Source organism: Fistularia commersonii, chromosome 24, assembly GCF_037954325.1.
Source record: "Fistularia commersonii isolate RoL2024-O1a breed Wild chromosome 24, RoL_Fcom_v1.0, whole genome shotgun sequence".
NCBI lineage: Eukaryota > Metazoa > Chordata > Actinopteri > Syngnathiformes > Fistulariidae > Fistularia > Fistularia commersonii.
In genome coordinates, this window is record NC_141307.1 from 7,726,037 (window position 1) to 7,870,215 (window position 144,179).

The 144,179-nt window shown below is 44.5% G+C and overlaps 21 non-coding genes and 4 pseudogenes across 21 annotated transcripts; all 25 read right to left on the bottom strand.

Annotated features, from left to right (window-relative positions):
- Positions 1 to 9,914: 9,914 nt before the first annotated feature.
- Positions 9,915 to 10,078, bottom strand: LOC147219902 (U1 spliceosomal RNA). Its single transcript, XR_015108201.1, has one exon. It is a non-coding gene; the product is annotated as a U1 spliceosomal RNA (small nuclear RNA).
- A 628-nt stretch (positions 10,079 to 10,706) lies between these two features.
- LOC147219903 (U2 spliceosomal RNA) lies at positions 10,707 to 10,897 on the bottom strand. The gene has a single exon (XR_015108143.1). It is a non-coding gene; the product is annotated as a U2 spliceosomal RNA (small nuclear RNA).
- Positions 10,898 to 31,050: 20,153 nt separating this feature from the next.
- trnap-ugg (transfer RNA proline (anticodon UGG)) lies at positions 31,051 to 31,122 on the bottom strand. The gene has a single exon. It is a non-coding gene; the product is annotated as a tRNA-Pro (tRNA).
- Positions 31,123 to 33,008: 1,886 nt separating this feature from the next.
- LOC147219905 (5S ribosomal RNA) lies at positions 33,009 to 33,127 on the bottom strand. The gene has a single exon (XR_015108655.1). It is a non-coding gene; the product is annotated as a 5S ribosomal RNA (ribosomal RNA).
- A 1,377-nt stretch (positions 33,128 to 34,504) lies between these two features.
- Positions 34,505 to 34,623, bottom strand: LOC147219906 (5S ribosomal RNA). The gene has a single exon (XR_015108501.1). It is a non-coding gene; the product is annotated as a 5S ribosomal RNA (ribosomal RNA).
- A 2,620-nt stretch (positions 34,624 to 37,243) lies between these two features.
- LOC147219907 (5S ribosomal RNA) lies at positions 37,244 to 37,362 on the bottom strand. Its single transcript, XR_015108598.1, has one exon. It is a non-coding gene; the product is annotated as a 5S ribosomal RNA (ribosomal RNA).
- A 5,724-nt stretch (positions 37,363 to 43,086) lies between these two features.
- LOC147219908 (5S ribosomal RNA) lies at positions 43,087 to 43,205 on the bottom strand. Its single transcript, XR_015108315.1, has one exon. It is a non-coding gene; the product is annotated as a 5S ribosomal RNA (ribosomal RNA).
- Positions 43,206 to 44,585: 1,380 nt separating this feature from the next.
- LOC147219909 (5S ribosomal RNA) lies at positions 44,586 to 44,704 on the bottom strand. Its single transcript, XR_015108316.1, has one exon. It is a non-coding gene; the product is annotated as a 5S ribosomal RNA (ribosomal RNA).
- A 1,181-nt stretch (positions 44,705 to 45,885) lies between these two features.
- Positions 45,886 to 46,049, bottom strand: LOC147219910 (U1 spliceosomal RNA). The gene has a single exon (XR_015108245.1). It is a non-coding gene; the product is annotated as a U1 spliceosomal RNA (small nuclear RNA).
- Positions 46,050 to 46,662: 613 nt separating this feature from the next.
- On the bottom strand, positions 46,663 to 46,853 carry LOC147219911 (U2 spliceosomal RNA). The gene has a single exon (XR_015108115.1). It is a non-coding gene; the product is annotated as a U2 spliceosomal RNA (small nuclear RNA).
- Positions 46,854 to 67,316: 20,463 nt separating this feature from the next.
- Positions 67,317 to 67,388, bottom strand: trnap-ugg (transfer RNA proline (anticodon UGG)). Its single transcript has one exon. It is a non-coding gene; the product is annotated as a tRNA-Pro (tRNA).
- A 1,862-nt stretch (positions 67,389 to 69,250) lies between these two features.
- Positions 69,251 to 69,369, bottom strand: LOC147219913 (5S ribosomal RNA). The gene has a single exon (XR_015108595.1). It is a non-coding gene; the product is annotated as a 5S ribosomal RNA (ribosomal RNA).
- Positions 69,370 to 70,363: 994 nt separating this feature from the next.
- On the bottom strand, positions 70,364 to 70,554 carry LOC147219914 (U2 spliceosomal RNA). The gene has a single exon (XR_015108180.1). It is a non-coding gene; the product is annotated as a U2 spliceosomal RNA (small nuclear RNA).
- A 1,870-nt stretch (positions 70,555 to 72,424) lies between these two features.
- On the bottom strand, positions 72,425 to 72,543 carry LOC147219915 (5S ribosomal RNA). Its single transcript, XR_015108651.1, has one exon. It is a non-coding gene; the product is annotated as a 5S ribosomal RNA (ribosomal RNA).
- Positions 72,544 to 78,928: 6,385 nt separating this feature from the next.
- Positions 78,929 to 79,092, bottom strand: LOC147219916 (U1 spliceosomal RNA). Its single transcript, XR_015108200.1, has one exon. It is a non-coding gene; the product is annotated as a U1 spliceosomal RNA (small nuclear RNA).
- Positions 79,093 to 79,678: 586 nt separating this feature from the next.
- Positions 79,679 to 79,869, bottom strand: LOC147219917 (U2 spliceosomal RNA). Its single transcript, XR_015108149.1, has one exon. It is a non-coding gene; the product is annotated as a U2 spliceosomal RNA (small nuclear RNA).
- Positions 79,870 to 100,193: 20,324 nt separating this feature from the next.
- Positions 100,194 to 100,265, bottom strand: trnap-ugg (transfer RNA proline (anticodon UGG)). The gene has a single exon. It is a non-coding gene; the product is annotated as a tRNA-Pro (tRNA).
- A 1,893-nt stretch (positions 100,266 to 102,158) lies between these two features.
- On the bottom strand, positions 102,159 to 102,277 carry LOC147219919 (5S ribosomal RNA). Its single transcript, XR_015108558.1, has one exon. It is a non-coding gene; the product is annotated as a 5S ribosomal RNA (ribosomal RNA).
- Positions 102,278 to 103,270: 993 nt separating this feature from the next.
- LOC147219920 (U2 spliceosomal RNA) lies at positions 103,271 to 103,475 on the bottom strand (annotated as a pseudogene).
- An 18,547-nt stretch (positions 103,476 to 122,022) lies between these two features.
- Positions 122,023 to 122,141, bottom strand: LOC147219921 (5S ribosomal RNA). The gene has a single exon (XR_015108540.1). It is a non-coding gene; the product is annotated as a 5S ribosomal RNA (ribosomal RNA).
- Positions 122,142 to 123,537: 1,396 nt separating this feature from the next.
- LOC147219922 (5S ribosomal RNA) lies at positions 123,538 to 123,656 on the bottom strand (annotated as a pseudogene).
- Positions 123,657 to 125,044: 1,388 nt separating this feature from the next.
- Positions 125,045 to 125,153, bottom strand: LOC147219923 (5S ribosomal RNA; annotated as a pseudogene).
- A 1,392-nt stretch (positions 125,154 to 126,545) lies between these two features.
- On the bottom strand, positions 126,546 to 126,664 carry LOC147219924 (5S ribosomal RNA; annotated as a pseudogene).
- Positions 126,665 to 128,397: 1,733 nt separating this feature from the next.
- LOC147219925 (U1 spliceosomal RNA) lies at positions 128,398 to 128,561 on the bottom strand. Its single transcript, XR_015108251.1, has one exon. It is a non-coding gene; the product is annotated as a U1 spliceosomal RNA (small nuclear RNA).
- Positions 128,562 to 129,188: 627 nt separating this feature from the next.
- LOC147219926 (U2 spliceosomal RNA) lies at positions 129,189 to 129,379 on the bottom strand. Its single transcript, XR_015108195.1, has one exon. It is a non-coding gene; the product is annotated as a U2 spliceosomal RNA (small nuclear RNA).
- Positions 129,380 to 144,179: the final 14,800 nt, after the last annotated feature.

Sequence of the window (144,179 nt, forward strand, 5' to 3'; positions counted from 1 at the left end):
GCAGTAGCAGCAGCCGCTCTAGCTGTAGAAAATTCGGCTGATGTAGTTCATCCATTTGAACTATCAGTATCACATGCAGTTGATGTTCTCCTACTGCAAGCAAATTGTCTCAAATTGACAAATCAATTTTACAGCGGTGCTGCTAAGTCAACCACATCTTACCATCAAACGATGTACACAACTCAATCCAGCTACATTTTTACCTTTACCAATAGATGGCACACCTCATGATTGCATAACAGAAACATCACAAGTAGTTCTACCAAGACCAGATTTGCAAGACACACCAATACCTAATGGTTGTGTGTGGTTTGTAGAACAGATAAATTTACAAAAGGAAATGCCCTTGCTGACAAAATAGCTAAGTAAACAGAAAAATACAGCATGCATGCTGAAAAACTGGCTACTACACCATCTTTAATTGACAATTATTTACTAATAGGTGCACAGGAAAACCCGTCAGCTGCTGAAAGACAATCCCGACAAACAACAAACTTCTCTGGAATTTGATGACAAATACAAAACTGAACCTACCCAAATCATTATTTAGAGCAGCAGCTCTTTTGACTCATGGGCCTTCCCATGTGTCAACAGGAGGGCTGGAGGTACTTATGTCAAAACACTTCTACACCATTAACCTCAAGTTATGGACATTGACTTAAAGAGACATTGTTCTTATCATCCACAAACTGCAGGGTTAGTGGAAAGAACAAATGAAACTGTAAAAAACAGACTAAGAAAATGTATGGAACATACAGGAAAGACATGGCACGAGTGCATATATATGATAAAAATGTATATGTACATAGTTACCACAGTGAATGGTTTGACACATTATAGATAATACATGGTGGACCATTCAGGTTACTGATGACACATCCAGACCTAGAGAAGGCCCACACAGAAGAAACTTAGTGGAATACATTAGAAATACACGAAGGCAACGAGATGTAACAGACGCAAATGATCTGCCTGAATCTCAATCTGCTCCACAGGTGAAGGTCCAAGTTGGTGATTGGATCTTCGTGAAAGTCATAAAGAGAAGCTGTTGGAGTTCAGCACGCTGGGAAGGACCATTCCAAGTACTTCTGACCATGCTGACTGCAGTGAAAACTGCGGAACGATCCACTTGGATTCATAATCACACTGTAAGGTACTCCTGTTGATCCTACTAACACTGGCTAGAGGGGAAGGCTGACTACAAAGGGGAGTAAGAAGGATAGTCTTACTCGTCTCAAGGCATCGGCTGCATTAGTGAAGAAACCACCAGATCCCTAACCGTTTAGGTTGGAAGGGTCCAGGATGAGCCAGCCAAAACAGGAGCACCCAACCCAGCAGGAGAAGGCAGAGACAAACAATGACAAGTCTGATGAGTAAAGAAGGGCCTATCTCAAACTTATAAAGAACTATGAAATGAGAACAATGCTCCACATCGTGACAGTCTCTGGTGGCGATTGATAAATATAACAGCAGGAGACCAAACTGATTGTTATGTTTGTACTGTAATGCAAATATCAGTGTCACCTAACCCGACTATACAACCTCATCCAATTAATGAAAGTGAAACCTTGTCCATAATATGGGTGTATTCCCAAGGACTGAATCAGAGATTTTGAATTTTTCAGAATATAACAAGTACCTCAGTCCTTCCCTTTCTGCCTTACAATCCATCAAATTGGCGATTACCAGCTAATTATTCTATGGCAACCAACAGAACTGTCATTGAGGGATTCATTCTGATTAAAATGAAAAAGACACCACCATTTTGCATGAAACGACAGTGTGGTAAAAAGGATCATTATCTGGGCCAACTTAAGTGTGACACTGTGCTAAATATGGAAACGGATAGACTAGTTAGGAAAACTTATGACTACTATAGTAATAGTATATGTGAGGTTGGAAAGTGGGGAATGGATGCGTGCGCCATGAATCTGACTGCCCTCAAGCCATTATTGGGTATTGAAACAAACCTCACCAAATTTGGTATTCCACCATGGAGGATTTTCGCATTCCCACATAAATACGGTTATCCATGCCCAAAAACACATGTATGGATTTGTGGCAGATGAGCATTTCTGTATCTGCCCCAACACTGGTGTGGCACATGCTATTTGGGCCGATGAGGAAGCGCCATGACTTTTATACCAGAGCATAACATGACTCATGGCATACAACCCATTAGGCCAGGGGTGGGCAATTATTTTTTTCCATGGGGCCACATAAGAAACATAAAATATTGTGGAGGGCCGGGCCTAAAGGCTGAACTCAATTCTGTATAATATTAATTGTATTTCTCTATAAAAAGCAGTAAATAGCACTGTTTTGACAAGCTGGCAAGAGTATATGTTAAGGTTAAGCAATGAAAAAATGAGGTTGCCTTACAAAAATTTATTCATTCAAATTTCTCAGCACAATGGTAGACAAAATTTAAACATTTTTTACTATTTGTGACTCATATTAGTGAACATTTTCAGTCACATTCACTTCAAAACACATTTTGAGTTCCATATTGACTGTCACTGAACTGTGATTTTGAGAAAAAGTGTCCCAGTTCACTGTTATCTGGTGCCTTAACATGCCTACATTTGTGGTCTAGCTACCTCATTTGGTGTTTTAAAGTTCTTTTTTCTTGTTCAGTGAGAGAAATCTAATCTCTGCTGGGCTTTAACGAGTGCATCTAAGTCAGGTTGAATGTCTGAAGTGCAGATGCGAAGCACAGCTGACAGATGATCATCAGTGAGAGGATCTATACCTGGATTTTGTAAACTTCATCATTGAAAATGTTTGTTCACAAATGTAGGTAGAGCCAAAGAGAACAAACATCTTCTGAGCATGTCTCCTAATGTTTGGAAAGTTCTCCTCCTTGAGAGAAGAGTAGAAATCCAGCAGAGATCCTGACTTAAAGTGCTCTGCCAGTACTACATCAGACTGCAGGTCAACTAGCTGAAAATCACTGGGTGCATCATCCACACCGAAGGTTAAGGGAGAGGGAATCATGTGCATTTCATCCTCCATTATTCTAAGATCCTCAAATCGCTCTGAAAACACACCATACAATGCTCCTCACATGGATGAGTACCTGCAGAGGTTATCAGCTGATGGTGTGACTTCTTTCAGGGTTTGCATGTGAGTGAGAGTGTTGCTCTCCTGTTGTCTTGAAAGCAACTGTATCTTTCTCATGAAAGCCTTCACCAGGCTGTGCATTTCATGCACAAAAAGGCCCTTGCCTTGCAGCTTGGTGTTCAGTTCATTCATCAGTGCAGTCACATCAACAGCAAATGCAAAATCTGCCATCCTGTCCTCATCTGCAAGCTCTGGGATGGCCTTGCCTTTTGTCTCACAAAACTCCTGGATTTCTGCTTTCAGATCCCAGACTCTTTTTAGCACTTTGCCCAGGCTGAGCCATCTCACAGAAGTGTGGTAGCCAATGTCACTGTGCTCACTCTCATGCTCCTCCAGAAGTGTTATAAACTGTCTGTGATTCAGTGCCCGCGCCCCGATGAAGTTAACTATTATAGTAACAACATCGATAACATGGTTAATTTTTAGCACTGATGTGCACAACACATGTTGGTGTAAAATGCAATGTAAAAATACCAATTTCTGATCAGGGTCAATTTCAGTCACTTTATCCTGCATGCGTTTTAAAAGTCCGACATTTTTCCCTGTAAGATTTGGACAACCGTCCTTGGTGACACCTGCCAGTCTGTCCCATTTCAGTCCCAACGTGTCCATACAAGCATTTACCTCAGTGAAGAGATCGCTCCCTGTCGTCATCCCTTTTAACGACCGCATTGCTGCCAGCTCCTCCGTAATCTTGAAGTCCGGCGCTATCCCACGGACAAATACGAGTAGCTGGGCTGTGTCGCGGACATCACAACTCTCGTCTAAAGCCAAGGAGAAAAAGTCAAAACTTGGCACTTCACGTTGCAGCTGTAGCTCCAGATTCCCCGCAATGTCCTCGATCCTTCTCGCCACGGTTCGCCTGGACAGCGGGACTTGCTCAAATGCCGCTTTTTTTTCAGGGCATATTAGTGCTGCAGAGTCTACCAAGCACTCTTTCACGAACTCGCCCTCTGCAAATGGCTTGCTGTTTTTGGCTATTTTGTGGGATATCACAAAGCTGGTCTTGGTTGCTGCATCCCTGGATGTATGAAGCTTGGTACAAAAGCCTTGCTGCGTTTGCAGCTTAGCTAGCAAAGCTTCCAATGTCCGCGTTCTTTCGTCATCAGTCAGGTTTTTATATTTCTCTGCATGTTTCGTCTGGTAATGCCGACTCAAATTGTAGTCCTTAAACACGGCGATCTACTCCCCGCAAACTAAACACACAGCTTTACCTCCAACTTCAGTAAATAAATACTTAGCTGTCCAATTTTTGTCGAAAATCCTACATTCGGCATCTACCTTTCTTTTTTTAGCCTGAGCGGACATTTTTGAGGGTGAAAGTTGTCTTGTGATTCAATCGCGCGCATGTCTTGATATACGCATTACGTTATTATGTGCGTGAATTAAAAAAAAAACAACTTCAGAATAAAAGCAGTGCAGCTTTAGCCCATGAATGAGGTGAAATTAGAAAGTATGTTTATTTAGTAATTTCCAATTAACCTTATACTGGCGGTCAGAGTCAACCAAAGGTATGTGGCCCGGGCCATACATTGCCCAGGTCTGTCATACAGGCCCGTCAGTGCCATCCCGCAGGCCGGATGTGGCCCGTGGGCCGTACAATGCCCAGGTCTGTTATACAAGGTATGCTCAGGCATTTCCTACAAAGGACCAAAAGTCAGTTACAATTGCCAAAGTATTGTGGGAAAGTACTTTGTTCATTATGGACTACCCGCTAGAATATATTCAGACCAAGGTAGAGATTTTGAAAGCCGCCTTATAAAAGAACTCTTATCCATGCTTGGAGTAAGAAAGTCGCGCACCTCACCTTATCATCCGCAAGGTGATGCTCAACCAGAACATTTCAACAGAACACTTCTCTCAATGCTTGGAACGCTTGAAAATGTGCAGAAACAAAACTGGAGTCAACATATCAGTCAGTTAGTACATGCGTATAACTGCACTAAAAATTAGTCCACTGGATATTCCCCATACTACTTAATGTTCGGGCGCAATGCCAGATTGCCTGTTGACCTCTGTTTTGGTATAGCTCTCGACGGTAATTCAGAGACGTCTCACCTACAGTATGTGGACAAAATGAGAAAAGAACTCCAAAAAGCTTACCATTTACCTGCAGAGTGTGCAACCAAGAGCCATCTGAGAAACAAAACCTGTTATGATCAACAAGTAAGAGACCAACCTCTACAAGAAGGAGACCGAGTCCTCGTAAGAAATGTTGGCCTCACTGGGAAACATAAACTACAAGATAGATGGAAATCCACACCCTCTATTGTGATTAAAAAGTTTTCCAACTTACCTGTAGACAGAGTCAAACCCGAACAAGGAACTGGAAGTGTCAAAACTCAACACAGAGACCACCTTCTACAAATTGGTTATCTTGTCAGGATTCCAGATAATTCTGAACAAACTGAAAGAGTCAGAACACCAGTTACCAGGAGACAACATACTCTAAGACATCAAACACATCACCAAAATGATCAGACATCTGACATCTCTTCAAACTCTGAATCTGAGTATGAGTGTGTCTACGAGTGCCCAACCTATGATAAGGTCAGGAAACCACTGTCCATACCAGACCGAACCACCCCAGAGCATACTCCCTTTGAAAATGTCCCCTCATCTGAGAGTGAACCGGAGGTGGAGAAAGTACATTCTGTCAGTTCACAGGAAGAGGAATATCAGTCCTCCAACGAGGACGCAGATACTAATGATACAGCTGAAGACACTGATGTGGAGTTGAGAACTCAAACGAGCCCTAGAAGCAGAAAGTCAAAGCGTGAAGTAAAACCAGTGATCCGCTTGACCTATGATAAACCTGGAACTCAAGCTGGGGAACCTGTGACTATTGTGCACCAGGGCATGGTCATTCACTTGAACCTCAGTGCCAGAGGAAACCCTGATCTTGTGAAACATCCGAAAACATGCCCTTACAGATCTAAGTCTAAACAGTACAGTTAGATGAGGACATCTACACCTTTTAGAAGGGGGAGGATGTAGCCCGTCTAAAATTTCATTACAGACCATACAGGCTAAAATGTAAAGATGTTTTAACATCTAAGTAAAATTAAATAAGACTGAAATGGCTGTAAAACATTTAATATTTCATGTTTAAAATGTGTTCATAAATGGTTAAAAACAAGGTTTAATCTTATCTAAGGTTTTTGTCATTTATTTGGGAATCGTGCTTTTAATCGCCACAAGCTTGTGTGAAACGTACGGCTCAACATGTGCTTTTGTTTGCATCCGAACTTGTTAAGTGTCAATATGGTATTTTCTTGAATTGTATTGGTTGATGTACACTTAGCGTCCAATCCCATGCGTGAGGGCGGGATCTGAATGAGGAAGGCAATAGAACATCTAGGCGCGAGGCATTCGACTGCTGCGTTTGCCGAGGGAAGTTTGTGAAGCTAAGCTGAAAGGAGAATGGTCATAAAACATTGTGGATGCAGAGTCTACGTTGCTGTTATCGACTATTTAACCCTGTGATGAGTGAGTACTCGATGTATATGATTCTTATGCTTAGACGATATGTTTAAGTGCACATATGCGATGCTAATCAAGCGTTAGCATTGTTAGCATTTTACCGCGAGTTAATTTCATACTCTGTATGTAAAGTATATGAGCTTGGAATTGGAGACCTTTGATGCTCAGTGGACCGAGAGGAATTCTCTGGACGTTTCTGCTGAGGCTTAACCGATGAGTTTCACCGAGTGCACTTCGTGATGCCGTGATGCCGAGTCATTGCTAACCCGTTTGCCGAGAGGGAATCGCATGGTGATGGACAACATTTGACTATCCATTGCTTCGACACCAAAAGGATTAGTGAGTACATCAAAGCACATACATTTTATTTTGGGGCTTGTGAACAAGTGAAACGGACATTTTCTGTTTTTCTGGTCCAACGATCCCGAGCATCGAATCAGGCCTGCCACGATTGAACTTTCTGAGAAAAACAGAAAGGACTTTAAGGTTATGGTTTTTGAACTGGACTGAACTTGAAGGGATGTACATGGTTTTTGAATATGTTTATGTAGTTGCAAAGCGACAAAATCTCAAATGAACGCACTACCAATTTTATTTCATTTTTTTTTCTTTTAATTTTGTGAAACTAAACTTTAAATTTGTACTTAAAGTGATCTGTGTTTGTCTTAATTCATATTTTATCCTTAGGAGATGGAAGCACCGCTATAATCAAAAAGCATAGATAAGTTTAAGTTATCAAAAAATTAGGTATTATTGTTTCTCCTGTTTACCATTGAAAATTTCATCTAAGTAACGTTCCCAGGGCCCAAACCATTGTACTATCACTTCAATAACTAAGAGGTTGGGTGCTACACTGCTCTAACCAAAAATCATCAGACACTCTTTACCTTAGGCTACAGCCTAAGGCTAAAGCCTAAGGTAAAGAGGGAGCTATCAAAGGCCATACCAGGACTCGTATGCACGGCGGGACAGTTAATGACAAGAGAAAGAGAAAATTAAATAAAATACACATGGCAAAAGGAAGAGTACTACAGATGCAGTATTTGCGCCGAGAATGCTCATAGAGAAGTACAAAGAAGGCCGGCGGGAGCCGCATTGCCTTTTTGTACACCTTGAAAAGTCATACGACAGGTTGCCAAGAGAGGAGCTCTGGTATCCTATGAGGAAGTCTGGAGCGGCAGAGAAGTGTGTTGCACTGGTGCAGAACATGTATGCTAGCTGGGAGACAGTTGTGCGGTGTGCTGTAAGACGGTACCAGAGAAGTTCAAGGTGGAAGCGGGACTCTGTTGGGGATAGGCCCTGAGCCCCTTCTTGTTCGCAACGGTGACGGATGGCCTGACGGATGAGGGTAGACGTGAATCTCCACGGACCGTGACCTTTGCAGATGCCGTTGTGATCTGTAGTGAGAGCAGAAAACAGGTGGAGGTCAAGATAAGATAAGATAAGACCTCCGTCTCGCCCCGGAGACGGAGGTCCCGGTGGAGGCCGATGTTCTTGCTTTACAAAAAAAAAACATGGCTGATGCATCTTCCGCATCTGCCCGGTCACGTGGTGCACGGCCCCCCGACAGGACGCCAAAGCATCAAAGTAAACCCAGGACTTCAACAACCAGACTCCTAGGAATATGATGAATGAATGGGGAAAAATGAAAGAGAGCCAAGGGTAGAAGCGCTGATTACTGGCGATCGCAAAAGGAGCAGAGACAAGTGTAAAAAGAAGCGAGGAGGGCATCGAAGAGGATGAGGAGTTCAAAGGCAGTAGGTCCTGATGACGTACCGTACAAGTGGAGGCCTGGAAGTGCCTAGGAGAGCCAGCGGTACGGAGGTCAGCGGCTGGATTATTCAACAGCGAGAGACACAAACGGGAGAAAAAGAAATTCAGCACACATGGAGAAATACTGTACGGGGATGAGAAGAAAGCCGGCGAGCGACGGATGGAGGCAGGCGGCGAGACAACGGAAAGTGACCGAAGAAGGTAAGGCGGGGAACTATGACTGAGCGCGTGTCGCGCCGGGCTTCACGGTGACTGCGGTGGGACAGACACAAGGGAATGAGCGGCGTGTGTCCGTGTGTGAAATGTTGGCGCTCTTGAGAGACAGCACCTCCTGCTGTTGACAGAGGGGACGAACATAAAAAAGGCGGAGTCTACGCGGAAGGGCATTTTATAAGCAGCCCTCATCCGTCTTTTCCACCTCCAGTCATTTCCACATCTGTCAGGAGCTCCCTCTATTGCGTTTCCATGATTACAGCCAGTGGCGCCCAAGGCTACTCTAACCAAAAATTATCAGAAACTCTTTACCTAAGGTAAAGGGGGAGCTGCCAAAGGCCATACCAGGACTGGTATGCACGGCGGGACACTTCATGACAAGAGAAAGAGAAAAATAAATAAAATACACATGGAAAAAAAGGACGAGTACCACAGATGCAGTATTTGCGCCCAGAATGCTCATAGACAAGTACAGAGAGGGCCGGCGGGAGCCGCATTGCCTTTTTGTACACCTAGAAAAGGCCTACGACAGGTTGCCAAGAGAGGAGCTCTGGTATCCTATGAGGAAGTCTGGAGCGGCAGAGAAGTGTGTTACACTGGTGCAGGACATGTATGCTAGCTGGGAGACAGTGGTGCGTGCGGTGTGCTGTAAGACGGTACCAGAGAAGTTCAAGGTGGAAGCGGGACTCCGTCGGGGATAGACCCTGAGCCCCTTCTTGTTCGCAATGGTGACACACGGGCGGGCTGACCGATGAGGGTAGACATGAATCTCCACGGACCGTGACCTTCGCAGATGCCGTTGTGATCTGTAGTGAGAGCAGAAAACAGGTGGAGGTCGAGATAAGATAAGATAAGATAAGATAAGATAAGAACAACTTTATTAATCCCGAAGGAAACTGTTGTGCCAGAGTTCCAGAAAATATAACAGTAATAAATAATAAAAGGCAGAATTAGAAATCAAAATAAACTATAAACTGTAAAGTGTCTCGGTGAAACTATAGAGAGGTGGGGGTATGCTCTGGAAAGGAGAGGAACGAAAGTTAGTCGCAGCAAGACAGCATACATGTGTGGGGATGAGAGGAACTCGGGTGGAACGGTGAGGCTACAGGGAGTGGAGATCAAGAAGCAGGAGCATTTCAGGGACTTGGACACTCTGGATTGTTTTCTGACCCGATCGTAAATCCACGCTTTCGCGGTGCACCTGCCATGTGCAACGACAACTCCCTGGTTGGGTCACAGCCCGGCCAGGGAGGGTGGGCGCGCGCGACCATAAACAGTGAACCCGGCCTCCAGCGACACAGACTTGCTCTTGAACAGCACGACAGGGGAGAGCGCGGACGCAGTCCCCCACTACCAGAAATTATGCAGTCGAGATTCCCACATTTGGGGAATTCACAGGGGTCAGCACAGCCGCAGTGCAATGGCTGAGCCTCGCCCTGGGTGAACCACCTTCTTGATCATGGTATCTCCCCTGCCAGGTAAGTATGAGTCGCACGCGTCCCGCGCACGGACCGCTTTCACACGCACGCCGTTCTCAGTCGGGGGGGAACCCACGCGGACTCTTCCGGGAGCTCACACACGATCCCTCTCGCGCGCACACACACACACACACACACACACACACACGCACACGCGCACACACGCACACACACACTCCGTCAAAAAAACGTCAACTCTGAGTTCTGACGGGCCGGGACGCCGAAAACGAAACGGACGCTTCAATTTTCACGAAGAAGTCAGAGGACAAGTGGAACACGTTCCGTCCGTCCTCCTGATACCGCAAGGGGTTTCTGCCGCTCTACGACCGGGAGAACTTCCCCCTGAGCCCAGTCTGACACAGTCCATCGGGGGCAATCCATCCGTTTCAAATGCGATCCATTTAAGCTCAGTTCTGGTCCATAGTGGGATTTTATCGGGCTGCACGGGGCGAATGGTAGGGACAGGGTTTCAGGCAGACACGCTCGTGTGTCGCTATCTACCGCTCCCTACCGGCAGAAACAACGGGGACAGTGTCGCTGGTCACGCAGGGCACAGACAAGATCTGGATCCCGTGTGAGTTGGTTACGTATGACGTTGTTGGAGGACACGGCAACCTTGACATCGGACACAAAAGCGGGGGGTGCACCGTTCCCAGAGATACTGCAATACCGGGTCGATGCGCGGAGTGGACGGAGCAAGCCCCTATTCCATCTCCCTGTTCAAAAAATCAATTTAATATTTGGTCCCCGGATAGGGGACGTATCAGATATTAAACTGATAAGAACAGATACTACACTTGATCTTAGCCAAAAGGCCGAGAAGCGTTAACATCGCGCCCTCGCTCGACGCCAGCGCATTCCCCGCACCGTCAGCTTCACTCACGACTTCATACAAGAAACAACATGACTAAAGCATCTTCCGCATCTGCCCGGTCACGTGGTGCACGCCCCCCCGACAGGACGCCGAAGCATCAAAGTAAACCCAGGACATCAACAACCAGACTCTTGGAATCGTGTCCCCTTCAAATCCACCTGGAATGTGGCAAAAAGTCGCCCGTGAGGAGAAAAGACACAGGTGGAAAAGGGACGTTTGCACCGCTCACGATACACTGGGCTGCAAACGGGCGCCATCTTGTGAACCCGTCTGGTTACCGCATCGTTGCGACCAGCTCTCACAGAGACTCGTTGCTCATCGCCGGGAAACACAATTCAAAAAACGTCACGAACACAAGACAACAGTAAAATGGATTTAAATCCACATTTACATTTAATTACATTCATGTTTTCGTCACTACCAGCAGAACAAATTTTAAACACGACGGTAAATCATCTCGTCCCGTGGCGAACACCCACTGGACCCCGGCACCCCAAACAGCCTTCGACGGCCTTGAACGCTAACCCTGCCCCGCACCGGCTAATACCGGCTGTTACGACGACTGCTGGTCCGGACGGAGCCGATGCGCTCGGTTAGACCACCGCTTTATCGTTGTCGTTTGAGTCGCCGACACTCAATTACCGACGCGCTCCGAGGCAAGATGGCGGAAGGCCGCTAGCTAGTCTGTTTGGCTAGCGGAGCGGCTTAGTTAGCCTTACCTCAGCTCACGAAATCTGTGACGTTGTCGAGATTTCTCGGCCGAAAGGCCCTAAATTACCGTCAAAAATCACCGGGAGTTGCTTCGCGGTTGTTATAAACACGGTCAATTCGGTTGTAGGTCGAGAAATCGTCACTATTCTCTGTAAAAGTGAACTTACGTCGCGGGGCTGGACAGCGCTCTTGACCGGAAACACATCGTGGAACCCCGGAGCCTTCAGTGACCGACATAAACGGTCATAAACTCTTCGGTTCAATTCTACTTCGAACTATTTAAATTAATTCTACTTCAAACTATATGAATTAATTCTAATTCTAACCATATGAATTAACTGTACTTTAAATTATGAATTAAGAAAAGAGATGTGGGACCTGTGGAATCCCCTCCGTGGACACTTTCATCCCGAGTCCCGCTTCTCTGAACTCTTATACTGGCATTCTGTGGCTTAACTGATGCCAGACCACCATTGTTGACATGCAGAGGTTTTTAAATGCACTGAATGGAGAGAAGTTCTGACACACTGTTGATGAATCAGGTCCAAGTCCAGTCACCCAGCAGCCCAGGAGTGTCCTTCTGTGCGCCGGTCTGCTCCAAGACCTCCAACATCATCCCCGTCTGCAGGAAAACAAAGAACCACAGGACCCTGGGTACAGATCTCCCATCCTGGCTCTGTAGGAGTGACTGACGTCCTCTGAGCACCTTGTTGTTCTGTCTTACCTGAGATCCAACACCGACCCGCCCTGGACCCCCTGCTGTTCACCTAGAGTGAGCAGGACCAGAGGAGATGCTGTGATAATGAGCACTGTTGTGCAACTTGAAAGTCCTAGAAAGTGACATCTGGACATCTGGAGCTCATCTGAATATAAACCACAGTGGGTAAAAACACAAACACATAAGCTGCACTTGTCTGTAAACTGCAGGTGTTCACATTGTAACGAGATATTTACACATTAACCTTTTTTTTTTTTACTTTTAATTAGATACATACTGTTAACATTTGCAAATATGTCCTGGAAAAGCAGTGCCTGTAACACGGCTGATGGAAAATGTTCGTAATGAATAAAACAAGGAAAAGTTCATCCATTTTTTATCCCCACTTTGTCCCAATCCGAGTCATTTTTGGCTTTGCACATTTGACCCTCTGTTGCTATTCAACTATGAGAGACAGTGCTGGGGTTAAAGAGATTTAATAAATTAACTGGTAAATTCTTCAGTAAAATAAGTATTTGGTTACCAATAAACAAGATATCACAGAGCTCCCACAGACCTGTAACTTCTTTTTTAAGATGCCCCTCTGTTCTCCACACCTTACCTGTATTAATGGCACCTGTTTGAACTGGTTACCAGGATAGAAGACACCTGTCCACAACCTCAAACCGTCACACTCCAAACTCAATCAGGCCAAGACCAAAGAGCTGTCTAAGGACACCATAAACAAAAATGTAAACCGGCACCAGGCTGGGAAGACTGAATCTGGACTAGGAAAGCAGCTTGGTGTGAAGACATCAACTGTGGGAGCAATTATTAGAAGATGGAAGACATACAAGACCACTGATAATCTCCCTCCATCTTGGGCTCCACACAAGAGCTCACCCCGAGGGCTCAAAATGATGAGACGCCCACAGGGGGACCTAGAGAATAAGCTGCAGAGAGCTGGGACCAAAGTAATAAAGGCTACCATCAGTAACACACTACGCTGCCAGGTACTCAAACCCTGAAGTGCCAGATGTGTCCCTCTACTGAGATAGCATGTGTCCCATCGCGTCATCTAAATTTACTGGAGGGCATTTGGATGATCCAAAAGAGGACTATGAATGTCCTATGGTCAGATGAAACCAAAATACAACTTTTTAGTAAAAGCTAAGTGTGTCGTAGCTGGGGGAAGGAATGCTGAATCACATTCAAAATAACACCATTGCCAGTGTGAAGCATTGCTTTGGGGCTGTTTTTCTACAAAGGGACCAAACGACTGATCAGAAAGGCTGAAAGGAAAGAATTAATGCGGCCATGGATTCTGAGATTTGGAGTGAAAATCTCCTTCCATTTGCTGGAGCATTGAAGATGAAACGTGGCTGGGTTTCAGTATGACAATGATCCCAAACACACCGCCCGGGCAATGAAGGAGTGGCTTTGTAGGCAGGATCTACAAGAGGTAAGAGGTCTGCATGGAGGAATGGGCCAAACTACCAGCAACAGTGTGTAAAAACCCTGTGAATACATCAAGGGTAGGCAAACCCTTCAGCCGAAGGGGATATTCAAATCTTTGTACTTTTTAAGACCTTAAAACACTTTATAGCCTTGCCTTTGACACTTTATGGTTTTATTTGTATTTCTTATTCTCCCTCCTTCCGACTATTATTTATTATTGTTATGTTTTACTTGAAACTCTGGCACAATTTCCTTTGGGATAAATAAAGTTGTTCTTATTCTTATTCTTAAACAGGCCACATCTGGCCCATCAAAGATTGGTACAGAATTCATGCTTGATATGTATGATTGGATCAACGAATGTGGGAGCTCAAACTGGAGATTATCAATTTTTGGAGCTACTTCAGAACTCTTGAGAATTTATCCTGAACTGAATGACACGGATTGGCTTTGTTATTTAACATTTACTGTGGACCTACTGACACACATGAATGAGCTGGACGTGAAGATCCAACCGAAAAAATGGTTTGTGAATGAAATGCAAGCAAAGGTCAGAGCCTTCAAAACCAAGTTGGTTTTATTTTCAAAGCAAATATCAAAAGAGTCTGATATGTACTGTTCACAAATACATTTTTTTGTTTTACATGTATCATATTGTCAAATTTTAAAAGTCAATCCGGCCCCTGAGCCAAAAAGTTTGCCCGCCCCTGGAATACCTTATGAAGACTTTTCAGAAAACCTTTGACCTGTCATTGCCAGCAAAAGGTATATCAGAAAGTATTGCAATGAATGTTTATTCCTGACCAACTACTTATTCTCCATCATTATGTCCAAATAAGTTTGTTAAAAATCAGACAATGAGATTTTCTGTCTCTCATCGTTGAAGTATACCAATAATGAAAATGAAAGACCTCCATCATGTTTTTAAGTGGGAGAACTTGCACAATTGTTGGCTGACTAAATACTGTTTTGCCCCACTTTATCTGGATACTGGGCACTGACACCTATTCAAATCAACATTTTAAAATGAGCTGATTTAGACTGTAATGATCATTTTGAGCTTATTTTAATCAAATTGTCAAATATTCAAATACAACATTCAAGTGTTTAGTTTCACCTATGAACAGGGTGATGGCAATCAGCACCAACAACACACTGAAGTCTCACAGCACCTTGACTGGACTGAAAATCAATGTCAAAATTAAGCTATGACAAACAGTGAACCTCTGCGTGAATTCTGTCCTCTTTAAACATATCTTGAACCCCCGGTGCATGTCTTTGTGATAACAAGTCTTAACTTCTCACTCCAAACTTACCTGAAACACAATAACAAATAAAATCTTCAAAGGGTACAGAAGAGACCTGCATGTTTTATTCCTCAACCGAGCCAAGGCTTCTTAATCCATCCCCACATCTGTCATATGGGAGGCCTTCAACCTCTTCCAAGTGCATGAAACCACCACAAACCTGGTCAGAAGCTTCCTCCAGCATTTCTTCTTCTGTAAAATAACCACAGAGTACAAAACATGGTGATCATTGGAAGTGGGCTTCAGGGCAGGCTGCGTCACATCCCCTCTAGCCTTTACCATGGCAATGGAGATGATCACCGGTGCATCTCGGTGGAACGACGGAGGGGAGCTACTGCAGGCTTGACAGCGGCTGCCTCCGATTCGTGCCTCCAAATAATTATTGGAAAAGCCCCCCAGTACAAAAGTCAAAGAACATGAAATGACCACCTAGATCCCCACCATCACTTCTATCAAATGCCAGCTGGAGAAGCTTCACTCCAACACTACCTGGGGAAGAAGAAGTTGGAAGCCAACAAGTGTCAAGCATAAGGCCCTGACCCTGGCATTCAAAACCACCTCAGGAACAGGTCCAGCATATCTGAACAAAATGATAAGACCTTATGCTCCCGGCAGAGAGCTGCGTTCCTCTAATACAAACCTACTAGCAGTACCTTTTGCTCGCTCTAAGCGATCTCAGGCAAAACTGTTCTCAGTTCTACTACCTCAGTGGTGGAACAAACTTCCAGAAGCAACAAGACTAGCATCATCTATCTCAACATTCAAGAAACAGGTAAAAACTGTTCTCTTTCAGGACTTTTTACTGCGCTGATGCCCCAAGTCAGGTGAGGCAGCAAGTTAGGCTATGCAGTGTGTGTGTGTGTGTGTGTGTACGTTTGTGTATGTCTTTGTCAAAAAAAAACAAAAAAAAAAAGCTCACTAACCCAAGCTTACTGTTCTGTATATTTCATGTGCATCGTGTATTTTGCAGGTGTATTTGCAAGTGTATTTGCAGTCCCTATGTCCTCTATTGTAAGTCGCTTTGGATAAAAGCGTCTGCCAAATGCAATGTAATGTAATGTAATGATTTATGGACGTAGTGAGAGAGGATATGAAGGTAGTTGGTGTGAGAGAGGAGGATAAGAGAATAGAGTTAGATGGAGAAAGTTGACCCGCTGTGGCGACCCCTGAAGGGAAAAGCCGAAAGAAGAAGAAGAAGAAGAAGATCTGGTGAACGAATATGCTGATTAGGAATGACTACACAATATTAAAACCACATACTGTATAAATTCACTCAAATTCAGTCCCAAGAATGGAAGATAAAGCCATTTGGTAAAAAATGTTTATCTTGCCAAGTTGAAGGCATTCCTTAAATCTGGTGTTTGTTGCTGACATATGCTGGATTGGACGGGACTTCGCATTATATATTTTACATTTACTGAAATCCAGCCCTGTGTTTTAAAAGATAGAACCATTTGGTCAAAATTATTTATCTCACCAAGTTGAAGCATCTTGGGAAATGTTTTAAATATCAAGGGAATTCTTTAAAACTGGTGTCTGGTGGTTAAATATGTCGAATTGAACGTGATTCTACACAATGAATGTTGAATTTACAATAATCCAGCCGCAGGTTTAAATGATAAAGCCAGTTGGACATCAAGTATATATCTCACCAAATTGAAGTCATTTGGAATAAGTTGTAATTATTTTTTCATTCTTTTAAGCTGGTGTCTGGTAATGAAATTTGCTGATAAGGATGTGGTTCTACACAATACAGAATAAACACAATGTATAAATTCACTCAAATCTAGCCATATGAATGAAAGAAATAGCCATTTGGTCAAGAGTGTTTATCTTACCAAGATGAAGATTTTTGGCACAAACTGTAAATAACTTTTGGATTCTTTAAAGCTGGTGTCTGTTGCTGACATATACTGGATAGGATGTGAATCTACACTATATATATTATATTTACTTAAATCCAGCCTCAGGTTTAAAATAAAGAGCCAGTTGGACGGTAAGTGTTTATCTCACCAACATGAAGGTTTTTGGCAGAAGCTGTCAATAAATTTGTAATTCATTAAACCTGGTGTCTGGGGATTAAATATGCTGAATTTTATCTGATTCTTCACAACATCAAATCCACACAATGTATAAAATCACTAAAATCCAGTTGCAAGAATGAAAGATAAAGCCATTATTTCCAAAAAAATTATCTCACAATTGAAAGGTTTTGGAACAAGTTGTTAATTACTTTGGAATTCTTTGAGGCCCATTTCTTTTGTTGAAATATGTTGAAATGGATGTGATTATACACAATCTTAAATCCACACAATGCATAAATTCATTATTATCCAGCCGAAGAATGAAAGATAAAGCCATTTGGTAAAAAATGTTCATCTTGCCAAATTGAATGAATTTGGAACAAGTTGTAAATTACTTTTGGATTCTTTAAAGCAAGTGTCGGTTTCTGAAATGTGCTAGATAGGAAGTGATTTTACACACTTAATGTCACATTTACTGAAATCAGACATCCTATCTTTAACCTAAAAACAAACAAAAATGTGCAATATCTCATTTCTGTGCAATATTCAGAAACTGTGCAATATTTCATCTCATAACAGCTACACTGTGCAATATTTCATCTCATCTCATAACAGCTACACTACAACGTTCCCTTCTATCATACTATTGTGCACTCCTTACCTCACTTGTTACTAAGACACTTATAGTTTTATCACTGCTTACTAAGACACTTTATAGTTTCACTGAGACACTTTATAGTTTATAGTTTATTTTTATTTCTAATTCTGCCTTTCTTTATTATTTATTACTGTTATATTTTTCTGTAACTCTGGCACAGCAATTTCCTTCGGGATTTATAAGGTTGTTCTTATTCTTATTCTTATTCTTATTCTTATTCTTAAATCCAGCCGAAGGTTAAGAGGATAAAGCCATTTGGAAAAAAAATGTGTTTATCTCAAGAGGTTTGAGGTTTTAGGCAGAAGTTGTAAATAACTTTGGAATTCTTTAAAGCTGGTGTCTGGTGATGAAATATGCTGAATAGAATGTGATTCTACACAATTTATGTCACATTAACTGAAATCAAGCCGCAAGTTTCAGAGATAAAGGCATTTGGTCAAAAAGTGTTAAACACATGAAGTTGAAAGACTTTGGCACAAGTTGGAAATAACTACGCGATTCGTTAAAGCAGGTATGTGGTGGTCAAAAACGTTTAAAAGAATATCATTCCATAAAATATATGTCACATTTACTGAAACCATGCATCAGGTTTAAAGGATAAGCCCATTTGGTAAACAAGTGTTTACCTCCACAGTTTGAAGCTTTTTCACGCAAGTTGAAAATAACTTTGGAAATCATTAAAACTCATGTCTGGTGCTGAAATATGCTTAATGGCATGTGATACTACATAAAATACTTCACAATTCCCAAAATCCAGACGCAGGTTCAAAAGATAAAGCCATTTGGTTAAATAGCTTATCTAACCAAGTTTAAGCTTATTGGAACACCTTTTAAATCACAAGATAATTCTCTAAAGCTGGTGTCTGGTGCTTAAATATGCTGAGCAAGATATGATTCTACAAAATTTTTGTCAGATTTAATTAAATCAATCCGCAGGTTTCAGAGATAAAGCTATATGGTCCAAAAGTGTTTGTCTCACGAATTTGAAAGATTTTGGCACAAGTTGTAAATAACTTTGGAAATGGTTAATGCTGGTGTCTGGTGCTGAATTATGCTGAATAGGATGTGATTCTATACACTATATTTCACATTTACTGAAATCATGCTATATGTTGAAAGGATAGTGTCACGAGTCGGGGGCAGACTCGGGCAGGGAACCACACCAACAGGGCTGGAATCCGATCTCTTTATTTAGGCAGGGTCTCAGTAGAGTTATAGCAGAGTTACAATACTCTGGCGCCAGGCAGTGCGTGCCACTGCTCTTTATGGGGATGTTGATTAGCGGCGGCTGGGCGCTGATTCTCAATTGGACCGTGCCGTGTCTCCTCGCGGCTGCCGAGGATAGCGTCCCACGGAGCCGGCCTGGGCGGTCGGGGTGGAATTGCCGTATTAACGAGGGGTCCAGGATCCGCCGAGCCGGAACCCAGGATCTTCCCTCCTGACCATAGCCCTTCCAGTCCACCAGATATTGCAAATGATACACATTTCTTAAATCCAATTTCGTGAAAATCTGGGCCCCGTGGAGCAGAGTAAAAGCCAAGTCAATAAGGGGAAGTGGGTACTTGTTCCGGATGGTGATCCTGTTCAGACCCCGGTAGTCCACGCAGGGTCTGAGGCCCCCATCCTTTTTCCCCACGAAGAAGAACCCCGCCCCGGCCGGAGAGGTGGATGGTCGTCGCCAGGGAATCTCTGATATACTCTTCCATGGCGGTTCTCTCGGGTCTTGACAGATTATATAGTCGACCTCTGGGTAGAACTGCGTCCTGCTGGAGGTCTATGGCGCAGTCATAAGGCCGGTGAGGGGGGAGGGTCAGGGCTTTATCCTTGTCGAATACCCGGGTGAGGTCATGATACTCGGAAGGGACGCAGGATAGGTCCGGGGTTAATGGTCGATCTGGGGCTGCGGAACTACCGGGGGTTGGGGCGGAGGTCAGACAGGTTGCATGGCATGATGTGCTCCAGGTCTGGATTTTGCCGGCGGCCCAGTCGATGTGGGGATTTTGTAGTTGCAACCAGGGGAACCCGAGCACCAGGGGGGAGTGAAGTCCAGACAGGATGGCGAAGGAGATTGATTCGGAATGGTTACCAGAAATCCGGATACGGACGGGGACGGTCTGGCGCTGTACATGGGCCAGCCGGCGGTTGTTCAATGACAGGGTGCAGCGGGGTGGTTGGATAGCTGTGGTGGGGATGAGGAGCCCTTTAACCAGGGCCTCGTCTATGAAGTTGCCCTCTGCCCCTGAGTCTACCAGTGGCGAGACCGAGCGCTGGTGCATGCTCCACTCCAGCGAGGTTGGCACCCGTAGGTGGGCCTGCGGGGAGGAGATCACCGTACAACTCACCAGAGCCCCCCCGGTCACTGGCGAGCCTTGGCTTTTCCCAGCCTGACCGAGCAGGTGGCGGCGTAGTGGCCCACCTCACCGCAGTAGAGGCAGGCGTTTTGGCGCCACCGGCCAGTCTTCTCCTCAGCGGTGAGGTGCGCTCGACCCAGCTGCATGGGCTCCTCCCCCGACGCGGCGGGTCCTGGGGCTGAGGGCAAAGGACGGGCAAATGAATTTGGGCGGAGTGTCCTTAGGTCCGTCCCTTCCCGCCAGCTCGTCCTTCAGCTCATCATTGAGTCCTCTCTGAAAGGCGTATCGTAGTGCCGGGTCGTTCCAGTCACACGCTGCCGCCAGGGTCTGAAACTCAACAGCATACTCAGCCACACTCTGTCCCCCTTGGGTGAGGTCGCCCAAGCGTTTCTCTGCGTCGTCTCCCTGGAGAGGGTGGTCGAAAACTTCTCTCATCTCGGCGGTGAAAGCGGCATAGGCATTCTGTAGATCGTCGCAGTCCGTCTCTCCGCCACACCGCCGACCCCCAGCGTAGTGCAGCACCGGTGAGTAGACTGATGGTATATGCTATCTTCTGTTCGTCTGTCTTGTAGGTCATCGGCTGCAAGCCAAACACTAGTGAGACTTGTAGCAAAAATCCTCCACATGGGGCTTCCGGTGACGCAATGTACTGAGACACACGCACGGAGTTGAGCTCTCCCGAAAATTGGTAGTATTCGGCTGTTTATGAAAAAATACTTGACAGTTTAATGGTGGAAAAGTGGGTCTGAAGCATTGCAGATTGGGATGAGCACGGTCAGAGACACACGGAACGCAGCAAAATAGCAAAAACAGCAAGAAGAAGCGAAAGGAAAACATCGGCCGCCATCTTCCCCAAGCCAGGTGAGCGGAAAAACGGATGAACAGAACATGGAGAACATTCTTCGCGAATTGAAAGAGTTGAGGAAAGAAAATAAGCAAGCATTTGCAGACACTAAGGAACAATTAACTAGACTGGAGGTGTCGGTCACGGACTTGATTCAAAGGATGGAGAAGCTAGAGCGGAGAACTGAGGAAGCGGAGACCAGGGTATGCCAGGTGGAGGACACAAGCCAGCGCCATGAGAGGATGCTGAGGCACCTGTTGAAACGGGAGGCGGCCCTGACGAACATGTGCGACGATCTACAGAATCGGATGCGCCGCAACAATCTGAGAATTTATCAAGTCCCCGAGGAAAGTGAGAAAGGTGGCATGATCGGTTTTGTGAGGAACTTAATTGAGACGGCGCTACAACTCCCGCCCGAGCTAAATGTAAAAATCGAGAGGGCACACAGATCACTGGGGCTAAAGCCTGCGAGTTCAGCGCCTCCGCGCTCCATTATCGTGAGGTTTCTGGATTATACAGAAAAAGGAAGCAGTGCTGCGACAAGCATGGGCCCAAAAACGAGTGAAGTTCCAAAAGGGAGTGATTTACTTTAACCAGGATTACTCTCCAGAAATACAGAGGAAGAGAACGCGGGTCCGAGGAGTGATCAAGCAGCTGAAGGAGAAGGAGATCCGGGCAATGTGCCGCTATCCGGCGCAGCTGAGAATCAACTTGGAGTCGGGAGTGAAAATATTTCCTACGCTGGTGGATGCTGTGCCAACGTTGAAGAAGCTGGGCATCGAGTTGCAGGTTAGCAAGAGAGAGAGACTGGAATGGGAACTCTCAAAAGATACATGATACATACAAGACAGGATGGTGGGAAGAGAGAAAGAAAGGACACATCACTGTCCGCCGCAGACCTGCGGGCTGTTTTGCTGGACTAAAATGATGAGGAGTACTGTGCCCGGTTAATGTTAAAATAATTAGATAACGTTATTACTGTCAATCTTAAAGTTCTATGTGTATTACTGTTCATAGTTTAAACAGCCAAATATGCTGAAGTTAAGTGAATCATATTGTAAAGTTATTGAGAGGAGAGGAGAGTTAACTTTGCTATTATTTTCAATTAATATTTTTTTACGATGAGACCCGTGTTGGGATCACTGCCTCACCAAAGATTTTGTTTTTTTCTTTGGTCTGTGGTTTGGACAGCACTCAGTGCACTTTGCCCAGAGGGAATCTTAAATCACAACCCTCTGCCTGCATTACAACAGGAGCTGGACAGATCTCTGTACTCAGCTGGACTATTGGAAGTCACATATGTTTACTTTATTTTTTCTGTTCTGTGTTTTAAGAGTTCTTATTTCCTTGACATGTCGGTTAGGTCGGCACAAGTGATTTTTGTTACTACGAGGGCAAGGATAGTTACTTTATGCAAAGGTGAATCTGGGGAGAGTAAAATGAAAATAAGAAATGCCGATTTATGTCAGAGGTAGGGATTGCCAGTTATAATGTCAAAGGAATAAATAATCCTATAAAAAGAAAGAAAATTCTGACTCAGTTGAAGAAATGTAATTGCTCAATAGCGTTACTACAGGAAACTCACTTAAATGAGGTAGAACATAAGAAATTGAGGAGAGACTGGGTTGCACAGGTATTCTATGCTTTTTGTTCAAACAGCAGAAAGAGAGGAGTAGCAATTTTAATTAGTCATTCAATTAGTTTTGCAATTCAGAGAGAAGTGAAGGATAAAGCGGGGAGATATATACTTATTATGGGAACCTTGGGTGGAGTAGAGCTAACTATCATGAATATCTATGCCCCTAATGAAGATGACCCCAATTTCTTTAAAGAAGTGGCAACTGTAATGGCAAGAGAAGCCAGAGGTACTATAATTTTAGGAGGAGATTTCAGTTGTGTTTTAAATGTAAAATTGGATAAAACTCCTTATGATTATGGGCCCATTAGCAGGAAATCCAGGGCAGCAAAACATATGTTGGAAGAATTAGGACTTGTGGATGTTTGGAGGGCTAAGAACCCGACCACGAGAGATTTCACCTTTCTGTCCATGGTACATGGGTCATACCCAAGAATTGATTTGATTTGCATTTCAAAACAAAGCTTATATAAAGTCAGAGAATGTGTTATTGAACCTGGTACCCTATCTGATCATGGTCCTGTATATATGAAATTAAATTTAGGCTTTGGTTGGCACTTCAAATACTGGAGACTAAATATTTCATTGTTGACAGATTCAAGTATAAAGGAAAACATAAAAAAAGCAATTGATGAGTACTTCAAAATTAATGATAATGGATCAGTATCCCCCTCGACTCTTTGGGAGGGGGCAAAGGTGGTGCTGAGAGGGAAATGTATTGAAATTGCGATTAGATTAAACCGACAGAGAATGGAAAAGGAAAAACAGCTGGAAAGTGACATAAAAAGACTAGTACATGAACACAAAATGACAAGGGACAAAAATGTCTTTAAACAAATACAAGAAAGTAAAACCTCCTTGGATGAACTTCTCACACAAAAAGCAGAGGGAGCACTTCGATACACAAGCCAAAGGTACTATGAAAAGGGAAATAGGGCGAGCCGGCTACTTGCCTTTCAACTGAGGAAACAACAATCAAGCCGTATTGTCCCTAAGATAAAACACCCCTCCTCTCTGACCGAGGTCTCCCACCCAGAGGAGATAGCTGAGGCATTCCAAACTTACTATAAAAACCTTTATGATACATCAGGAGAAACACAAGACAAAAGGAAATTAGAAGATATATTCAAAAATCTTGATTTAAGAAAACTCTCTGCATCTGAGGCGGACGAATCAATAGCTCCTATCTGAGAAAACCCACCTATCTGACCCACCTAAGACCTGGTCTGAGGCAGTAATAGCGGTTATACACAAAGAGGGGAAAGATCCATTAGATTGTGGTGCCTATAGGCCAATCAGTTTGTTGGGGAATGACGTAAAGATTATTAGTGCCATATTAGCAAATAGAATGCAGAAGTATTTAGGTAAATTGATTAATCCAGACCAGACCGGTTTCATACCAGGTCGACAAGGAGCAAATATTAGAAGAGCATTAAATGTACAATCAGTGGCAAGACATTCAGTTCACCCGTCAATGCTTCTCAGTCTAGATGCTGAGAAGGCGTTCGACAGAGTGGACTGGACATATCTGAAATTTACTATGGAACAAATGGGATTTAATATGACATTTATAAATGGATTGAAGCACTGAATAAAGACCCAATATCAAGGGTCAGGGTGAATGGGTACCGCTCCCAATTTTTTCACCTTAAAAAAGGAGTCAGGCAGGGGAACCCAATCTCGCCTATTTTTTCGCATTGTGTATCGAACCGCTTGCTGAATTGATGAGGACAAACGATCAGATCGAGGGAATAGTAGATGAAGAAGGGGAGATGCACAAAATTTCGTTGTTCGCGGATGACGTTCTTTTGTTTATAAGAAACCCTCAGTCATCTATACCGGCCCTTATGCAATGCCTGAGGGACTATGGGGAGGTGTCAGGGTACAAGGTGAATGAGGGGAAATCAGAAGCAATGATGATAACAGGATGCTGGCCGACATGCTTGGACGGACAGGTGAAATTCAAGTGGTCAAAAGGGGGCTTTAGATACCTGGGAATCATTCTCACACACGACACAAGTCAGCTATATAAGGCAAATTATGGCAAACTAATTTCTCAGATCAAAAATGACATGGAAAGATGGGAGGTGCTTCCTTTGTCCTTAGTTGGGAGGATAGAAAGTATCAGGATGAATGTCCTACCTAGAATGCTGTTTCTGTTCAATGCTCTGCCTATCACTGTTCCTGTATCTACCTTTACATTACTGGATAAGCTCATTTCCAAATATATATGGCAGAACAAGAGGCCCAGAGTGAGATTGAAAATACTCTGTGCACCCAGAGATAAGGGCAGATTGGCCTTGCCACACTTAAGAAGTTACTACCTGGCAGCACAACTTGGAAAAATGGTCTCATGGATAAAACTAGATATGGACACAAGATGGGTGCATATAGAGCAAGGTTCAGTTAAAAATGTTTCGCTTTCAACTCTCCCCTTTCTAAATTCAAAAGCAAGACGTGGACTTAAGATACAAAATGAATATGTCAACCATACACTTAAGGTTTGGGAAAAGACAAGACGATTCCTGAATCTACCTCTAGCTCTATCGAGGGCAGCAAAAATAACAGCAGCAGGTGACTTTCTGCCAGCAAAGATGGACGGTGGTTTCATTAGATGGGCAGGGAAAGGTTTAATCACAATAAATCAGTTATTTGAAGGAAGAACTCTGAGGGCCTTTTCACAACTTCAGGCAAAATACGACATTGATTCTAAGGATTTATTTTGATATTTTCAAATTCAACATTATTTGATGACACACAAAGAATGGGACAATATTAAAGAAGCTTCAACTAATTTTGAACAATATTGGACTGAGATAGTTGAGAACAAAATGAACATTAAAAATACAATATCAGATATATATGGCAGGATACATATGGACACTTCAGTAGACACACTGGATGTGAAAGCTAAGTGGGAACTGCAATCTAATGCCATGATTGCTGATGGAGAACGGGAGAGTTCTTGGTTGCCCTGGCAACAATGTTTAAGCAGCCCAACATGGAGGGAGTTCAGCTGGAAGTTAAGAATAAGGTATTTTAAATCTCCCTTGATAATAGCTTCGTATGATAATAACTGTTCTCCCCTGTGTTGGAGGGGCTGTGGCATAACGGGGGACTTTTCCCACATTTTTTGGGACTGCCCTAAACTGATGAAATTCTGGGCAGAGGTAAAAAAATAAATAAGTGAGATTTTAAAATTACAGACCAATTGATCCACAGCAATTTATTATGGGTACAGCATCAACAAGCGGCCTAAGGAAAAAACAGGTGTTTACGCTTAGAGTTCTTCTATTAATTGCACATAAAATGATCACAGTAAATTGGCTCAAACCCCACCCACCTACCCTGGACCAGTGGCGTCAGAGGCTTAAGGATGTAAACTGCATGGAACGCATAACAGCAAACTTACGACTTCTTGACAAATGGGCACCCATTAAAAAATATTTGGAGAGTTGAAGATATTATCTCTATTTGACTGAGTTAGATGCTTTTCTTGGTGTTTGGGTTTTGTTTTTTTTTGTTTTTTTTTTTCTGTTTTTTTTTAGTTTTATTTTATTTTTCACTTGCTATTGAGGAAATAAGTGACCTATAAAGATTATTGTATAATGTATATCTTGTTATGAGGTTTTGTAAGAATGTATAAAACTCTGTTAAGGAACCTGTTCTAATAAATGTTCAAAAAAAAAAAGAAAAACATTTTTGACCAAATGGCTTCATCTTTCTTGTGGCTGGATTTGAGGGAATTAATACATTGTGTAGATTCTGTCATGTGCAGCATCACATCCAGATCAGCATGTTTCATCACCGGTCACCAGCTTTAAAGAATTAGAGATATTTACAACTTGTGCCAAACAACCTTCAACTTAGTGAAATAAACATTTTAGGTCCAAATGCCTTTATTTTCAAACTTCCGCCTGGATTTCATTACAGTTGACCAATAGAGTGCAAATTCACATCACATTCAACAATTTTCAGCAACAGACACCAGCTTTTAAGAATTCCAAAGCAATTTACAACTTGTTCCAAATGCCTTCAATTTGGCGAAATAAACATTTTTGATCAAATGGGTTTCTCTTCCCTTCTTGCGTCTGGATTTCAGTGAATGTATACATTTTGTAGATTTTATATTGTCTAGAATCACATCTTAATCAGCATATTTTAGCGCCAGACACCAGCTTTAAGGAATTCCAATGTTATTTACAACTTGTTCCAAAGAGCTTACACTTTGCAGGGTACACATAATTGGACAAATGGCTTTATATTTCATTCTTGCTGCTGGATTCTAGTGAATTTATATAATGTGTAGATTTTTTATTGTGTAGAATCACATCCTATTCAACATTTTTCAACAAGAGTAACTACCTTTAAAGAATTCTGAAATAATTTACACCTTGTTCAAAAAACCTTAAATTTGGCGAGATAAACATTTTTGACCAAATGGCTTCATCTTTCATTCTTGCAGCTAAATTAGAGTGAATTCATACATTGCGTAGATTCTGTATTGTGTAGAATCACATCCATATCTGCATATTTCATCAACAGACACAAGCTCTAAAGAATGACACGAAAACCATCAACTTGATGAGAAAAACAATTTTGACCAAATGGCTTTATCCTTTAATCCTGCGGCTGGATTTTAGTAAATATGAAATATATTGTGTTGAATCATGTCCTATTACGCATATTTCAGCAACAGACACCAGCTTGAAAGACTTCCAAAATTATTTTTAACTTGTGCCAAAAACCTTCAATTTGGTGAGATAAACACTTCCTGAACAAATTGCTTTACCATTTAAACATGTGGCTGGATTTCATTAAATATAAACTATATATTGTTGAGCATCACATTTTTTTTAGCATTTTTTAATTTTGTACTTCTTTTATAGCTGGTGTCTGGTGCTGATATATGATGAATAGAATGTGATTCTACAGATTAAATGTCATATCTACTGAAAACCAGCAACAGGATTAAAGATAAAGGAAATTAGTCAGCAAGTGTTTATCTCACCAAGTTGAATCTTTTCTGAGCAAGTTTAAATAACAATGGAAGTCTTTAAAACTAGTGTCTGGAGTTAGAATGTTTTGAGTAAGACGTAATTCTATTACAATATGTCACATTTACTGAAATCCAGTCGCACGGATAAAAGATTAAGCCATTTGGTCAAAAAGCGTTAATCTCAACAAGTTGAAGGTTAATGGAACAAGTTTAAAATTATTTTAGAATTCTTTAAAGAACTCCAAAGTAATTTACACCTTGTTCCACACATTTCTAGGCCATACAGCATCGCTGGTCTCACCACAGTCTTGTACACCTTTCCTTTCATTCTGGCCCATAGTCTTCTATCATATAGTACCCCTGACACTTTTCTCAATCCCATCCCAACCTGCTTGGACCCGTCTCTTCACCTCTTTTCCACACTCTCCGTTACTCTGGACTTTTGACCCCAAGTACCTGAAATCCTCCAACTTCTTGATCTCCACTCCCTGTAGCCTCACCGTTCCACCCGAGTTCCTCTCATTCACACACATATATTCTGTCTTGCTGCAACTAACTTTCATTCCTCTCCCTTCCAGAGCATACCTCCACCTCTCTAGATTTTCCTCTACCTGTTTTCTGCTCTCACTACAGATCACAATGTCATCCGCAAACTTCAAGGGGTTTCCTGTCTAACCTCATCTGTCCATCACCATTGCGTACTAGAACGGGCTCAGAGCTGATCGCTGGTTGAGTCCCTCCTCCACCTTGAACTTCTCTGTTACCCCTACAGCGCACCGTACCAATGTCTCACAGCTAGCATACATGTCGCGCACCAGTTTAACATACTTCTCTGCCACTCCAGATTTCCTCATATAATACCAGAGCTCCTCTCTTGGCACCCTGTCATATGCTTTTTCTCGGTCTACAAAAACACAATGCAGCTCCCTCTGGCCTTCTCTGTACTTCTCTATTAGCTTTCTCAACGCAAATACTGCATCTGTAGTACTCTTCCTCGGCATGAAGCCATACTGCTTTTCACAAATGCTGACTTCTGCTCTCAGTCTAGTTTCCACTACTCTTTACCATAACTTCATTGTACGGCTCATCAACTTTATCCCTCTATAGTTGCCGCAATTGTGCACATCCCCTATATTCTTAAAAATAGGCACCATCACACTTTGTCTCCATTCTTCAGGCATCTTCTCACCCTCTAAGATCCTGTTGAATAATCTAGTCAGAAAATCTACTGCTCCCTTTCCTAGACACTTCCACACCTCCACAGGTATATCATCAGGACCAACTGCTTTTCCCCTCTTCATCCTCTTCAATGCCTTCCTCACTTCACTTTTACTAATTTGTGCTACTTTGTGGTCTACAATAGTCCCCTCTTCTACCCTTGCCTCTCTTTCATTTTCCCCATTCATCAGCTCTTCAAAGTACTCTTTCCATCTTCTCATCACTCTTCTAGCATCTGTCAATGCATTTCCTTCTCTGTCCTTAATCACCCGGACCTGTTGTACATCCTTTCCATCTTTATCTCTCTGTTTTCGCCAACCTGTATAAATCATTCTCACCCTCCTTTCTATCCATCCGAGCATACAAGTCACCGTACGCTTTTTGTTTTGCATTTGCTACCTCTATCTTTACCTTTCGCTATATCTCCCTGAATTCCTGTCTGTTCTCTTCAGTCCTCTCAGTATCCCACTTCTTCTTTGCTAACCGCTTTCTCTGTATACACTCCTGCACTTCCTCATTCCACCACCAAGTCTCCTTGTCTACTTTTCTTCCAGATGACACACCGAGTACTCTCCTATCTGTCTCCCTGATAACTCGAGCTGCTGTTGTCCAATCATCTGTAAGCTCACCGTGACCACCCAGACCCTTTCTCAACTCCTCCCTTAAAACCATGCAACACTCCTCCCTTTTCAGCTCCCACCACTTTGTCCTCTGCTCTGCCTTTGTCCTCTTCATCTACCTTGTCACCAGTCATTTAGCTGCCCCACCTCATGGGCTCATCCAAGTGGATGAAGGGAATATAAATAAAGAAAACAAACTATAATAGAGATTTAATAAAGCGCGAAAAACAGTCAACATGCAAGCAGTGGGCGTGGCTCGTTGGTCTTGGGGTATGATTCTCGCTTAGGGTGCGAGAGGTCCCGGATTCATATCACTGATGATTCCCTGACTCTCATCTCCTTTGCTCCTACTTTTTCACAGCGCTGTAATGTGAGCAAGTACGTTTGTTTTGTTTTGTTGTCATTTGAACCGGGATATTAGCTCCGACTCCTTTGTTGCACAGGATACCTACGTTGAAGACAACTGATAGGTGAGAGCGTACCTTGACGTTGACCGGACAGGGAAGACCGAAGAACTGGTAAAATGTCACCCTTGAAAAGGTATTGAATGTGAGAAAACCTAATGGCAAATGAGATGTGACTTGATTTTCTCTGCAACGCTGATCACAATCAATGGAGCCCTATCCCCACCATAATTGGGCCTGGTGGAGAAATACAAGTAAGACATGACTAAGCAAGACATGAGACAATGTCAAAGAGTCCCAACATCTCTTCAGCGGCAGTGCTGCTTCTACCGTAGAGACTGGGAGAAAATGAAAAGTAAAGCAAAGGCAAAGTCTGCCGTGAGACAAAGGGACATTGTGGGCCAATTCAACATGGCAAGAGGTGCAGGAAAACAAAAATATCCCACATGACGGAAGGCTTCTCCCGCTGAGCAGCACCAGCTGGTGGTACTGGACATGCACCACCAGGAAGAAGCAGACTGAATTGCCAGAGCTTTGTCCCTCACCAAGCATGGCCGCTGGGTGAGCTGAGATGGTGTAAAAAGTAGTATGATCTTTTGGAGCGGCAGTGGAACATGGAGGCCACAAGCTGAGCTTGAACATCAGATCCATGTATGATGTCCTGCCCCCTCCTGCCAAAGTACAAAAGTATTTTGGAGAGGATCCAGCCTGTTTCCAGTGTCCTGCCGAAGCAATCCCAAAGAAAATCCTTGAGGGCTGTAAGACCAGGCTCCCCTGAAGAATAATCAGAGCCTGCATGCTAATCTGAAGGCAGATTCACCTCTTGCCCCAAGCAAACGGTGAAGTGCCTGGTTACTGCAATGGAAAACGAGAAGGTAGCCAGCAATGCCATGGGCCCATTGTAAGCCCTGGTACTAAAGGGCTTACGAGTAGACTCTATTTTCAGTCTCACCATTCTGGATGACATTATAGCGAGGTGGTCCTGAAAACCAAATACTACAAAGGTGTCTTCCTTGTGAAGCTGACACTTGGGAGTTTTTTCTTCTATATAAGTAATCATTGGGTGGAAAAGTCTGTGATGGTTGAACATCGCTGCTGAAGCAGAGGATGCAAGGTGTGTGCGAAGAGTAGACCGGATACGTCCGTATGACACAGCAGAATGTAGCATTGGAAGGGCTCGGGCTCGTCCGGGATTTGAACCCGGGACCTCTCGCACCCAAAGCGAGAATCATACCCCTAGACCAACGAGCCACAAAAGCTTGCTGAGTTGAGTCACGACCAATCAAATTTGATTATTCATATAGCACCAAACACCAACACAGCGTTTCCATGATGCTGTACAAATATAGAGCAGGACTGAACCACACTCTTTGGAAAGACTTACAGAATACCCACATTCCCGAATAAACAAGCACTTGGAGACGCTTTGAGGAAACACTGCCCTTTACCAGCTCGAAACTGATATGAGATTCCTGAGCCTTGGGGTTTCCTTCTGATGACCACCTGCTTTTATTCTAATATGGCACTAATGGCAGGCAGCCACTTGCTGGGAGTACAATGCAAGGTGTGAAATGTAGCTGAGGCCGTGGTCTTCACATTCTACAGTCATGGCCAAAAGTTTTGAGATTGCCACTTTCACAATGTCTGTTCCTTCATGGTTTTTAGGTGTTTGCCAGATGGTTCTATTGTTGTGTCATTCTCCAAACTTTTGGCCATGACTGTACAGACCTGGTCGTCCCATCACAATTGATGAACAGCTTTACCCATCAGAAACGTTGCCCTTTGATTCAATATATTGCTACAAAACCAGATAAGTTTGGCATCAAACCACCAAACACCAGCTTTAAAGAATTCCAAAGTAATTTACAACTTGTCAACTATTTACAACTTTACAACTATTAACACCAACGCCATCTTCAAAAAGGGTCAGAGCCGCCTGTTCTTCCTCAGGAGGCTCAGATCTTTCAATGTCTGCAGGACCATGCTGCAGATGTTCTACCACTCGGTGGTGTCCGGCGTCATCTTCTACGCTGTTGTGTGCTGGGGCAGCAGGCTCAAGACAGCTGACGCTAACAGACTCAACAAGCTCATCAGGAGAGCTGGATCTGTCCTGGGCGTGGAGCAGGAGTCTGTGGTGCAGGTGTCAGAGAGGAGGATGCTGAAGAAGCTCCTCAGCATCATGGACAACATCCATCACCCCCTGCATGCCACACTGACGTCCTGTCAGAGCTCTTTCAGCCGTAGACTGATACCACCGAGGAGCTCCACTGAACGCCACAGGAGGTCTTTCCTCCTGAGGCGATCAGACTCCTCTCCTCTAACTCCTCTCCATTCAGCTGCCGGCAACCATAACAACCTATCTTTAACTTAAAAACAAACAAAAATGTGCAATATCTCATTTCTGTGCAATATTCAGAAACTGTGCAATCTTTCATCTCATAACAGTCACACTGTGCAATATTTCATCATATTTCATCTCATCTCATAACAGCTACACTACAATGTTCCCTTCTATCATACTATTGTGCACTCCTTACCTCACTTGTTACTAAGACACTTATAGTTTTATCACTGCTTACTAAGACACTTTATAGTTTCACTAAGACACTTTATAGTTTATAGTTTATTTTTATTTCTAATTCTGCCTTTCTTTTATGATTTATTACTGTTATATTTTCTGTAACTCTGGCACTGCAATTTCCTTCGGGATTAATAAAGTTGTTCTTATTCTTATTCTTATTCTTAAGAAAAGAAGCAAGGAAGGCAACGAAGAGGATGAGGAGTTCAAAGGCAGTGGGTCCTGATGACATGCCGTACATGTGGAGGCATGGAAGTGTCTAGGAGAGCCAGCGGTACGGAGGTCAGCGACTGGATGATTCAAAAGAAAAAGAAATACAGCACACATGGAAAAATACTGTACAGGGATGACAAGAAAGGCGACGAGCGACAGACGGAGGCAGGCGGCGAGACAACGGAAAGTGACCCGAAAGGTAAGGCGAGGAACTATGACTGAGCGCTTCACTGTGACTCCGGTGGGACAGACACAAGGGAATGAGCGGCGTGTGTCCGTGTGTGAAATGTTGGCGCTCTTGAGAGACAGCACCCCCTGCTGGGGACAGAGAGGACGAACATGAAAAAGCTTACGGCAACTGGTATTCCAAGGGGGTCTCCCATCCAAGTACTAACCAGGCCCGACCCTGGTTGGCTTCCGAGATCAGACGAGATCGGGCGTGTTCAGGGTGGTATGGCCGTAAACGAGGAAGATCGCGCGGAAGGGCATTTTATAAGCAGCCGTCCTCTGTCTTTTCCACCTCCAGTCATTTCCACATCTGTCAGGAGCTCCTTCTATTTAGTCTCCATGATTACAGCCAGTGGCACCCAAGGTTACTATAACCAAAAATCATCAGACACAATACACCTTAGGTTGCAGCCTAAGGTAAAGAGGGAGCTAGCAAAGGCCATACCAGGACTCAAATGCACGGCGGGACAGTTAATGACAAGAGAAAGAGAAAATTAAATAAAATACACATGGAAAAAGGAAGAGTACTACAGATGCAGTATTTGCGCCGAGAATGCTCATAGAGAAGTACAGAGAAGGCCGGTGGGAGCCGCATTGCCTTTTTGTACACCTTGAAAAGTCATACGACAGGTTGCCAAGAGAGGAGCTCTGGTATCCTATGGCAGAGAAGTGTGTTGCACTGGTGCAGGACATGTATGCTAGCTGGGAGACAGTGGTGCGGTGTGCTGTAAGACGGGACCAGAGAAGTTCAAAGTTGGAAGAGGGACTCTGTTGGGGATAGGCCCTGAGCCCCTTCTTGTTCGCAACGGTGACGGAAGGCCTGACAGATGAGGGTAGACGTGAATCTCCACGGACCGTGACCTTTGCAGATGCCGTTGTGATCTGTAGTGAGAGCAGAAAACAGGTGGAGGTCAAGATAAGATAAGATAAGACCTCCGTCTCGTCCCGGACACGGAGGTCTCGGTGGAGGCTGATGTTCCTGCTTTAAAAAAAAACAACATGGCTGATGCATCTTCCGCATCTGCCCGGTCACGTGGTGCACGGCCCCCCGACAGGACGCCGAAGCATCAAAGTAAACCCAGGACTTCAACAACCAGACTCCTAGGAATATGATGAATGAATGGGGAAAAATGAAAGAGAGCCAAGGGTAGAAGCGCTGATTACTGGCGATCGCAAAAGGAAAAGAAATGAGTGTAAAAAGAAGCGAGGAGGGTATCGAAGAGGAGGAGGAGTTCAAAGGCAGGGGGTCCTGATGACGTACCGTACATGTGGAGTCCTGGAAGTGCCTAGGAGAGCCAGCGGTACGGAGGTCAGCGGTTGGATTATTCAACAGCGACAGGTACAAACGAGAGAAAAAGAAATTCAGCACACATGGAGAAATACTGTACGGGGATGACGAGAAAGGCGGCGAGCGACGGACGGAGGCGGCGAGACAACGGAAAGTGATCCGAGTGTAAGGCGGGGAACTATGACTGAGCGCGTGTCGCGCCGGGCTTCACGGTGACTCCGGTGGGACAGACACAAGGGAATGAGCGGCGTGTGTCCGTGTGTGAAATGTTGGCGCTCTTGAGAGACAGCACCTCCTGCTGTTGACAAAGGGAACGAACATGAAAAAGCTTACGGCACCTGGTATTCCCAGGCGGTCTCCCATCCAAGTACTAACCAGGCCCGACGCTGCTTGGCTTCCGAGATCAGACGAGATCGGGCGTGTTCAGGGTGGTATGGCCGTAAACGAGACTAGCCTACGCGGAAGGGCATTTTATAAGCAGCCGTCCTCCGTCTTTTCCACCTCCAGTCATTTCCAGATCTGTCAGGAGCTCCTTCTATTGCGTTTCCATGATTACAGCCAGTGGCACCCAAGGTTACTATAACCAAAAATCATCAGACACACTGCACCTTAGGCTGCAGCCTAAGGTAAAGAGGGAGCTAGCAAAGGCCATACCAGGACTCAAATGCACGGCGGGACAGTTAATGACAAGAGAAAGAGAAAATTAAATAAAATACACATGGAAAAAGGAAGAGTACTACAGATGCAGTATTTGCGCAGAGAATGCTCATAGAGAAGTACAGAGAAGGCCGGTGGGAGCCGCATTGCCTTTTTGTACACCTTGAAAAGTCATACGACAGGTTGCCAAGAGAGGAGCTCTGGTATCCTATGGCAGAGAAGTGTGTTGTACTGGTGCAGGACATGTATGCTAGCTGGGAGACAGTTGTGCGGTGTGCTGTAAGACGGGACCAGAGAAGTTCAAGGTGGAAGCGGGACTCTGTTGGGGATAGGCCCTGAGCCCCTTCTTGTTCGCAACGGTGACGGACGGCCTGACGGATGAGGGTAGACGTGAATCTCCACGGACCGTGACCTTTGCAGATGCCGTTGTGATCGGTAGTGAGAGCAGAAAACAGGTGGAGGTCAAGATAAGATAAGATAAGACCTCCGTCTCGCCCCGGAGACGGAGGTCCCGGTGGAGGCCGATGTTCTTGCTTTACAAAAAAACAACATGGCTGATGCATCTTCCGCATCTGCCCGGTCACGTGGTGCACGGCCCCCCTACAGGACGCCAAAGCATCAAAGTAAACCCAGGACTTCAACAACCAGACTCCTAGTAATATGATGAATGAATGGGGAAAAATGAAAGACATGTGGAGGCCTGGAAGTGCCTAGGAGAGCCAGCGGTACGGAGGTCAGCGGCTGGATTATTCAACAGTGAGAGGTACAAACGAGAGAAAAAGAAATTCAGCACACATGGAGAAATACTGTACGGGGATGACAAGAAAGGCGGCGAGCGACGGACGGAGGCGGCGAGACAACGGAAAGTGACCCGAAAGTAAGGCGGGGAACTATGACTGAGCGCGTGTCGCGCCGGGCTTCACGGTGACTCCGGTGGGACAGACACAAGGGAATGAGCGGCGTGTGTCTGTGTGTGAAATGTCTGCGCTCTTGAGAGACAGCACCTCCTGCTCATAGAGAAGTACAGAGAAGGCCGGTGGGAGCCGCATTGCCTTTTTGTACACCTTGAAAAGTCATACGACAGGTTGCCAAGAGAGGAGCTCTGTTATCCTATGGCAGAGAAGTGTGTTGCACTGGTGCAAGGTTACTATAACCAAAAATCATCAGACACACTGCACCTTAGGCTGCAGCCTAAGGTAAAGAGGGAGCTAGCAAAGGCCATACCAGGACTCAAATGCACGGCGGGACAGTTAATGACAAGAGAAAGAGAAAATTAAATAAAATACACATGGAAAAAGGAAGAGTACTACAGATGCAGTATTTGCGCCGAGAATGCTCATAGAGAAGTACAGAGAAGGCCCGTGGGAGCCGCATTGCCTTTTTGTACACCTTGAAAAGTCATACGACAGGTTGCCAAGAGAGGAGCTCTGGTATCCTATGAGGAAGTCTGGAGCGGCAGAGAAGTGTGTTGCACTGGTGCAGGACATGTATGCTAGCTGGGAGACAGTTGTGCGGTGTGCTGTAAGACGGGACCAGAGAAGTTCAAGGTGGAAGCGGGACTCTGTTGGGGATAGGCCCTGAGCCCCTTCTTGTTCGCAACGGTGACGGACGGCCTGACGGATGAGGGTAGACGTGAATCTCCACGGACCGTGACCTTTGCAGATGCCGTTGTGATCTGTAGTGAGAGCAGAAAACAGGTGGAGGTCAAGATAAGATAAGATAAGACCTCCGTCTCATCCCGGACACGGAGGTCTCGGTGGAGGCTGATGTTCCTGCTTTAAAAAAAAACAACATGGCTGATGCATTTTCCGCATCTGCCCGGTCACGTGGTGCACGGCCCCCCGACAGGACGCCGAAACATCAAAGTAAACCCAGGACTTCAACAACCAGACTCCTAGGAATATGATGAATGAATGGGGAAAAATGAAAGAGAGCCAAGGGTAGAAGCGCTGATTACTGGCGATCGCAAAAGGAGCAGAAACGAGTGTAAAAAGAAGCGAGGAGGGTATCGAAGAGGAGGAGGAGTTCAAAGGCAGGGGGTCCTGATGACGTACCGTACATGTGGAGTCCTGGAAGTGCCTAGGAGAGCCAGCGGTACGGAGGTCAGTGGTTGGATTATTCAACAGCGAGAGGCACAAACGAGAGAAAAAGAAATTCAGCACACATGGAGAAATACTTAACGGGGATGACGAGAAAGGCGGCGAGCGACGGACGGAGGCGGCGAGACAACGGAAAGTGACCCGAAAGGTAAGGTGGGGAACTATGACTGAGCGCGTGTCGCGCCGGGCTTCACGGTGACTCCGGTGGGACAGACACAAGGGAATGAGCGGCGTGTGTCCGTGTGTGAAATGTTGGCGCTCTTGAGAGACAGCACCTCCTGCTGTTGACAGAGGGAACGAACATGAAAAAGCTTACGGCACCTGGTATTCCCAGGCGGTCTCCCATCCAAGTACTAACCAGGCCCGACGCTGCTTGGCTTCCAAGATCAGACGAGATCGGGCGTGTTCAGGGTGGTATGGCCGTAAACGAGACTAGCCTACGCGGAAGGGCATTTTATAAGCAGCCGTCCTCTGTCTTTTCCACCTCCAGCATTTCAACATCTGTCAGGAGCTCCTTCTATTGCGTCTCCATGATTACAGCCAGTGTCGCCCAAGGCTACTCTAACCAAAAATCATCAGACACTCTTTACCTAAGGTAAAGAGGGAGCTAGCAAAGCCCATACCAGGACTCAAATGCACGGCGGGACAGTTAACGACAAGAGAAAGAGAAAAATAAATAAAATACACATGGAAAAAGGAAGAGTACTACAGATGCAGTATTTGCACCAAGAATGCTCATAGAGAAGTACAGAGAAGGCCCGTGGGAGCCCCATTGCCTTTTTGTACACCTAGAAAAGGCGTACAACAGGTTGCCAAGAGAGGAGCTCTAGCTACCTCATTTGGTGTTTTAAAGTTCTTTTTTCTTGTTCAGTGAGAGAACTCTAATCTCTGCTGGGCTTTAACGAGTGCATCTAAGTCAGGTTGAATGTCTGAAGTGGAGATGTGAAGCACAGCTGACAGATGATCATCAGTGAGAGGATCTATACCTGAATTATGTAAACTTCATCATTGAAAATGTTTGTTCACAAATGTAGGTAGAGCCAAAGAGAACAAACATCTTCTGAGCATGTCTCCTAATGTTTGGAAAGTTCTCCTCCTTGAGAGAAGAGTAGAAATCCAGCAGAGATCCTGACTTAAAGTGCTCTGCCAGTACTACATCAGACTGCAGGTCAATGAGTTCCAGCTGAAAATCACTGGGTGCATCATCCACACGGAAGGTAAAGGGAGAAGAAATCATGTGCATGTCATCCTCCATTGCTCTAAGATCCTCAAATCACCTTGAAAACTCACCATACAATGTTCCTCACATGGATGAGTACCTGCAGAGGTTATCAGCTGATGGTGTGACTTCTTTCAGGGTTTGCTTGTGAGTGAGAGTCACTCTCCAGTTGTCTTGAAAGAAACTGTATCTTTCTCATGAAAGCCTTAACCGGGCTGTGCATTTCATGCACAAAAAGGCCCTTGCCTTGCAGCTTGGTGTTCAGTTCATTCATCAATGCAGTCACATCAACAGCAAATGCAAAATCTGCCATCCTGTCCTCATCTGCAAGCTCTGGGATGGCCTTGCCTTTTGTCTCACAAAACTCCTGGATTTCTGCTTTCAGATCCCAGACTCTTTTTAGCACTTTGCCCAGGCTGAGCCATCTCACAGAAGTGTGGTAGCCAATGTCACTGTGCTCACTCTCATGCTCCTCCAGAAGTGTTATAAACTGTCTGTGATTCAGTGCCCGCGCCCTGATGAAGTTAACTATTATAGTAACAACATCGATAACATGGTTAATTTTTAGCACTGATGTGCACAACACATGTTGGTGTAAAATGCAATGTAAAAATACCAATTTCTGATCAGGGTCAATTTCAGTCACTTTATCCTGCATGCGTTTTAAAAGTCCGACATTTTTCCCTGTACGATTTGGACAACTGTCCTTGGTGACACCTGCCAGTCTGTCCCATTTCAGTCGCAACGTGTCCATACAAGCATTTACCTCAGTGAAGAGATCGCTCCCTGTCGTCATCCCTTTTAACGACCGCATTGCTGCCAGCTCCTCCGTAATCTTGAAGTCCGGCGCTATCCCACGGACAAATACGAGTAGCTGGGCTGTGTCGCGGACATCACAACTCTCGTTCAAAGCCAAGGAGAAAAAGTCAAAACTTGGCACTTCACGTTGCAGCTGTAGCTCCAGATTCCCCGCAATGTCCTCGATCCTTCTCGCCACGGTTCGCCTGGACAGCGGGACTTGCTCAAATGCCGCTTTTTTTTCAGGGCATATTAGTGCTGCAGAGTCTACCAAGCACTCTTTCACAAACTCCCCCTCTGCGAATGGCTTGCTGTTTTTGGCTATTTTGTGGGATATCACAAAGCTGGTCTTGGTTGCTGCATCCCTGGATGTATGAAGCTTGGTAAAAAAGCCTTGCTGCGTTTGCAGCTTAGCTAGCAAAGCTTCCAATGTCCGCGTTCTTTCGTCATCAGTCAGGTTTTTATATTTCTCTGCATGTTTCGTCTGGTAATGCCGACTCAAATTGTAGTCCTTAAACACGGTGATCTGCTCCCCGCAAACTAAACACACAGCTTTACCTCCAACTTCAGTAAATAAATACTTAGCTGTCCAATTTTTGTCGAAAATCCTACATTCGGCATCTACCTTTCTTTTTTTAGCCTGAGCCGACATTTTTGAGGGTGAAAGTTGTCTTGTGATTCAATCGCGCGCATGTCTTGATATACGCATTACGTCATTATGTGCGTGAATTAAAAAAAAAACAACTTCAGAATAAAAGCAGTGCAGCTTTAGCCCATGAATGAGGTGAAATTAGAAAGTATGTTTATTTTGTAATTTCCAATTAACCTTACACTGGCGGTCAGAGTCAACCAAAGGTATGTGGCCCGGGCCATACATTGCCCAGGTCTGTCATACGGGCCCGTCAGTGCCATCCCGCAGGCCGGATGTGGCCCGTGGGCTGTACAATGCCCAGGTCTGTTATACAAGGTATGCTCAGGCATTTCCTACAAAGGACCAAAAGTCAGTTACAATTGCCAAAGTATTGTGGGAAAGTACTTTGTTCATTATGGACTACCCGCTAGAATACATTCAGACCAAGGTAGAGATTTTGAAAGCCGCCTTATAAAAGAACTCTTATCCATGCTTGGAGTAAGAAAGTCGCGCACCTCACCTTATCATCCGCAAGGTGATGCTCAACCAGAACATTTCAACAGAACACTTCTCTCAATGCTTGGAACTCTTGAAAATGTGCAGAAACAAAACTGGAGTTAACATATCAGTCAGTTAGTACATGCGTATAACTGCACTAAAAATTAGTCCACTGGATATTCCCCATTCTACTTAATGTTCGGGCGCAATGCCAGATTGCCTGTTGACCTCTGTTTTGGTACAGCTCTCGACGGTAATTCAGAGACGTCTCACCTACAGTATGTGGACAAAATGAGAAAAGAACTCCAAAAAGCTTACCATTTAGCTGCAGAGTGTGCAACCAAGAGCCATCTGAGAAACAAAACCTGTTATGATCAACGAGTAAGAGACCAACCTCTAAAAGAAGGAGACCGAGTCCTCGTAAGAAATGTTGGCCTCACTGGGAAACATAAACTACAAGATAGATGGAAATCCACACCCTCTATTGTGATTAAAAAGTTTTCCAACTTACCTGTATACAGAGTCAAACCCGAACAAGGAACTGGAAGTGTCAAAACTCAACACAGAGACCACCTTCTACAAATTGGTTATCTTGTCAGGATTCCCGATAATTCTGAACAAACTAAAAGAGTCAGAACACCAGTTACCAGGAGACAACATACTCTAAGACATCAAACACATCACCAAAATGATCAGACATCTGACATCTCTTCAAACTCTGAATCTGAGTATGAGTGTGTCTACGAGTGCCCAACCTATGATAAGGTCAGGAAACCACTGTCCATACCAGACCGAACCACCCCAGAGCATACTCCCTTTGAAAATTTCCCCTCATCTGAGAGTGAACCGGAGGTGGAGAAAGTACATTCTGTCAGTTCACAGGAAGAGGAATATCAGTCCTCCAACGAGGACGCAGATACTAATGATACAGCTGAAGACACTGATGTGGAGTTGAGAACTCAAACGAGCCCTAGAAGCAGAAAGTCAACGCGTGAAGTAAAACCAGTGATCCGCTTGACCTATGATAAACCTGGAACTCAAGCTGGGGAACCTGTGACTATTGTGCACCAGGGCATGGTCATTCACTTGAACCTCAGTGCCAGAGGAAACCCTGATCTTGTGAAACATCCTAAAACATGCCCCTACAGATCTAAGTCTAAACAGTACAGTTAGATGAGGACATCTACACCTTTTAGAAGGGGGAGGATGTAGCCCGTCTAAAATTTCATTACAGACCATACAGGCTAAAATGTAAAGATGTTTTAACATTTAAGTAAAATTAATTAAGACTGAAATGGCTGTAAAACATTTAATATTTCATGTTTAAAATGTGTTCATAAATGGTTAAAAACAAGGTTTAATCTTATCTAAGGTTTTTGTCATTTATTTGGGAATCGTGCTTTTAATCGCCACAAGCTTGTGTGAAACGTACAGCTCAACATGTGCTTTTGTTTGCATCCGAACTTGTTAAGTGTCATTATGGTATTTTCTTGAATTGTATTGGTTGATGTACACTTAGTGTCCAATCCCATGCGTGATGGCGGGATCTGAATGAGGAAGGCAAAAGAACATCTAGGCGCGAGGCATTCGACTGCTGCGTTTGCCGAGGGAAGTTTGTGAAGCTAAGCTGAAAGGAGAATGGTCATAAAACATTGTGGATGCAGAGTCTACGTTGCTGTTTTCGACTATTTAACCCTGTGATGAGTGAGTACTCGATGTATATGATTTTTATGCTTAGACGATATGTTTAAGTGCACATATGCGATGCTAATCGAGCGTTAGCATTGTTAGCATTTTACCGCGAGTTAATTTCATACTCTGTATGTAAAGTATATGAGCTTGGAATTGGAGACCTTTGATGCTCAGTGGACCGAGAGGAATTCTCTGGACGTTTCTGCTGAGGCTTAACCGATGAGTTTCACCGAGTGCACTTCGTGATGCCGTGATGCCAAGTCATTGCTAACCCGTTTGCCGAGAGGGAATCGCATGGTGATGGACAACATTTGACTATCCATTGCTTCAACACCAAAAGGATTAGTGAGTACATCAAAGCACATGCATTTTATTTTGGGGCTTGTGAACAAGTGAAACGGACATTTTCTGTTTTTCTGGTCCAACGATCCCGAGCATCGAATCAGGCCTGCCACGATTGAACTTTCTGAGAAAAACAAAAAGGACTTTAAGGTTATGGTTTTTGAACTGGACTGAACTTGAAGGGATGTACATGGTTTTTGAATATGTTTATGTAGTTGCAAAGCGACAAAATCTCAAATGAACGCACTACCAATTTTATTTCATTTTTCTTTCTTTTAATTTTGTGAAACTAAACTTTAAATTTGTACTTAAAGAGATCTGTGTTTGTCTTAATTCATATTTTATCCTTAGGAGATGGAGGCACCGCTATAATCAAAAAGCATAAATAAGTTTAAGTTATAAAAAATTTAGGTATTATTGTTTCTCCTATTTACCATTGAAAATTTCATCTAAGTAACGTTCCCAGGGCCGGAACCATTGTACTATCACTGCAATAACTAAGAGGTTGGGTGCTACACTGCTGTAACCATAAATCATCAGACACTCTTTACCTTAGGCTACAGCCTAAGGCTAAAGCCTAAGGTAAAGAGGGAGCTATCAAAGGCCATACCAGGACTCGTATGCACGGCGGGACAGTTAATGACAAGAGAAAGAGAAAATTAAATAAAATACACATGGAAAAAGGAAGAGTACTACGGATGCAGTATTTGCACCGAGAATGCTCATAGAGAAGTACAGAGAAGGCCGGTGGGAGCCGCATTGCCTTTTTGACAAGAACGGCGGCGAGCGACGGACGGAGACGGCGAGACAACGGAAAGTGACCCGAAAGGTAAGGCGGGGAACTATGACTGAGCGCGTGTCGCGCCGGTGGGACAGACACAAGGGAATGAGCGGCATGTGTCCGTGTGTGAAATGTTGGCGCTCTTGAGAGACAGCACCCCCTGCTTTTGACAGAGGGAACGAACATGAAAAAGCTTACGGCACCTGGTATTCCCAGGCGGTCTCCCATCCAAGTACTAACCAGGCCCGACCCTGCTTGGCTTCCGAGATCAGACGAGATCGGGCGTGTTCAGGGTGGTATGGCCGTAAACGAGACTAGGCTACGCGGAAGGGCATTTTATAAGCAGCCGTCCCCCGTCTTTTCCACCTCCAGTCATTTCCAGATCTGTCAGGAGCTCCTTCTATTGCGTTTCTATGATTACAGCCAGTGGCAACCAAGGTTACTATAACCAAAAATCATCAGACACACTTTACCTTAGGCTGCAGACTAAGGTAAAGAGGGAGCTAGCAAAGGCCATACCAGGACTCAAATGCACGGCGGGACAGTTAATGACAAGAGAAAGAGAAAATTAAATAAAATACACATGGAAAAAGGAAGAGTACTACCGATGCAGTATTTGCGCCGAGAATGCTCATAGAGAAGTACAGAGAAGGCCGGTGAGAGCCGCATTGCCTTTTTGTACACCTTGAAAAGTCATACGACAGGTTGCCAAGAGAGGAGCTCTGGTATCCTATGAGGAAGTCTGGAGCGGCAGAGAAGTGTGTTGCACTGGTGCAGGACATGTATGCTAGCTGGGAGACAGTTGTGCGGTGTGCTGTAAGACAGGACCAGAGAAGTTCAAGGTGGAAGCGGGACTCTGTTGGGGATAGGCCCTGAGCCCCTTCTTGTTCGCAACGGTGACGGATGAAGGTAGACGTGAATCTCCACGGACTGTGACCTTTGCAGATGCCGTTGTGATCTGTAATGAGAGCAGAAAACAGGTGGAGGTCAAGATAAGATAAGATAAGACCTCCGTCTCGTCCCGGACACGGAGGTCCCGGTGGAGGCTGATGTTCCTGCTTTAAAAAAAACAACATGGCTGATGCATCTTCCGCATCTGCCCGGTCACGTGGTACACGGCCCTCCGACAGGACGCCGAAGCATCAAAGTAAACCCAGGACTTCAACAACCAGACTCCTAGGAATATGATGAATGAATGGGGAAAAATGAAAGAGAGCCAAGGGTAGAAGCGCTGATTACTGGCGATCGCAAAAGGAGCAGAAACGAGTGTAAAAAGAAGCGAGGAGGGCATCGAAGAGGAGGAGGAGTTCAAAGGCAGGGGGTCCTGATGACGTACCGTACATGTGGAGTCCTGGAAGTGCCTAGGAGAGCCAGCGGTATGGAGATCAGCGGTTGGATTATTCAACAGCGACAGGTATAAACGAGAGAAAAAGAAATTCAGCACACATGGAGAAATACTGTACGGGGATGACAAGAACGGCGGCGAGCGACGGACGGAGGCGGCGAGACAACGGAAAGTGACCCGAAAGGTAAGGCGGGGAACTATGACTGAGCGCGTGTCGCGCCGGGCTTCACGGTGACTCCGGTGGGACAGACACAAGGGAATGAGCGGCGTGTGTCCGTGTGTGAAATGTTGGCGCTCTTGAGAGACAGCACCCCCTGCTTTTGACAGAGGGAACGAACATGAAAAAGCTTACGGCACCTGGTATTCCCAGGCGGTCTCCCATCCAAGTACTAACCAGGCCCGACCCTGCTTGGCTTCCGAGATCAGACGAGATCGGGCGTGTTCAGGGTGGTATGGCCGTAAACGAGACTAGGCTACGCGGAAGGGCATTTTATAAGCAGCCGTCCCCCGTCTTTTCCACCTCCAGTCATTTCCAGATCTGTCAGGAGCTCCTTCTATTGCGTTTCTATGATTACAGCCAGTGGCAACCAAGGTTACTATAACCAAAAATCATCAGACACACTTTACCCTAGGCTGCAGCCTAAGGTAAAGAGGGAGCTAGCAAAGGCCATACCAGGACTCAAATGCACGGCGGGACAGTTAATGACAAGAGAAAGAGAAAATTAAATAAAATACACATGGAAAAAGGAAGAGTACTACCGATGCAGTATTTGCGCCGAGAATGCTCATAGAGAAGTACAGAGAAGGCCGGTGGGAGCCGCATTGCCTTTTTGTACACCTTGAAAAGTCATACGACAGGTTGCCAAGAGAGGAGCTCTGGTATCCTATGAGGAAGTCTGGAGCGGCAGAGAAGTGTGTTGCACTTGTGCAGGACATGTATGCTAGCTGGGAGACAGTTGTGCGGTGTGCTGTAAGACGGGACCAGAGAAGTTCAAGGTGGAAGCGGGACTCCGTCGGGGATAGTCCCTGAGCCCCCTCTTGTTCGCAACGGTGACGGACGGCCTGACGGATGAAGGTAGACGTGAATCTCCACGGTCCGTGACCTTTGCAGATGCCGTTGTGATCTGTAGTGAGAGCAGAAAACAGGTGGAGGCCAAGATAAGATAAGATATGATAAGATAAGATAAGATAAGAACAACTTTATTAATCCCGAAGGAAACTGTTGTGCCAGAGTTACAGAAAATATAACAGTAATAAATAATAAAAGGCAGAATTGGAAATCAAAATAAACTATAAACTGTAAAGTGTCTCAGTGAAACTATAGAGAGGTGGGGGTATGCTCTGGAAAGGAGAGGAACGAAAGTTAGTCGCAGCAAGACAGCATACATGTGTGGGGATGAGAGGAACTCGGGTGGAACGGTGAGGCTACAGGGAGTGGAGATCAAGAAGCAGGAGCATTTCAGGGACTTGGACACTCTGGATTGTTTTTTGGCCCGATCGTAAACCCACGCTTTTGCGGTGCACCTGCCATGTGCAACGACAACTCCCTGGTTGGGTCACGGCCCGGCCGGGGAGGGTCGGCGCACGCGACCATAAACAGTGAACCCGGCCTCCAGCGACACAGACTTGCTCTTGAACAGCACAACAGGGGAGAGCGCGGACGCAGTCCCCCACTACCAGAAATTATGCAGTTTAGATTCCCACATTTGGGGAATTCGCAGGGGTCAGCACGGCCTCAGTGCAATGGCTGAGCCTCGCCCTGGGTGAACCACCTTCTTGATCATGGTATCTCCCCTGCCAGGTAAGTATGAGTCGCACGCGTCCCGCGCACGGACCGCTTTCACACGCACGCCGTTCTCAGTCGGGGAGGAACCCATGCGGACTGTTGCGGGAGCTCACACACGATCCCTCTCGCACACACACACACACACACACACACACACACACACACACACACACTCTGTCAAAAAAAAACGTCAACTCTGAGTTCTGACGGGCCAGGACGCTGAAAACGACACGGGCGCTTCAATTTTCACGAAGAAGTCAGAGGACAACCGGAACACGGTCCGTCCGTCCTCCTGATGCCGCGAGGGGTTTCTGCCGCTCTACGGCCGGGAGAACTTCCCCCTGAGCCCAGTCTGACACAGTCTATCGGGGGCAAGCCATCCGTTTCAAATGCGATCCATTTAGGCTCAGTTCTGGTCCATAGTGGGATTTTATCGGGCTGCACGGGGCGAATGGTAGGGACAGGGTTTCAGGCAAGCACGCTCGTGTGTCGCTATCTACCGCTCCCTACCGGCAGAAACAACGGGGACAGTGTCGCTGGTCACGCAGGGCACAGACAAGATCTGGATCCCGTGTGTGTTGGTTACATATGACGTTGACGGCGTATGACGGCAACCTTGACATCGGACACAAAAGTGGGGGGTGCACCGTTCCCAGAGGTACTGCAATACCGGGTCGATGCGTGGAGTGGACGGAGCAAGCCCCTATTCCATCTCCCTGTTCCAAAAATCAATTTAATATTTGGTCCCCGGATAGGGGACGTATCAGATATTAAACTGATAAGAACAGATACTACACTTGATCTTAGCCAAAAGGCCGAGAAGCGATAGACCCGCACCCTCGCTCGACGCCATCGCATCCCTCGCACCGTCAGCTTCACTCACGACTTCACTCACAAATAAACCCCCACCCCGTCTCCGCCGCTCGGCCCGGAGCGACGGCGCATGTCCCCCATCGCCCCCATCGCCCCGGAGACGGAGGTCCCGGTGGAGGCCGACGTTCCTGCTTTACAAGAAACAACATGGCTGATGCATCTTCCGCATCTGCCCGGTCACGTGGTGCACGCCCCCACGACAGGACGCCAAAGCATCAAAGTAAACCCAGGACTTCAACAAGCAGACTCCTAGGAATCGTGTCCCCTTCAAATCAACCTGGAATGTGGCAAAAAGTCGCCCGTGAGGAGAAAAGACACAGGTGGAAACAGGACGTTTGAACCGCTCACGATACACAGCGCGGCAAACGGGCGCCATCTTGTGAACCCGTCTGGTTACCGTATCGATGCGACCAGCTCTCACAGAGACTCGCCGCTCATCGCCGGGAAACACGATTCAAAAAACGGCACGAACACAAGACAACAGTAAAATGGTTTTAAATCCACATTTACATTTAATTATATTCATGTTTTCGTCACTACCAGCAGAACAATTTCTAAACACGACGGTAAATCATCTCGTCCCGTGGCGAACACCCACTGGACCCCGGGACCCCAAACAGCCTTAGACGGCCTTGAACGCTAACCCCGCCCCGCACCGGCTAATACCGGCTGTTACGACGACTGCTGGTCGGACGGAGCCGATCGCGCTCGGCTAGACCACCGCTTTATCGTTGTCGTTTGAGTCGCCAACACTCAATTACCGACGCGCTCCGAGGCAAGATGGCGGAAGGCCGCGAGCTAGTCTGTTTGGCTAGCGGAGCGGCTTAGTTAGCCTTACCTCAGCTCACGAAATTTGTGACGTCGTCAAGATTTCTTGGCCGAAAGGCCCTCAATTACCGTGAAAAATCACCGGGAGTTGCTTCGCAGTTGTTATAAACACGGTCAATCCGATTGTAGGTCGAGAAATCGTCACTATTCTCTGTAAAAGTGAACTTACGTCGCGGGGCTGGACGGCGCTTTTGACCGGGAACAAATCGCGGAACCCCGGAGCCTTCAGGGACCGACAGCTCCCTTCTTCACTTCCGTGAACGGGGTATGTTCGGAAAACGGCCATAAACTCTTCGGTTCAATTCTACTTCGAACTATATAAATTAATTCTACTTCAAACTATATGAATTAATTCTAATTCTAACCATATGAATTAACTGTACTTTAAATTATGAATTAAGAAAAGAGATGTGGGACCTGTGGAATCCCCTCCGTGGACACTTTCATCCCGAGTCCCGCTTCTCTGTACTCTTATACTGGCATTCTGTGGCTTAACTGATGCCAGACCACCATCGATGACATGCAGAGGTTTTTAAATGCACTGAATGGAGAGAAGTTCTGACACACTGTTGATGAATCAGGTCCAAGTCCAGTCACCCAGCAGCCCAGGAGTCTCCTTCTGTGCGCCGGTCTGCTCCAAGACCTCCGACATCATCCCCGTCTGCAGGAAAACAAAGAACCACAGGACCCTGGGTACAGATCTCCCATCCTGGCTCTGTAGGAGTGACTGACGTCCTCTGAGCACCTTGTTGTTCTGTCTTACCTGAGATCCAACACAGACCCGCCCTGGACCCCCTGCTGTTCACCTAGAGTGAGCAGGACCAGAGGAGATGCTGTGATAATGAGCACTGTTGTGCAACTTGAAAGTCCTAGAAGTGACATCTGGACATCTGGAGCTCATGTGAATATAAACCACAGCGGGTAAAAACACAAACACATAAGCTGCACTTGTCTGTGAACTGCAGGTGTTCACATTGTAATGAGATATTTACACATTAACCTTTTTTTTTTTTTACTTTTAATTAAATACATACTGTTAAAATTTGCAAATATGTCCTGGAAAAGCAGTGCCTGTAACACGGCTGATGGAAAATGTTTATTATGAATGAAACAAGGAAAAGTTCATCCATTTTTTATCCCCGCTTTATTTATTATTGTTATGTTTTACTTGAAACTCTGGCACAACCATTTCCTTTGGGATAAATAAAGTTATTCTTATTCTTATTCTTAAACAGGCCACATCTGGCCAATCAAAGATTGGTACAGAATTCATGCTTGATATGTATGATTGGATCAACGAATGTGGGAGCTCAAACTGGAGATTAGCAATTTTTGGAGCTACTTCAGAACTCTTGAGAATTTATCCTGAACTGAATAACACGGATTGGCTTTGTTATTTAACATTTACTGTGGACCTACTGACACACATGAATGAGCTGGACGTGAAGATCCAACCAAAAAAACAGTTTGTGAATGAAATGCAAGAAATGTCAGAGCCTTCAAAACCAAGTTGGTTTTATTTTCAAAGCGAATATCAAAAGAGTCTGATATGTACTGTTCACAAATCCATTTTTTTGTTTTACATGTATCATATTGTCAAATTTTAAAAGTCAATCCGGCCCCTGAGCCAAAAAGTTTGCCCGCCCCTGGAATACCTTATGAAGACTTTTCAGAAAACCTTTGACCTGTCATTGCCAGCAAAAGGTATATAAGAAAGTATTGCAATGAATGTTTGTTCCTGACCAACTACTTATTCTCCATCATTATGTCCAAATAAGTTTGTTAAAAATCAGACAATGATATTTTCTGTCTCTCATAGTTGAAGTATACCAATGATGAAAATGAAAGACCTCTATCATGTTTTTAAGTGGGAGAACTTGCACAATTGTTGGCTGACTAAATACTGTTTTGCCCCACTTTATCTGGATACTGGGCACTGACACCTATTCAAATCAACATTTTAAAATGAGCTGATTTAGACTGTGATGATCATTTTGAGCTTATTTTAATCAAATTGTCAAATATTCAAATACGACATTCAAGTTTTTAGTTTCACCTATGAACAGGGTGATGGCAATCAGCACCAACAACACACTGAAGTCTCACAGCACCTTGACTGGACTGAAAATCAATGTCAAAATGAAGCTATGACAAACAGTGCACCTCTGCGTGAATTCTGTCCTCTTTAAACATATCTTGAACCCCCGGTGCATGTCTTCACGATAACAAGTCATAACTTCTCACTCCAAACTCACCTGAAACACAATAACAAATAAAATCTTCAAAGGGTACAGAAGAGACCTGCATGTTTTATTCCTCAACCAAGCCAAGGCGTCTTAATCCATCCCCACATCTGTCATCTGGGAGGCCTTCAACCTCTTCCAAGTGCATGAAACCCCCCACAAACCTGGTCAGAAGCTTCCTCCAGCATTTCTTATTCTGTAAAACAACCACAGAGTACAAAACATGGTGATCATTGGAAGTGGGCTTCAGGGCAGGCTGCGTCACATCCCCTCCAGCCTTTACCATGGCAATGGAGATGATCATCGGTGCATCTCGGTGGAACGACGGAGGGGAGCTACTGCAGGCTTGACAGCGGCTGCCTCCGATTCGTGCCTCCAAATGATTATTGGAAAAGCCCCCCAGTACAACAGTCAAAGAACATGAAATGACCACCTAGATCCCCACCATCACCTCTACCAAATGCCAGCTGGAGAAGCTTCACTCCAACACTACCTGGGGAAGAAGAAGTTGGAAGCCAACAAGTAAGGGAGCATTTCCATCGTGAAAGGAAAGCTTACTGGCCACGGTTCCACCTCGTCGAAACAGCCATTCCTTTGATATCAGAGCTGCAGGTCCAGCCTTGGATGGTGGAAGCCTCAGATGCAGAACAGACCAACGCTGCATTGAATCCCTTCAGTGGGTTGTAGGACAGGATACAGATTGGATTGGAAAAGCAGGATTTCCCCTGAAAGGTAGTAAACATCAGACTTTTCTACTCATCCTGAAATTTATTACAAAACACACAAGAGATGTGTTTCAGTATTACACATTTACAATACGCAATTAAAAATGTGTCTGTAGATCTTTGTGCAAGTCGCTACAAATCAGCCTCGCTTGTTCAGAGATGATTAAAAAATCCTTTTCACAGAAAGGTGGATTTAGAACTCAGTAAAATAAAAAAAAAACATTGTAACAGTTTTACCAGAGATTTTCAATAATAATGTTTTCGTTTCCCATATGAACAAGCAGATGAAAATGTGTACAAACAACAGACGAGAGTGCCACATGACCACAAGCATGTAATTGATTCCTTAGTACAAATACAGCCACTAATACAAAAGTCAGAGAACATGACTCGTTTTTGAGTCATGCATTGTTCCTTTCAGAAGCTGATCCAGGGTCAGCCATCGCAGCCATTCAATGACAAGAAAAACGTCAACTCTGAGTTCCGATGACCAAAACGACACAGACGCTTCAATTTTCATGAAGAAGTCAGAACACAGAACACATTCCGTCCATCCTCCTGATGCCACAATTGGTTTCTATTGTTATACAAACGGGAGAACTTTGCCACGATCCCGGTCTGACAGTCTTTAAACGCGACCAGTGTGGTGGACGGATCGGGGCTGTCGTCTTTTGTCGTCAAACACAATCCATTTGCGCTAAGATCGGATTCCTTGGTGGGAATTTATTTCGGTACACGGAAGCAAGGCGTAGAGACAGGTTGTCCAGTTAACAAACTTATGTCACACGTCACCCACAACCCTCCTGCCTCTTTGCATTATCATCTACCAACATAATACAGTAGACGCACCAAATGGCACGTTAAACATTCGTCTCCGTGATCTTTGAGATGTCTCCCATCGAATTTGTTATTATTTGCAATTTGAGAGGGTGCACCGTCAGCTTCACTTAAAACAACATCGCTGATGCATCATCCGCATCTCCCCGGTCACGTGGTGCACGGCCGACCAATAGGAAGCCTTCTTCTTCTTCTTCTTTCGGCTTTTCCCGTCAGGGGTCGCCACAGCGAGTCAACTTTCTCCATCTAACCCTATTCTCTGTGTCTTCCTCTCTCACACCAACTACCTTCATATCCTCTCTCACTACATCCATAAATCTTCTCTTTAGTCTTCCTCGAGACCTCTTGTCTGGCAGCTCCAATTCCAGAATGCGTCTACCAATATATTCTCTATCCCTTCTCTGTACATGACCGAACCATCTCAGTCTGGCTTCTCTGACCTTCTCTCCAAAACATCGAACATGTGCCATCCCTCTGATGGACTCATTCCTGATCCTATCCATCCTGGTCACTCCCAAAGAGAACCTCAATATCTTCATCTCTGCAACCTCTAGTTCTGCCTGCTGTCTTTTGGTCATTGTAACAGTTTCTAGTCCATACATTATCGCTGGTCTCACCACTGTCTTGTACACCTTTCCGTTCATTCTGGCCGATAGTCTTCTATCACATAGTACCCCTGACACTTTTCTCCACCCATTCCAATCAGCTTGGACCCGTCTCTTCACCTCTTTTCCACACTCTCCGTTGCTCTGGACTGTTGACCCTAAGTACCTGAAATCCTCCAGCTTCTTGATCTCCACTCCCTGTAGCCTCACCGTTCCACCTGAGTTCCTCTCATTCACACACATATATTGAGTCTTGCTGCGACTAACTTTCATTCCTCTCTTTTCTAGAGCATACTTCGACCTCTCTAGAGTTTCCTCAACCTGTTCCCTGCTCTAACTACAGATCACAATGTCTGCAAACATCATGGTCCATGGAGATTCCTGTCTAGCCTCATCTGTCAGCCTGTCCATCACCATTGCTAACAAGAAGAGCCTCAGACCTGATCCCTGATGGAGTCCCAGCTCCACCTTGAACTTCTCTGTTACCCCTACAGCACACCGTACCAGTGTCTCACAGCTAGCATACATGTCCTGCACCAGTCTAACATACTTCTCTGCCACTCCAGACTTCCTCATACAATACCAGAGCTCCTCTCTTGGCACCCTGTCATATGCCTATTCTAGGTCTACAAAAACACAATGCAGCTCCCTCTGGCCTTCTCTGTACTTCTCTATTAGCATTCTCAATGCAAATACTGCATCTGTAGTACTCTTCCTAGGCATAAAGCCAAACTGCTGTTCACAGATGCTGACTTATGCTCTCAGTCTAGTTTCCACTATTCTTTCCCATAACTTCATTGTATGGCTCATCAACTTTATCCCTCTATAGTTGCCACAATTCTGCACATCCCCTGTATTCTTAAAAATAGGCACCAACACACTTTGTCTCCTTTCTTCAGGCATCTTCTCACTGTCTAAGATCCTGTTGAATAATCTAGTCAGAAAATCTACCGCTGCCTCTCCTCGACACTTCCATACCACCACAGGTGTATCATCAGGGCCAACTGCTTTTCCACTCTTCATCTTCTTCAATGCCTTCCTCACTTCACTCTTACTAATTTTTGCTACTTTGTGGTCTACAATAGTCACCTCTTCTACTCTTGCCTCTCTTTCATTTTCCACATTCATCAGTTCTTTAAAGTACTATTTCCATCTTCCCATCACTCTTCTAGCATCTCTCAATACATTTCCCTCTCTGTCCTTAATCACCCGGACCTGTTGTACACCCATTCCATCTTTATCTCTCTGTTTCGCCAACCTGTATAGATCATTCTCACCCTCCTTTCTATCCATCCGAGCATACAAGTCATCGTACGCTTTTTGTTTTGCCTTTGCTACCTGTATCTTTACCTTTCGCCACATCTCCCTGAACTCCTGTCTATTCTCTTCAGTCCTCTCAGTATCCCACTTCGTCTTTGCTAACCGCTTTCTCTGCATATACTCCTGCACTTCCTCATTCCACCACCAAGTCTCCTTATCTATTTTCCTTCCAGATGACACACCAATTACTCTCCTATCTGTCTCCTTGATAATACAAGCTGCTGTTGTCCAATCATCTGGAAGCTCACCGTGGCCACCCAGACCCTTTCTCAACTCCTCCCTGAAAACCATGCAACACTCCTCCCTTTTCAGCTTCCACCATTTTGTCCTGTGCTCTGCCTTTGTCCTCTTCATCTTCCTTGTCATCAGAGTCATCCTACAAACCATCATCCTATGCTGTCTGGCAACACTCTCACCTACAACTACTTTGCAGTCACTGATCTCTTTCAGGTTACCGCATCTATACAAGATGTAGTCTACCCGCGTGCTCTTACCCCCACTCTTATAAGTTACCCTATGTTCCTGTTTTTTTCTGGAAAAAGGTGTTCACTACAGCCATTTCCATCCTTTTTGCAAAATCTACCACCATCTGTCCCTCTGCATTCCTATCCTGGATACCAAATCTGCCCATCACTTCTTCATCCCCTCTATTGCCTTCGCCAACATGTCCATTGAAGTCTGCACCTATTACCACTCTCTCATTTCTGGGAATATTCTGCATCACTTCATCCACCTCATTCCAGAACTTCTCCTTCTCTTCAGATTCACATCCCACCTGCGGGGCATAGCCACTAACAACATTGAGCATCACACCTTCAATTTCCAATTTCAGACTCATAAGTCTATGTGACATTCTTTTCACCTCTTGGACATTCCTAACAAACTCCTCCTTCAAGATAACTCCTATTCCACTTCTCTTCTTGTCAGTACCATAATAGTACAACTTAAAGCCTGCTCCTAAGCTTCTAGCCTTACTACCCTTCCACCTGGTCTCCTGGACAAACAGTATATCCACCTTCCTTCTCTGCATCATGTCGACAAACTCTCTACCTTTTCCTGTCATAGTCCCAATATTCAAAGTCCCTACTCTCCCTACTCCCTACTCCCAGGCTCTTTCCTTTCCTCCTCTCTCTCTGCTTCTGAACACGCACTCCTCCTCTTCTTCTCGTTCTTGTTCTTCAACCCAATAAAGCCAATAAAGCCACAATAAAGCCATCTAGTCAAAACAATTTTGACTGTTATATTCAGCATATTTCAGCACCAGATACCAGCATTAAGAATACCATGGTTATTTACAATATGTGCCAAAAATCTTTAACTTGGAAGATAAAAACTTTTTGACCAAATGCCTTTATCTTTCATTGTTGAGTCTGGATTTGAGTGAATTTATTCATTTTGTAGATTCTATATTTTGTAGAATTCTTTAATATTCAGCATATTTCAGCACAAGACACAACCTTGAAAGAATTCCAAAGTTATTTATAACTTGTGCCATAAACATTCGACTTAGTGAGATAAACGTTTTTGATCAAATGGCTTTATCTTTTAAACCTGCTGCTGGATTTCAGTAAATGTGACATATATTGTGTAGAATCATGGCCTATTCAACATATTTTAGCACCAGACACCAGTTTTAAGAATTCACTTGTTATTTATAACTTGGTCCAAAAAGCTTCAACATCATGACATGAAGAGTTTTGACCAGATAGGTTTATGGTTTAAACCTTTGGGTAGATTTAGGTAAAGATGGCATACTTTGTGTAGAATCACATCATATTCAGCACCAGGCACCAGCATTAAGAATTCGAAAGTTATTTACAACCTGTGCCAAAAATCTAAAACTTGGAAGATAAACACTTTTTGACCAAATGGGTTTATCTTTTAAAGATGTGGCTCCATATCAGTAACTGTTGCAGATATTGTGTAGAATCATGTCCTTTTCAATATATTTTAGCACCAGACACCAGATTTCAATAATTCTTTTCTTCTTAAAACTTGTTCTAAAAAGCTTCAATTGGTAAGATAAACACTTGACGTCCAAATGGCTGGATTTCAGTAAATGTGACATATATTGTGTAGAATTACGCCCTATTCAGCATATTCCAAAAACAGACACCAGATTTAAAGAATTCCAAAGTAATTTACAACTTGTTCCAAAAAATTCAATTTGGTGTGAAACATTTTTGAGTAAATAGCTTTGTCTTTCATTCTTTCGGCTGGATTGAGTGAATTTATACATTGTTTCGATAGTGTATTATCACATCCTAATCGGGAAATTTCAGCACCAGACACCAGCTTTAATGAATTCCAAAGTTGGCAAATACCTTTGCCAAAAACCTTAAACTTGGAAGATAAACACTTTTTGACCAAATGGCTTTATCCTTTGAAGATGCGACTCCATATCAGTAATTGTCACATGTATTGTGTAGAATCATGTCCTTTTCAACATATTTTAGCACCAGACGCCAATTTTAAAGAATTCCCTTCTTGTTTAAAACTTGTTCTAAAAAGCTTCAACTGGTGAGATAAACACTTTATGTCCAAATGGGTGTGTTTTAAACCTGCAGCTGGATTTCAGTAAATGTGACATACTGTATATTGTGTAGTATCACTTCATATTTAACATATTGCAGCACCAAACACCAGTTTTTAACAATTCACTTCTTATTCAAAACTTTTTTCAAAAATCCTCAACTTGGTGAGGTAAGAACTTTTCAATCAAATGCCTTTATCATTTAAACATCTGGCTGGATGTTAGTGAATCAGACATTAATTGTTTAGAATCATATCTTATTCAGCATATTTCAAAAACAGACACCAGTTTTGAAGAATTACAAAGTTATTTACAACTTTTGCAAAAAAACCCTCGACTGGCTGAGATGAAAAATTGACCAAATGGCTTTATATTTCTAACTGTTGGCTGCATTTAAGTAAAGATGATATATACTGTGCAGAATCACATCCTATTCAATAATTTTCAACAACAGGTGCCAGCTTTAAGGAATTCAAAAGTAATTTACAACTTGTTAAAACCTACTAAACCTGCAACATGATATTTATACATTTGACATATTTTGTGTAAGTTCAAATCCTATTTAACATATTTCAACAACAGATACCAGCTTTAAAGAATTCCAAAGTAATTTATAACTTGTTCCAAACACCTTCAGTTTGGGTGATGAACATTTTTGACTAAATGGCTTTATCTTTCATTCTTGCGGCTGGATTTGAGTGAATGTATACATTGTTTAGATTCTGTATTGTGTATAATCACATCCTTATCGGGAAATTTGAGCTTCGGACACCAGCTCTTAAGAATTACAACTTGTGCCAAAAACTGTCAACTTGGTGAGATAAAGATATTATATCCAAATTGCAACTATGAGAGCGCAAAGACCAGACATCCCCCTCCCTTTTTTTTTTGATATTAATGTATTTTATTTCCTGAGTTAGCAACTTGCTCCTTTCCTCACATTCACTGTTCGTAGGTATGTAGTACCACATTCCACCACAGGATGGCGTGAAACCAACTGTGATTAGTTTGCCGAGACGAGGTCACAGCATTAGTTCAGTGCTGTGTTGGACGCCAGTAATGTGGCTAATGTCTGTGTTACAGCCGACAACAAAACCCGCAAAACCTACACACTGAATCATCATCATTCACGTGTGCAACACAACCACTACAAAAGCTGATGCGGAAGCTGTAGTTAAACCTATCTGTAAATACATTCTGCCAACCCATGGCATACTGCAGAGAATAAATGAAGTTGTACACAATGGGTCAAGTTATGGACATTGACTTAAAGAGACATTGTTCTTATCATCCACAAACTGCAGGGTTAGTGGAAAGAACAAATGAAACAGTAAAAAACATACTAAGAAAATGTATGGAACATACAGGAAAGACATGGCGAGAGTGCATATATATGGTAAAAATGTATATTCAAAGGATTGAGAAGCTAGAGCGGAGAACTGAGGAAGCGGAGACCAGGGTATGCCAGGTGGAAGACACAAGCCAGCGCCATGAGAGGATGCTGAGGCACCTGTTGAAACGGGAGGCGGCCCTGACGAACATGTGCGACGATCTACAGAATCGGATGCGCCGCAACAATCTGAGAATTTATCAAGTCCCCGAGGAAAGTGAGAAAGGTGACATGATTGGTTTTGTGAGGAACTTAATTGAGACGGCGCTACAACTCCCGCCCGAGCTAAATGTAAAAATCGAGAGGGCACACAGATCACTGGGGCTAAAGCCTGCGAGTTCAGCGCCTCCGCGCTCCATTATCGTGAGGTTTCTGGATTATACAGTAAAGGAAGCAGTGCTGCGACAAGCATGGGCCCAAAAACGAGGGAAGTTCCAGAAGGGAGTGATTTACTTTAACCAGGATTACTCTCCAGAAATACAGAGGAAGAGAACGCGGGTCCGAGGAGTGATCAAGCAGCTGAAGGAGAAGGAGATCCGGGCAATGTGCCGCTATCCGGCGCAGCTGAGAATCAACTTGGAGTCGGGAGTGAAAACATTTCCTCCGCTGGTGGATGCTGTGCCAACGTTGAAGAAGCTGGGCATCGAGTTGCAGGTTCGCAAGAGAGAGAGACTGGAATGGGAACTCTCAAAAGATACATGATACATACAAGACAGGATGGTGGGAAGAGAGAAAGAAAGGACACATCACTGTCCGCCGCAGACCTGCGGGCTGTTTTGCTGGACCAAAATGATAAGGAGTACTGTGCCCGGGTAATGTAAAAATAATTAGATAACGTTATTACTGTCAATCTTAAAGTGCTATGTGTATTACTGTTCATAGTTTAAACAGCCAAATATGCTGAAGTTAAGTGAATCATATTGTAAAGTTATTGAGAGGAGAGGAGAGTTAACTCTGCTATTATTTTCAATTAATATTTTTTTACGATGAGACCCGTGTTGGGATCACCGCCTCACCAAAGGTTTTGTTTTTTTCTTTGGTCTGTGGTTTGGACAGCACTCAGTGCACTTTGCCCAGAGGGAATCTTAAATCACAACCCTCTGCCTGCATTACAACAGGAGCTGGACAGATCTCTGTACTCAGCTGGACTATTGGAAGTCACATATGTTTACGTTATTTTTTCTGTTTTGTGTTTTAAGAGTTCTTATTTCCTTGACATGTCGGTTAGGTCGGCACAAGTGATTTTTGGTACTACTAGGGCAAGGATAGTTACTTTATGCAAAGGTGAATCTGGGGAGAGTAAAATGAAAATAGGAAATACTGATTTATGTCAGAGGTAGGGATTATCAGCTATAATGTCAAAGGACTAAATAATCCTATAAAAAGAAAGAAAATGCTGACTCAGTTGAAGAAATTTAATTGCTCAATAGCGTTACTACAGGAAACACACTTAAATGAGGTAGAACATAAGAAATTGAGGAGAGACTGGGTTGCACAGGTATTTTATGCTTTTTGTTCAAACAGCAGAAAGAGGGGAGTAGCAACTTTGATTAGTCATTCAATTAGTTTTGCAATTCAGAGAGAAGTGAAGGATAAAGCGGGGAGATATATACTTATTATGGGAACCTTGAGTGGAGTAGAGCTAACTATCATGAATATCTATGCCCCCAACGAAGATGACCCCAATTTCTTCAAAGAAGTGGCAACTGTAATGGCAAGAGAAGCCAGAGGTACTATAATTTTAGGAGGAGATTTCAATTGTGTTTTAAATGTAAAATTGGATAAAACTCCTTCTGATTATGGGCCCATTAGCAGGAAATCCAGGGCAGCAAAACATATGTTGGAAGAATTAGGACTTGTGGATGTTTGGAGGGCTAAGAACCCGACCACGAGAGATTTCACCTTTCTGTCCATGGTACATGGGTCATATTCAAGAATTGATTTGATTTGCATTTCAAAACAAAGCTTATATAAAGTCAGAGAATGTGTTATTGAACCTGGTACCCTATCTGATCATGGTCCTGTATATATGAAATTAAATTTAGGCTTTGGTTGGCACTTCAAATACTGGAGACTAAATATTTCATTGTTGACAGATTCAAGTATAAAGGAAAACATAAAAAAAGCAATTGATGAGTACTTCAAAATTAATGATAATGGATCAGTATCCCCTTCGACTCTTTGGGAGGGGGCAAAGGTGGTGCTGAGAGGGAAATGTATTGAAATTGCGATTAGATTAAACCGACAGAGAATGGAAAAGGAAAAACAGCTGGAAAGTGACATAAAAAGACTAGTACATGAACACAAAATGACAAGGGACAAAAATGTCTTTAAACAAATACAAGAAAGTAAAACCTCCTTGGATGAACTTCTCACACAAAAAGCAGAGGGAGCACTTTGATACACAAGCCAAAGGTACTATGAAAAGGGAAATAGGGCAAGCCGGCTACTTGCCTTTCAACTGAGGAAACAACAATCAAGCCGTATTGTCCCTAAGATAAAACACCCCTCCTCTCTGACCGAGGTCTCCCACCCAGAGGAGATAGCTGAGGCATTCCAAACTTACTATAAAAATCTTTATGATACATCAGGAGAAACACAAGACAAAAGGAAATTAGAAGATATATTCAAAAATCTTGATTTAAGAAAACTCTCTGCATCTGAGGCGGACGAATCAATAGCTCCTATCTGAGAAAACCCACCTATCTGACCCACCTAAGACCTGGTCTGAGGCAGTAATAGCGGTTATACACAAAGAGGGGAAAGATCCATTAGATTGTGGTGCCTATAGGCCAATCAGTTTGTTGGGGAATGACGTAAAGATTATTAGTGCCATATTAGCAAATAGAATGCAGAAGTATTTAGGTAAATTGATTAATCCAGACCAGACCGGTTTCATACCAGGTCGACAAGGAGCAAATATTAGAAGAGCATTAAATGTACAATCAGTGGCAAGACATTCAGTTCACCCGTCAATGCTTCTCAGTCTAGATGCTGAGAAGGCGTTCGACAGAGTGGACTGGACATATCTGAAATTTACTATGGAACAAATGGGATTTAATATGACATTTATAAATGGATTGAAGCACTGAATAAAGACCCAATATCAAGGGTCAGGGTGAATGGGTACCGCTCCCAATTTTTTCACCTTAAAAAAGGAGTCAGGCAGGGGAACCCAATCTCGCCTATTTTTTCGCATTGTGTATCGAACCGCTTGCTGAATTGATAAGGACAAACGATCAGATCGAGGGAATAGTAGATGAAGAAGGGGAGATGCACAAAATTTCGTTGTTCGCGGATGACGTTCTTTTGTTTATAAGAAACCCTCAGTCATCTATACCGGCCCTTATGCAATGCCTGAGGGACTATGAGGAGGTGTCAGGGTACAAGGTGAATGAGGGGAAATCAGAAGCAATGATGATAACAGGATGCTGGCCGACATGCTTGGACGGACAGGTGAAATTCAAGTGGTCAAAAGGGGGCTTTAGATACCTGGGAATCATTCTCACACACGACACAAGTCAGCTATATAAGTCAAATTATGGTAAACTAATTTCTCAGATCAAAAATGACATGGAAAGATGGGAGGTGCTTCCTTTGTCCTTAGTTGGGAGGATAGAAAGTATCAGGATGAATGTCCTACCTAGAATGCTGTTTCTGTTCAATGCTCTGCCTATCACTGTTCCTGTATCTACCTTTACATTACTGGATAAGCTCATTTCCAAATATATATGGCAGAACAAGAGGCCCAGAGTGAGATTGAAAATACTCTGTGCACCCAGAGATAAGGGCGGATTGGCCTTGCCACACTTAAGAAGTTACTACCTGCCAGCACAACTTGGAAAAATGGTCTCATGGATAAAACTAGATATGGACACAAGATGGGTGCATATAGAGCAAGGTTCAGTTAAAAATGTTTCGCTTTCAACTCTCCCCTTTCTAAATTCAAAAGCAAGACGTGGACTTAAGATACAAAATGAATATGTCAACCATACACTTAAGGTTTGGGAAAAGACAAGACGATTCCTGAATCTACCTCTAGCTCTATCGAGGGCAGCAAAAATAACAGCAGCAGGTGACTTTCTGCCAGCAAAGATGGACGGTGGTTTCATTAGATGGGCAGGGAAAGGTTTAATCACAATAAATCAGTTATTTGAAGGAAGAACTCTGAGGGCTTTTTCACAACTTCAGGCAAAATACGACATTGATTCTAAGGATTTATTTTGATATTTTCAAATTCGACATTATTTGATGACACACAAAGAATGGGACAATATTAAAGAAGCTTCAACTAATTTTGAACAATATTGGACTGAGATAGTTGAGAACAAAATGAACATTAAAAATACAATATCAGATATATATGGCAGGATACATATGGACACTTCAGTAGACACACTGGATGTGAAAGCTAAGTGGGAACTGCAATCTAATGCCATGATTGCTGATGGAGAACGGGAGAGTTCTTGGTTGCCCTGGCAACAATGTTTAAGCAGCCCAACATGGAGGGAGTTCAGCTGGAAGTTAAGAATAAGGTATTTTAAATCTCCCTTGATAATAGCTTCGTATGATAATAGCTGTTCTCCCCTGTGTTGGAGGGGCTGTGGCATAACGGGGGACTTTTCCCACATTTTTTGGGACTGCCCTAAACTGATGAAATTCTGGGAAGAGATAAAAAAAACAAATAAGTGAGATTTTAAAATTAAACAGACCAATTGATCCACAGCAATTTATTATGGGTACAGCATCAACAAGCGGCCTAAGGAAAAAACAGGTGTTTACGCTTAGAGTTCTTCTATTAATTGCACATAAAATGATCACAGTAAATTGGCTCAAACCCCACCCACCTACCCTGGACCAGTGGCGTCAGAGGCTTAAGGATGTAAACTGCATGGAACGCATAACAGCAAACTTACGACTTCAGACAGACCTATATCTTGACAAATGGGCACCCATTAAAAAATATTTGGAGAGTTGAAGATATTATCTCTATTTGACTGAGTTAGATGCTTTTCTTGGTGTTTGTGTTTTGTTTTTTTTTTTGTTTTTTTTTCTGTTTTTTTTTTAGTTTTATTTTATTTTTCACTTGCTATTGAGGAAATAAGTGACCTATAAAGAGTATTGTATAATGTATATCTTGTTATGAGGTTTTGTAAGAATGTATAAAACTCTGTTAAGGAACCTGTTCTAATAAATGTTCAAAAAAAAAAAGAAAAACATTTTTGACCAAATGGCTTCATCTTTCTTGTGGCTGGATTTGAGGGAATTAATACATTGTGTAGATTCTGTCATGTGTAGCATCACATCCAGATCAGCATATTTCATCACCGGTCACCAGCTTTAAAGAATTAGAGATATTTACAACTTGTGCCAAACAACCTTCAACTTAGTGAAATAAACATTTTAGTTCCAAATGCCTTTATTTTCAAACTTCCGCCTGGATTTCATTACAGTTGACCAATAGAGTGCAAATTCACATCACATTCAACAATTTTCAGCAACAGACACCGGCTTTTAAGAATTCGAAAGCAATTTACAACTTGTTCCAAATGCCTTCAATTTGGCGAAATAAACATTTTTGATCAAATGGGTTTCTCTTCCCTTCTTGCATCTGGATTTCAGTGAATGTATACATTTTGTAGATTTTATATTGTCTAGAATCACATCTTAATCAGCATATTTCAGCGCCAGACACCAGCTTTAAGGAATTCCAATGTTATTTACAACTTGTTCCAAAGAGCTTACACTTTGCAGGGTACACATAATTGGACAAATGGCTTTACATTTCATTCTTGCTGCTGGATTCTAGTGAATTTATATAATGTGTAGATTTTTTATTGTGTAGAATCACATCCTATTCCAAATTTTTCAACAAGAGTAACTACCTTTAAAGAATTCTGAAATAATTTACACCTTGTTCAAAAAACCTTAAATTTGGCGAGATAAACATTTTTGACCAAATGGCTTCATCTTTCATTCTTGCAGCTAAATTAGAGTGAATTCATACATTGCGTAGATTCTGTATTGTGTAGAATCACATCCATATCTGCATATTTCATCAACAGACACAAGCTCTAAAGAATGACACGAAAACCATCAACTTGATGAGAAAAACAATTTTGACCAAATGGCTTTATCCTTTAATCCTGCGGCTGGATTTTAGTAAATATGAAATATATTGTGTTGAATCATGTCCTATTACGCATATTTCAGCAAAAGACACCAGCTTGAAAGACTTCCAAAATTATTTTCAACTTGTGCCAAAAACCTTCAATTTGGTGAGATAAATACTTCCTGAACAAATTGCTTTACCATTTAAACATGTGGCTGGATTTCATTAAATATAAACTATATATTGTTGAGCATCACATTTTTTTTTAGCATTTTTTAATTTTGTACTTCTTTTATAGCTGGTGTCTGGTGCTGATATATGATGAATAGAATGTGATTCTACAGATTAAATGTCATATTTACTGAAAACCAGCAACAGGATTAAAGATAAAGGAAATTAGTCAGCAAGTGTTTATCTCACCAAGTTGAATCTTTTCTGAGCAAGTTTAAATAACAATGGAAGTCTTTAAAACTAGTGTCTGGAGTTAGAATGTTTTGAGTAAGACGTAATTCTATTACAATATGTCACATTTACTGAAATCCAGTCGCAGGGATAAAAGATTAAGCCATTTGGTCAAAAAGCGTTAATCTCAACAAGTTGAAGGTTAATGGAACAAGTTTAAAATTATTTTAGAATTCTTTAAAGAACTCCAAAGTAATTTACACCTTGTTCCAAACATTTCTAGGCCATACAGCATCGCTGGTCTCACCACAGTCTTGTACACCTTTCCTTTCATTCTGGCCCATAGTCTTCTATCACATAGTACCCCTGACACTTTTCTCAATCCCATCCCAACCTGCTTGGACCCGTCTCTTCACCTCTTTTCCACACTCTCCGTTACTCTGGACTTTTGACCCCAAGTACCTGAAATCCTCAAACTTCTTGATCTCCACTCCCTGTAGCCTCACCGTTCCAGCCGAGTTCCTCTCATTCACACACATATATTCTGTCTTGCTGCAACTAACTTTCATTCCTCTCCCTTCCAGAGCATACCTCCACCTCTCTAGATTTTCCTCTACCTGTTTTCTGCTCTCACTACAGATCACAATGTCATCCGCAAACATCAAGGGGTTTCCTGTCTAACCTCATCTGTCCATCACCATTGCGTACTAGAACGGGCTCAGAGCTGATCCCTGGTTGAGTCCCTCCTCCACCTTGAACTTCTCTGTTACCCCTACAGCGCACCGTACCAATGTCTCACAGCTAGCATACATGTCGCGCACCAGTTTAACATACTTCTCTGCCACTCCAGATTTCCTCATATAATACCAGAGCTCCTCTCTTGGCACCCTGTCATATGCTTTTTCTCGGTCTACAAAAACACAATGCAGCTCCCTCTGGCCTTCTCTGTACTTCTCTATTAGCTTTCTCAACGCAAATACTGCATCTGTAGTACTCTTCCTCGGCATGAAGCCATACTGCTTTTCACAAATGCTGACTTCTGCTCTCAGTCTAGTTTCCACTACTCTTTACCATAACTTCATTGTACGGCTCATCAACTTTATCCCTCTATAGTTGCCGCAATTGTGCACATCCCCTATATTCTTAAAAATAGGCACCATCACACTTTGTCTCCATTCTTCAGGCATCTTCTCACTCTCTAAAATCCTGTTGAATAATCTAGTCAGAAAATCTACTGCTCCCTTTCCTAGACACTTCCACACCTCCACAGGTATATCATCAGGACCAACTGCTTTTCCCCTCTTCATCCTCTTCAATGCCTTCCTCACTTCACTTTTACTAATTTGTGCTACTTTGTGGTCTACAATAGTCCCCTCTTCTACCCTTGCCTCTTTCATTTTCCCCATTCATCAGCTCTTCAAAGTACTCTTTCCATCTTCTCATCACTCTTCTAGCATCTGTCAATGCATTTCCTTCTCTGTCCTTAATCACCCGGACCTGTTGTACATCCTTTCCATATTTATCTCTCTGTTTTCGCCAACCTGTATAGATCATTCTCACCCTCCTTTCTATCCATCCGAGCATACAAGTCACCGTACGCTTTTTGTTTTGCATTTGCTACCTCTATCTTTACCTTTCGCTATATCTCCCTGAATTCCTGTCTGTTCTCTTCAGTCCTCTCAGTATCCCACTTCTTCTTTGCTAACCTCTTTCTCTGTATACACTCCTGCACTTCCTCATTCCACCACCAAGTCTCCTTGTCTACTTTTCTTCCAGATGACACACCGAGTACTCTCCTATCTGTCTCCCTGATAACTCGAGCTGCTGTTGTCCAATCATCTGTAAGCTCACCGTGACCACCCAGACCCTTTCTCAACTCCTCCCTTAAAACCATGCAACACTCCTCCCTTTTCAGCTCCCACCACTTTGTCCTCTGCTCTGCCTTTGTCCTCTTCATCTTCCTTGTCACCAGAGTCATTTAGCTGCCCCACCTCATGGGCTCATCCAGGTGGATGAAGGGAATATAAATAAAGAAAACAAACTATAATAGAGATTTAATAAAGCGCGAAAAACAGTCAACATGCAAGCAGTGGGCGTGGCTCGTTGGTCTTGGGGTATGATTCTCGCTTAGGGTGCGAGAGGTCCCGGATTCAAATCACTGATGATTCCCTGACTCTCATCTTGTTTGCTCCTACTTTTTCACAGCGCTGTAATGTGAGCAAGTACGTTTGTTTTGTTTTGTTGTCATTTGAACCGGGATATTAGCTCCGACTCCTTTGTTGCACAGGATACCTACGTTGAAGACAACTGATAGGTGAGAGCGTACCTTGACGTTGACCGGACAGGGAAGACCGAAGAACTGGTAAAATGTCACCCTTGAAAAGGTATTGAATGTGAGAAAACCTAATGGCAAATGAGATGTGACTTGATTTTCTCTGCAATGCTGATCACAATCAATGGAGCCCTATCCCCACCATAATTGGGCCTGGTGGAGAAATACAAGTATTACTAAGCAAGACATGAGACAATGTCAAAGAGTCCCAACATCTCTTCAGCGGCAGTGCTGCTTCTACCGTAGAGACTGGGAGAAAATGAAAAGTAAAGCAAAGGCAAAGTCTGCCGTGAGACAAAGGGACATTGTGGGCCAATTCAACATGGCAAGAGGTGCAGGAAAACAAAAATATCCCACATGACGGAAGGCTTCTCCCGCTGAGCAGCACCAGCTGGTGGTACTGGACATGCACCACCAGGAAGAAGCAGACTGAATTGCCAGAGCTTTGTCCCTCACCAAGCATGGCCGCTGGGTGAGCTGAGATGGTGTAAAAAGTAGTATGATCTTTTGGAGCGGCAGTGGAACATGGAGGCCACAAGCTGAGCTTGACCATCAGATCCATGTATGATGTCCTGCCCCCTCCTGCCAAAGTACAAAAGTATTTTGGAGAGGATCCAGCCTGTTTCCAGTGTCCTGCCGAAGCAATCCCAAAGAAAATCCTTGAGGGCTGTAAGACCAGGTTCCCCTGAAGAATAATCAGAGCCTGCATGCTAATCTGAAGGCAGATTCACCTGTTGCCCCAAGCAAACGGTGAAGTGCCTGGTTACTGCAATGGAAAACGAGAAGGTAGCCAGCAATGCCATGGGCCCATTGTAAGCCCTGGTACTAAAGGGCTTACGAGTAGACTCTATTTTCAATCTCACCATTCTGGATGACATTATAGCGAGGTGGTCCTGAGAACCAAATACTACAAAGGTGTCTTCCTTGTGAAGCTGACACTTGGGAGTTTTTTCTTCTATATAAGTAATCATTGGGTGGAAAAGTCTGTGATGGTTGAACATTGCTGCTGAAACAGAGGATGCAAGGTGTGTGCGAAGAGTAGACCAGATCTGTCCGTATGACACAGCAGAATGTAGCATTGGAAGGGCTCGGGCTCGTCCGGGATTTGAACCCGGGACCTCTCGCACCCAAAGCGAGAATCATACCCCTAGACCAACGAGCCACAAAAGCTTGCAATGAGTTGAGTCACGACCAATCAAATTTGATTATTCATATAGCGCCAAACACCAACACAGCGTTTCCATGATGCTGTACAAATATAGAGCAGGACTGAACCACACTCTTTGGAAAGACTTACAGAATACCCACATTCCCGAATAAACAAGCACTTGGAGACGCTTTGAGGAAACACTGCCCTTTACCAGCTCGAAACTGATATGAGATTTCTGAGCCTTGGGGTTTTCTTCTGATGACCACCTGCTTTTATTCTAATATGGCACTAATGGCAGGCAGCCACTTGCTGGGAGTACAATGCAAGGTGTGAAATGTAGCTGAGGCCGTGGTCTTCACATTCTACAGTCATGGCCAAAAGTTTTGAGATTGCCACTTTCACAATGTCTGTTCCTTCATGGTTTTTAGGTGTTTGCCAGATGGTTCTATTGTTGTGTCATTCTCCAAACTTTTGGCCATGACTGTACAGACCTGGTCGTCCCATCACAATTGATGAACAGCTTTACCCATCAGAAACGTTGCCCTTTGATTCAATATATTGCTACAAAACCAGATAAGTTTGGCATCAAACCACCAAACACCAGCTTTAAAGAATTCCAAAGTAATTTACAACTTGTCAACTATTTACAACTTTACAACTATTAACACCAACGCCATCTTCAAAAAGGGTCAGAGCCGCCTGTTCTTCCTCAGGAGGCTCAGATCTTTCAATGTCTGCAGGACCATGCTGCAGATGTTCTACCACTCGGTGGTGTCCAGCGTCATCTTCTACGCTGTTGTGTGCTGGGGCAGCAGGCTCAAGACAGCTGACGCTAACAGACTCAACAAGCTCATCAGGAGAGCTGGATCTGTCCTGGGCGTGGAGCAGGAGTCTGTGGTGCAGGTGTCAGAGAGGAGGATGCTGAAGAAGCTCCTCAGCATCATGGACAACATCCATCACCCCCTGCATGCCACACTGACGTCCTGTCAGAGCTCTTTCAGCCGTAGACTGATACCACCGAGGAGCTCCACTGAACGCCACAGGAGGTCTTTCCTCCTGAGGCGATCAGACTTTTTAACTCCTCTCCATTCAGCCGCCGGCAACCATAACAACCTATCTTTAACCTAAAAACAAACAAAAATGTGCAATATCTCATTTCTGTGCAATATTCAGAAACTGTGCAATATTTCATCATATTTCATCTCATCTCGTAACAGTTACACTACAATGTTCCCTTCTATCATACTATTGTGCACTCCTTACCTCACTTGTTACTAAGACACTTATAGTTTTATCACTGCTTACTAAGACACTTTATAGTTTCACTGAGACACTTTATAGTTTATAGTTTATTTTTATTTCTAATTCTGCCTTTCTTTTATGATTTGTTACTGTTATATTTTCTGTAACTCTGGCACTGCAATTTCCTTCGGGATTAATAAAGTTGTTCTTATTCTTATTCTTATTCTTATTCTTAAGAAAAGAAGCGAGGAAGGCAACGAAGAGGATGAGGAGTTCAAAGGCAGTGGGTCCTGATGACATGCCGTACATGTGGAGGCATGGAAGTGTCTAGGAGAGCCAGCGGTACGGAGGTCAGCGACTGGATGATTCAAAAGAAAAAGAAATACAGCACACATGGAAAAATACTGTACAGGGATGACAAGAAAGGCGACGAGCGACAGACAGCGACGGACGGAGGCGGCGAGACAACGGAAAGTGACCCGAAAGGTAAGGCGAGGAACTATGACTGAGCGCTTCACTGTGACTCCGGTGGGACAGACACAAGGGAATGAGCGCGGGTGTCCGTGTGTGAAATGTTGGCGCTCTTGAGAGACAGCACCCCCTGCTGGGGACAGAGAGGACAAACATGAAAAAGCTTACAGCACCTGGTATTCCAAGGCGGTCTCCCATCCAAGTACTAACCAGGCCCAACCCTGGTTGGCTTCCGAGATCAGACGAGATCGGGCGTGTTCAGGGTGGTATGGCTGTAAACGAGGGAGACCCGCGCGGAAGGGCATTTTATAAGCAGCCGTCCTCTGTCTTTTCCACCTCCAGTCATTTCCACATCTGTCAGGAGCTCCTTCTATTTAGTCTCCATGATTACAGCCAGTGGCGCCCGAGGCTACTCTAACCGAAAATCATCAGACACTCCTTAGGCTACAGCCTAAGGTAAAAAGGGAGCTAGCAAAGGCCATAGCATAAAAGTTCAAGGTGGAAGCGGGACTCCGTCGGGGATAGGCCCTGAGCCCCTTCTTGGTCGCAATGGTGACGGACGGGCTGATGGATGAGGGTAGACATGAATCTCCACGGACCGTGACCTTTGCGGATGCCGTTGTGATCTGTAGTGAGAGCAGAAAACAGGTGGAGGTCAATCTAGAGAAGTGGGGGTATGCACTGCGTACTCAATCGGGGGGGGGGAACCCACGCGGACTCTTCACAAATACTGCAGGATCCGGGAGCTCAAACACCATCCGTCTCGCACACACACGCACACACCGCCCTGCGTGAATCTCTCACACACACACACTCCGTCAAAAAAACGTCAACTCTGAGTTCTGACGGGCCGGGACGCCGAAAACGACACGGACGCTTCAATTTTCACGAAGAAGTCAGAGGACAACCGGAACACGTTCCGTCCGTCCTCCGAATGCCGCGAGGGGTTTCTGCCGCTCTACGGCCGGGAGAACTTCCCCTTGAGCCCAGTCTGACACAGTCTATCGGGGGCAATCCATCCGTTTCAAATGCGATCCATTTAGGCTCAGTTCTGGTCCATAGCGGGATTTTATCGGGCTGCACGGGGCGAATGGTAGGGACAGGGTTTCAGGCAGACACGCTCGTGTGTCGCTATCTACCGCTCCCTACCGGCAGAAACAACGGGGACAGTGTCGCTGGTCACGCAAGGCACAGACAAGATCTGGATCCCATGTATGTTGGTTACGTATGACGTTGTTGGAGGACACGGCAACCTTGACACCGGACACAAAAGCGGGGGGTGCACCGTTCCCGGAGATACTGCAATACCAGGTCGATGCGCGGAGTGGACGGAGCAAGCCCCTATCCCATCTCCCTGTTCCAAAAATCAATTTAATATTAGGTCCGAGGATAGGGGACGTACCAGATGTTAAACTGATAAAAACAGATACTACACTTGATCTTAGCCAAAAGGCCGAGGAGCGATAGCCCCGCGCCCTCGCTCGACACCAACGCATTCCCCGCACCGTCAACTTCACTCACGACTTCATTCACAAATAAACCCCCACGCCGTCTCCGCCGCTCGGCCCGGAGCGACGGCGCATCTCCCCCATCGCCCCCATCGCCCCCATCGCCCCGGAGACGGAGGTCCCGGTGGAGGCCGACGTTCCTGCTTTACAAGAAACAACATGGCTGATGCATCTTCCGCATCTGCCCGCTCACGTGGCGCGCGGCCCCCCGACAGGACGCCGGAGCATCAAAGTAAACCCAGGACTTCAACAAGCAGACTCCTCGGAACCTGATGAATGAATGGGGAAAAATGAAAGAGAGCCAAGGGTAGAAGCGCTGATTACTGGCGATCGCAAAAGGAGAAGAGACAAGTGTAAAAAGAAGCGAGGAGGGCATCGAAGAGGATGAGGAGTTCAAAGGCAGTGGGTCCCGATGACGTACCGTACAGGTGGAGGAATGGAAGTGTCTAGGAGAGCCAGCGGTACGGAGGTCAGCGGCTGGATTATTCAACAGCGAGAGACACAAACGAGAGAAAAAGAAATACAGCGCACATGGAGAAACACTGTACAGGGATGACAAGAAAGGCGGCAAACCGAAAATCATCAGACACTCTTTACCTTCGGCTGCAGCCTAAGGTAAAGGGGGAGCTGCCAAAGGCCATACCAGGACTGGTATGCACGCGGGGACAGTTCATGACAAGAGAAAGAGAAAAATAAATAAAATACACATGGAAAAAAGGACGAGTACCACAGATGCAGTATTGGCGCCCAGAATGCTCATAGACAAGTACAGAGGTGGCCGGCGGGAGCCGCATTGCCTTTTTGTACACCTAGAAAAGGCCTACGACAGGTTGCCAAGAGAGGAGCTCTGGTATCCTATGAGGAAGTCTGGAGCGGCAGAGAAGTGTGTTACACTGGTGCAGGACATGTATGCTAGCTGGGAGAAATTGGTGCGGTGTGCTGTAAGACTGGACCAGAGAAGTTCAAGGTGGAAGCGGGACTCCGTCGGGGATAGGCCCTGAGCCCCTTCTTGTTCGCAACGGTGACGGATGGCCTGACGGATGAGGGTAGACGTGAATCTTCACGGACCGTGACCTTTGCAGATGCCGTTGTGATCTGTAGTGAGAGCAGAAAACAGGTGGAGGTCAAGATAAGATAAGATAAGACCTCCGTCACGCCCCGGACACAGAGGTCCCGGTGGAGGCCGATGTTCCTGCTTTACAAAAAACAACATGGCTGATGCATCTTCCGCATCTGCCCGCTCACGTGGTGCACGGCCCCCCGACAGGACGCCGAAGCATCAAAGTAAACCCAGGACTTCAACAACCAGACTCCTAGGAATATGATGAATGAATGGGGAAAAATGAAAGAGAGCCAAGGGTAGAAGCGCTGACTACTGCCGACCGCAAAAGGACCAGAGACAAGTGTAAAAAGAAGCGAGGAGGGCATCGAAGAGGATGAGGAGTTCAAAGGCAGTGGGTCCTGATGACTTACCGTACATTTGGAGGCCTGTAAGTGCCTAGGAGAGCCAGTGGTACGGAGGTCAGCGGCTGGATTATTCAACAGCGAGAGGCACAAACGAGAGAAAAAGAAATTCAGCACACATGGAGAAATACTGTACAGGGATGAAAAGAAAGGCGGCAAGCGACGGATGGAGGCGGCGAGACAACGGAAAGTGACCCGAAAGGTAAGGCGGGAAACTATGACTGAATGCGTGTCGCGCCGGGCTTCACGGTGACTCCGGTGGGACAGACACAAGGGAATGAGCGGCGTGTGTCCGTGTGTGAAATGTTGGCGCTCTTGAGAGACAGCACCCCCTGCTGGGGACAGAGAGGACGAACATGAAAAAGCTTACGGCACCTGGTATTCCCAGGCAGTCTCCCATCCAAGTACTAACCAGGCCCGACGCTGCTTGGCTTCCGAGATCAGACGAGATCGGGCGTGTTCAGGGTGGTATGTCCGTAAACGAGACTAGCTTACGCGGAAGGGCATTATATAAGCAGCCGTCCTCCGTCTTTTCCACCTCCAGTCATTTCCAGATCTGTCTGGAGCTCCTTCTATTGCGTTTCCATGATTACAGCCAGTGGCACCCAAGGTTACTATAACCAAAAATCATCAGACACACTTTACCTTAGGCTGCAGCCTAAGGTAAAGAGGGAGCTAGCAAAGGCCATACCAGGACTCAAATTCACGGCGGGACAGTAAATGACAAGAGAAAGAGAAAATTAAATAAAATACACATGGAAAAAGGAAGAGTACTACAGATGCAGTATTTGCGCCAAGAATGCTCATAGAGAAGTACAGAGAAGGCCCGTGGGAGCCCCATTGCCTTTTTGTACACCTAGAAAAGGCGTACAACTGGTTGCCAAGAGAGGAGCTCTAGCTACCTCATATGGTGTTTTAAAGTTCTTCTTTCTTGTTCAGTGAGAGAAATCTAATCTCTGCTGGGCTTTAACAAGTGCATCTAAGTCAGGTTGAATGTCTGAAGTGGAGATGTGAAGCACAGCTGACAGATGATCATCAGTGAGAGGATCTATACCTGGATTTTGTAAACTTCATCATTGAAAATGTTTGTTCACAAATGTAGGTAGAGCCAAAGAGAACAAACATCTTCTGAGCATGTCTCCTAATGTTTGGAAAGTTCTCCTCCTTGAGAGAAGAGTAGAAATCCAGCAGAGATCCTGACTTAAAGTGCTCTGCCAGTACTACATCATACTGCAGGTCAATGAGTTCCAGCCGAAAATCACTGGGTGCATCATCCACACGGAAGGTAAAGGGAGAAGAAATCATGTGCATGTCATCCTCCATTGCTCTAAGATCCTCAAATCACCTTGAAAACTCACCATACAATGCTCCTCACATGGATGAGTACCTGCAGAGGTTATCAGCTGATGGTGTGACTTCTTTCAGGGTCAGCATGTGAGTGAGAGTGTTGTTCTCCTGTTGTCTTGAAAGCAACTGTATCTTTCTCATGAAAGCCTTCACCGGGCTGTGCATTTCATGCACAAAAAGGCCCTTGCCTTGCAGCTTGGTGTTCAGTTCATTTATCAGTGCAGTCACATCAACAGCAAATGCAAAATCTGCCATCCTGTCCTCATCTGCAAGCTCTGGGATGGCCTTGCCTTTTGTCTCACAAAACTCCTGGATTTCTGCTTTCAGATCCCAGACTCTTTTTAGCACTTTGCCCAGGCTGAGCCATCTCACAGAAGTGTGGTAGCCAATGTCACTGTGCTCACTCTCATGCTCCTCCAGAAGTGTTATAAACTGTCTGTGATTCAGTGCCCGCGCCCTGATGAAGTTAACTATTATAGTAACAACATCGATAACATGGTTAATTTTTAGCACTGATGTGCACAACACATGTTGGTGTAAAATGCAATGTAAAAATACCAATTTCTGATCAGGGTCAATTTCAGTCACTTTATCCTGCATGCGTTTTAAAAGTCCGACATTTTTCCCTGTAAGATTTGGACAACCGTCCTTGGTGACACCTGCCAGTCTGTCCCATTTCAGTCCCAACGTGTCCATACAAGCATTTACCTCAGTGAAGAGATCGCTCCCTGTCGTCATCCCTTTTAACGACCGCATTGCTGCCAGCTCCTCCGTAATCTTGAAGTCCGGCGCTATCCCACGGACAAATACGAGTAGCTGGGCTGTGTCGCGGACATCACAACTCTCGTTCAAAGCCAAGGAGAAAAAGTCAAAACTTGGCACTTCACGTTGCAGCTGTAGCTCCAGATTCCCCGCAATGTCCTCTATCCTTCTCGCCACGGTTTGCCTGGACGGCGGGACTTGCTCAAATGCCGCTTTTTTTTCAGGGCATATTAGTGCTGCAGAGTCTACCAAGCACTCTTTCACAAACTCCCCCTCTGCGAATGGCTTGCTGTTTTTGGCTATTTTGTGGGATATCACGAAGCTGGTCTTGGTTGCTGCATCCCTGGATGTATGAAGCTTGGTAAAAAAGCCTTGCTGCGTTTGCAGCTTAGCTAGCAAAGCTTCCAATGTCCGCGTTCTTTCGTCATCAGTCAGGTTTTTATATTTCTCTGCATGTTTCGTCTGGTAATGCCGACTCAAATTGTAGTCCTTAAACACGGCGATCTGCTCCCCACAAACTAAACACACAGCTTTACCTCCAACTTCAGTAAATAAATACTTAGCTGTCCAATTTTTGTTGAAAATCCTACATTCGGCATCTACCTTTCTTTTTTTAGCCTGAGACGACATTTTTGAGGGTGAAAATTGTCTTGTGATTCAATTGCGTGCATGTCTTGATATACGCATTACGTCATTATGTGCGTGAATTAAAAAAAAAACAACTTCAGAATAAAAGCAGTGCAGCTTTAGCCCATGAATGAGGTGAAATTAGAAAGTATGTTTATTTTGTAATTTCCAATTAACCTTACACTGGCGGTCAGAGTCAACCAAAGGTATGTGGCCCGGGGCCATACATTGCCCAGGTCTGTCATACAGGCCCGTCAGTGCCATCCCGCAGGCCGGATGTGGCCCGTGGGCCGTACAATTCCCAGGTCTGTTATACAAGGTGTGCTCAGGCATTTCCTACAAAGGACCAAAAGTCAGTTACAGTTGCCAAAGTATTGTGGGAAAGTACTTTGTTCATTATGGACTACCCGCTAGAATACATTCAGACCAAGGTAGAGATTTTGAAAGCCGCCTTATAAAAGAACTCTTATCCATGCTTGGAGTAAGAAAGTCGCGCACCTCACCTTATCATCCGCAAGGTGATGTTCAACCAGAACATTTCAACAGAACACTTCTCTCAATGCTTGGAACTCTTGAAAATGTGCAGAAACAAAACTGGAGTCAACATATCAGTCAGTTAGTACATGCGTATAACTGCACTAAAAATTAGTCCACTGGATATTCCCCATACTACTTAATGTTCAGGCGCAATGCCAGATTGCCTGTTGACCTCTGTTTTGGTACAGCTCTCGACGGTAATTCAGAGACGTCTCACCTACAGTATGTGGACAAAATGAGAAAAGAACTCCAAAAAGCTTACCATTTAGCTGCAGAGTGTGCAACCAAGAGCCATCTGAGAAACAAAACCTGTTATGATCAACGAGTAAGAGACCAACCTCTACAAGAAGGAGACCGAGTCCTCGTAAGAAATGTTGGCCTCACTGGGAAACATAAACTACAAGATAGATGGAAATCCACACCCTATATTGTGATTAAAAAGTTTTCCAACTTACCTGTAGACAGAGTCAAACCCGAACAAGGAACTGGAAGTGTCAAAACTTAACACAGAGACCACCTTCTACAAATTGGTTATCTTGTCAGGATTCCCGATAATTCTGAACAAACTAAAAGAGTCAGAACACCAGTTACCAGGAGACAACATACTCTAAGACATCAAACACATCACCAAAATGATCAGACATCTGACATCTCTTCAAACTCTGAATCTGAGTATGAGCGTGTCTACGAGTGCCCAACCTATGATAAGGTCAGGAAACCACTGTCCATACCAGACCGAACCACCCCAGAGCATACTCCCTTTGAAAATTTCCCCTCATCTGAGAGTGAACCGGAGGTGGAGAAAGTACATTCTGTCAGTTCACAGGAAGAGGAATATCAGTCCTCCAACGAGGACGCAGATACTAATGATACAGCTGAAGACACTGATGTGGAGTTGAGAACTCAAACCAGCCCTAGAAGCAGAAAGTCAACGCGTGAAGTAAAACCAGTGATCCGCTTGACCTATGATAAACCTGGAACTCAAGCTGGGGAACCTGTGACTATTGTGCACCAGAGCATGGTCATTCACTTGAACCTCAGTGCCAGAGGAAACCCTGATCTTGTGAAACATCCTAAAACATGCCCCTACAGATCTAAGTCTAAACAGTACAGTTAGTTGAGGACATCTACAGTATATGTATATTTTAGAAGGGGGAGGATGTAGCCCGTCTAAAATTTCATTACAGACCATACAGGCTAAAATGTAAAGATGTTTTAACATTTAAGTAAAATTAAATAAGACTGAAATGGCTGTAAAACATTTAATATTTCATGTTTAAAATGTGTTCATAAATGGTTAAAAACAAGGTTTAATCTTATCTAAGGTTTTTGTTATTTATTTGGGAATCGTGCTTTTAATCGCCGCAAGCTTGTGTGAAACGTACAGCTCAACATGTGCTTTTGCTTGCATCCGAACTTGTTAAGTGTCAATATGGTATTTTCTTGAATTGTATTGGTTGATGTACACTTAGTGTCCAATCCAATGCGTGAGGGCGGGATCTGAATGAGGAAGGCAATAGAACATCTAGGCGCGAGGCATTCGACTGCTGCGTTTGCCGAGGGAAGTTTGTGAAACTAAGCTGAAAGGAGAATGGTCATAAAACATTGTGGATGCAGAGTCTACGTTGCTGTTTTCGACTATTTAACCCTGTGATGAGTGAGTACTCGATGTATATGATTTTTATGCTAAGACGATATGTTTAAGTGCACATATGCGATGCTAATCGAGCGTTAGCATTGTTAGCATTTTACCGCAAGTTAATTTCATACTCTGTATGTAAAGTATATGAGCTTGGAATTGGAGACCTTTGACGCTCAGTGGACCGAGAGGAATTCTCTGGACGTTTCTGCTGAGGCTTAACCGATGAGTTTCACCGAGTGCACTTCGTGATGCCGTGATGCCAAGTCATTGCTAACCCGTTTGCCGAGAGGGAATCGCATGGTGATGGACAACATTTGACTATCCATTGCTTCGACACCAAAAGGATTAGTGAGTACATCAAAGCACATGCATTTTATTTTGGGGCTTGTCAACAAGTGAAACGGACATTTTCTGTTTTTCTGGTCCAACGATCCCGAGCATCGAATCAGGCCTGCCACGATTGAACTTTCTGAGAAAAACAAAAAGGACTTTAAGGTTATGGTTTTTGAACTGGACTGAACTTGAAGGGATGTACATGGTTTTTGAATATGTTTATGTAGTTGCAGAGCGACAAAATCTCAAATGAACGCACTACCAATTTCATTTCATTTTTCTTTCTTTTAATTTTGTGAAACTAAACTTTAAATTTGTACTTAAAGAGATCTGTGTTTGTCTTAATTCATATTTTATCCTGAGGAGATGGAGGCACCGCTATAATCAAAAAGCATAAATAAGTTTAAGTTATCAAAGAATTAGGTATTATTGTTTCTCCTATTTACCATTGAAAATTTCATCTAAGTAACGTTCCCAGGGCCGGAACCATTGTACTATCACTACATTAACTAAGAGGTTGGGTGCTACACTGCTCTAACCATAAATCATCACACACTCTCTACCTTAGGCTACAGCCTAAGGCTAAAGCCTAAGGTAAAGAGGGAGCTAGCAAAGGCCATACCAGGACTCGAATGCACGGCGGGACACTTCATGACAAGAGAAAGAGAAAAATAAATAAAATACACATGGAAAAAAAGGACGAGTACCACAGATGCGGTATTTGCGCCCAGAATGCTCATAGACAAGTACAGAGGGGGCCGGCGGGAGCCGCATTGCCTTTTTGTACACCTAGAAAAGGCCTACGACAGGTTGCCAAGAGAGGAGCTCTGCTATCCTATGAGGAAGTCTGGAGCGGCAGAGAAGTGTGTTACACTGGTGCAGGACATGTATGCTAGCTGGGAGACAGTGGTGCGTGCGGTGTGCTGTAAGACGGTACCAGAGAAGTTCAAGGTGGAAGCGGGACTCCGTCGGGGATAGGCCCTGAGCCCCTTCTTGTTCGCAATGGTGACGCACGGGCGGGCTGACGGATGAGGGTAGACATGAATCTCCACGGACCGTGACCTTCGCAGATGCCGTTGTGATCTGTAGTGAGAGCAGAAAACAGGTGGAGGTCGAGATAAGATAAGATAAGATAAGATAAGATAAGATAAGATAAGATAAGATAAGAACAACTTTATTAATCCCGAAGGAAACTGTTGTGCCAGAGTTCCAGAAAATATAACAGTAATAAATAATAAAAGGCAGAATTAGAAATCAAAATAAACTATAAACTGTAAAGTGTCTCGGTGAAACTATAGAGAGGTGGGGGTATGCTCTGGAAAGGAGAGGAACGAAAGTTAGTCGCAGCAAGACAGCATACATGTGTGGGGATGAGAGGAACTCGGGTGGAACGGTGAGGCTACAGGGAGTGGAGATCAAGAAGCAGGAGCATTTCAGGGACTTGGACACTCTGGATTGTTTTCTGGCCCGATCGTAAATCCACGCTTTCGCGGTGCACCTGCCATGTGCAACGACAACTCCCTGGTTGGGTCACAGCCCGGCCAGGGAGGGTGGGCGCGCGCGACCATAAACAGTGAACCCGGCCTCCAGCGACACAGACTTGCTCTTGAACAGCACGACAGGGGAGAGCGCGGACGCAGTCCCCCACTACCAGAAATTATGCAGTCGAGATTCCCACATTTGGGGAATTCGCAGGGGTCAGCACAGCCGCAGTGCAATGGCTGAGCCTCGCCCTGGGTGAACCACCTTCTTGATCATGGTATCTCCCCTGCCAGGTAAGTATGAGTCGCACGCGTCCCGCGCACGGACCGCTTTCACACGCACGCCGTTCTCAGTCGGGGAGGAACCCATGCGGACTGTTGCGGGAGCTCACACATGATCCCTCTCGCGCACACACACACACACACTCTGTCAAAAAAAAACGTCAACTCTGAGTTCTGACGGGCCAGGACGCTGAAAACGACACGGGCGCTTCAATTTTCACGAAGAAGTCAGAGGACAACCGGAACACGTTCCGTCCGTCCTCCGAATGCCGCGAGGGGTTTCTGCCGCTCTACGACCGGGAGAACTTCCCCCTGAGCCCAGTCTGACACAGTCTATCGGGGGCAATCCATCCGTTTCAAATGCGATCCATTTAGGCTCAGTTCTGGTCCATAGTGGGATTTTATTGGGCTGCACGGGGCGAATGGTAGGGACAGGGTTTCAGGCAGGCACGCTCACGTGTCGCTATCTACCGTTCCCTACCGGCAGAAACAACGGGGACAGTGTCGCTGGTCACACAGGGCACAGACAAGATCTGGATCCCGTGTACGTTGGTTACATATGACGTTGTTGGAGGACACGGCAACCTTGACATCGGACACAAAAGCAGGGGGTGCACCGTTCCCGGAGATACTGCAATACCAGGTCGATGCGCGGAGTGGACGGAGCAAGCCCCTATCCCATCTCCCTGTTCCAAAAATCAATTCAATATTTGGTCCCCAGATAGGGGACGTATCAGATATTAAACTGATAAGAACGGATACTACACTTGATCTTAGCCAAAAGGCCGAGAAGCGATAGCCCCGCGCCCTCGCTCGACGCCAGCGCATCCCCCGGACCGTCAGCTTCACTCACGACTTCATTCACAAATAAATCCCCACCCCGTCTCCGCCGCTCGGCCCGGAGCGACGGCGCATCTCCCCCATCGCCCCCATCGCCCCCATCGCTCCCATCGCCCCGGAGACGGAGGTCCCGGTGGAGGCCGACGTTCCTGCTTTACAAGAAACAACATGGCTGATGCATCTTCCGCATCTGCCCGGTCACGTGGTGCACGCCCCCCCGACAGGACGCCAAAGCATCAAAGTAAACCCAGGACTTCAACAAGCAGACTCCTAGGAATCGTGTCCCCTTCAAATCAACCTGGAATGTGGCAAAAAGTCGCCCGTGAGGAGAAAAGACACAGGTGGAAACAGGACGTTTGAACCGCTCACGATACACAGCGCGGCAAACGGGCGCCATCTTGTGAACCCGTCTGGTTACCGCATCGTTGCGACCAGCTCTCACAGAGACTCGCCGCTCATCGCCGGGAAACACGATTCAAAAAACGTCACGAACACAAGATAACAGTAAAATGGTTTTAAATCCACATTTACATTTAATTACATTCATGTTTTCGTCACTACCAGCAGAACAATTTCTAAACACGACGGTAAATCATCTCGTCCCGTGGCGAACACCCACTGGACGCCGGCACCCCAAACAGCCTTCGACGGCCTTGAACGCTAACCCCGCCCCGCACCGGCTAATACCGGCTGTTACGACGACTGCTGGTCGGACGGAGCCGATCGCGCTCGGCTAGACCACCGCTTTATCGTTGTCGTTTGAGTCGCCAACACTCAATTACCGACGCGCTCCGAGGCAAGATGGCAGAAGGCCGCTAGCTAGGCTGTTAGCTAGCCTTACCTCAGCTCAGGAAATCTGTGACGTCGTCAAGATTTCTCGGCCGAAAGGCCCTCAATTACCGTGAAAAATCACCGGGAGTTGCTTCGCGGTTGTTATAAACACGGTCAATCCGATTGTAGGTCGAGAAATCGTCACTATTCTCTGTAAAAGTGAACTTACGTCGCGGGGCTGGACGGCGCTTTTGACCGGGAACAAATCGCGGAACCCTGGAGCCTTCAGGGACCGACAGCTCCCTTCTTCACTTCCGTTAACGGGGTATGTTCGGAAAACGGCCATAACTCTTCGGTTCAATTCTACTTCGAACTATATAAATTAATTCTACTTCAAACTATATGAATTAATTCTAATTCTAACCATATGAATTAACTGTACTTTAAATTATGAATTAAGAAAAGAGATGTGGGACCTGTGGAATCCCCTCCGTGGAAACTTTCATCCCGAGTCCCGCTTCTCTGAACTCTTATACTGGCATTCTGTGGCTTAACTGATGCCAGACCACCATTGTTGACATGCAGAGGTTTTTAAATGCACTGAATGGAGAGAAGTTCTGACACACTGTTGATGAATCAGGTCCAAGTCCAGTCACCCAGCAGCCCAGGAGTCTCCTTCTGTGCGCCGGTCTGCTCCAAGACCTCCAACATCATCCCTGTTTGCAGTAAAACAAAGAACCACAGGACCCTGGGTACAGATCTTCCATCCTGGCTCTGTAGGAGTGACTGACGTCCTCTGAGCACCTTGTTGTTCTGTCTTACCTGAGATCCAACACAGACCCGCCCTGGACCCCCTGCTGTTCACCTAGAGTGAGCAGGACCAGAGGAGATGCCGTGATAATGAGCACTGTTGTGCAACTTGAAAGTCCTAGAAAGTGACATCTGGACATCTGGAGCTCATGTGAATATAAACCACAGCGGGTAAAAACACAAACACATAAGCTGCACTTGTCTGTGAACTGCAGGTGTTCACATTGTAACCAGATATTTACACATTAACCTTTTTTTTTTTTTTACTTTTAATTAAATACATACTGTTAACATTTGCAAATATGTCCTGGAAAAGCAGTGCCTGTAACACGGCTGATGGAAAATGTTCATTATGAATGAAACAAGGAAAAGTTCATCCATTTTTTATCCCCGCTTTATTTATTATTGTTATGTTTTACTTGAAACTCTGGCACAACCATTTCCTTTGGGATAAATAAAGTTGTTCTTATTCTTATTCTTAAACAGGCCACATCTGGCCAATCAAAGATTGGTCCAGAATTCATGCTTGATATGTATGATTGGATCAACGAATGTGGGAGCTCAAACTGGAGATTATCAATTTTTGGAGCTACTTCAGAACTCTTGAGAATTTATCCTGAACTGAATAACACGGATTGGCTTTGTTATTTAACATTTACTGTGGACCTACTGACACACATGAATGAGCTGGACGTGAAGATCCAACCAAAAAAACAGTTTGTGAATGAAATGCAAGAAATGTCAGAGCCTTCAAAACCAAGTTGGTTTTATTTTCAAAGCAAATATCAAAAGAGTCTGATATGTACTGTTCACAAATACATTTTTTGTTTTACATGTATCATATTGTCAAATTTTAAAAGTCAATCCGGCCCCTGAGCCAAAAAGTTTGCCCGCCCCTGAAATACCTGATGAAGACTTTTCAGAAAACCTTTGACCTGTCATTGCCAGCAAAAGGTATATAAGAAAGTATTGCAATGAATGTTTGTTCCTGACCAACTACTTATTCTCCATCATTATGTCCAAATAAGTTTGTTAAAAATCAGACAATGATATTTTCTGTCTCTCATAGTTGAAGTATACCAATGATGAAAATGAAAGACCTCTATCATGTTTTTAAGTGGGAGAACTTGCACAATTGTTGGCTGACTAAATACTGTTTTGCCCCACTTTATCTGGATACTGGGCACTGACACCTATTCAAATCAACATTTTAAAATGAGCTGATTTAGACTGGAATGATCATTTTGAGCTTATTTTAATCAAATTGTCAAATATTCAAATACAACATTCAAGTTTTTAGTTTCACCTATGAACAGGGTGATGGCAATCAGCACCAACAACACACTGAAGTCTCACGGCACCTTGACTGGACTGAAAATCAATGTCAAAATGAAGCTATGAAAAACAGTGCACCTCTGCGTGAATTCTGTCCTCTTTAAACAAATCTTGAACCCCCGGTGCATGTCTTCGCGATAACAAGTCATAACTTCTCACTCCAAACTCACCTGAAACACAATAACAAATAAAATCTTCAAAGGGTACAGAAGAGACCTGCATGTTTTATTCCTCAACCAAGCCAAGGCGTCTTAATCCATCCCCACATCTGTCATCTGGGAGGCCTTCAACCTCTTCCAAGTGCATGAAACCCCCCACAAACCTGGTCAGAAGCTTTCTCCAGCATTTCTTATTCTGTAAAACAACCACAGAGTACAAAACATGGTGATCATTGGAAGTGGGCTTCAGGGCAGGCTGCGTCACATCCCCTCCAGCCTTTACCATGGCAATGGAGATGATCATCGGTGCATCTCGGTGGAACGACGGAGGGGAGCTACTGCAGGCTTGACAGCGGCTGCCTCTGATTCGTGCCTCCAAATAATTATTGGAAAAGCCCCCCAGTAAAACAGTTGAAGAACATGAAATGACCACCTAGATCCCCACCATCACCTCTACCAAATGCCAGCTGGAGAAGCTTCACTCCAACACTACCTGGGGAAGAAGAAGTTGGAAGCCAACAAGTAAGGGAGCATTTCCATCGTGAAAGGAAAGCTTACTGGCCACGGTTCCACCTCGTCGAAACAGCTATTCCTTTGATATCAGAGCTGCAGGTCCAGCCTTGGATGGTGGAAGCCTCAGATGCAGAACAGACCAACGCTGCATTGAATCCCTTCAGTGGGTTGTAGGACAGGATACAGATTGGATTGGAAAAGCAGGATTTCCCTTGAAAGGTAGTAAACATCAGACTTTTCTACTCATCCTGAAATTTATTACAAAACACACAAGAGATGTGTTTCAGTATTACACATTTACAATACGCAATTAAAAATGTGTCTGTAGATCTTTGTGCAAGTCGCTACAAATCAGCCTTGCTTGTTCAGAGATGATTAAAAAATCCTTTTCACAGAAAGGTGGATTTAGAACTCAGTAAAATTAAAAAAAAAACCATTGTAACAGTTTTACCAGAGATTTTCAATAATAATGTTTTCGTTTCCCATATGAACAAGCAGATGAAAATGTGTACAAACAACAGACGAGAGTGCCACATGACCACAAGCATGTAATTGATTCCTAAGTACAAATACAACCACTAATACAAAAGTTTTTGAGTCATGCATTGCTCCATTCAGAAGCTGATCCAGGGTCAGCCATCGCAGCCATTCAACGACAAGAAAAACGTCAACTCTGAGTTCCGATAGGCCGGAATGACCGAAACGACACAGACGCTTCAATTTTCATGAAGAAGTCAGAACACAGAACACATTCCGTCCATCCTCCTGATGCCACAATTGGTTTCTATTGTTTTACAAACGGGAGAACTTTGCCACGATCCCGGTCTGACAGTCTTTAAACGCGACCGGTGTGGTGGACGGATCGGGACTGTCGTCTTTTGTCATCAAACAGAATCCATTTGCGCTAAGATCGGATTCCTTGGTGGGAATTTACTTCGGTACACGGAAGCAAGGCGTAGAGACAGGTTGTCCATTTAACAAACTTATGTCACACGTCACCCATAACCCTCCTGCCTCTTTGCATCATCATCAACCAACATAATACAGTAGACGCACCAAATGGCACATTAAACATTCGTCTCCACGATCTTTGAGATGTCTCTCATCGAATATGTTATTATTTGCAATTTGGGAGTGTGCACCGTCATCTTCACTTCAAACAACATCGCTGATGCATCTTCCGCATCTCCCCTGTCACGTGGTGCACGGCCGACCAATAGGACGCCTTCTTCTTCTTCTTCTTTCGTCTTTTCCCGTCAGGGGTCGCCACAGCGAGTCAACTTTCTCCATCTAACCCTATTCTCTGTGTCTTCCTCTCTCACACCAACTACCTTCATATCCTCTCTCACTACATCCATAAATCTTCTCTTTAGTCTTCCTCGAGACCTCTTGTCTGGCAGCTCCAATTCCAGAATGCGTCTACCAATATATTCTCTATCCCTTCTCTGTACATGACCAAACCATCTCAGTCTGGCTTCTCTGACCTTCTCTCCAAAACATCGAACATGTGCCATCCCTCTGATGGACTCATTCCTGATCCTATCCATCCTGGTCACTCCCAAAGAGAACCTCAACATCTTCATCTCTGCAACCTCTAGTTCTGCCTGCTGTCTTTTGGTCATTGTAACAGTTTCTAGTCCATACATCATCGCTGGTCTCACCACTGTCTTGTACACCTTTCCGTTCATTCTGGCCGATAGTCTTCTATCACATAGTACCCCTGACACTTTTCTCCACCCATTCCAATCAGCTTGGACCCGTCTCTTCACCTCTTTTCCACACTCTCCGTTGCTCTGGACTGTTGACCCTAAGTACCTGAAATCCTCCAGCTTCTTGATCTCCACTCCCTGTAGCCTCACCGTTCCACCTGAGTTCCTCTCATTCACACACATATATTGAGCCTTGCTGCGACTAACTTTCATTCCTCTCTTTTCTAGAGCATACTTCGACCTCTCTAGAGTTTCCTCAACCTGTTCCCTGCTCTAACTACAGATCACAATGTCTGCAAACATCATGGTCCATGGAGATTCCTGTCTAGCCTCATCTGTCAGCCTGTCCATCACCATTGCTAACAAGAAGAGCCTCAGACCTGATCCCTGATGGAGTCCCACCTCCACCTTGAACTTCTCTGTTACCCCTACAGCACACCGTACCAGTGTCTCACAGCTAGCATACATGTCCTGCACCAGTCTAACATACTTCTCTGCCACTCCAGACTTCCTCATACAATACCAGAGCTCCTCTCTTGGCACCCTGTCATATGCCTATTCTAGGTCTACAAAAACACAATGCAGCTCCCTCTGGCCTTCTCTGTACTTCTCTATTAGCATTCTCAATGCAAATACTGCATCTGTAGTACTCTTCCTAGGCATAAAGCCAAACTGCTGTTCACAGATGCTGACTTATGCTCTCAGTCTAGTTTCCACTACTCTTTCCCATAACTTCATTGTATGGCTCATCAACTTTATCCCTCTATAGTTGCCACAATTCTGCACATCCCCTGTATTCTAAAAAATAGGAACCAACACACTTTGTCTCCTTTCTTCAGGCATCTTCTCACTGTCTAAGATCCTGTTGAATAATCTAGTCAGAAAATCTACCGCTGCCTCTCCTCGACACTTCCATACCACCACAGGTGTATCATCAGGGCCAACTGCTTTTCCCCTCTTCATCTTCTTCAATGCCTTCCTCACTTCACTCTTACTAATTTTTGCTACTTTGTGGTCTACAATAGTCACCTCTTCTACCCTTGCCTCTCTTTCATTTTCCACATTCATCAGTTCTTCAAAGTACTCTTTCCATCTTCCCATCACTCTTCTAGCATCTGTCAATACATTTCCCTCTCTGTCCTTAATCACCCGGACCTGTTGTACACCCATTCCATCTTTATCTCTCTGTTTCGCCAACCTGTATAGATCATTCTCACCCTCCTTTCTATCCATCCGAGCATACAAGTCATCGTACGCTTTTTGTTTTGCCTTTGCTACCTGTATCTTTACCTTTCGCCACATCTCCCTGAACTCCTGTCTATTCTCTTCAGTCCTCTCAGTATCCCACTTCGTCTTTGCTAACCGCTTTCTCTGCATATACTCCTGCACTTCCTCATTCCACCACCAAGTCTCCTTATCTATTTTCCTTCCAGATGACACACCAATTACTCTCCTATCTGTCTCCTTGATAATACAAGCTGCTGTTGTCCAATCATCTGGAAGCTCACCGTGACCACCCAGACCCTTTCTCAACTCCTCCCTGAAAACCATGCAACAGTCCTCCCTTTTCAGCTTCCACCATTTTGTCCTGTGCTCTGCCTTTGTCCTCTTCATCTTCCTTGTCACCAGAGTCATCCTACAAACCATCATCCTATGCTGTCTGGCAACACTCTCACCTACAACTACTTTGCAGTCACTGATCTCTTTCAGGTTACCTCGTCTATACAAGATGTAGTCTACCTGCGTGCTCTTACCCCCACTCTTATAAGTTACCCTATGTTCCTTTCTGGAAAAAGGTGTTCACTACAGGCATTTCCATCCTTTTTGCAAAATCTACCACCATCTGTCCCTCTGCATTCCTATCCTGGATACCAAAACTGCCCATCACTTCTTCATCCCCTCTATTGCCTTCGCCAACATGTCCATTGAAGTCTGCACCTATTACCACTCTCTCATTTCTGGGAATATTCTGCATCACTTCATCCACCTCATTCCAGAACTTCTCCTTCTCTTCAGATTCACATCCCACCTGCGGGGCATAGCCACTAACAACATTGAGCATCACACCTTCAATTTCCAATTTCAGACTCATAAGTCTATGTGACATTCTTTTCACCTCTTGGACATTCCTAACAAACTCCTCCTTCAAGATAACTCCTATTCCACTTCTCTTCTTGTCAGTACCATAATAGTACAACTTAAAGCCTGCTCCTAAGCTTCTAGCCTTACTACCCTTCCACCTGGTCTCCTGGACAAACAGTATATCCACCTTCCTTCTCTGCATCATGTCGACAAACTCTCTACCTTTTCCTGTCATAGTCCCAATATTCAAAGTCCCTACTCTCCCTACTCCCAGGCTCTTTCCTTTCCTCCTCTGTCTCTGCTTCCAAACACGCACTCCTCTTCTTGTTCTTGTTCTTCGACCCAATAAAGCCAATAAAGCCACAATAAAGCCATCTAGTCAAAACAATTTTGACTAGATGGCTTTATTGTTAAAACCTTCAGCAGTAGGTGAAGACATTGTGTAGAATCACGTCATATTCAGCATATTTTAGCACCAGATACCAGCATTAAGAATACCATGGTTATTTACAATATGTGCCAAAAATCTTTAACTTGGAAGATAAAAACTTTTTGTCCAAATGCCTTTATCTTTCATTGTTGAGTGTGGATTTGAGTGAATTTATTCATTTTGTAGATCCTATATTTTGTAGAATGTTTTAATATTCAGCATATTTCAGCACAAGACACAACCTTGAAAGAATTCCAAAGTTATTTACAACTTGTGCCATAAACATTCGACTTAGTGAGATAAACGTTTTTGATCAAATGGCTTTATCTTTTAAACCTGCTGCTGGATTTCAGTAAATGTGACATATATTGTGTAGAATCATGGCCTATTCAACATATTTTAGCACCAGACACCAGTTTTAAGAATTCACTTGTTATTTATAACTTGGTCCAAAAAGCTTCAACATCATGACATGAAGAGTTTTGACCAGATAGGTTTATGGTTTAAACCTTTGGGTAGATTTAGGTAAAGATGGCATACTTTGTGTAGAATCACATCATATTCAGCACCAGGCACCAGCATTAAGAATTCGAAAGTTATTTACAACCTGTGCCAAAAATCTAAAACTTGGAAGATAAACACTTTTTGACCAAATGGGTTTATCTTTTAAAGATGTGGCTCCATATCAGCAACTGTCGCAGATATTGTGTAGAATCGTGTCCTTTTCAATATATTTTAGCACCAGACACCAGATTTCAATAATTCTTTTCTTCTTAAAACTTGTTCTAAAAAGCTTCAATTGGTAAGATAAACACTTGATGTCCAAATGGCTGGATTTCAGTAAATGTGACATATATTGTGTAGAATTACGCCCTATTCAGCATATTCCAAAAACAGACACCAGATTTAAAGAATTCCAAAGTAATTTACAACTTGTTCCAAAAAATTCAATTTGGTGTGAAACATTTTTGAATAAATAGCTTTGTCTTTCATTCTTTCGGCTGGGATTGAGTGAATTTATACATTGTTTCGATAGTGTATTATCACATCCTAATAGGGAAATTTCAGCACCAGACACCAGCTTTAAAGAATTCCAAAGTTTTTTAATACCTTTGCCAAAAACCTTAAACTTGGAAAAAGCTTCAACTGGTGAGATAAACACTTTATGTCCAAATGGGTGTGTTTTAAACCTGCAGCTGGATTTCAGTAAATGTGACATACTGTACATTGTGTAGTATCACTTCATATTTAACATATTGCAGCACCAAACACCAGTTTTTAACAATTCACTTCTTATTCAAAACTTTTTTCAAAAATCCTCAACTTGGTGAGGTAAGATCTTTTCAACCAAATGCCTTTATCATTTAAACATCTGGCTGGATGTTAGTGAATCAGACATTAATTGTTTAGAATCATATCTTATTCAGCATATTTCAAAAACAGACACCAGTTTTGAAGAATTACAAAGTTATTTACAACTTTTGCAAAAAAACCCTCGACTGGCTGAGATGAAAAATTGACCAAATGGCTTTATATTTCTAACTGTTGGCTGCATTTAAGTAAAGATGATATATACTGTGCAGAATCACATCCTATTCAATAATTTTCAACAACAGGTGCCAGCTTTAAGGAATTCAAAAGTAATTTACAACTTGTTAAAACCTACTAAACCTGCAACAGGATATTTATACATTTGACATATTTTGTGTAAGTTCAAATCCTATTTAACATATTTCAACAACAGAAACCAGCTTTAAAGAATTCCAAAGTAATTTATAACTTGTTCCAAACACCTTCAGTTTGGGTGATGAACATTTTTGAATAAATGGCTTTATCTTTCATTCTTGCGGCTGGATTTGAGTGAATTTATACATTGTTTAGATTCTGTATTGTGTATAATCACATCCTTATCGGGAAATTTGAGCTTCGGACACCAGCTCTTAAGAATTACAACTTGTGCCAAAAACTGTCAACTTGGTGAGATAAAGATATTATATCCAAATTGCAACTATGAGAGCGCAAAGACCAGACATCCCCCTCCCTTTTTTTTTTTTGATATTAATGTATTTTATTTCCTGAGTTAGCAACTTGCTCCTTTCCTCACATTCACTGTTCGTAAGTATGTAGTACCACATTCCACCACAGGATGGCGTGAAACCAACTGTGATTAGTTTGCCGAGACGAGGTCACAGCATTAGTTCAGTGCTGTGTTGGACGCCAGTAATGTGGCTAATGTCTGTGTTACAGCCGACAACAAAACCCGCAAAACCTACACACTGAATCATCATCATTCACGTGTGCAACACAACCACTACAAAAGCTGATGCGGAAGCTGTAGTTAAACCTATCTGTAAATATATTCTGCCAACCCATGGCATACTGCAGAGAATAAATGAAGTTGTACACAATGGGTCAAGTTATGGACATTGACTTAAAGAGACATTGTTCTTATCATCCACAAACTGCAGGGTTAGTGGAAAGAACAAATGAAACAGTAAAAAACATACTAAGAAAATGTATGGAACATACAGGAAAGACATGGCGAGAGTGCATATATATGGTAAAAATGTATATTCAAAGGATTGATTCAAAGGATGGAGAAGCTAGAGCGGAGAACTGAGGAAGCGGAGACCAGGGTATGCCAGGTGGAAGACACAAGCCAGCGCCATGAGAGGATGCTGAGGCACCTGTTGAAACGGGAGGCGGCCCTGACGAACATGTGCGACGATCTACAGAATCGGATGCGCCGCAACAATCTGAGAATTTATCAAGTCCCCGAGGAAAGTGAGAAAGGTGACATGATTGGTTTTGTGAGGAACTTAATTGAGACGGCGCTACAACTCCCGCCCGAGCTAAATGTAAAAATCGAGAGGGCACACAGATCACTGGGGCTAAAGCCTGCGAGTTCAGCGCCTCCGCGCTCCATTATCGTGAGGTTTCTGGATTATACAGAAAAAGGAAGCAGTGCTGCGACAAGCATGGGCCCAAAAACGAGTGAAGTTCCAAAAGGGAGTGATTTACTTTAACCAGGATTACTCTCCAGAAATACAGAGGAAGAGAACGCGGGTCCGAGGAGTGATCAAGCAGCTGAAGGAGAAGGAGATCCGGGCAATGTGCCGCTATCCGGCGCAGCTGAGAATCAACTTGGAGTCGGGAGTGAAAACATTTCCTCCGCTGGTGGATGCTGTGCCAACGTTGAAGAAGCTGGGCATCGAGTTGCAGGTTAGCAAGAGAAAGAGACTGGAATGGGAACTCTCAAAAGATACATGATACATACAAGACAGGATGGTGGGAAGAGAGAAAGAAAGGACACATCACTGTCCGCCGCAGACCTGCGGGCTGTTTTGCTGGACTAAAATGATGAGGAGTACTGTGCCCGGGTAATGTTAAAATAATTAGATAACGTTATTACTGTCAATCTTAAAGTTCTATGTGTATTACTGTTCATAGTTTAAACAGCCAAATATGCTGAAGTTAAGTGAATCATATTGTAAAGTTATTGAGAGGAGAGGAGAGTTAACTCTGCTATTATTTTCAATTAATATTTTTTTACGATGAGACCCGTGTTGGGATCACTGCCTCACCAAAGATTTTGTTTTTTTTCTTTGGTCTGTGGTTTGGACAGCACTCAGTGCACTTTGCCCAGAGGGAATCTTAAATCACAACCCTCTGCCTGCATTACAACAGGAGCTGGACAGATCTCTGTACTCAGCTGGACTATTGGAAGTCACATATGTTTACTTTATTTTTTCTGTTCTGTGTTTTAAGAGTTCTTATTTCCTTGACATGTCGGTTAGGTCGGCACACGTGATTTTTGTTACTACGAGGGCAAGGATAGTCACTTTATGCAAAGGTGAATCTGGGGAGAGTAAAATGAAAATAAGAAATGCCGATTTATGTCAGAGGTAGGGATTGCCAGTTATAATGTCAAAGGAATAAATAATCCTATAAAAAGAAAGAAAATTCTGACTCGGTTGAAGAAATGTAATTGCTCAATAGCGTTACTACAGGAAACTCACTTAAATGAGGTAGAACATAAGAAATTGAGGAGAGACTGGGTTGCACAGGTATTCTATGCTTTTTGTTCAAACAGCAGAAAGAGAGGAGTAGCAATTTTAATTAGTCATTCAATTAGTTTTGCAATTCAGAGAGAAGTGAAGGATAAAGCGGGGAGATATATACTTATTATGGGAACCTTGGGTGGAGTAGAGCTAACTATCATGAATATCTATGCCCCTAATGAAGATGACCCCAATTTCTTTAAAGAAGTGGCAACTGTAATGGCAAGAGAAGCCAGAGGTACTATAATTTTAGGAGGAGATTTCAATTGTGTTTTAAATGTAAAATTGGATAAAACTCCTTATGATTATGGGCCCATTAGCAGGAAATCCAGGGCAGCAAAACATATGTTGGAAGAATTAGGACTTGTGGATGTTTGGAAGGCTAAGAACCCGACCACGAGAGATTTCACCTTTCTGTCCATGGTACATGGGTCATACCCAAGAATTGATTTGATTTGCATTTCAAAACAAAGCTTATATAAAGTCAGAGAATGTGTTATTGAACCTGGTACCCTATCTGATCATGGTCCTGTATATATGAAATTAAATTTAGGCTTTGGTTGGCACTTCAAATACTGGAGACTAAATATTTCATTGTTGACAGATTCAAGTATAAAGGAAAACATAAAAAAAGCAATTGATGAGTACTTCAAAATTAATGATAATGGATCAGTATCCCCCTCGACTCTTTGGGATGGGGCAAAGGTGGTGCTGAGAGGGAAATGTATTGAAATTGCGATTAGATTAAACCGACAGAGAATGGAAAAGGAAAAACAGCTGGAAAGTGACATAAAAAGACTAGTACATGAACACAAAATGACAAGGGACAAAAATGTCTTTAAACAAATACAAGAAAGTAAAACCTCCTTGGATGAACTTCTCACACAAAAAGCAGAGGGAGCACTTCGATACACAAGCCAAAGGTACTATGAAAAGGGAAATAGGGCGAGCCGGCTACTTGCCTTTCAACTGAGGAAACAACAATCAAGCCGTATTGTCCCTAAGATAAAACACCCCTCCTCTCTGACCGAGGTCTCCCACCCAGAGGAGATAGCTGAGGCATTCCAAACTTACTATAAAAACCTTTATGATACATCAGGAGAAACACAAGACAAAAGGAAATTAGAAGATATATTCAAAAATCTTGATTTAAGAAAACTCTCTGCATCTGAGGCGGACGAATTAATAGCTCCTATCTGAGAAAACCCACCTATCTGACCCACCTAAGACCTGGTCTGAGGCAGTAATAGCGGTTATACACAAAGAGGGGAAAGATCCATTAGATTGTGGTGCCTATAGGCCAATCAGTTTGTTGGGGAATGACGTAAAGATTATTAGTGCCATATTAGCAAATAGAATGCAGAAGTATTTAGGTAAATTGATTAATCCAGACCAGACCGGTTTCATACCAGGTCGACAAGGAGCAAATATTAGAAGAGCATTAAATGTACAATCAGTGGCAAGACATTCAGTTCACCCGTCAATGCTTCTCAGTCTAGATGCTGAGAAGGCGTTCGACAGAGTGGACTGGACATATCTGAAATTTACTATGGAACAAATGGGATTTAATATGACATTTATAAATGGATTGAAGCACTGAATAAAGACCCAATATCAAGGGTCAGGGTGAATGGGTACCGCTCCCAATTTTTTCACCTTAAAAAAGGAGTCAGGCAGGGGAACCCAATCTCGCCTATTTTTTCGCATTGTGTATCGAACCGCTTGCTGAATTGATAAGGACAAACGATCAGATCGAGGGAATGGTAGATGAAGAAGGGGAGATGCACAAAATTTCGTTGTTCGCGGATGACGTTCTTTTGTTTATAAGAAACCCTCAGTCATCTATACCGGCCCTTATGCAATGCCTGAGGGACTATGGGGAGGTGTCAGGGTACAAGGTGAATGAGGGGAAATCAGAAGCAATGATGATAACAGGATGCTGGCCGACATGCTTGGACGGACAGGTGAAATTCAAGTGGTCAAAAGGGGGCTTTAGATACCTGGGAATCATTCTCACACACGACACAAGTCAGCTATATAAGGCAAATTATGGCAAACTAATTTCTCAGATCAAAAATGACATGGAAAGATGGGAGGTGCTTCCTTTGTCCTTAGTTGGGAGGATAGAAAGTATCAGGATGAATGTCCTACCTAGAATGCTGTTTCTGTTCAATGCTCTGCCTATCACTGTTCCTGTATCTACCTTTACATTACTGGATGAGCTCATTTCCAAATATATATGGCAGAACAAGAGGCCCAGAGTGAGATTGAAAATACTCTGTGCACCCAGAGATAAGGGCGGATTGGCCTTGCCACACTTAAGAAGTTACTACCTGGCAGCACAACTTGGAAAAATGGTCTCATGGATAAAACCAGATATGGACACAAGATGGGTGCATATAGAGCAAGGTTCAGATAAAAATGTTTCGCTTTCAACTCTCCCCTTTCTAAATTCAAAAGCAAGACGTGGACTTAAGATACAAAATGAATATGTCAACCATACACTTAAGGTTTGGGAAAAGACAAGACGATTCCTGAATCTACCTCTAGCTCTATCGAGGGCAGCAAAAATAACAGCAGCAGGTGACTTTCTGCCAGCAAAGATGGACGGTGGTTTCATTAGATGGGCAGGGAAAGGTTTAATCACAATAAATCAGTTATTTGAAGGAAGAACTCTGAGGGCTTTTTCACAACTTCAGGCAAAATACGACATTGATTCTAAGGATTTATTTTGATATTTTCAAATTCGACATTATTTGATGACACACAAAGAATGGGACAATATTAAAGAAGCTTCAACTAATTTTGAACAATATTGGACTGAGATAGTTGAGAACAAAATGAACATTAAAAATACAATATCAGATATATATGGCAGGATACATATGGACACTTCAGTAGACACACTGGATGTGAAAGCTAAGTGGGAACTGCAATCTAATGCCATGATTGCTGATGGAGAACGGGAGAGTTCTTGGTTGCCCTGGCAACAATGTTTAAGCAGCCCAACATGGAGGGAGTTCAGCTGGAAGTTAAGAATAAGGTATTTTAAATCTCCCTTGATAATAGCTTTGTATGATAATAACTGTTCTCCCCTGTGTTGGAGGGGCTGTGGCATAACGGGGGACTTTTCCCACATTTTTTGGGACTGCCCTAAACTGATGAAATTCTGGGAAGAGATAAAAAAAATAAATAAGTGAGATTTTAAAATTAAACAGACCAATTGATCCACAGCAATTTATTATGGGTACAGCATCAACAAGCGGCCTAAGGAAAAAACAGGTGTTTACGCTTAGAGTTCTTCTATTAATTGCACATAAAATGATCACAGTAAATTGGCTCAAACCCCACCCACCTACCCTGGACCAGTGGCGTCAGAGGCTTAAGGATGTAAACTGCATGGAACGCATAACAGCAAACTTACGACTTCAGACAGACCTATATCTTGACAAATGGGCACCCATTAAAAAATATTTGGAGAGTTGAAGATATTATCTCTATTTGACTGAGTTAGATGCTTTTCTTGGTGTTTGTGTTTTGTTTTTTTTTGTTTTTTTTTTGTTTTATTTTATTTTTCACTTGCTATTGAGGAAATAAGTGACCTATAAAGATTATTGTATAATGTATATCTTGTTATGAGGTTTTGTAAGAATGTATAAAACTCTGTTAAGGAACCTGTTCTAATAAATGTTCAAAAAAAAAAAGAAAAACATTTTTGACCAAATGGCTTCATCTTTCTTGTGGCTGGATTTGAGGGAATTAATACATTGTGTAGATTCTGTCATGTGTAGCATCACATCCAGATCAGCATATTTCATCACCGGTCACCAGCTTTAAAGAATTAGAGATATTTACAACTTGTGCCAAACAACCTTCAACTTAGTGAAATAAACATTTTAGGTCCAAATGCCTTTATTTTCAAACTTCCGCCTGGATTTCATTACAGTTGACCAATAGAGTGCAAATTCACATCACATTCAACAATTTTCAGCAACAGACACCAGCTTTTAAGAATTCAAAAGCAATTTACAACTTGTTCCAAATGCCTTCAATTTGGCGAAATAAACATTTTTGATCAAATGGGTTTCTCTTCCCTTCTTGCATCTGGATTTCAGTGAATGTATACATTTTGTAGATTCTATATTGTCTAGAATCACATCTTAATCAGCATATTTCAGCGCCAGACACCAGCTTTAAGGAATTCCAATGTTATTTACAACTTGTTCCAAAGAGCTTACACTTTGCAGGGTACACATAATTGGACAAATGGCTTTATATTTCATTCTTGCTGCTGGATTATAGTGAATTTATACAATGTGTAGATTTTTTATTGTGTAGAATCACATCCTATTCAACATTTTTCAACAAAAGTAACTACCTTTAAAGAATTCTGAAATAATTTACACCTTGTTCAAAGAAACCTTAAATTTGGCGAGATAAACATTTTTGACCAAATGGCTTCATCTTTCATTCTTGCGGCTAAATTAGAGTGAATTCATACATTGCGTAGATTCTGTATTGTGTAGAATCACATCCAAATCTGCATATTTCATCAACAGACACAAGCTCTAAAGAATGACACGAAAACCATCAACTTGATGAGAAAAACAATTTTGACCAAATGGCTTTATCCTTTAATCCTGCGGCTGGATTTTAGTAAATATGAAATATATTGTGTTGAATCATGTCCTATTACGCATATTTCAGCAAAAGACACCAGCTTGAAAGACTTCCAAAATTATTTTTAACTTGTGCCAAAAACCTTCAATTTGGTGAGATAAACACTTCCTGAACAAATTGCTTTACCATTTAAACATGTGGCTGGATTTCATTAAATATAAACTATATATTGTTGAGCATCACTTTTTTTTTTTAGCATTTTTTAATTTTGTACTTCTTTTATAGCTGGTGTCTGGTGCTGATATATGATGAATAGAATGTGATTCTACAGATTAAATGTCATATTTACTGAAAACCAGCAACAGGATTAAAGATAAAGGAAATTAGTCAGCAAGTGTTTATCTCACCAAGTTGAATCTTTTCTGAGCAAGTTTAAATAACAATGGAAGTCTTTAAAACTAGTGTCTGGAGTTAGAATGTTTTGAGTAAGACGTAATTCTATTACAATATGTCACATTTACTGAAATCCAGTCGCAGGGATAAAAGATTAAGCCATTTGGTCAAAAAGCGTTAATCTCAACAAGTTGAAGGTTAATGGAACAAGTTTAAAATTATTTTAGAATTCTTTAAAGAACTCCAAAGTAATTTACACCTTATTCCAAACATTTCTAGGCCATACAGCATCGCTGGTCTCACCACAGTCTTGTACACCTTTCCTTTCATTCTGGCCCATAGTCTTCTATCACATAGTACCTCTGACACTTTTCTCAATCCCATCCCAACCTGCTTGGACCCGTCTCTTCACCTCTTTTCCACACTCTCCGTTACTCTGGACTTTTGACCCCAAGTACCTGAAATCCTCCAACTTCTTGATCTCCACTCCCTGTAGCCTCACCGTTCCAGCCGAGTTCCTCTCATTCACACACATATATTCTGTCTTGCTGCAACTAACTTTCATTCCTCTCCCTTCCAGAGCATACCTCCACCTCTCTAGATTTTCCTCTACCTGTTTTCTGCTCTCACTACAGATCACAATGTCATCCGCAAACATCAAGGGGTTTCCTGTCTAACCTCATCTGTCCATCACCATTGCGTACTAGAACGGGCTCAGAGCTGATCCCTGGTTGAGTCCCTCCTCCACCTTGAACTTCTCTGTTACCCCTACAGCGCACCGTACCAATGTCTCACAGCTAGCATACATGTCGCGCACCAGTTTAACATACTTCTCTGCCACTCCAGATTTCCTCATATAATACCAGAGCTCCTCTCTTGGCACCCTGTCATATGCTTTTTCTCGGTCTACAAAAACACAATGCAGCTCCCTCTGGCCTTCTCTGTACTTCTCTATTAGCTTTCTCAATGCAAATACTGCATCTGTAGTACTCTTCCTCGGCATGAATGCTGACTTCTGCTCTCAGTCTAGTTTCCACTACTCTTTACCATAACTTCATTGTACGGCTCATCAACTTTATCCCTCTATAGTTGCCGCAATTGTGCACATCCCCTATATTCTTAAAGATAGGCACCATCACACTTTGTCTCCATTCTTCAGGCATCTTCTCACCCTCTAAGATCCTGTTGAATAATCTAGTCAGAAAATCTACTGCTCCCTTTCCTAGACACTTCCACACCTCAACAGGTATATCATAAGGACCAACTGCTTTTCCCCTCTTCATCCTCTTCAATGCCTTCCTCACTTCACTTTTACTAATTTGTGCTACTTTGTGGTCTACAATAGTCCCCTCTTCTACCCTTGCCTCTTTCATTTTCCCCATTCATCAGCTCTTCAAAGTACTCTTTCCATCTTCTCATCACTCTTCTAGCATCTGTCAATGCATTTCCTTCTCTGTCCTTAATCACCCGGACCTGTTGTACATCCATTCCATATTTATCTCTCTGTTTTCGCCAACCTGTATAGATCATTCTCACCCTCCTTTCTATCCATCCGAGCATACAAGTCACCGTACGCTTTTTTGTTTTGCATTTGCTACCTCTATCTTTACCTTTCGCTATATCTCCCTGAATTCCTGTCTGTTCTCTTCAGTCCTCTCAGTATCCCACTTCTTCTTTGCTAACCGCTTTCTCTGTATACACTCCTGCACTTCCTCATTCCACCACCAAGTCTCCTTGTCTACTTTTCTTCCAGATGACACACCGAGTACTCTCCTATCTGTCTCCCTGATAACTCGAGCTGCTGTTGTCCAATCATCTGTAAGCTCACCGTGACCACCCAGACCCTTTCTCAACTCCTCCCTTAAAACCATGCAACACTCCTCCCTTTTCAGCTCCCACCACTTTGTCCTCTGCTCTGCCTTTGTCCTCTTCATCTTCCTTGTCACCAGAGTCATTTAGCTGCCCCACCTCATGGGCTCATCCAGGTGGATGAAGGGAATATAAATAAAGAAAACAAACTATAATAGAGATTTAATAAAGCGCGAAAAACAGTCAACATGCAAGCAGTGGGCGTGGCTCGTTGGTCTTGGGGTATGATTCTCGCTTAGGGTGCGAGAGGTCCCGGATTCAAATCACTGATGATTCCCTGACTCTCATCTTGTTTGCTCCTACTTTTTCACAGCGCTGTAATGTGAGCAAGTAAGTTTGTTTTGTTTTGTTGTCATTTGAACCGGGATATTAGCTCCGACTCCTTTGTTGCACAGGATACCTACGTTGAAGACAACTGATAGGTGAGAGCATACCTTGACGTTGACCGGACAGGGAAGACCGAAGAACTGGTAAAATGTCACCCTTGAAAAGGTATTGAATGTGAGAAAACCTAATGGCAAATGAGATGTGACTTGATTTTCTCTGCAACGCTGATCACAATCAATGGAGCCCTATCCCCACCATAATTGGGCCTGGTGGAGAAATACAAGTATTACTAAGCAAGACATGAGACAATGTCAAAGAGTCCCAACAGCTCTTCAGCGGCAGTGCTGCTTCTACCGTAGAGACTGGGAGAAAATGAAAAGTAAAGCAAAGGCAAAGTCTGCCGTGAGACAAAGGGACATTGTGGGCCAATTCAACATGGCAAGAGGTGCAGGAAAACAAAAATATCCCACATGACGGAAGGCTTCTCCCGCTGAGCAGCACCAGCTGGTGGTACTGGACATGCACCACCAGGAAGAAGCAGACTGAATTGCCAGAGCTTTGTCCCTCACCAAGCATGGCCGCTGGGTGAGCTGAGATGGTGTAAAAAGTAGTATGATCTTTTGGAGCGGCAGTGGAACATGGAGGCCACAAGCTGAGCTTGACCATCAGATCCATGTATGATGTCCTGCCCCCTCCTGCCAAAGTACAAAAGTATTTTGGAGAGGATCCAGCCTGTTTCCAGTGTCCTGCCGAAGCAATCCCAAAGAAAATCCTTGAGGGCTGTAAGACCAGGCTCCCCTGAAGAATAATCAGAGCCTGCATGCTAATCTGAAGGCAGATTCACCTGTTGCCCCAAGCAAACGGTGAAGTGCCTGGTTACTGCAATGGAAAACGAGAAGGTAGCCAGCAATGCCATGGGCCCATTGTAAGCCCTGGTACTAAAGGGCTTACGAGTAGACTCTATTTTCAGTCTCACCATTCTGGATGACATTATAGCGAGGTGGTCCTGAAAACCAAATACTACAAAGGTGTCTTCCTTGTGAAGCTGACACTTGGGAGTTTTTTCTTCTATATAAGTAATCATTGGGTGGAAAAGTCTGTGATGGTTGAACATCGCTGCTGAAGCAGAGGATGCAAGGTGTGTGCGAAGAGTAGACCGGATACGTCCGTATGACACAGCAGAATGTAGCATTGGAAGGGCTCGGGCTCGTCCGGGATTTGAACCCGGGACCTCTCGCACCCAAAGCGAGAATCATACCCCTAGACCAACGAGCCACAAAAGCTTGCTGAGTTGAGTCACGAGCAATCAAATTTGATTATTCATATAGCACCAAACACCAACACAGCGTTTCCATGATGCTGTACAAATATAGAGCAGGACTGAACCACACTCTTTGGAAAGACTTACAGAATACCCACATTCCCGAATAAACAAGCACTTGGAGACGCTTTGAGGAAACACTGCCCTTTACCAGCTCGAAACTGATATGAGATTCCTGAGCCTTGGGGTTTCCTTCTGATGACCACCTGCTTTTATTCTAATATGGCACTAATGGCAGGCAGCCACTTGCTGGGAGTACAATGCAAGGTGTGAAATGTAGCTGAGGCCGTGGTCTTCACATTCTACAGTCATGGCCAAAAGTTTTGAGATTGCCACTTTCACAATGTCTGTTCCTTCATGGTTTTTAGGTGTTTGCCAGATGGTTCTATTGTTGTGTCATTCTCCAAACTTTTGGCCATGACTGTACAGACCTGGTCGTCCCATCACAATTGATGAACAGCTTTACCCATCAGAAACGTTGCCCTTTGATTCAATATATTGCTACAAAACCAGATAAGTTTGGCATCAAACCACCAAACACCAGCTTTAAAGAATTCCAAAGTAATTTACAACTTGTCAACTATTTACAACTTTACAACTATTAACACCAACGCCATCTTCAAAAAGGGTCAGAGCCGCCTGTTCTTCCTCAGGAGGCTCAGATCTTTCAATGTCTGCAGGACCATGCTGCAGATGTTCTACCACTCGGTGGTGTCCGGCGTCATCTTCTACGCTGTTGTGTGCTGGGGCAGCAGGCTCAAGACAGCTGACGCTAACAGACTCAACAAGCTCATCAGGAGAGCTGGATCTGTCCTGGGCGTGGAGCAGGAGTCTGTGGTGCAGGTGTCAGAGAGGAGGATGCTGAAGAAGCTCCTCAGCATCATGGACAACATCCATCACCCCCTGCATGCCACACTGACGTCCTGTCAGAGCTCTTTCAGCCGTAGACTGATACCACCGAGGAGCTCCACTGAACGCCACAGGAGGTCTTTCCTCCTGAGGCGATCAGACTCCTCTCCTCTAACGCCTCTCCATTCAGCTGCCGGCAACCATAACAACCTATCTTTAACTTAAAAACAAACAAAAATGTGCAATATCTCATTTCTGTGCAATATTCAGAAACTGTGCAATCTTTCATCTCATAACAGTCACACTGTGCAATATTTCATCATATTTCATCTCATCTCATAACAGCTACACTACAATGTTCCCTTCTATCATACTATTGTGCACTCCTTACCTCACTTGTTACTAAGACACTTATAGTTTTATCACTGCTTACTAAGACACTTTATAGTTTCACTGACATACTTTATAGTTTATAGTTTATTTTTATTTCTAATTCTGCCTTTCTTTTATGATTTATTACTGTTATATTTTCTGTAACTCTGGCACTGCAATTTCCTTCGGGATTAATAAAGTTGTTCTTATTCTTATTCTTATTCTTATTCTTATTCTTAAGAAAAGAAGCGAGGAAGGCAACGAAGAGGATGAGGAGTTCAAAGGCAGTGGGTCCTGATGACATGCCGTACATGTGGAGGCATGGAAGTGTCTAGGAGAGCCAGCGGTACGGAGGTCAGCGACTGGATGATTCAAAAGAAAAAGAAATACAGCACACATGGAAAAATACTGTACAGGGATGACAAGAAAGGCGACGAGCGACAGACAGAGACGGCGAGACAACGGAAAGTGACCCGAAAGGTAAGGCGAGGAACTATGACTGAGCGCTTCACTGTGACTCCGGTGGGACAGACACAAGGGAATGAGCGCGGGTGTCCGTGTGTGAAATGTTGGCGCTCTTGAGAGACAGCACCCCCTGCTGGGGACAGAGAGGACGAACATGAAAAAGCTTACGGCACCTGGTATTCCAAGGCGGTCTCCCATCCAAGTACTAACCAGGCCCGACCCTGGTTGGCTTCCGAGATCAGACGAGATCGGGCGTGTTCAGGGTGGTATGGCCGTAAACGAGGGATACCCGCGCGGAAGGGCATTTTATAAGCAGCCGTCCTCTGTCTTTTCCACCTCCAGTCATTTCCACATCTGTCAGGAGCTCCTTCTATTTAGTCTCCATGATTACAGCCAGTGGCGCCCGAGGCTACTCGAACCGAAAATCATCAGACACTCCTTAGGCTACAGCCTAAGGTAAAAAGGGAGCGAGCAAAGCCCATAGCAGAAAAGTTCAAGGTGGAAGCGGGACTCCGTCGGGGATAGGCCCTGAGCCCCTTCTTGGTCGCAATGGTGACGGACGGGCTGACGGATGATGGTAGACATGAATCTCCACGGACCGTGACCTTTGCGGATGCCGTTGTGATCTGTAGTGAGAGCAGAAAACAGGTGGAGGTCAATCTAGAGAAGTGGGGGTATGCACCGCGTACTCAATTGGGGGTGGGAACCCACGCGGACTCTTCACAAATACTGCAGGATCCGGGAGCTCACACACCATCCATCTCGCACACACACACACACACCGCCCTGCGTGAATCTCTCACACACACACACTCCGTCAAAAAAACGTCAACTCTGAGTTCTGACGGGCCGGGACGCCGAAAACGACACGGACGCTTCAATTTTCACGAAGAAGTCAGAGGACAACCGGAACACGTTCCGTCCGTCCTCCTGATGCCGCCAGGGGTTTCTGCCGCTCTACGGCCGGGAGAACTTCCCCCTGAGCCCAGTCTGACACAGTCTATCGGGGGCAATCCATCCGTTTCAAATGCGATCCATTTAGGCTCAGTTCTGGTCCATAGTGGGATTTTATCGGGCTGCACGGGGCGAATGGTAGGGACAGGGTTTCAGGCAGACACGCTCGTGTGTCGCTATCTACCGCTCCCTACCGGCAGAAACAACGGGGACAGTGTCGCTGGTCACGCAGGGCACAGACAAGATCTGGATCCTGTGTGTGTTGGTTACGTACGACGTTGGTGGAGGACACAGCAACCTTGACATCGGACACGAAAGCGGGGGGTGCACCGTTCCCAGAGATACTGCAATACCGGGTCGATGCGCGGAGTGGACGGAGCAAGCCCCTATTCCATCTCCCTGTTCCAAAAATCAATTTAATATTTGGTCCCCGGATAGGGGACGTATCAGATATTAAACTGATAAGCTGATACTAAACTAAACTGATACTACACTTGATCTTAGCCAAAAGGCCGAGAAGCGATAGCCCCGCGCCCTCGCTCGACGCCAACGCATTCCCCGCACCGTCAGCTTCACTCAAGACTTCATACAAGAAACAACATGGCTGAAGCATCTTCCGCATTTGCCCGGTCACGTGGTGCACGCCCCCCCGACAGGACGCCGAAGCATCAAAGTAAACCCAGGACTTCAACAACCAGACTCTTGGAATCGTGTCCCCTTCAAATCCACCTGGAATGTGGCAAAAAGTCGCCCGTGAGGAGAAAAGACACAGGTGGAAACGGGACGTTTGCACCGCTCACAATACACTGGGCAGCAAACGGGCGCCATCTTGTGAACCCGTCTGGTTACCGCATCGTTGCGACCAGCTCTCACAGAGACTCGTTGCTCATCGCCGGGAAACACAATTCAAAAAACGTCACGAACACAAGACAACAGTAAAATGGATTTAAATCCACATTTACATTTAATTACATTCATGTTTTCGTCACTACCAGCAGAACAATTTCTAAACACGACGGTAAATCATCTCGTCCCGTGGCGAACACCCACTGGACCCCGGCACCCCAAACAGCCTTCTACGGCCTTGAACGCTAACCCCGCCCCGCACCGGCTAATACCGGCTGTTACGACGACTGCTGGTCCGGACGGAGCCGATCGCGCTCGGTTAGACCACCGCTTTTTCGTTGTCGTTTGAGTCACCGACACTCAATTACCGACGCGCTCCGAGGCAAGATGGCGGAAGGCCGCGAGCTAGTCTGTTTTTGCTAGCGGAGCGGCTTAGTTAGCCTTACCTCAGCTCACGAAATCTGTGACGTCGTCGAGATTTCTCGGCCGAAAGGACCTAAATTACCGTCAAAAATGACCGGGAGTTGCTTCGCGGTTGTTATAAACACGGTTAATTCGGTTGTAGGTCGAGAAATCGTCACTATTCTCTGTAAAAGTGAACTTACGTCGCGGGGCTGGACAGCGCTCTTGACCGGGAACACATCGTGGAACCCCGGAGCCTTCAGTGACCGACATAAACGGTCATAAACTCTTCGGTTCAATTCTACTTCGAACTATTTAAATTAATTCTACTTCAAACTATATGAATTAATTCTAATTCTAACCATATGAATTAACTGTACTTTAAATTATGAATTAAGAAAAGAGATGTGGGACCTGTGGAATCCCCTCCGTGGACACTTTCATCCCGAGTCCCGCTTCTCTGAACTCTTATACTGGCATTCTGTGGCTTAACTGATGCCAGACCACCATCGATGACATGCAGAGGTTTTTAAATGCACTGAATGGAGAGAAGTTCTGACACACTGTTGATGAATCAGGTCCAAGTCCAGTCACCCAGCAGCCCAGGAGTCTCCTTCTGTGCGCCGGTCTGCTCCAAGACCTCTAACATCATCCCCGTCTGCAGGAAAACAAAGAACCACAGGACCCTGGGTACAGATCTCCCATCCTGGCTCTGTAGGAGTGACTGACGTCCTCTGAGCACCTTGTTGTTCTGTCTTACCTGAGATCCAACACCGACCCGCCCTGGCCCCCCTGCTGTTCACCTAGAGTGAGCAGGACCAGAGGAGATGCCGTGATAATGAGCACTGTTGTGCAACTTGAAAGTCCTAGAAAGTGACATCTGGCCATCTGGAGCTCATCTGAATATAAACCACAGCGGGTAAAAACACAAACACATAAGCTGCACTTGTCTGTGAACTGCAGGTGTTCACATTGTAACGAGATATTTACACATTAACCTTTTTTTTTTACTTTTAATTGAATACATACTGTTAACATTTACAAATATGTCCTGGAAAAGCAGTGCCTGTAACACGGCTGATGGAAAATGTTCATAATGAATAAAACAAGGAAAAGTTCATCCATTTTTTATCCCCACTTTGTCCCAATCCGAGTCATTTTTGGCTTTGCACATTTGACCCTCTGTGGCTATTTAACTATGAGAGACAGTGCTGGAGTTAAAGATCTTTAATAAATTAACTGGTAAATTCTTCAGTAAAATAAGTATTTGGTTACCAACAAACAAGATATCACAGAGCTCCCACAGACCTGTAACTTCTTTTTTAAGATGCCCCTCTGTTCTCCACACCTTACCTGTATTAATGGCACCTGTTTGAACTGGTTACCAGGATAGAAGACACCTGTCCACAACCTCAAACCGTCACACTCCAAACTCAATCAGGCCAAGACCAAAGAGCTGTCTAAGGACACCATAAACAAAAATGTAAACCGGCACCAGGCTGGGAAGACTGAATCTGGATTAGGAAAGCAGCTTGGTGTGAAGACATCAACTGTGGGAGCAATTATTAGAAAATGGAAGACGTGCAAGACCACTGATAATCTCCCTCCATCTTGGGCTCCACACAAGAGCTCACCCCGAGGGCTCAAAATGATGAGACGCCCACAGGGGGACCTAGAGAATGAGCTGCAGAGAGCTGGGACCAAAGTAATAAAGGCTACCATCAGTAACACACTACGCCGCCAGGTACTCAAACCCTGAAATGCCAAATGTGTCTCTCTACTGAGATAGTATGTGTCCCATCACGTCATCAAAATTTACTGGAGGGTATTTGGATGATCCAAAAGAGGACTATGAATGTCCTATGGTCAGATGAAACCAAAATACAACTTTTTAGTAAAAGCTAAGTGTGTCGTAGCTGGGGGAAGGAATGCTGAATCGCATTCAAAATAACACCATTGCCAGTGTGAAGCATTGCTTTGGGGCTGTTTTTCTACAAAGGGACCAAACGACTGATCAGAAAGGCTGAAAGGAAAGAATTAATGCGGCCATGGATTGTGAGATTTGGAGTGAAAATCTCCTTCCATTTGCAGGAGCATTGAAGATGAAATGTGGCTGGGTTTCAGCATGACAATGATCCCAAACACACCGCCCGGGCAATGAAGGAGTGGCTTTGTAGGCAGGATCTACAAGAGGTAAGAGGTCTGCATGGAGGAATGGGCCAAACTACCAGCAACAGTGTGTAAAAACCCTGTGAATACATCAAGGGTAGGCAAACCCTTCAGCCGAAGGGGATATTCAAATCTTTGTACTTTTTAAGACCTTAAAACACTTTTTAGCCTTGCCTTTGACACTTTATGGTTTTATTTGTATTTCTTATTCTCCCTCCTTCCGACTATTATTTATTATTGTTATGTTTTACTTGAAACTCTGGCACAACAATTTCCTTTGGGATAAATAAAGTTGTTTTTATTCTTATTCTTATTCTTAAACAGGCCACATATGGCCAATCAAAGATTGGTACAGAATTCATGCTTGATATGTATGATTGGATCAACGAATGTGGGAGCTCAAACTGGAGATTATCAATTTTTGGAGCTACTTCAGAACTCTTGAGAATTTGTCCTGAACTGAATGACACGGATTGGCTTTGTTATTTAACATTTACTGTGGACCTACTGACACACATGAATGAGCTGGACGTGAAGATCCAACCGAAAAAACGGTTTGTGAATGAAATGCAAGCAAATGTCAGAGCCTTCAAAACCAAGTTGGTTTTATTTTCAAAGCAAATATCAAAAGAGTCTGATATGTACTGTTCACAAATACATTTTTTGTTTTACATGTATCATATTGTCAAATTTTAAAAGTCAATCCGGCCCCTGAGCCAAAAAGTTTGCCCGCCCCTGGAATACCTTATGAAGCCTTTCAGAAAACCTTTGACCTGTCATTGCCAGCAAAAGGTATATAAGAAAGTATTGCAATGAATGTTTGTTCCTGACCAACGACTTCTTCTCCATCATTATGTCCAAATAAGTTTGTTAAAAATCAGACAATGTGCTTTCTGTCTCTCATAGTTGAAGTATACCAATGATGAAAATGAAAGACCTCGATCATGTTTTTAAGTGGGAGAACTTGCACAATTGTTGGCTGACTAAATACTGTTTTGCCCCACTTTATCTGGATACTGGGCACTGACACCTATTCAAATCAACATTTTAAAATGAGCTGATTTAGACTGTAATGATCATTTTGAGCTTATTTTAATCAAATTGTCAAATATTCAAATACGACATTCAAGTTTTTAGTTTCACCTATGAACAGGGTGATGGCAATCAGCACCAACAACACACTGAAGTCTCACAGCACCTTGTCTGGACTGAAAATCAATGTCAAAATTAAGCTCTGAAAACAGTGCACATCTGCGTGAATTCTGTCCTCTTTAAACATATCTTGAACCCCCGGTGCATGTCTTCGCGATAACAAATAAATAACAAATAAAATCTTCAAAGGGTACAGAAGAGACCTGCATGTTTTATTCCTCAACCGAGCCAAGGCTTCTTAATCTATCCCCACATCTGTCATCTGGGAGGCCTTCAACCCCTTCAAACTGCATGAAACCACCACAAACCTGGTCAGAAGCTTCCTCCAGCATTTCTTATTCCGTAAAACAACCACAGAGTACAAAACATGGTGATCATTGGAAGTGGGCTTCAGGGCAGGCTGCGCCACATCCCCTCTACCCTTTACCATGGCAATGGAGATGATCATCGGTGCATCTCGGTGGAACGACGGAGGGGAGCTACTGCAGGCTTGACAGCGGCTGCCTCCGATTCGTGCCTCCAAATGATTATTGGAAAAGCCCCCCAGTACAACAGTCAAAGAACATGAAATGATCACCTAGATCCCCACCATCACCTCTACCAAATGCCAGCTGGAGAAGCTTCACTCCAACACTACCTGGGGAAGAAGAAGTTGGAAGCCAACAAGTAAGGGAGCATTTCCATCGTGAAAGGAAAGCTTACTGGCCACGGTTCCACCTCGTCGAAACAGCCATTCCTTTGATATCAGAGCTGCAGGTCCAGCCTTGGATGGTGGAAGCCTCAGATGCAGAACAGACCAACGCTGCATTGAATCCCTTCAGTGGGTTGTAGGACAGGATACAGATTGGATTGGAAATGCAGGATCTCCCCTGAAAGGTAGTAAACATCAGACTTTTCTACTCATCCTGAAATTTATTACAAAACACACAAGAGATGTGTTTCAGTATTACACATTTACAATACGCAATTAAAAATGTGTCTGTAGATCTTTGTGCAAGTTGCTACAAATCAGCCTTGCTTGTTCAGAGATGATTAAAAAATCCTTTTCACAGGAAGGTGAATTTAGAACTTAGTAAAATAAAAAAACATTGTAACAGTTTGACCAGAGATTTTCAATAATAATGTTTTCGTTTCCCATATGAACAAGCAGATGAAAATGTGTACAAACAACAGACGAGAGTGCCACATGACCACAAGCATGTAATTGATTCCTTAGTACAAATACAGCCACTAATACAAAAGTCAGAGAACATGACTCGTTTTTGAGTCATGCATGACTCCTTTCAGAAGCTGATCCAGGGTCAGCCATTTCAGCCATTCAACGACAAGAAAAACTCTGAGTTCCGATGGGCTGGAATGACCGAAACGACACAGACGCTTCAATTTTCATGAAGAAGTCAGAACACAGAACACATTCCGTCCATCCTCCTGATGCCACAATTGGTTTCTATTGTTTTACAAACGGGAGAACTTTTGCCACGATCCCGGTCTGACAGTCTTTAAACGCGACCAGTGTGGTGGACGGATCGGGGCTGTCGTCTTTGGTCGTCAAACAACAAACAACAATCCATTTGCGCTAAGATCAGATTCCTTGGTGGGAATTTACTTCGGTACACGGAAGCAAGGCGTAGAGACAGGTTGTCCATTTAACAAACTTATGTCACACGTCACCCACAACCCTCCTGCCTCTTTGCATTATCATCTACCAACATAATACAGTAGACGCACCAAATGGTACGTTAAACATTCGTCTCCACGATCTTTGAGATGTCTCCCATCGAATATGTTATTATTTGCAATTTGAGAGGGTGCACCGTCATCTTCACTTCAAACAACATCGCTGATGCGTCTTCCGCATCTCCTCGGTCATGTGGTGCACGGCCAACCAATAGGACGCCGAAGCATAAAAAAAAAATCAACAATCAGACACATGGAAATCCTCCTCAAATCCACCGGACGGTGAACGAGCACTATCTTGTGGACAAACAATTTTGACCAAATGGCTTTATCTGTTCACCTGCAACATGATATCATGAAAATTTGACATATATTGTGTAGAATCACATCCATTCAACATATTTCAACAACAAAAAAACAGCTTTAACGAATTCGAAAAGTGATTTACAACTTGTTCAAAAAACCTTCAATTTGGTAAGATAAACCTTTCTGACCAAATGGCTATATCTTTCGTTCTTGCTGCTGGATTGGAGTGAGTTTATATATTGTGTTGATCCTGTATTGTGTAGAATCACATCCTATTAAGCATATTTCAGGAACATACATCAGCTTTAAAAAATGACAAAGTTATTAACATCTTGTGCCAAAACCTTCAACACTTCATGTCCAAATGTCTTTATCCTTATCTTTTGTGACATATGTTGTGTAGAGTCAAGTCCTATTCAACAAATTTTAGCACCAGACACCAGTACCTAAAGAATTCCCTTGTCATTTAAAACTTGTTCCAAAAAGCTATCAACTTTGTGATATAAACAATTTTGGCTTCTTCTTCTTCTTCTTCTTTCAGCTTTTCCCGTCAGGGGTCGCCACAGCGAGTCAACTTTCTCCATCTAACCCTGTTCTCTGTATCCTCCTCTCTCACACCAACTACCTTCATATCCTCTCTCACTAAGTCCATAAATCTTCTCTTTGGTCTTCCTCGAGACCTCTTGCCTGGCAGCTCCAATTCCAACATCCGACTACCAATATATTCTCCATCCCTCCTCTGTACATGACCGAACCATCTCAGTCTGGCTTCTCTGACCTTCTCTCCAAAACATCTAACATGTGCTGTTCCTCTGATTGACTCATTCCTGATCCTATCCATCCTGGTCACTCCCAAAGAGAACCTCAACATCTTCATCTCTGCAACCTCTAGTTCTGCCTGCTGTCTTTTGGTCATTGTAACAGTTTCTAGTCCATACATCATCGCTGGTCTCACCACTGTCTTGTATACCTTTCCTTTTATTCTGGCTGAAAGTCTTCTATCACATAGTACCCCTGACACTTTTCTCCAACCATTCCAACCTGCTTGGACCCGTCTCTTCACCTCTTTTCCACACTCTCCGTTGCTCTGGACTGTTGACCCTAAGTACCTGAAATCCTCCAGCTTCTTGATCTCCACTCCCTGTAGCCTCACCGTTCCACCCGAGTTCCCCTCATTCACACACAAATATTCTGTCTTGCTGCGACTAACTTTCATCCTCTCCTTTTCAGAGCATACCTCCACCTCTCTAGATTTTCCTCTTCCTGTTGTCTGCTCTAACTACAGATCACAGTGTCATCCGCCAATATCATGGTCCATGGGGATTCCTGTCTAACCTCATCTGTCAGCCTATCCATCACCATTGCGATCAAGAAGGAGCTCAAAGCTGATCCCTGATGGAGTCCCACCTCCACCTTGAACTTCTCTGTTACCCCTACAGCACACCGTACCAGTGTCTCACAGGTAGCATACATGTCCTCCATTAGTCAAGTGGCCAAAGTCCTGTGACAAGTCGCTGTGCAAAGAAATCAACACTGATATCTGCAACATCCTAGAGGGGATCAAAAGCACCACCATGAAGAAGTTGGAGAGAATGGGCGGGCTGATCTATGCCTATGGAGCAGAACGGTTTGGTGTGGTCGAGAGCAAGCGATCGAGCACAGCAGTTCTTACCAAGTCCAGAAGGCAAACAGAAATAGACCGCCTAGTCAAGGAGAGGAGGCAGCTGAAGAAGCAATGGCAGAAAGCCACAGAGGAGGAGGAGGGAATAAACCTGCCGCAGGAAGAAATTCAGAGTAGGCTTACAACACTGAGGAGAGCTGAAAACCTCCGCAAGAAGCGCAGGAGGAAGGAGCAAACAAGATCACGCTTCTACAAAGACCCCTTCCACTTTGTGAAGACTCTCTTCACAAAGGAGAAGAGTGGAAAAGACCTGCACAGATGACTGTCACCATGAAGAGGTTCCCCTCCCAACTGACATGCCACCAGTTAACCCACCACAGTACGAGCTAGACATTAGCCCACCCAGATGGAGTGAGGTGGACAAAATTGTGCGTAGAGCAAGAGCCGCGTCGGCCCCAGGCCCCAACGGAATACCATACAGGCTCTATAAAAACGCACCAGATGTCCTGCGGTTTCTCTGGAGGCTGATGAGAGTGGTGTGGCAAAAGAAGGAAATACCGACGTCCTGGCGGAGGGCTGGAGGGATCCTTATCCCCAAGGAGAAGGATTCATCAAAAATCAGCCAGTTTCGCCAGATCAGCCTTCTAAATGTGGAGGGGAAAATCTTCTTCAGCGTGGTCACTCAAAGACTGGCAGGATTCCTGAAAGAAAACAACCTGATTGATACATCAATTCAGAAAGCAGGCATCTCCGGCTTCTCCGGCTGTGTGGAACATGCTAGCGTCATCTGGCATCAGATCCAGGCTGCCAAGAAAGAAGGAACAGATCTTCATGTGGTGTTCCTGGATCTTGCAAACGCCTTTGTCTCAGTCCCTCACAACCTCCTGTGGACAGCCTTCAACTACTTCAGCGTCCTACCAGCTCTCACAACCCTTATCAAGGCCTACTTACAAGACATTCAGCTCTGAGTGACAACCGCAGAGTACACCACAGCATGGCAGCAGCCAGAGGTGGGGATCATGGCCGGCTGCACCATCTCCCCCTTGGCCTTCACCTTGGCCATGGAGGTCATCATACGGGCTTCACGATGGGTGGTTGGCGGTCAGCGAATAAGACCCGGACTGACTTTGCTTCCCAGCTGAGATCGCATCCACCAACCCTGCGACCAGACCTCGTTCTGTGGTCAACCTCTCTCAGGCTCGTCTACATCATAGAGCTCACGGTGCCCTGGGAGGGTGCAGTGGAGGAGGCCTATGAACGAAAGAAGCTGAGATATGCTGAACTGGTCACAGATGCTCAGCGACAAGGCTGGAAAGCGAAGGTTCGTCCAGTGGAAGTAGGCTGCAGAGGCTTCATAGCCACGTCAACATCAAGGCTACTCAGGGAGATGGGAGTTAAAGGACTTGCCCACAGACAGGCAGTCAAGGACCTCTCCAGGGCTGCTGAAAATGGGAGCCAGTGGCTGTGGCTGAAGAGAAGAGATCCAACGTGGGCCTTCAGGTGAGCTGATGGCATCTAGGGAGTGAACCTGGGACGCTGGGATTCACTGCTGAACCCTCTGGAGATGTCGTGGGCCAATCAGCGAAACATCCATGAAGGGGGGCGCTCACTTGACAACCCGAAGGAGGCCATTGCTCACTTGAAACCCCACAGAGTCTCTTCGGTGCCTTAGGCATGATTTCATCAAGGGATTCCAACACCCAGTCCTACACAACAGATCTGCCACTCCAGACTTCCTCATACAATACCAGAGCTCCTCTCATGGCACCCTGTCATATACTTTTTCTAGGTTTACAAAAACACAATGCAGCTCCCTCTGGCCTTCTCTATACGTCTCTATTAGCATTCTCAATGCAAATACTGCATCTGTAGTACTCTTCCTAGGCATGAAGCCATACTGCTGTTCACAGATGCTGACTTCTGCTCTCAGTCTAGTTTCCACTACTCTTTCCTCTAACTTCATTGTATAGCTCATCAACTTTATCCCTCTATAGTTGCCACAACTCTGCACATTCCCTTAATTCTTAAAAATAGGCACCATCACACTTTGTCTCCATTCTTCAGGCATCTTCTCACTCTCTAAGATCCTATTGAATAATCTAGTCAGAAAATCTACCGCTGCCTCTCCTAGACACTTCCACACCTCCACAGGTATATCATCAGGTCCAACTGCTTTTCCAATCTTCATTCTCTTCAATGTCTTCCTTACTTCACTTTTACTAATTTGTGCTACTTTGGGGCTTACAATAGTCCCCTCTTCTACCCTTGCCTCTCTTTCATTTTCCCCATCGATCAGCTCTTCAAAGTACTCTTTCTATCTTCCCATCACTCTTCTAGCATCTGTCAATACATTTCCCTCTCTGTCCTTAATCACCGGACCTGTTGTACATCCATTCCATCTTTATCTCTCTGTTTCGCCAACCTGTATAGATCATTCTCACCCTCTTTACTATCCAACCGAGCATACAAGTCATCATAAGCCCTTTGTTTTGCCTTTGCTACCTGTATCTTTACCATTCGCTGCATCTCCCTGAACTCCTGTCTGTTCTCTTCAGTCCTCTCAGTATCCCACTTCTTCTTTGCTAACCGCTTTCTCTGTATACACTCCTGCACTTCCTCATTCCACCACCAAGTCTCCTTATCTACTTTCCTTCCAGATGACACACCAAGTACTCTTCTACCTGTCTCCCCGATAACACTAGCTGTTGTTGTCCAATCATCTGGAAGCTCACCGTGACCACCCAGACCCTTTCTTAACTCCTCCCTGAAAACCATGCAACACTCCTCCCTTTTCAGCTTCCACCATTTTGTCCTGTGCTCTGCCTTTGTCCTCTTCATCTTCCTTGTCACCAGAGTCATCCTACAAACCACCATCCTATGCTGTCTGGCAACACTCCCACCTACAACTACTTTGCAGTCACTGATCTCTTTCAGGTTACCTCATCTATACAAGATGTAGTCTACCTGCGTGCTCCTACCTCCGCTCTTATAAGTTACCCTATGTTCCTGTTTTTTCTGGAAAAAGGTATTCACTACAGCCATTTCCATCCCTTTTGCAAACTCTACCACCATCTGTCCCTCTGCATTCCTATCCTGGATACCAAATCTGCCCATCACTTCTTCATCCCCTCTATTGCCTTCACCAACATGTCCATTGAGGTCTGCACCAATTACTACTCTCTCATTTCTGGGAATATTCTGCATCACTTCATCCAACTCATTCCAGAACTTCTCCTTCTCTTCAGATTCACATCCCACCTGCGGGGCATAGCCGCTAACAACATTGAGCATCACACCTTCAATTTCCAGTTTCAGACTCATAAGTCTATCTGACATTCTTTTCACCTCTAGGACGTTCCATACGAACTCCTCCTTCAAGATAAGTCCTACTCCATTTCTCTTCTTGTCAGTACCATAATAGTACAACTTAAAGCCTGCTCCTAAGCTTCTAGCCTTACTACCTTTCCACCTGGTCTCCTGGACACACAGTATATCCACCTTCTTTGTTCTTTGACTTCTCCAGTGCTTTCAACACCATTCGACCTGCCCTGCTGAACAGGAAGCTCCTGGACATGCAGGTAGATGCTCCACTCGCGGCCTGGATCAACAACTACCTCACAGGTCGGCCGCAGTACGTGAGGCTGGGGAACATCACGTCGGACACCATTGTGAGCAGCACGGGGGCTCCACAGGGGACGGTCCTGTCTCCCTTCCTGTTCACGCTCTACACCTCAGACTTCAGGTTCTCCTCGCAGTCCTGCCACCTGCAGAAATTCTCTGATGACTCTGCCATCGTGGGCTGCATCAACGGAGGCCAGGAGGAAGAGTACAGGAGCGTGGTGGACAGGTTTGTGGAGTGGTGTGGACTGAACCACCTGCAGCTCAATGTGTCTAAGACAAAGGAGCTGGTGGTGGATTTCAGGAAACAAAGGACCCACCTGAATCCGGTCACCATCAGGGGTACTGATGTGGACATAGTGGACACCTATAAATACCTGGCTGTCCACTTGGACAATAAACTGGACTGGACTTTTAACACTAATGCTATAGTCAAGAAGGGTCAGAGCCATCTGTTCTTCCTCAGGAGGCTCAGATCTTTCAACATCTGCAGGACCATGCTGCAGATGTTTTACCATTCGGTGGTGTCCAGCACTGTCTTCTATGCTGTTGTGTGCTGGGGCAGCAGGCTCAAGACAGCTGACGCTAACAGACTCAACAAGCTCATCAGGAGAGCTGGATCCGTCCTGGGAGTGGAGCCGGAGTCTGATGTGCAGGTTTCAGAGAGGAAGATGATGAGGAAGCTCCTCAGCATCATGGACAACATCCATCACCCCCTGCATGCCACGTTGATGTCCTGTAGGAGCTCTTTCAGTCGTAGACTGATACCACCAAAGAGCTCCACTGAACGCCACAGGAGGTCTTTCCTACCTGAGGCTATCAGACTTTTTAATTCATCTTCCCTCAGCCGCAGGGAATCTTCAATCTTTGTAGTTACTGCTAACAGCTAAGACAATTTATTTGTCATTATATTTCTCATTCTTCCTCATTTCCACTATTGTCTATTACTGTTATGTTTTTACTTGAAACTCTGGCACAACAATTTCCTTCGGGATTAATAAAGTTGTTCTCATCTCATCTTCCTTCTCTGCATCATGACGACCAACTCTCTACCTTTTCCTGTCATAGTCCCAATATTCAAAGTCCCTACTCTCAGTCCCAGACTCTTTCCTTTCCTCCTCTCTCTCTGCTTCCGAACACGCACTCCTCCTCTTCTTTTTTGTTCTTCGACCCACAGTAGCCCAATTTCCATTAGTACCCTGTAGGTCATCAGTACCAATGGCGGTCGTTGTTAACCCGGTCCGCGACCGATCCGGTATGGTATAAAAAATGTTTATCTTGCCAAATTGAATGAATTTGGAACAAGTTGTAAATTACTTTTGTATTATTTAAAGCTGGTGTTTGTTGCTGACATGGGACGTGAATCTACACTATATATGTTATATTCACTGAAATCCAGCAGCAGGTTTAAAAGATAGAGCCATTTGGTCAAAATTATTTATCTAAAGTAGTTGAAGATTTTCGGAAAAAGGTTTTGAATTACAAGGGAATTCTTTAAAACTGGTGTCTGGTGGTAAAATATGTTGAAATGGATGTGGTTCTACAAAATAAGTCACATTTACTATAATTCAGCCGCAGGTTTAAACCATGAAGCCAGTTGGACATCAAGTATTTCACTCACCAAGATGATGCTTTTAGGAAAGAGTTAGAAATATTTTTATAATTCTTTAAAGCTGGTTTCTGGTGATGAAATATGCTGCTAAGGATGTAATTCTACACAATACAGAATCTACACAATAAATTATAAATTCACTCAAATATAGCCACATGAATGGAAGACAAAGCCATTTGGTCAGGACTGTTTATCTCACCAAGTTGAAGGTTTTTGGCACATCTTTGGGATTCTTTAAAGCTGGTGTCTGTTGCTGACCTATGCTGGATAGGACATGATTCTACAAAATATATTTCACATTTACTGTAATCCAACCCTAGGTTTAAACAATAAAGACAGTTGGACATAACATTTTTATCTCAACAAGTTGAGGAACTTGGGAAAAAGTTGTAAATATTTTTTGTAATTTTTTAAAGTTGGTATCTGGTGAACGAATATGCTGATTAGGATTGACTACACAATATTAAATCCACATACTGTATAAATTCACTCAAATTCAGTCGCAAGAATGAAAGATAAAGCCATTTGGTAAAAAAAAATGTTTATCTTGCCAAGTTGAAGTTATTTAGAAATTGTTGTAAATTACTTTGGGATTCTTAAAAGCTGTTGTGTGTTGCTAAAATATATTGACTAGGACGTGATTCTACACAATTAAATTTCAAATTTACTGAAATCCAGCCGAAGGTTTAAAAGATAAAGCCATTTGTAGAAAAACTGTTTATCTCAAGAGGTTTGAGGATTTTGGCAGAAGTTGTACATAACTTTGGAGTTCTTTAAAGCTGGTGCCTGGTATTAAATTGAGCTGAATAGGATGTGATTCTATACAATGTAGAATCTGCAAAATGCATAAGTTCAGTCAAATCGAGACGCAAGAATGAAGCATGATGGCATTTGGTCAAAAAATTTCATCTCACCAAGTTGAAGAATTTTGGAACAAGTTTAAAAAAAAAAAGAATTCTTGAAAACTGTTGCTAAAACATGTTGGTTAGCACGTGAATCTACACCACATACATCACATTTACTGAAATTGAGCCGCAGGTTTAACCATAAAGCCAGTTGGACATAAAGTATGTGTCTCACAAAGTTGAAGGTTTTTGGCACAAGTGAAAATAACTGGAATTCTTTACAGTTGGTTTGTTAGGATCAAATGTGTTGAATAGGATGTGATTCTACACAATATAGAATCTAAACAATGTATAGATTCCCTCAAATCCTGCCTAAAGAATGAAAGATAAAGCCATTTGGTCAAAAAAAAAATTATCTCACGAAATTGTAGATTTCTGGAACCAGTTTAAAAAAAAAAAACGGGAAATCTTTAAAACTGGTTCCTGTTGCTGACATATGCCAGATTGGATGTGGTTCTACACAATATATGTCACATTTACTGTAATCCAGTCGCAGGTTTAAAAGATAAAGACAGCTGGACATAAAGTATTTATTCCAACAAGTAGAAGACATTTGGAAAGAGTTGTAAATAACTTTTTAATTGTTTAAAGCTGGTGTCTGGTGATAAAAATGCTGATTAAGATGTGATTCTATACAATTGAGAATCTACACAATCTACACAATCTACACACTCCATTTCAGCCGTAAGAATGAAAGATAAAGCCATTGGATCAAAAAAGATTATCGCACCAAGTTCAAGTCGTTTGGAACAAGTTGTAAATCACTTTGAAATTCTTTAAAACTGGTAGCTGTTGCTGAAATTTTTGAGTAGCTTATGAACTGACACATTCCATGTCACATTTAATGAAATCCAGCCGCAGGTTTAAAAGATAAAGCCAGCTGGACATCAAGTGTTAATCTCAACAATTCATACACAATACACAATTCAGAATCTACATAATGTAATAATTCACTTCAATTCAGCCACAAGAATGAAAGATAAAGCCATTTGATCAAAAATGATTATCTCACCAAATTAAAGGCATTCGAAACGATTTGTAAATTACTTTGGAATTCTTTAAAGCAAGTGTCTGTTTCTGAAATGTGCTAGACAGGAAGTGATTTTACACACTTAATGTCACATTTACTGAAATCTAGCCGAAGGTTTAGAGGATAAAGCCATTTGGAAAAAAAATGTGTTTATCTCAAGAGGTTTGAGGTTTTAGGCAGAAGTTGTAAATAACTTTGGAATTCTTTAAAGCTGGTGTCTGGTGATGAAATATGCTGAATAGAATGTGATTCTACACAATTTATGTCACATTAACTGAAATCCAGTCGCAAGTTTCAGAGATAAAGCCATTTGGTCAAAAAGTGTTAAGCACACGAAGTTGAAAGACTTTGGCACAAGTTGGAAATAACTACGCGATTCGTTAAAGCAGGTATGTGGTTGTCAAAAACCTTTAAAAGAATATCATTCCATAAAATATATGTCGCATTTACTGAAACCAGGCATCAGGTTTAAAGGATAAAGCCATTTGGTAAACAAGTGTTTACCTCCACAGTTTGAAGCTTTTTCACGCAAGTTGAAAATAACTTTGGAAATCATTAAAATGATGTCTGGTGCTGAAATATGCTTAATGGCACGTGATACTACACAAAATACTTCACAATTCCCAAAATCCAGACGCAGGTTCAAAAGATAAAGCCATTTGGTTAAATAGTTTAACTAACCAAGTTTAAGCTTATTGGAACACCTTTTAAATCACAAGATAATTCTCTAAAGCTGGTGTCTGGTGCTTAAATATGCTGAACAAGATGTGATTTTACAAAATTTATGTCAGATTTAATGAAAACAATCCGCAGGTTTCAGAGATAAAGCTATATGGTCCAAAAGTGTTTGTCTCACGAATTTGAAAGATTTTGGCACAAGTTGTAAATAACTTTGGAAATTGTTAATACTGGTGTCTGGTGCTGAATTATGCTGAATAGGATGTGATTCTATACGCTATCTTTCACATTTACTGAAATCATGCTATATGTTGAAAGGATAGTGTCACGGGTCGGGGGTGGACTCGGGAAGGGAACCACACCAACAGGGCTGGAATCCGATCTCTTTATTTAGGCAGGGTCTCTCAGACAGTGTGGGTCTCTGTGGAGTTATAGCAGCGTTACAATTCTCTGGCGCCAGGCAGTGCGTGCCGCTGCTCTTTATGAGGATGTTGATTAGCGACAGCTGGCCGCTGCTGCAGCTGGCGCTGATTCTCAATTGGACCCGGCCGTGTCTCCTCTCGGCTGCCGAGAAAAGATCCTGACAGTAGCCCCCCTCAACGGGCGCCTCCCGGCGCCTCACGGAGCCGGCCTGGGTGGCTGGTTGTTTCAGGTGAGTGCGGTGAGGGGTGCGGCAATTTGGCTGTAGTTCTGGATGAAGCAGCGGTAGAAATTGGCGAAGCCCAGGAATCGCTGCAACTGCTTGCGGTCCCCGGGCTCCGGCCAATCTTCCACCACCGTTATCTTGGAGGGGTCCATCCTGATCTTTCCCGCAGCGATGATATAACCCAAGAAGGACACCGACGGCACGTGGAACGCACACTTCTCCGCCTTTACGAAGAGGCGGTTCTTCAGAAGGCATTCCAACACCTGTCTCACGTGCCGCAAGTGCTCCTCCTCGTCGCGGGAGATGATCGTCTAGGTAAACAAAAACAAACCGGTCCAAGAAGTCCCGCAGGATGTCATTGACGAGATGCTGGAAGACGGCGGGGGCGTTGGTTTAGCCAAAGGGCACTACTAGATACTCAAAATGCCCCAGGGGCGTATTAAAGGGCGTCTTCCATTCATCCCCCTCCCGGATCCTAACCAAATGATACACATTTCTTAAATCCAATTTCGTGAGAATCTGGGCCCCGTGGAGGGGGGTAAAAGCCGAATCGATAAGGGGAAGTGGGTACTTGTTTCGGATGGTGATCCTGTTCAGACCCCGATAGTCCACGCAGGGTCTGAGGCCCCCATCCTTCTTCACCACGAAGAAGAACCCCGCCCCGGCCGGAGAGGTGGATGGTCGAATCAAGCCCGTCGCCAGGGAATCTCTAATATACTCTTCCATGGCGGTTCTCTCGGGTCTTGACAGATTATATAGTCGACCTCTGTGTAGAACTGTGTCCTGCTGGAGGTCTATGGCGCAGTCATAAGGCCGGTGAGGGGGGAGGGTCAGGGCTTTGTCATTGACAAAGACCGGGACGAGGTCATGATACTCGGAAGGGACGCAGGATAGGTGTGGGGTTGACGGTCGATCTGGGGCTGCGGAACTACCGGGGGTGGGGCGGAGGTTGCATGGCATGACGTGCTCCAGGTCCAGATTTTGCCGGCGGCCCAGTCGATGTGGGGATTGTGTAGTTGCAGCCAGGGGAACCCGAGCACCAGGGGGGAGTGAAGTCCAGACAGGATGGGGAAGGAGATTGATTTGGAATGGTTACCAGAAATCCGGATGCGGACGGGGACGGTCTGGCGCTGAACCTGGGCCAGCCGGCGGTTGTTCAATGACAGGGCGTAGCGGGGTGGTTGGATAGCTGTGGTGGGGATGAGGAGCTCTTTAACCAGGGCCTCGTCTATGAAGTTGCCCTCTGCCCCTGAGTCTACCAGCGCCAAGACTGAGCGCTGGTGCATGCCCCACTCCAGCGAGGCCTGCACCCATAGGTGAGTCAGCGGGGAGGAGATCACCGTACGGCTCACCAGAGCCCCCCCGGTCACTGGCGAGCCTCGGCTTTTCCCAGCCTGGCTGAGCAGGTGGCAGCGTATTGGCCCACCTCACTGCAGTAGAGACAAGCGTTCCGGCGCTGCTGGGCAGTCTTTTTCCTCAGCGGTGAGGTGCGCTCGGCCCAGCTGCATGGGCTCCTCTCCCGACGCGACGGGCCCTGGGGCCGAGGGCAAAGGAATTCGGGCGGAGTGGTGACGTGGGGTTACGGGAGCCGAGATAGGGGCGAGGCAGGGCTGGGGTTCGGTCCGAAGGGGGTCCCTGAGCTTTCTTCTCCCGCCGCCTCTCGCGGAGCCGATTGTCTATCCGGATTGCGAGGTTGATCAGTGAAACAGGTGGAGGTCTATCTAGAGAGGTGGGGGTATGCACCGCATCGCCCCCATCCCCCGGAGACGGAGGTCCCGGTGGAGGCCGATGTTCCTGCTTTAAAAGAAACAACATGGCTAATGCATCTTCCGCATCTGCCCGCTCACGTGGTGCACGGCCCCCCGACAGGACGCCGAAACATCAAAATAAACCCAGGACTACAACAACCAGACTCCTCGGAGTCTGATGAATGAATGGGGAAAAATGAAAGAGAGCCAAGGGTAGAAGCGGTGATTACTGGCGACCGCAAAGGAACAGAGACGAGTGTAAAAAGAAGCGAGGAAGGCAACGAAGAGGAAGTGGAGTTCAAAGGCAGTGGGTCCTGATGACATACCGTACATGTGGAGGCATGGAAGTGTCTAGGAGAGCCAGCGGTACGGAGGTCAGCGGCTGGATTATTCAAAAGAAAAAGAAATACAGCACACATGGAGAAATACTGTACAGGGATGACAAGAAAGGCGACGAGCGACGGACGGAGACGGCGAGACAACGGAAAGTGACCCAAAAGGTAAGGCGAGGAACTATGACTGAGTGCGTGTCGCGCCGGGCTTCACGGTGACTCCGGTGGGACAGACACAAGGGAATGAGCGGCGTGTGTCCGTGTGTGAAATGTTGGCGCTCTTGAGAGACAGCACCCCCTGCTGGGGACAGAGAGGATGAACATGAAAAAGCTTACAGCACCTGGTATTCCCAGGCGGTCTCCCATCCAAGTACTAACCAGGCCCGACCCTGTTTAGCTTCCGAGGTCAGACGGGATTGGGCGTGTTCAGGGTGGTATGGCCGTAAACGACAGACATCTACGCGGAAGGGCATTTTATAAGCAGACGTGCTCTGTCTTTTCCGCCTCCAGTCATTTCCACATCTGTCAGGAGCTCCTTCTATTTAGTCTCCATGATTACAGCCAGTGGCGCCCGAGGCTACTCGAACCAAAAATCATCAGACACTCCTTAGGCTACAGCCTAAGGTAAAGAGGGAGCTAGCAAAGGCTATACCAGGACTTGTATGCACGGCGAGACAGTTAATGACAAAAGAAAGAGAAAAATAAACAAGATACACATGGAAAAAGGAAGAGTACTACTAATGCAGTTTTTCCGCCGAGAATGCACATAGAGAAGTACAGAGAAGGCCGGTGGGAGCCACATTACCTTTTTGTTCACCTAGAAAAGGCGTACGACAGGTTGCCAAGAGAGAAGCTCTGGTATCCTATGAGGACGTCTGGAGCGGCAGAGAAGTGTGTTACACTGGTGCAGGACATGTATGCTAACTGGGAGACAGTGGTGCGGTGTGCTGTAAGATGAGACCAGAGAAGTTCAAGGTGGAAGCTGGACTCCGTCGGGAATAAGGCCCTGAGCCCCTTCTTTTTCGCAATGGTGACGGACGGCCTGACGGATGAGGGTAGACGTGAATCTCCACGGACCGTGACCTTTGCAGATGCCGTTGTGATCTGTAGTGAGACCAGACAACAGGTGAAGGTCAAGACAAGATAAGATGAGACCTCCGTCTCGCCCCGGAGACGGAGGACCCGGTGGAGGCTGATGTTCCTGCTTCACAAAAAACAACATGGCTGATGCATCTTCCGCATCTGCCCGCTCACGTGGTGCACGGCGACCTGACAGGACGCCGAAGCATCAAAGTAAACCCAGGACGTCAACAACCAGGCTCCTAGGAATATGATGAATGAATGGGGAAAAATGAAAGAGAGCCAAGGGTAGAAGCGCTGACTACTGGTGACCGCAATAGGAGCAGAAACGAGTGTAAAAAGAAGCGAGGAGGGCATCGAAGAGGATGAGGAGTTCAAAGGCACTGGGTCCTGATGACGTAGCGTACAAGTGGAGGCATGGAGGTGTCTTGGAGAGCCAGCGGTACGGAGGTCAGCGGCTGGATTATTCAACAGCGAGAGACACAAATGAGAGAAAAAGAAATACAGCGCACATGGAGAAACACTGTACAGGGATGAGAAGAAAGGCGGCGAGCGACGGACGGAGGCAGGCGGCGAGACAACGGAAAGTGACCCGAAAGGTAAGGCGGGGAACTATGACTGAGCGAGCGCGTGTGGCGCCGGGCTTCACGGTGACTCCGGTGGGACAGACACAAGGGAATGAGCGGCGTGTGTCCGTGTGTGAAATGTTGGCGCTCTTGAGAGACAGCACCCCATGCTGGGGACAGAGAGGACGAACATGAAAAAGCTTACGGCACCTGGTATTCCCATGCAGTCTCCCATCCAAGTACTAACCAGGCCCGATCCTGCTTAGCTTCCGAGATCAGACGAGAGCAGGCGTGTTCAGGGTGGTATGGCCGTAAATGAGAAAAGCCCGCGCAGAAGGGCATTTTATAAGCAGCCGTCCACTTCCAGTCATTTCCACATCTGTCAGGAGCTCCTTCTATTTAGTCTCCATGATTACAGCCAGTGGCGCCCGAGGCTACTCAAACCAAAAATCATCAGACACTCTTTACCTTCGGCTGCAGCCTAAGGTAAAGGGGGAGCTGCCAAAGGCCATACCAGGACTGGTATGCACAGCGGGACAGTTCATGACAAGAGAAAGAGAAAAATAAATAAAATACACATGGAAAAAAGGAAGAGTACCACAGATGCAGTATTTGCGCCCAGAATGCTCATAGAGAAGTACAGAGAAGGCCGGTGGGAGCCCCATTGCCTTTTTGTACACCGAGAAAACGCCTACGACAGGTTGCCAAGAGAGGAGCTCTGGTATGCTATGAGGAAGTCTGGAGCGGCAGAGAAGTGTGTTACACTGGTGCTGGACATGTATGCTAGCCGGGAGACAGCGGTGCGTGCGGTGTGCTGTAAGACGGTACCAGAGAAGTTCAAGGTGGAAGCCGGACTCCGTCGGGGATAGGCCCTGAGCCCCTTCTTGTTCGCAATGGTGACGGACGGGCGGGCTGACGGATGAGGGTAGACATGAATCTCCACGGACCGTGACCTTTGCAGATGCCGTTGTGATCTGTAGTGAGAGCAGAAAACAGGTGGAGGTCAAGATAAGATAAGATAACACCTCCGTCTCGCCCCGGAGAAGGAGGTCCCGGTGGAGGTCGATGTTCCTGCTTTACAAAAAACAACATGGGTGATGCATCTTCCGCATCTGCCCGCTCACGTGGTGCACGGCGACCCGACAGGACGCCGAAGCATCAAAGTAAACACAGGACTTCAACAACCAGGCTCCTAGGAATCTGATGAATGAATGGGGAAAAATGAAAGAGAGCCAAGGGTAGAAGCGCTGACTACTGGTGACCGCAAAGGAGCAGAGACGAGTGTAAAAAGAAGCGAGGAGGGCATCGAAGAGGATGAGGAGTTCAAGGCAGTGGGTCCTGATGGCGTTCCGTACATGTGGAGGCATGGAAGTGCCTAGGAGAGCCAGCGGTACGGAGGTCAGCGGCTGGATTATTCAACAGCGAGAGGCACAAACAAGAGAAAAAGATATTCAGCCCCCATGGAGAAATACTGTACAGGGATGACAAGAAAGGCGACGAGCGACGGACGGAGGCGGCGAGACAACGGAAAGTGACCAAAAAAGGTAAGGCGGGGAACTATGACGGAGCGCGTGTCGCGCCGGGCTTCACGGTGACTCCGGTGGGACGGACACAAGGGAATGGGCGGCGTGTGTCCGTGTGTGAAATGTTGGCGCTCTTGAGAGACAGCACCCCCTGCTGTCGACAGACAGGACGAACATGAAAAAGCTTACGGCACCTGGTATTCCCAAGCAGTCTCCCATCCAAGTACTAACCAGGCCCTACCCTGCTTGGCTTCCGAGATCAGGCGTGTTCAGGGTGGTATGGCCGTGAACGAGACAAGCCTACGCGGAAGGGCATTTTATAAGCAGTCATCCTCTGTCTTTTCCACCTCCAGTCATTCCCACATCTGTCAGGAGCTCCTTCTATTTAGTCTCCATGATTACAGCCAGTGGCGCCCAAGGCTACTCTAACCAAAAATCATCAGACACTCTTTACCTTAGGCTACAGGCCAAGGCTAAAGCCTAAGGTAAAGAGGGAGCTAGCAAAGGCCATACCAGGACTCGTATGCACGGCGGGACAGTTAATGACAAGAAAGAGAGAAAATTAAATAAAATAAACATGGAAAAAGGAAGAGTACTACAGATGCAGTATTTGCGCCGAGAATGCTCATAGAGAAGTACAGAGAAGGCCGGTGGGAGCCCCATTGCCTTTTTGTACACCGAGAAAACGCCTACGACAGGTTGCCAAGAGAGGAGCTCTGGTATCCTATGAGGAAGTCTGGAGCGACAGAGAAGTGTGTTACACTGGTGCAGGACATGTATGCTAGCTGGGAGACAGTGGTGCAGTGTGCCTAAAGACGGTACCAGAGAAGTTCAAGGTGGAAGCAGGACTCCGTCGGGGATAGGCCCTGAGCCCCTTCTTGTTCGCAATGGTGACGGATGAGGGTAGACATGAATCTCCACGGACCGTGACCTTTGCAGATGCCGTTGTGATCTGTAGTGAGAGCAGAAAACAGGTGGAGGTCAAGATAAGATAAGATAACACCTCCGTCTCGCCCCGGAGAAGGAGGTCCCGGTGGAGGTCGATGTTCCTGCTTTACAAAAAACAACATGGGTGATGCATCTTCCGCATCTGCCCGCTCACGTGGTGCACGGCGACCCGACAGGACGCCGAAGCATCAAAGTAAACACAGGACTTCAACAACCAGGCTCCTAGGAATCTGATGAATGAATGGGGAAAAATGAAAGAGAGCCAAGGGTAGAAGCGCTGACTACTGGTGACCGCAAAGGAGCAGAGACGAGTGTAAAAACAAGCGAGGAGGGCATCGAAGAGGATGAGGAGTTCAAAGGCAGTGGGTCCTGATGACGTACCGTACAGGTGGAGGCATGGAAGTGTCTAGGAGAGCCAGCGGTACGGAGGTCAGCGGCTGGATTATTCAACAGCGAGAGGCAAAAACGAGAGAAAAAGAAATTCAGCACACATGGAGAAATACTGAACAGGGATGAGAAGAAAGGCGGCGAGCGACGGACGGAGGCGGCGAGACAACGGAAAGTGACCCGAAAGGTAAGGCGGGGAACTATGACTGAGCGCTTGTCGCGCCGGGCTTCACGGTGACTCCGGTGTGACAAACACAAGGGAATGAGCGGCGTGTGTCCGTGTGTGAAATGTTGGCGCTCTTGAGAGACAGCACCCCCTGCTGTAGACAGAGAGGACGAACATGAAAAAGCTTACAGCACCTGGTATTCCCAGGCAGTCTCCCATCCAAGTACTAACAAGGCCCGACCCTGCTTGGCTTCCAAGATCAGACGAGATCAGGCGTGTTCAGGGTGGTATGGCCGTAAACGAGACGAGCCTACGCGGAAGGGCATTTTATAAGCAGCCGTCCTCTGCGTTTTCCACCTCCAGTCATTTCCACATCTGTCTGGAGCTCCTTCTATTTAGTTTACATGATTACAGCCAGTGGCGCCCAAGGTTACTCTAACCAAAAATCATCAGACACACTTTACCCCAGGCTGCAGCCTAAGGTAAAGAGGGAGCTAGCAAAGGCCATACCAGGACTCGTATGCACGGCGGGAAAGTTAATGACAAGAGAAAGAGAAAAATAAATAAAATACACATGGAAAAAGGAAGAGTACTACAGATGCAGTATTTGCACCGAGAATGCTCATAGAGAAGTACAGAGAAGGCCGGTGGGAGCCCCATTGCCTTTTTGTACACCTTGAAAAGTCGTACGACAGGTTGCCAAGAGAGGAGCTCTGGTATCCTATGAGGAAGTCTGGAGCTGCAGAGAAGTGTGTTACACTAGTGCAGGACATGTATGCTAGCTGGGAGACAGTGGTGCGGTGTGCTGTAAGACGGGACCAGAGAAGTTCAAGGTGGAAGCGGGACTCTGTTGGGGATAGGCCCTGAGCCCCTTCTTGTTCGCAACGGTGATGGACAGCCTGACGGATGAGGGTAGACGTGAATCTCCACGGACCGTGACCTTTACAGATGCCGTTGTGATCTGTAGTGAGATCAAAAAACAGGTGGAGGTCAAATCAAGATAAGATGAGACCTCCGTCTCGCCCCGTAGACGGAGGTCCCGGTGGAGGCTGATGTTCCTGCTTCACAAAAAACAACATGGGTGATGCATCTTCCGCATCTGCCCGGTCACGAGGTTCACGGCCCCCCGACAGGACGCCGAAGCATCAAAGTAAACCCGGGACTTCAACAACCAGACTCCTAGGAATATGATGAATGAATGGGGAAAAATGAAAGAGAGCCAAGGGTAGAAGCGCTGACTACTGGTGACCGCAATAGGAGCAGAGACGAGTGTAAAAAGAAGCGAGGAGGGCATCGAAGAGGATGAGGAGTTCAAAGGCACTGGGTCCTGATGACGTAGCGTACAAGTGGAGGCATGGAGGTGTCTTGGAGAGCCAGCGGTACGGAGGTCAGCGGCTGGATTATTCAACAGCGAGAGGCACAAATGAGAGAAAAAGAAATTCAGCACACATGGAGAAATACTGTACAGGGATGACAAGAAAGGCGGCGAGCGACGGACGGAGGCGGCGAGACAACGGAAAGTGACCCGAAGATAGGATAAGATAAGATAAGATAAGATAAGATAAGATAAGATAAGAACAACTTTATTAATCCCGAAGGAAATTGTTGTGCCAGAGTTACAGAAAATATATCAGTAATAAATAATAAAAAGAAAAAGGCAGAAATAGAAATAAAAATAAACTACAAACTATAAAGTGTCTCACTGAAACTATAGAAAGGTGGGGGTATGCTCTGGAAAGGAGAGGAACGAAAGTTAGTCGCAGCAAGACAGCATACATGTGTGGGCATGAGAGGAACTGGGGTGGAACGGTGAGGCTACAGGGAGTGGAGATCAAGAAGCTGGAGGATTTCAGGGACTTGGACACTCTGGATTGTTTTTGGCCAGATCATAAATCCACGCTTTTATGGTACACCTACCATGCACAATGAGAACTTCCTAGTTGCGACACAACCTGGCCAGAGTTGATCGATGCATGCAGCTGTAAACAATAAACCCGGCCTCCAACGACACAGACTTGCTCTTGAACAGCACAACAGGGGAGAGCGCGGACGCAGTCCCCCACTACCAGAAATTATGCAGTCGAGATTCCCACATTTGGGGCATTTGCAGAGGTCAGCACAGCCGGAGTGCAATGGCTGAGCCTCGCCCTGGGGGAACCACTTTCTTGATCATGGTATCTCCCCTGCCAGGTAAGAATGAGTTGCACGCGTCCCGCGCACGGACCGGTTTAACACGCACGCCGTTCTCAGTCGGGGGGAACCCACGTGGACTCTTCACAAACACCGCAGGATCCGGGAGCTCACACACCATCCGTCTCACACACACACACACACACACCGCCTGGCGTGTATCTCTCACACACACCCCGTCAAAAAAACGTCAATTCTGAGTTCTGACGGGCCGGGACGTCGAAAACGACACAGACGCTTCAATTTTCACGAAGAAGTCAGAGGACAACCGGAACACGTTCCGTCCGTCCTCCTGATGCCGCGAGGGGTTTCTGCCGCTCTACAACCGGGAGAACTTCCCCCTGAGCCCAGTCTGACACAGTCTATCGGGGGCAATCCATCCGTTTCAAATGCGATCCATTTAGGCTCAGTTCTGGTCCATAGTGGGATTTCATTGGGCTGCACGGGGCGAATGGTAGGGACAGGGTTTCAGGCAGACACGCTCATGTGTCGCTATCTACCGTTCCCTACCAGCAGAAACAACAGGGACAGTGTCGCTGGTCACGCAGGGCGAAGACAAGATCTGGATCCCGTGTGTGTTGGTTACGTATGACGTTGCTGGAGGACACGGCAACCTTGACATCAGACACAACAGCTGGGGGTGCACCATTCCCAGAGATACTGCAATACCGGGTCGATGCGCGGAGTGGATGGAGCAAGCCCCTATTCTAGCTCTCTGTTACAAAACTCAACTTAATATTAGGTCCCCGGAAAGGGGGTGCATCAGATATTAAACTGATAAGAACAGATACTACACCTGATCTTAGCCAAAAGGCAGGGTAGCGATAGCCCCCCTCCCGCGCTCAACGCCACCTCATTCCCCGCACCGTCAGCTTCACTCACGACTTCATTCACAAATAAACCCCCAACCCGTCTCCGCCGCTCGGCCCGGAGCGATGCCGCATCTCCCCCATCGCCCCGGAGACGGAGGTCCCGGTGGAGGCCGATGTTCCTGCTTGACAAGAAGCAACATGGCTAATGCATCTTCCGCATCTGCCCGGTCACGTGGTGCACGGCCCCCCGACAGGACGCCGAGGCATCAAAGTAAACCCAGGACTTCAACAACCAGAATCCTAGGAATCGTGTCCCCTTCAAATCCACCTGGAATATGGCAAAAAGTCGCCCGTGAGGAGAAGAGACACAGGTGGAAACGGGACGTTTGAACCGCTCACGATACACTGGGCTGCAAACGGGCACCATCTTGTAAACCCGTCTGGTTACCGTATCGATGCGACCAGCTCTCACAGAGACTCGCTGCTCATCGCCGGGAAACACGATTCAAAAAACGTCACAAACACAAGACAACAGTAAAATGGATTTAAATCCACATTTAATTACATTCATGTTTTCGTCACTACCAGCAGAACAATTTCTATACACGACGGTAAATCATCTCGTCCTGTCGCGAACACCCACTGGACCCCGGCACCCCAAACAGCCTTCGACGGCCTTGAACGCTAACCCCGCCCCGCACCGGCTAATACCGGCTGTTACGACGACTGCTGGTCGGACGGAGCCGATCGCGCTCGGCTAGACCACCGCTTTATCGTTGTCGTTTGAGTCGCCAACACTCAATTACCGACGCGCTCCGAGGCAAGATGGCGGAAGGCCGCGAGCTAGTCTGTTTGGCTAGCGGAGCGGCTTAGCTAGCCTTACCTCAGCTCACGAAATCTGTGACGTTGTCGAGATTTCTCGGCCGAAAGGCCCTCAATTACCGTCAAAAATCACCGGGAGTTGCTTCGCGGATGTTATAAACACGGTCAATTCGGTTGTAGGTCGAGAAATCTTCACTATTCTCTGTAAAAGTGAACTTACGTCGCGGGGCTGGACGGCGCTCTTGACCGGGAACACATCGTGGAACCCCGGAGCCTTCACTTCCGTTAACGGGGTATGTTCGGAAAACGTCCATAAACTCTTCGGTTCAATTCTACTTCCAACTATATGAATTAATTCTAATTCTAACCATATGCATTAACTATACTTTAAATTATGAATTAAGAAAAGAGATGTGGGACCTGTGGAATCCCCTCCGTGGACACTTTCATCCCGAGTCCCGCTTCTCTGTACTCTTATACTGGCATTCTGTGGCTTAACTGATGCCAGACCACCATCGTTGACATGCAGAGGTTTTTAAATGCACTGAATGGAGAGAAGTTCTGACACACTGTTGATGAATCAGGTCCAAGTCCAGTCACCCAGCAGCCCAGGAGTCTCCTTCTGTGCGCCGGTCTGCTCCAAGACCTCCGACATCATCCCCGTCTGCAGGAAAACAAGGAACCACAGGACCCTGGGTACAGATCTTCCATCCTGGCTCTGTAGGAGTGACTGACGTCCTCTGAGCACCTTGTTGTTCTGTCTTACCTGAGATCCAACACCGACCCGCCTTGGACCCCCTGCTGTTCACCTAGAGTGAGCAGGACCAGAGGAGATGCCGTGATAATGAGCACTGTTGTGCAACTTGAAAGTCCTAGAAAGTGACATCTGGAGCTCATCTGAATATAAACCACAGCGGGTAAAAACACAAACACATAAGCTGCACTGGTCTGTGAACTGCAGGTGTTCACATTGTAATGAGGTATTTACCCATTAACCTTTTTTTTTTTTACTTTTAATTAAATACATACTGTTAACATTTGCAAATATGTCCTGGAAAAGCAGTGCCTGTAACACGGCTGATGGAAAATGTTCATAATGAATAAAACAAGGAAAAGTTCATCCATTTTTTATCCCCGCTTTTTGGCTTTGCACATTTGACCCTCTGTTGCTATTCAACTATGAGAGACAGTGCTGGGGTTAAAGATCCTTAATAAATTAACTGGTAAATTCTTCAGTAAAATACCAACAAACAAGATATCACAGAGCTCCCACAGACCTGTAACTTCTTTTTTAAGATGCCCCTCTGTTCTCCACACCTTACCTGTATTAATGGCACCTGTTTGAACTGGTTACCAGGATAGAAGACACCTGTCCACAACCTCAAACCGTCACACTCCAAACTCAATCAGACCAAGACCAAAGAGCTGTCTAAGGACACCATAAACAAAAATGTAAACCGGCACCAGGCTGGGAAGACTGAATCTGGACTAGGAAAGCAGCTTGGTGTGAAGACATCAACTGTGGGAGCAATTATTAGAAGATGGAACACGTGCAAGACCACTGATAATCTCCCTCCATCTTGGGCTCCACACAAGAGCTCACCCCGAGGGCTCAAAATGATGAGACGCCCACAGGGGGACCTAGAGAATGAGCTGCAGAGAGCTGGGACCAAAGTAATAAAGGCTACCATCAGTAACACACTACGCCGCCAGGTACTCAAACCCTGAAGTGCCAAATGTGTCCCTCTACTAAGATAGTATGTGTCCCATCACGTCATCAAAATTTACTGGAGGGCATTTGGATGATCCAAAAGAGGACTATGAATGTCCTATGGTCAGATGAAACCAAAATACAACTTTTTAGTAAAAGCTAAGTGTGTCGTAGCTGGGGGAAGGAATTCTGAATTGCATTCAAAATAACACCATTGCCAGTGTGAAGCATTGCTTTGGGGCTGTTTTTCTACAAAGGGACCAAACGACTGATCAGAGAGGCTGAAAGAAAATAATTAATGCGGCCATGAATTGTGAGATTTGGAGTGAAAATCTCCTTCCATTTGCAGGAGCATTGAAGATGAAACGTGGCTGGGTTTCAGCATGACAATGATCCCAAACACACCGCCCGGGCAATGAAGGAGTGGCTTTGTAGGCAGGATCTACAAGAGGTAAGAGGTCTGCATGGAGGAATGGGCCAAACTACCAGCAACAGTGTGTAAAAACCCTGTGAATACATCAAGGGTAGGCAAACCCTTCAGCCGAAGGGGATATTCAAATCTTTGTACTTTTTAAGACCTTAAAACACTTTATAGCCTTGCCTTTGACACTTTATGGTTTTATTTGTATTTCTTATTCTCCCTCCTTCCGACTATTATTTATTATTGTTATGTTTTACTTGAAACTCTGGCACAACAATTTCCTTTGGGATAAATAAAGTTGTTCTTATTCTTATTCTTAAACAGGCCACATCTGGCCCATCAAAGATTGGTACAGAATTCATGCTTGATATGTATGATTGGATCAATGAATGTGGGAGCTCAAACTGGAGATGATCAATTATTGGAGCTACTTCAGAACTCTTGAGAATTTATCCTGAACTGAATGACACAGATTGGCTTTGTTATTTAACATTTACTGTGGACCTACTGACACACATGAATGAGCTGGACGTGAAGATCCAACCAAAAAAACGGTTTGTGAATGAAATGCATGCAAATGTCAGAGCCTTCAAAACCAAGTCGGTTTTATTTTCAAAGCGAATATCAAAAGAGTCTGATATGTACTGTTCACAAATACATTTTTTGTTTTACATGTATCATATTGTCAAATTTTAAAAGTCAATCCGGCCCCTGAGCCAAAAAGTTTGCCCGCCCCTGGAATACCTTATGAAGACTTTTCAGAAAACCTTTGACCTGTCATTGCCAGCAAAAGGTATATAAGAAAGTATTGCAATGAATGTTTATTCCTGACCAACTACTTATACTCCATCATTATGTCCAAATAAGTTTGTTAAAAATCAGACAAGGTGATTTTCTGTCTCTCATAGTTGAAGTATACCAATAATGAAAATGAAAGACCTCCATCATGTTTTTAAGTGGGAGAACTTGCACAATTGTTGGCTGACTAAATACTGTTTTGCCCCACTTTATCTGGATACTGGGCACTGACACCTATTCAAATCAACATTTTAAAATGAGCTGATTTAGACTGTAATGATCATTTTGAGCTTATTTTAATCAAATTGTCAAATATTCAAATACAACATTCAAGTTTTTAGTTTCACCTATGAACAGGGTGATGGCAATCAGCACCAACAACACACTGAAGTCTCACAGCACCTTGACTGGACTGAAAATCAATGTCAAAATTAAGCTATGACAAACAGTGAACATCTGCGTGAATTCTGTCCTCTTTAAACATATCTTGAACCCCCGGTGCATGTCTTTGTGATAACAAGTCATAACTTCTCACTCCAAACTTACCTGAAACACAATAACAAATAAAATCTTCAAAGGGTACAGAAGAGACCTGCATGTTTTATTCCTCAACCGAGCCAAGGCTTCTTAATCCATTCCCACATCTGTCATCTGGGAGGCCTTCAACCTCTTCCAAGTGCATGAAACCACCACAAACCTGGTCAGAAGCTTCCTCCAGCATTTCTTATTCTGTAAAACAACCACAGAGTACAAAACATGGTGATCATTGGAAGTGGGCTTCAGGGCAGGCTGCGTCACATCCCCTCTAGCCTTTACCATGGCAATGGAGATGATCATCGGTGCATCTCGGTGGAACGACGGAGGGGAGCTACTGCAGGCTTGACAGCGGCTGCCTCCGATTCGTGCCTCCAAATAATTATTGGAAAAGCCCCCCAGTACAACAGTCAAAGAACATGAAATGACCACCTAGATCCCCACCATCACCTCTATCAAATGCCAGCTGGAGAAGCTTCACTCCAACACTGCCTGGGGAAGAAGAAGTTGGAAGCCAACAAGTGTCAAGCATAAGGCCCTGACCCTGGCATTCAAAACCACCTCAGGAACAGGTCCAGCATATCTGAACAAAATGATAAGACCTTATGCTCCCGGCAGAGAGCTGCGTTCCTCTAATACAAACCTACTAGCAGTACCTTTTGCTCGCTCTAAGCGATCTCAGGCAAAACTGTTCTCAGTTCTACTACCTCAGTGGTGGAACAAACTTCCAGAAGCAACAAGACTAGCATCATCTATCTCAACCTTCAAGAAACAGGTAAAAACTGTTCTCTTTCAGGACTTTTTACTGCGCTGATGCCCCAAGTCAGGTGAGGCAGCAAGTTAGGCTATGCAGTGTGTGTGTGTGTGTGTGTACGTTTGTGTATGTCTTTGTCAAAAAAAAAACAAAAAAAAAAAGCTCACTAACCCAAGCTTACTGTTCTGTATATTTCATGTGCATCGTGTATTTTGCAGGTGTATTTGCAAGTGTATTTGCAGTCCCTATGTCCTCTATTGTAAGTCGCTTTGGATAAAAGCGTCTGCCAAATGCAATGTAATGTAATGTAATGTAATGATTTATGGACGTAGTGAGAGAGGATATGAAGTTAGTTGGTGTGAGAGAGGAGGATAAGAGAATAGAGTTAGATGGAGAAAGTTGACCCGCTGTGGCGACCCCTGAAGGGAAAAGCCAAAAGAAGAAGAAGAAGAAGATCTGGTGAACGAATATGCTGATTAGGAATGACTACACAATATTAAAACCACACACTGTATAAATTCACTCAAATTCAGTCCCAAGAATGGAAGATAAAGCCATTTGGTAAAAAATGTTTATCTTGCCAAGTTGAAGGCATTCTTTAAATCTGGTGTTTGTTGCTGACATATGCTGGATTGGACGGGACTTCGCATTATATATTTTACATTTACTGAAATCCAGCCCTGTGTTTTAAAAGATAGAACCATTTGGTCAAAATTATTTATCTCACCAAGTTGAAGCATCTTGGGAAATGTTTTAAATATCAAGGGAATTCTTTAAAACTGGTGTCTGGTGGTTAAATATGTCGAATTGAACGTGATTCTACACAATGTATATTGAATTTACAATAATCCAGCCGCAGGTTTAAATGATAAAGCCAGTTGGACATCAAGTATATATCTCACCAAATTGAAGTCATTTGGAATAAGTTGTAATTATTTTTTCATTCTTTTAAGCTGGTGTCTGGTAATGAAATTTGCTGATAAGGATGTGGTTCTACACAATACAGAATAAACACAATGTATAAATTCACTCAAATCTAGCCATATGAATGAAAGAAATAGCCATTTGGTCAAGAGTGTTTATCTTACCAAGATGAAGATTTTTGGCACAAACTGTAAATAACTTTTGGATTCTTTAAAGCTGGTGTCTGTTGCTGACATATACTGGATAGGATGTGAATCTACACTATATATATTATATTTACTTAAATCCAGCCTCAGGTATAAAATAAAGAGCCAGTTGGACGGTAAGTGTTTATCTCACCAACATGAAGGTTTTTGGCAGAAGCTGTCAATAAATTTGTAATTCATTAAACCTGGTGTCTGGGGATTAGATATGCTGAATTTTATCTGATTCTTCACAACATCAAATCCACACAATGTATAAAATCACTAAAATCCAGTTGCAAGAATGAAAGATAAAGCCATTATTTCAAAAAAAATAATCTCACAATTGAAAGGTTTTGGAACAAGTTGTTAATTACTTTGGAATTCTTTGAGGCCCATTTCTTTTGTTGAAATATGTTGAAATGGATGTGATTATACACAATCTTAAATCCACACAATGCATAAATTCATTATTATCCAGCCGAAGAATGAAAGATAAAGCCATTTGGTAAAAAATGTTCATCTTGCCAAATTGAATGAATTTGGAACAAGTTGTAAATTACTTTTGGATTCTTTAAAGCAAGTGTCGGTTTCTGAAATGTGCTAGATAGGAAGTGATTTTACACACTTAATGTCACATTTACTGAAATCTGACATCCTATCTTTAACCTAAAAACAAACAAAAATGTGCAATATCTCATTTCTGTGCAATATTCAGAAACTGTGCAATATTTCATCTCATAACAGCTACACTGTGCAATATTTCATCTCATCTCATAACAGCTACACTACAACGTTCCCTTCTATCATACTATTGTGCACTCCTTACCTCACTTGTTACTAAGACACTTATAGTTTTATCACTGCTTACTAAGACACTTTATAGTTTCACTGAGACACTTTATAGTTTATAGTTTATTTTTATTTCTAATTCTGCCTTTCTTTATTATTTATTACTGTTATATTTTTCTGTAACTCTGGCACAGCAATTTCCTTCGGGATTAATAAGGTTGTTCTTATTCTTATTCTTATTCTTATTCTTATTCTTAAATCCAGCCGAAGGTTAAGAGGATAAAGCCATTTGGAAAATAAATGTGTTTATCTCAAGAGGTTTGAGGTTTTAGGCAGAAGTTGTAAATAACTTTGGAATTCTTTAAAGCTGGTGTCTGGTGATGAAATATGCTGAATAGAATGTGATTCTACACAATTTATGTCACATTAACTGAAATAAAGCCGCAAGTTTCAGAGATAAAGCCATTTGGTCAAAAAGTGTTAAACATACAAAGTTGAAAGACTTTGGCACAAGTTGGAAATAACTACGCGATTCGTTAAAGCAGGTATGTGGTTGTCAAAAACGTTTAAAAGAATATCATTCCATAAAATATATGTCACATTTACTGAAACCATGCATCAGGTTTAAAGGATAAGCCCATTTGGTAAACAAGTGTTTACCTCCACAGTTTGAAGCTTTTTCACGCAAGTTGAAAATAACTTTGGAAATCATTAAAACTGATGTCTGGTGCTGAAATATGCTTAATGGCATGTGATACTACATAAAATACTTCACAATTCCCAAAATCCAGACGCAGGTTCAAAAGATAAAGCCATTTGGTTAAATAGCTTATCTAACCAAGTTTAAGCTTATTGGAACACCTTTTAAATCACAAGATAATTCTCTAAAGCTGGTGTCTGGTGCTTAAATATGCTGAGCAAGATATGATTCTACAAAATTTTTGTCAGATTTAATGAAATCAATCCGCAGGTTTCAGAGATAAAGCTATATGGTCCAAAAGTGTTTGTCTCACGAATTTGAAAGATTTTGGCACAAGTTGTAAATAACTTTGGAAATGGTTAATGCTGGTGTCTGGTGCTGAATTATGCTGAATAGGATGTGATTCTATACGCTATATTTCACATTTACTGAAATCATGCTATATGTTGAAAGGATAGTGTCACGGGTCGGGGGCAGACTCGGGCAGGGAACCACACCAACAGGGCTGGAATCCGATCTCTTTATTTAGGCAGGGTCTCAGTAGAGTTATAGCAGAGTTACAATTCTCTGGCGCCAGGCAGTGCGTGCCGCTGCTCTTTATGGGGATGTTGATTAGCGGCAGCTGGATGCTGATTCTCAATTGGACCCAGCCATGTCTCCTCTCAGCTGCCGAGAGGAGATCCTGACAGTACCCCCCCCCTCAACGGGCGCCTCCCGGCGCCCCACGGAGCCGGCCTGGGCGGTCGTGGTGGTATTGCCGTATTAACGAGGGGTCCAGGATCCGCCGAGCCGAAACCCAGGATCTTCCCTCCTGACCGTAGCCCTTCCAGTCCACCAGATATTGCAAATGATACACATTTCTTAAATCCAATTTCGTGAAAATCTGGGCCCCGTGGAGCAGAGTAAAAGCCAAGTCAATAAGGGGAAGTGGGTACTTGTTCCGGATGGTGATCCTGTTCAGACCCCGGTAGTCCACGCAGGGTCTGAGGCCCCCATCCTTCTTCCCCACGAAGAAGAACCCCGCCCCGGCCGGAGAGGTGGATGGTCGTCGCCAGGGAATCTCTGATATACTCTTCCATGGCGGTTCTCTTGGGTCTTGACAGATTATATAGTCGACCTCTGGGTAGAACTGCGTCCTGCTGGAGGTCTATGGCGCAGTCATAAGGCCGGTGAGGGGGGAAGGGTCAGGGCTTTGTCCTTGTCGAATACCCGGGTGAGGTCATGATACTCGGAAGGGACGCAGGATAGGTCCGGGGTTAATGGTCGATCTGGGGCTGCGGAACTACCGGGGGTTGGGGCGGAGGTCAGACAGGTTGCATGGCATGATGTGCTCCAGGTCCGGATTTTGCCGGCGGCCCAGTCGATGTGGGGATTTTGTAGTTGCAGCCAGGGGAACCTGAGCACCAGGGGGGAGTGAAGTCCAGACAGGATGGCGAAGGAGATTGATTCGGAATGGTTACCAGAAATCCGGATACGGACGGGGACGGTCTGGCGCTGTACATGGGCCAGCCGGCGGTTGTTCAATGACAGGGCGCAGCGAGGTGGTTGGATAGCTGTGGTGGGGATGAGGAGCCCTTTAACCAGGGCCACGTCTATGAAGTTGCCCTCTGCCCCTGAGTCTACCAGCGGCGAGACTGAGCGCTGGTGCATGCCCCACTCCAGCGAGGTTGGCACCCGTAGGTGGGCCTGCGGGGAGGAGATCACCGTACAACTCACCAGAGCCCCCCCGGTCACTGGCGAGCCTTGGCTTTTCCCAGCCTGGCCGAGCAGGTGGCGGCGTAGTGGCCCACCTCACCGCAGTAGAGGCAGGCGTTTTGGCGCCACCGGCCAGTCTTCTCCTCAGCGGTGAGGTGCGCTCGGCCCAGCTGCATGGGCTCCTCCCCCGACGCGGCGGGTCCTGGGGCCGAGGGCAAAGGACGGGCAAATGAATTTGGGCGGAGTGTCCTTAGGTCCGTCCCTTCCCGCCAGCTCGTCCTTCAGCTCATCATTGAGTCCTCTCTGAAAGGCGTATCGTAGTGCCGGGTCGTTCCAGTCACACGCTGCCGCCAGGGTCTGAAACTCAACAGCATACTCAGCCACACTCTGTCCCCCTTGGGTGAGGTCGCCCAAGCGTTTCGCTGCGTCGTCTCCCTGGAGAGGGTGGTCGAAAACTTCTCTCATCTCGGCGGTGAAAGCGGCATAGGACCGGCACGGCAGTCCGTCTCTCTGCCACGCCGCCGACCCCCAGCGTAGTGCAGCTCCGGTGAGTAGACTGATGGTATATGCTATCTTCTGTTCGTCTGTCTTGTAGGTCATCGGCTGCAAGCCAAACACTAGTGAGACTTGTAGCAAAAATCCTCCACATGGGGTTTCCGGTGACGCAATGTACTGAGACACAGGCACGGAGTTGAGCTCTCCCGAAAATTGGTAGTATTCGGCTGTTTATGAAAAAATACTTGACAGTTTAATGGTGGAAAAGTGGGTCTGAAGCATTGCAGATTGGGATGAGCACGGTCAGAGACACACGGAACACAGCAAAACAGCAAAAACAGCAAGAAGAAGCGAAAGGAAAAAATCGGCCGCCATCTTCCCCAAGCCAGGTGAGCGGAAAAACGGATGAACAGAACATGGAGAACATTCTTCGCGAGATGAAAGAGTTGAGGAAAGAAAATAAGCAAGCGTTTGCAGACACTAAGGAACAATTAACTAGACTGGAGGTGTCGGTCACGGACTTGATTCAAAGGATGGAGAAGCTAGAGCGGAGAACTGAGGAAGCGGAGACCAGGGTATGCCAGGTGGAAGACACAAGCCAGCGCCATGAGAGGATGCTGAGGCACCTGTTGAAACGGGAGGCGGCCCTGACGAACATGTGCGACGATCTACAGAATCGGATGCGCCGCAACAATCTGAGAATTTATCAAGTCCCCGAGGAAAGTGAGAAAGGTGACATGATCGGTTTTGTGAGGAATTTAATTGAGATGGCGCGACAACTCCCGCCCAAGCTAAATATAAAAATCGAGAGGGCACACAGATCACTGGGGCTAAAGCCTGCGAGTTCAGCGCCTCCGCGCTCCATTATCGTGAGGTTTCTGGATTATACAGTAAAGGAAGCAGTGCTGCGACAAGCATGGGCCCAAAAACGAGTGAAGTTCCAGAAGGGAGTGATTTACTTTAACCAGGATTACTCTCCAGAAATACAGAGGAAGAGAACGCGGGTCCGAGGAGTGATCAAGCAGCTGAAGGAGAAGGAGATCCGGGCAATGTGCCGCTATCCGGCGCAGCTGAGAATCAACTTGGAGTCGGGAGTGAAAACATTTCCTCCGCTGGTGGATGCTGTGCCAACGTTGAAGAAGCTGGGCATCGAGTTGCAGGTTAGCAAGAGAAAGAGACTGGAATGGGAACTCTCAAAAGATACATGATACATACAAGACAGGATGGTGGGAAGAGAGAAAGAAAGGACACATCACTGTCCGCCGCAGACCTGCGGGCTGTTTTGCTGGACTAAAATGATGAGGAGTACTGTGCCCGGGTAATGTTAAAATAATTAGATAACGTTATTACTGTCAATCTTAAAGTTCTATGTGTATTACTGTTCATAGTTTAAACAGCCAAATATGCTGAAGTTAAGTGAATCATATTGTAAAGTTATTGAGAGGAGAGGAGAGTTAACTCTGCTATTATTTTCAATTAATATTTTTTTACGATGAGACCCGTGTTGGGATCACCGCCTCACCAAAGATTTTGTTTTTTTTCTTTGGTCTGTGGTTTGGACAGCACTCAGTGCACTTTGCCCAGAGGGAATCTTAAATCACAACCCTCTGCCTGCATTACAACAGGAGCTGGACAGATCTCTGTACTCAGCTGGACTATTGGAAGTCACATATGTTTACTTTATTTTTTCTGTTCTGTGTTTTAAGAGTTCTTATTTCCTTGACATGTCGGTTAGGTCGGCACACGTGATTTTTGTTACTACGAGGGCAAGGATAGTCACTTTATGCAAAGGTGAATCTGGGGAGAGTAAAATGAAAATAAGAAATGCCGATTTATGTCAGAGGTAGGGATTGCCAGTTATAATGTCAAAGGAATAAATAATCCTATAAAAAGAAAGAAAATTCTGACTCGGTTGAAGAAATGTAATTGCTCAATAGCGTTACTACAGGAAACTCACTTAAATGAGGTAGAACATAAGAAATTGAGGAGAGACTGGGTTGCACAGGTATTCTATGCTTTTTGTTCAAACAGCAGAAAGAGAGGAGTAGCAATTTTAATTAGTCATTCAATTAGTTTTGCAATTCAGAGAGAAGTGAAGGATAAAGCGGGGAGATATATACTTATTATGGGAACCTTGGGTGGAGTAGAGCTAACTATCATGAATATCTATGCCCCTAATGAAGATGACCCCAATTTCTTTAAAGAAGTGGCAACTGTAATGGCAAGAGAAGCCAGAGGTACTATAATTTTAGGAGGAGATTTCAATTGTGTTTTAAATGTAAAATTGGATAAAACTCCTTATGATTATGGGCCCATTAGCAGGAAATCCAGGGCAGCAAAACATATGTTGGAAGAATTAGGACTTGTGGATGTTTGGAAGGCTAAGAACCCGACCACGAGAGATTTCACCTTTCTGTCCATGGTACATGGGTCATACCCAAGAATTGATTTGATTTGCATTTCAAAACAAAGCTTATATAAAGTCAGAGAATGTGTTATTGAACCTGGTACCCTATCTGATCATGGTCCTGTATATATGAAATTAAATTTAGGCTTTGGTTGGCACTTCAAATACTGGAGACTAAATATTTCATTGTTGACAGATTCAAGTATAAAGGAAAACATAAAAAAAGCAATTGATGAGTACTTCAAAATTAATGATAATGGATCAGTATCCCCCTCGACTCTTTGGGATGGGGCAAAGGTGGTGCTGAGAGGGAAATGTATTGAAATTGCGATTAGATTAAACCGACAGAGAATGGAAAAGGAAAAACAGCTGGAAAGTGACATAAAAAGACTAGTACATGAACACAAAATGACAAGGGACAAAAATGTCTTTAAACAAATACAAGAAAGTAAAACCTCCTTGGATGAACTTCTCACACAAAAAGCAGAGGGAGCACTTCGATACACAAGCCAAAGGTACTATGAAAAGGGAAATAGGGCGAGCCGGCTACTTGCCTTTCAACTGAGGAAACAACAATCAAGCCGTATTGTCCCTAAGATAAAACACCCCTCCTCTCTGACCGAGGTCTCCCACCCAGAGGAGATAGCTGAGGCATTCCAAACTTACTATAAAAACCTTTATGATACATCAGGAGAAACACAAGACAAAAGGAAATTAGAAGATATATTCAAAAATCTTGATTTAAGAAAACTCTCTGCATCTGAGGCGGACGAATTAATAGCTCCTATCTGAGAAAACCCACCTATCTGACCCACCTAAGACCTGGTCTGAGGCAGTAATAGCGGTTATACACAAAGAGGGGAAAGATCCATTAGATTGTGGTGCCTATAGGCCAATCAGTTTGTTGGGGAATGACGTAAAGATTATTAGTGCCATATTAGCAAATAGAATGCAGAAGTATTTAGGTAAATTGATTAATCCAGACCAGACCGGTTTCATACCAGGTCGACAAGGAGCAAATATTAGAAGAGCATTAAATGTACAATCAGTGGCAAGACATTCAGTTCACCCGTCAATGCTTCTCAGTCTAGATGCTGAGAAGGCGTTCGACAGAGTGGACTGGACATATCTGAAATTTACTATGGAACAAATGGGATTTAATATGACATTTATAAATGGATTGAAGCACTGAATAAAGACCCAATATCAAGGGTCAGGGTGAATGGGTACCGCTCCCAATTTTTTCACCTTAAAAAAGGAGTCAGGCAGGGGAACCCAATCTCGCCTATTTTTTCGCATTGTGTATCGAACCGCTTGCTGAATTGATAAGGACAAACGATCAGATCGAGGGAATGGTAGATGAAGAAGGGGAGATGCACAAAATTTCGTTGTTCGCGGATGACGTTCTTTTGTTTATAAGAAACCCTCAGTCATCTATACCGGCCCTTATGCAATGCCTGAGGGACTATGGGGAGGTGTCAGGGTACAAGGTGAATGAGGGGAAATCAGAAGCAATGATGATAACAGGATGCTGGCCGACATGCTTGGACGGACAGGTGAAATTCAAGTGGTCAAAAGGGGGCTTTAGATACCTGGGAATCATTCTCACACACGACACAAGTCAGCTATATAAGGCAAATTATGGCAAACTAATTTCTCAGATCAAAAATGACATGGAAAGATGGGAGGTGCTTCCTTTGTCCTTAGTTGGGAGGATAGAAAGTATCAGGATGAATGTCCTACCTAGAATGCTGTTTCTGTTCAATGCTCTGCCTATCACTGTTCCTGTATCTACCTTTACATTACTGGATGAGCTCATTTCCAAATATATATGGCAGAACAAGAGGCCCAGAGTGAGATTGAAAATACTCTGTGCACCCAGAGATAAGGGCGGATTGGCCTTGCCACACTTAAGAAGTTACTACCTGGCAGCACAACTTGGAAAAATGGTCTCATGGATAAAACCAGATATGGACACAAGATGGGTGCATATAGAGCAAGGTTCAGATAAAAATGTTTCGCTTTCAACTCTCCCCTTTCTAAATTCAAAAGCAAGACGTGGACTTAAGATACAAAATGAATATGTCAACCATACACTTAAGGTTTGGGAAAAGACAAGACGATTCCTGAATCTACCTCTAGCTCTATCGAGGGCAGCAAAAATAACAGCAGCAGGTGACTTTCTGCCAGCAAAGATGGACGGTGGTTTCATTAGATGGGCAGGGAAAGGTTTAATCACAATAAATCAGTTATTTGAAGGAAGAACTCTGAGGGCTTTTTCACAACTTCAGGCAAAATACGACATTGATTCTAAGGATTTATTTTGATATTTTCAAATTCGACATTATTTGATGACACACAAAGAATGGGACAATATTAAAGAAGCTTCAACTAATTTTGAACAATATTGGACTGAGATAGTTGAGAACAAAATGAACATTAAAAATACAATATCAGATATATATGGCAGGATACATATGGACACTTCAGTAGACACACTGGATGTGAAAGCTAAGTGGGAACTGCAATCTAATGCCATGATTGCTGATGGAGAACGGGAGAGTTCTTGGTTGCCCTGG